The sequence below is a fragment of the Stegostoma tigrinum genome, chromosome 3 (genome assembly GCF_030684315.1).
Source record: "Stegostoma tigrinum isolate sSteTig4 chromosome 3, sSteTig4.hap1, whole genome shotgun sequence".
In the NCBI taxonomy this organism is placed as follows: Eukaryota; Metazoa; Chordata; class Chondrichthyes; order Orectolobiformes; family Stegostomatidae; genus Stegostoma; species Stegostoma tigrinum.
This window is the reverse complement of record NC_081356.1, coordinates 132634197-132778375: the sequence shown is the minus strand read 5'-3', so window position 1 is coordinate 132778375 and position 144179 is coordinate 132634197. Positions and strand designations below refer to the sequence as shown.

Genomic DNA, 144179 nt, shown 5'->3' with positions numbered 1-144179 from the left:
CAGGAGGCTGGGTGGGAGGAGGTGTATTCCAGGTAGCTGTGGGAGTTGGTGGGCTTGAAATGGACATCAGTTACAAGCTGGTTGCCTGAGATGGAGACTGAGAGGTCCAGGAAGGTGAGGGATGTGCTGGAGATGGCCCAGGTGAACTGAAGGTTGGGGTGGAAGGTGTTGGTGAAGTGGATGAACTGTTCGAGCTCCTCTGGGGAGCAAGAGGCGGCGCCGATACAGTCATCCATGTACCGGAGGAAGAGGTGGGGTTTGGGGCCTGTGTAGGTGCGGAAGAGGGACTGTTCCACGTAACCTACAAAGAGGCAGGCATAGCTGGGGCCCATGCGGGTGCCCATGGCCACCCCCTTAGTCGGTAGGAAGTGGGAGGAGTCAAAAGAGAAGTTGTTAATGGTGAGGACGAGTTCGGCTAGGCGGATGAGGGTGTCGGTGGAGGGGGACTGGTCGGGCCTGCGGGACAGGAAGAAGGGGAGGAACTTGAGGCCATCTGAATGCGGAATGCAGGTGTATAGGGACTGGACGTCCATGGTGAAGATGAGGTGTTGGGGGAATGCATTCCGCAGGCAGATGGCCTCAAGGCCCTCCGCTTCTTCCTGTCCCGCAGGCCCGACCAGTCCCCCTCCACCGACACCCTCATCCGCCTAGCCGAACTCGTCCTCACCCTCAACAACTTCTCTTTTGACTCCTCCCACTTCCTACGGACTAAGGGGGTGGCCATGGGCACCCGCATGGGCCCCAGCTATGCCTGCCTCTTTGTAGGTTACGTGGAACAGTCCCTCTTCCGCACCTACACAGGCCCCAAACCCCAACTCTTCCTCCGGTACATTGATGACTGTATCAGCGCCGCCTCTTGCTCCCCAGAAGAGCTCGAACAGTTCATGCACTTCACCAACACCTTCCACCCCAACCTTCAGTTCACCTGGGCCATCTCCAGCACATCCCTCACCTTCCTGGACCTCTCAGTCTCCATCTCAGGCAACCAGCTTGTAACTGATGTCCATTTCAAGCCCACCGACTCCCACAGCTACCTAGAATACACCTCCTCCCACCCAGCCTCCTGCAAAAATTCCATCCCCTGTTCCCAATTCCTCCGCCTCCGCCGCATCTGCTCCCACGATAAGACATTCCACTCCCGCACATCCCAGATGTCCAAGTTCTTCAAGGACCGCAACTTTCCCCCCACAGTGATCGAGAACGCCCTTGACCGCGTCTCCCGTATTTCCCGCAACACATCCCTCACACCCCGCCCCCGCCACAACCGCCCCAAGAGGATCCCCCTTGTTCTCACACACCACCCCACCAACCTCCGGATACAACGCATCATCCTCCGACACTTCCGCCATCTACAATCCTACCCCACCACCCAAGACATTTTTCCATCCCCACCCCTGTCTGCTTTCCGGAGAGACCACTCTCTCCGTGACTCCCTTGTTCGCTCCACACTGCCCTCCAACCCCACCACACCCGGCACCTTCCCCTGCAAGCGCAGGAAGTGCTACACTTGCCCCCACACCTCCTCCCTCACCCCTATCCCAGGCCCCAAGATGACATTCCACATTAAGCAGAGGTTCACCTGCACATCTGCCAATGTGGTATACTGCATCCACTGTACCCGGTGTAGCTTCCTGTACATTGGGGAAACCAAGCAGAGGCTTGGAGACCGCTTTGCAGAACACCTCCGCTCAGTTCGCAACAAACAACTGCACCTCCCAGTCGCAAACCATTTCCACTCCCCCTCCCATTCTTTAGATGACATGTCCATCATGGGCCTCCTGCAGTGCCACAATGATGCCACCCGAAGGTTGCAGGAACAGCAACTCATATTCCGCATGGGAACCCTGCAGCCTAATGGTATCAATGTGGACTTCACCAGTTTCAAAATCTCCCCTTCCCCAACCGCATCCCTAAACCAGCCCAGTTCGTCCCCTCCCCCCACTGCACCACACAACCAGCCCAGCTCTTCCCCTCCACCCACTGCATCCCAAAACCAGTCCAACCTGTCTCTGCCTCCCTAGCCTGTTCTTCCTCTCACCCATCCCTTCCTCCCACCCCAAGCCGCACCCCCGTCTCCTACCTACTAACCTCATCCCACCTCCCTGACCTGTCCGTCTTCCCTGGACTGACCTATCCCCTCCCTACCTCCCCACCTATACTCTCTCCACCTATCTTCTTTTCTCTCCATCTTCGGTCCGCCTCCCCCTCTCTCCCTATTTATTCCAGAACCCTCACCCCATCCCCCTCTCTGATGAAGGGTCTAGGCCCGAAACGTCAGCTTTTGTGCTTCTGAGATGCTGCTTGGCCTGCTGTGTTCATCCAGCCTCACATTTTATTATCCAGGTTGGACTGGTTTTGGGATGTAGTGGGTGGAGGGGAAGAGCTGGGCTGGTTGTGTGGTGCAGTGGGGGGAGGGTACGAACGGGGCTGGTTGTGGGATGCGGTGGGGGAGGGGGAGATTTTGAAACTGGTGAAGTCCACATTGATACCATTAGGCTGCAGGGTTCCCAGGCAGAATATGAGTTGTTGTTCCTGCAACCTTCGGGTGGCATCCTCATCCCACCTCCTTGACCTGTCCGTCTTCCCTGGACTGACCTATCCACTCCCTTCCTCTCCACCTATCTTCTTTTCTCTCCATCTTTGGTCCGTCTCCCCCTCTCTCCTCATTTATTCCAGAACCCTCACCCTATCCCCCTCTCTGATGAAGGGTCTAGGCCCGAAACGTCAGCTTTTGTGCTCCTGAGATGCTGCTGGGCCTGCTGTGTTCATCCAGCCTCATATTTTATTATCTTGGATTCTCCAGCATCTGCAGTTCCCATTATCACAGCTATACTGTGTGCGTGTTTGCCTCATAAATATATGTGGCTGTTCATAGTATAGAAGAAGACCATTCTTCTCATTTTATTGTACCGGTTCTTGGAAGAAACAGTCCAATTAATGCTTCACCCTCGTGCCCATACTTATGTTTCCCTTTCTTTTTGTAGTATTAATCCAATTCCCTTTGAAAATTATTTTTGAATTGGCTACTCTTGCACTTTCAAATGTCACCTTCATGACAGAAATATTCAGACTTTCACCACATTTGGAAATTCTGGCATGAATTGGTCAGACACCAAAAATCCTCAGGGGATATCAATTGTTCAACACTAACTTTGTCATTTCCATACTGTCTTCCCGCCTCCTCCACCCCCAGGCACCTGACCATGCCTTTTTCCTGCTGATCTACAATTCTGAGAGACAAGCAGCACCTTTTTAGTTCTTTTCCTGAAAGGCTAACTATTTTGGTTATCCAGGGATCAGCCATTACTAGGGGAGAATGGGAACTTTCTCAGGGCAAATTGTGCCATTGTCCCAGGGGCCAAGATCAGTGAGGTGAGTGGAGGTGACACTGGCTTAGTTGTGATGTCACTGACGAGTGTGAGGAAGGGTATATAATTTATATTAAAGGAAAATGGGTGTTGGTTACTTTTGTGGAGAGTTTTCTTTAAAAAACACAAAGCAAACAGATCCACCTCTGTCAGAAAGCAGGTGTTTGCATATCCCTGGGGAATTCAAGGAAATACGCCTCAAGTAAACAAACCTATTGGGTTTACAGCAAGATGGTAAATATGCAAGGCCATTAGCTTTCTTTATTGTATAGAAGAATCTCAGATGGACAAGGCAGGAACAAGTTAAGTTTCTCGCCTGAAAAACAAAGTGTGGAGCTGGATGAACACAGCAGGCAAAGCAGCATCCTAGGAGCACAAAAGCTGATGTTTCGGGCCTGGACCCTTCATCAGAAAATGGGGATAGGGAGAGGGTTCTGAAATAAATAGAGAAAGAGGAGGAGGCAGATCAAAGACGGATAGAGGAGAAGATAGGTGGAGAGGAGATAGACAAGTTAAAGGGGCGGGGATGGACCCTGTAGAGGTGAGTATAAGTGGGGAGGTGGGAAGGGGGATAGGTCAGCCCGAGGAGGACGGACAGGTCAAGGGGGCGGGATGAGGGTAAGAGATAGGAAATGGAGGTGCAGCTTGAAATGGGAGAAGGGGATAGGTGAGAGAAAGAACAGGTTAGGGAGGCGGGGACAAGCTGGGCTGGTTTTGGGATGCAGTAGGGGGAAGGGTAGATTGTGAAGCTTGTGAAATCCACATTGATACCATTGGGATGCAGAGTTCCCACGCGGAATATGAGTTGCTGTTCCTGCAACTTTCGGGTGGCATCGTTGTGGCACTTCAGGAGGCTCAAGATGAACATATCGTCTAAGGAATGGGAGGGGGAGTTGAAATGGTTTGTGACTGGGAGGTGCAGTTGTTTATTGTGAACCAAGCATTCTGCAAAATGGTCCCTAAGCTTCCGCTTGATTTCCCCAATGTAGAGGAAGCCACAACTGGTACAGCAGATGCAGTATACCACCTTGGCAGATGTGCAGGTGAACATCTGCTTGATGTGGAAAGTCATCTAGTGGGTGAGGGAGGAGGTGTGGGGGCAAGTGTAGCACTTCCTGTGGTTGCAGATGAAAGTGCCGGATGTGTTGGGGATGGAGGGGAGTGTGGAGTGGACAAGGGAGTCCTGAAGAGAGTGGTCTTTCCGGAGGGCAGACAAGGGTGGGGATGGAAAAATGTCTTTGGTGGTCGGGTCGGAGGATGATGCGTTGTATCTGGACGTCGGTGAGGTGGTATATGAGGACGAGGGGATTCTCTTTTGGCGGTTATTGCAGGGGTGGGGTGTGAGGGATGAGTTGCGGGAGACACGGTTGACGGCGTTCTTGACCACTACAGGGGAAAGTTGCGGTCCTTGAAGAACGAGGACATCTGGGATGTATGGGAGTGGAATGCCTCATCCTGGGAGTACATGCAGCAGAGGTGAAGGAATTGGGAATAGGGGGTGGAATTTTTGCAGGAAGGTGGGTGGGAGGAGATGTATTCTAGGTAACTATAGGAGTCTCTTAGATGATTTTCAGGGCACTTCAAGCAACCAGTTACCTCAGTAGAGAGGTTTCATTTTGAAGCTTCTAAGCCAGGAGAGTTTAGTTTTTTTTTGTTTTGGCTGGTTACTCACTGTGTGCAAAACTGGCTGGGCCAGTATTTATTGCATGTACCTCATTGCCCTTGAGAAGATGGCCGTGAGCTGATTTCTTGAACCACCCTGGTCCATGTACAGAGCCAACAGGTTTATGGAAATGCCAAGGTTTAGGCGCTCAGCATAGTGAAAATGCCATGCCAACAGACAAAGAACAGACTCACTGAATTGTCTCACAGTCCAGAACAAATCTGTGAGGCATCTGTAAACACCTGATGAGTTGAGATAGGGTATAATTTTTCTGGACTTGAGGCTGTGTGATGAATAGTATTGGCTAAATGGTTAAGACTTAATTTGCAGTGTGCTTTAGGTCTTGGATAAAGTCTTCTAAATTTGCATTGCTTCTTTTGTTTTTTAATTTCTTTTATGTAATAAACTTACGTTTTGTTGTTGAAGAATGTCTACAGCATTGTGTTAATATTTCAGTAACTAACTTCAAAAATTAAACATAACATCTATCAAGCTAGATTTCATTCTGGGATCTGACTTGTCATTGATGTACCATCAGCTGGATGTTCTTGGGATGTAGGCTCAAATCCTATCATTGCAATTAGTGAAATTTAAATTCAATTAATAACATGTGGAGTTGTAATCTAGTCTCAGTAATGTGACTGTAAAGCTATCAGTGATTGTTGTGAAAATTTGCCCGGCCTACTAATCTTTTTCACAGGAGGAAATCTGTTATTCTGACCTGGTCTGGCCTACATGTGGCTTGAGACCAACAGACTCTTGCCTGTTATTAGAAATGGCTGAGCAAGCCACTTGATTCAAAGACATGCCGGTCCAGTCAGTGATGTCCGCAAACCATAACATTTTTCTTTTAATAAGTTTTTCTTAGCGCTGTTGTCAAGCAAGTTTTGCTGTCTATAATTCCATCTTGTCTGTTATGCCGCTGTTGCTCAGTGTAAGATTAAACCAGAAAAATGTCAGTTCCTGGGTTCAATCTGGAGCCTGGAACAAGGAGCTTGCTTCTGAACACTTGGAACTCATTTAAAGTGGGAATAACTATGCTGTTTTCCAAAATAAAAATGCAACATTTAACGTTTGAAATTGACTCTCCATTATGTTGACCCATCCGCTGGATCATGCTGTCAATGCTCTTGAATTTCTGAATATGAACCATTTGAGTTGGAGTCAGCTGTTTATATAACTTGTTCTACAGTTGAGTAAAATCATGGCTGACCTTTTGCCTCAAACACAGTTTGCTAACCTACTGCCATAACTGAGGATAGGAAGGAGAAATGAACAGAGAACTAAAATGTTCAATGTAGATGGGAAAAGTTGAAGGAGGCTCAAATGGGCCATTAATATCAGTTGGACAGATTAGGTTGAACCGCCTGTGAATGGCCTGTTAATGTACCATTTATTTTATACAACTACCTTCATTTTGTATGCTCTGTCGAGCTCTGATTTGAATATGCTCACTTACTAAGCATCCATTAGCTGCTAAGGTATAGAATTCTGGAGAAGTTTTTCATATTTTGATTCATTTACAGAATGTTTCATCACTGGTTATGCCAGCATTTATAGCCTATCCCTAATTGCCCAGAGGACAGTTTAGAGTCAACCTTGGCCTGGAGTCACATGTAAATTAGACCAGCTAAGGATGGCAGTTTCATTCTCTGAGGGACATCAGTGAGTTACAGAAGGGTTTTCCCAACAATGAACAATGGTTTCATGATCATCATTAGACTCTCTTAAACCAGATTTCCCCTCATCCCAGTCCTAAATGATTATCCTAAGGTTTGACTCCACAATTCTACACATCTCAGTTTTGTGAGGGGCGGGGAGTGGGGAAAGCCAGCATCGTCCATTTGAGTCCCTCACAAATGTCATACAGTTCAATGAATTTTACATTGGCGCACCAAAACCCCGCTGTGCCCACTTGGTTCCATGTGATAAAGATGATTATCCTAAATCTTTAGAGGCAGAGGTTGGCTCATTGTTTTGGAGAAGAGTGTAGTCTCGTGGTGATGAGAGAATATTATTGATTTAGTCTTGCAGAACCTGCGAGTCCCAATTCCTCCAGTGACCTATGGGACTGTCAGAGTTGAAATTATCTAATGCAGGAATAGACAGGTTTTTGGGAACCTATGTGATTAAAGGGATATGAGAATACTGCAGGAAGGTGATGTTGATTTAGTTCATCACCTGTCATCTTGTTGAGAAATGGACCAAGCTCAAAGGGACAACTAGCCAACTCTAGCTCCTATTTCCTGTGTTTACATGCTGACTCTGTTGGTCTATTTCTTGACTGCTGTGGGATGGCAGGATCTGGTGTAACATTAAATTGTGAATTAAAGGACAACATTTTAATCTAGAAGATGAGTAACTGACTAAGGATGGAATTAAAGCTCATTAAGAAAAGTACAGACCTGGATGAACAGACCGACCTCATAGTTGATGGAACTAATCATGTTTCAGTGCGATTTTTTTTGGGCTTGTCTGTATCATTAATTAAAACAATACAATGCTAAACATCATTTTCAAAAACAGTTTGTATATTTTAAGTTAATAAACATAATTTGTGCACAATGTCCAAGCGCTTATAGTATCAGACACCCTGCACATCTCTTCTCAAAGCCTCATACCAGAGTAATGAGTAAAGAATGAGATGAACAAGCCAGGGCAACAATGTGACCCCACCAAACTTCTGTATCTGTAAAATCTCCATTACCATCCTGTTTTGACACTGACCTTGGTAAAATCTTATGATCTCTCTACCTTAATTAGCTTGTACAGTTTTGGATTGCTTGTTAACAAAGTGTGAAGTTGGATGAACACAGCAGGCCACGCAGCATCTCAGGAGCACAAAAGCTGATGTTTCGGGCCTAGACCCTTCATCAGAGAGGGGGATGGGGAGAGTCTGATGAAGGGTCTAGGCCCGAAATGTCAGCTTTTGTGCTCCTGAGATGCTGCTTGGCTGCTGTGCTCATCCAGCTCCACACTTTGTTATCTTGGATTCTCCAGCATCTGCAGTTCCCATTATCTCTGATGCTATCCTAGTCATTTGGTTTATCTCCAGCACCACCTTAATTTTTTGTAATCATCTCTCTTACTCTATTTAATTGGATTATAGGTCATCCTTTCACTTGTTACTCAACTGTTGGCAACAAAAACAAGTTGCTGGAAAAGCTCAGCAGGTCTGGCAACATCTGTGAAGAAAAACTTGATTTAACTTTTCGGGTCTAGTGACCCTTCCTTAGAACCTGATTTTTTTTCTTCACAGATGCTGCCAGATGAGTTTTTGCAGCAACTTCTGTTTTTGTTTCTGATTTACAGCATCTGCAGTTTTTTTCCGTTTTTAGTCAATTGTTGACATTTTATTCACACCATCTGACACCTCGATCACCTGAAGAAACCTATTATTTGACCTGTCAACACTCCATAAGGTCCTTCGATCTCGCTGCCTATAAATTCTGACAACTGGCGAAGGGGCAACTCTCTAAAAGCTTGTGATTTCAAATAAACCTGTGGGACTATAACTTGGTATTGTCTGACTTCTGAGCTTGCCAAAACAAGCACCTTGCTCATCTTCCTCTATCATTGCTTGCTGCAGCACAATGGCTATCTGAACTGCAGCTCTTACGTCCAAGTCAGAGGACATGAGCTCCACTCCAGAAAACTCCTCACATTCCACGGGTCACCACTTCAGTTAGGTACTTGTACTGCTGGAAGTGCTATCTTTTGGATAGCAGCCAAGGGGACAGAACATCTCGGAGGGGCACAGTGGCTCAGTGGTTAGCACTGCTGCCTCACAGTGCCAGGAGCCCAAGTTCGACTCCACCCTTGGGCATCAGTCTCTGTGGAGTTTGCACATTCTCCCTGTGTCTGTGTAGGTTTCCTCTGGGTGCGCCAGTTTCCTCCCACAATCCAAAGATGTGCAGGCTTGGTGGCTTGGCCATGCCGAATTGCCCATAGGGTTCAGGGATGTGTAAATTAGGTGGGTTATAGGGTGACGTATCTGGGTGGGATGCTCTGAGGGTTAGTGTGACTTGTTGGGCTGAAGGGCCTGTTTCCACACTGTAGGGATTCTATGATCTGTGAATATACCGCAGGCAATGTTCTCCCCAGCATTCTGATCAATAGTCTTACCTTCAGCATCAGAAGGCTGGTCATTTATTACTCTATTGTACGTGGGAGCTTACTGTGTGCTGTTGCATTTACCTAAAGTCCCAAACTTTGATGGACTGTAATGCCCTATGCTGTGGGTTCTCAGGCACTTAAAGGTTGTGATGAGGATACAGAAGGTCCTATCTAAATGTACCGAGATAATTTTTGTCAAAAGCCACTTATGCAGCTTGAGAGACATCCTGTGGAATGCTGGAGTGTAACCACGTTGGGAAGATGCCAGTGTTGTAACTATAATGGAACAGCTTGACAAGGAATGTGACAAATTGTAGAGCACATGTCTTCATTACTACTGCCAGAATGTTGTCAGAGCCCATAGCCTTTGCAGTATCCAGAGCCTCCAGCTATTGATATCACGTGGAATGAATTGAATTGGCTGGAGACTTGTATCTGTGATGCTGGGGACCACTAGGCCAAGATGGATCACCCACACAGCAGCTCTGGCTGAAGATTGCTGTGAATGCTTCAGCCACATCTTTTGCACTAATGTACTGGGATTTTTGAAGATGGGGATATTTGTGGAGCTCCAGTGAGTTGTTTAACTGTCCACCACCATTCACGACTGGATATGGCATGTCTGTAGAGCTTAGATCTCACCATTAGATGTGGGATCACCTAGCTCTGTCTGTCACTTGTTGCTTATGCAGTTCTTGCAGCTTCACTCCTGGCTTGAATCTCATATTAAACATTAGGTCCTTGAAAATTCTGTTATCGGTGCCTTACCCTGATTTCCCCCTGTGCTTATTGGTTTCTTGAGCATTGTTTCAAGGCAGAATGAGGAAGAATAACATGAGAGGAATTTTTTTTCTTTTAATTTCAGTCTTTCAAATGAATGCCCAGTCCACTGAAGGTGCTAAAAAGCACACAGTGCTCACTTTTTGTTACAGTCACACTGGCTCTTGCTCTTTCCCACTTGAACATTTTGTCTTTTCTTTCATGGAATGTGACCTTTACAGATAAGATCAACACTTATTGCCCAGCCCCAAAGTCACCCGCGCTGCAGTGAGCTAACAAGGTGTAGAACTGGTTGAGCACAGCAGGACAAGCAGCATCATCGGAGCAGTAAAGCTGATGTTTTGGGCCTAGACCCTTCTTCAGAAGGCCTGGAGTCACATGTAGGCCAGACCAGGTCAGGATGGCAGATTTCCTTCCCTAAAGGGCATTGGTGAACCAGATATATTTTTACAACAATTTCATGGTCACTACTCCTGAGAGTAGTTCTCAATTCCAGATTTGCCATTTGAACTGAAATTCCAACAGCTGCCTTGGTGGGATTTAAACGTAGTCCCAGAGCATTAAGTTTAGGCTTTGGGCTACCAGTCTAGTGACATTACTCCTGCAGTATTATCTCCCCGTGCCTCTCTAGCTCCCAGTGGAAAGTTATTACTGAATCAACGTCTGCCTTTCTTTCAGGCAGCACGTAATAACATGGTTATAAACGTATTAGATGTGGTGGAGAGGGGGAAGCTGTCTGTTTGGCAAGGTGGTGAGAGGAAGAAAATTATATGATGAAGCCTCCAACCAAATATGGAGTCCTGAGCCTGAGAGAAAGACAGTGGATGGAAGGGGAAAACCCAGCAAGTTTATTTGTCAGTCTTTGCTGAGAAAGATGACCTCACATTTTCCTAGATTTGCATTTTTAAAACATTGCTAGTTGAAGTTTCTGGAAAATATATTTCTGCTCAGTTCATGAGAGACTCAATCTCATTTTGGCAATGGTTTGAACCAGCTCATGGGAGCACGAGGCAGCACTAATCCACCCATCAATGTAGTAAAGTTGATGAACTGTTCAAGCTTGGATCCATTTGGGTCTGAGCTATGCCTGTCTCTTTGTAGGCATCCACATAGGTCCGAGCAATGCCTGCCTCTTCATAGGATACATGGTACAGTCTCTCTTCCACTGTTACACTGGCACCATCCCTCGCCTCCTCTTCTGTTACATTGATGACTGTACCAGCACAGCCTCATACACCAATGAGGAGCTTGAACAGTTCCTCAACTTTACAAACACCTTTCACCTTGACATCAAATTCACCTGGACCATCTCCAATACTTCCCTCCCCTTCCTGTACCTTTTCCATCTCCATTTCCAGTAACCATCTCAGCACCGACATCTCATTCAAACCCACCGACTCTCACAGCTACCTTGTCTATATCTCCTCTTACCCACCCTCCTGCATGAACACTATCCTTTACTTCCAATTCCTCTGCCTTCACCACGTCTGCTCCCAAAATGGAGCATTCTACTCCTGGATGTCCCAAATGTCCTACTGCTTCAAGGCTGCTTTCCCCCTCCAGTGATTCATAACACACTCAACTGCATCTCTTGCATTTCCTGCACACCTGCCCTGAAACACCCACCCCACAACACAAATATGGACAGAGTTCCCCTGGTCCCCACAGATCGCTCCACTAACCTCTGCATCCAGCTCATTGTCCTCTGCCAACCCTGTCCGCCACCTGCAATCCAACCCCACCACCAATGAGATATTTCCCTCTCCACCCCATCTGCCTTTCGTAGGGACTGCTCACTCCACAACTCCCCCATCCGCTCCACACTCCCCACCAACCCCACCACACCAGGCACCTTTTCCTGCAACTGCAGGAGGTGCTACACCTGTCCCTACACCTCCCCGTCACCTCTGTCCAAGGCCCCAAACAATCTTTCCAAATCCGTCAGGGATTTACCTGTACATCCTCCAACCTGGTCCACTACATCCATTGCTCCCGATGTGGTCTCCTCTACGTCGGTGAGACCAAGTGCAGGCTCACCGACCGACTGATTCATGGAGCATCTGACTCCGAACGCTATAATACAAGACATTCCATTTAACCACCTCCCCGCCCCCCCCCACCGCCGGCTTACTGCCTTGGTGACATGCCCATCCTGAGCCTCCTCCAGTGCCACAATGACATCACATGTAAACTGGAGGAAAAATGCCTCATATTCTGAATTGTGAACTTACAGCCCGATGGCCTCAACATAGAATTCACCAGTTTCAAAATCTCCCCACACCAGCCTCATCCCACGCCCAATTATGCCTCTCATCCCCACCTCCATGACCTGACTCAACCTGTCAGTCTTCATCCTCACCTATCTGCCCACCCTTCACACTGACCAATCTCCACTAGACCCTACCTGCATCCATCTATCACCACCCCACCTACCTTACCCCAGCACCACCCCCCCCGTTTATTTCCGAGCTCCCTTCCCCCTGCCCAGTCCTAATGAAGGGTGTAAACCTGAAATACCAACTTTCCTACTCCTCTGATGCTGCCTGACCTGCTGTGTTTCACACTGTGTTTACATTTTCAGAAAGAATTGGACACATCTTTGGAAAATGAGGGAAACAGACTGAGGAATGAAACTAAGATCTTGTGGTTCAAAGGCAATTTCCAGGGAAAGTGCCTGGGGCTTTCCCAGCGACTGCTGCAAAACATTTGCCCATTCATTTTCATAACATTTTAGCTTTAGTTTTTCTTTTCATTGCACTTAATGTGTAGTCACAGCCACAGCCTAGCTGCAAGATGCGAAGAGAGCCGAGATACAGAGGAGGTTAGAGGGGAAATGAGCAGACATTTGTCATTGCTCTTTCATTTAGTGCTGGTTTGTCGAAAATTATTACAGCAACATTTGCTCGAAAATGCAAGATCCAATCTCTGTAACCTGCCTCTGCAACAAATTCAGCCTCCTACATCCTTGTAAACATGCTATTACCAACAAGCCATGATGTGGAGGCACCAGTGTTGGACTGGGGTGGACGAGGTCAGAAATCAGACAGCACCAGGTTTTCAATTAAACCTGTTGGACCATCAACTGGTGTCGTGTGACTTCTGGCCATTACCGACACGGCAATAGTGCCTATCCCTATTTTGTTCTTTACTTGCCAGACCAAATTACCTTTTAGTCACTCGTAGGGCATGTGCATCACTCGGCCAGCTTTAATTGCCTGTCCCTATATGCCCCTTGAGAAGGTAATGTTGAGCTGCCTTCTTGAATCGCTGCAGTCCATTTACTGTGGGTTGACCCACAATGCCCTGAGGAAGGGACCTCCATGCTTGGAGGGGAAATTGCAAGTGATGGTGTTCCCATATGTATGTTGTCCTTGCCCGTTTAGATGGAAGTGGTCGTGGGTTTGGAAGGTGCAGTCAAAGGACATTTGGTGGATTTTCTGCTACTAAGTGTCTGTGCTGATGATTGTTTATGGATGTGGTGCTTTGTTCTGGATGATGGGGAGCTTCTTCTGTGTTATTGGAGCTGAACCATCCAGGCAAGTGGGGTGTATTCCATCACACGCCTGACTTGTGCTTTATAGACGGTGGGCAGGCTTTGGGAAGTCAGGTGGTGAACTATTCATTTCAGAGGGCAGTTGAGAGCTAACCACATTGCTACAGGTCTGCAGTCATATACAGGACTCACCAAGTAAGGACAGTAAAGTCTCTCCCTGTAAGGATATGAGTGAACCAAATGGGTTTTTACAGCGATTGATAATGGTAACATGGTCACCATCAGACTAGCTTTTTAATGGCCGGTTTTTACTGATTTCAGATTTGACAATCTGCTGTCGTGTGATACCCACAGAATATAAAACCATAAAATTTCCAGATGCACTTCTTCACACAAAAAATCATGGAAACCTGGAACTCTCTACTCCCAATAATGGACCTGCGTACTGGAGGGTGCAGTGAGGGCATTGGGAGTAGGGGGTGGAGATTGTTAAACTTTCACAGGATGAGGAAATCAATAAGTTCATTTTTTTTTGAGGAAACAGATGATGTGACTTCAGTAAATTCTGGGCAATGGGTTTGGGATACAGGTTGTCCTGTAAAGTGTCCGGAATAAGATCAAGGCCTTAATGACTGTTCCTCCTGTTCATTATGTTTGGCCAAAGTAAGCTTAACATTTACATAGGGTATATGGAGCAGAAAGTGACCATTCCATGCAACCAGGCTGTACCAGTACGCATATCCATTCGGAACACTTTCCCTCGTGGAAACCTTTCAAAGAAATCCTTTATTCTCTTCTTCCTCAGCTGCTTGTCCCACCCCCAGGCTCCTGCCCCACCTTAAATTCATCCATAGTGCAGCAATTTGCTAAAGATCCTCCATCAACACCTTCTAATGCTACCAACCAGAAGGACAAGGGCAACATTGAAACATCACCAACCATGGGCTCCCTGGGCACCACAAAACATCCTGACAATTTCTAAAAAACCTTTTTCTACAGTCAAACTGTGCGTCTGGTGACAAACGTAGGCCAGACTAGCTAACAATACAAGATTTCCTTCCCTTCAAGGGGTGTTTTTCAGCCAGATGTATTTTCACAACAATCAATGATGGCTCCATGAAACTAAACTTGAGATTAATCCTCAATTCACTCCAGAAAACGACAATGTTGTCGAGGAGAATACTAAGATACAGCCTACTAGACTCGGTGGGATTGAGGTTCACACGGAAGAGGTATTAGAAATCCTTCAGAAGGTGAAGATAGATAAGTCCCCTGGGCTGGATGGGATTTATCCTCAGATCCTCTGGGAAGCCAGGGAGGAGATTGCCGAGCCTTTGGCATTGATCTTTAACTCGTCATTGTCTACAGGAATAGTGCCAGATGACTGGAGGATAGCAAATGTGGTTCCCCTGTTCAAGAAGGGGAGTACAGACAACCCTGGTAATTATAGACCAGTGAGCCTTACCTCAGTTGTTGGTAAAGTGTTGGAAAAGGTTATAAGGGACAGGATTTATAATCATCTAGAAAAGAATAAATTGATTAGGGATAGTCAGCACCGTTTTGTGAAGGGAAGGTCGTGCCTCACAAACCTTATTGAGTTCTTTGAGAAGGTGACCAAACAGGTAGATGAGAGTAAACCGGTTGATGTGGTGTATATGGATTTCAGCAAGGCGTTCGATAAGGTTCCCCGTAATAGGCTATGGTACAAAATGCGGAGGAATGGAATTGTGGGAGATATAGCAGTTTGGATTGGGAATTGGCTTGCTGAAAGGAGACAGAGGGTGGTAGTTGATGGGAAATGTTCATCCTGGAGACCAGTTACTAGTGGTGTACCGCAAGGGTCGGTGTTGGGTCCACTGCTGTTTGTCATTTTTATAAATGACCTGGATGAGGGTGTAGAAGGATGGGTTGGTAAATTTGCAGGCGACACTAAGGTCGGAGGAGTTGTGGAGAGTGACAAAGGATGCTATAGGTTGCAGAGAGACAGAGCTGGGCTGAGAGGTGGCAAATGGAGCTTAATGCAGACAAGTGTGAGGTGATGCACTTTGGTAGGAGTAACCAGAAGGCAAAGTACAGGGCTAATGGTAAGATTCTTAGTAGTGTAGATGAGCAGAGAGATCTCGGTGTCCGTGTACACAGATCCTTGAAAGTTGCCACCCAGGTTGACAGGGCTGTTAAGAAGACATACAGTGTTTTAGCTTTTATTAATAGAGGGATCGAGTTCCGGAACCAAGAGGTTATGTTGAAGCTGTACAAAACTCTGGTGCGGCCGCACTTGGAGTATTGTGTACAGTTCTGGTCACCGCATTATAAGAAGGATGTGGAAGCTTTGGAAAGGGTGCAGAGGAGATTTACTAGGATGTTGCCTGGTATGGAGGGAAGGTCTTAGGAGGAAAGGCTGAAGGACTTGAGGCTGTTTTCATTAGAGAGAAGAAGGTTGAGAGGTGACTTAAATCAAACATATCAAATAATCAGAGGGTTAGATAGGGTAGATAGTGAGAGCCTTTTTCCTAGGATGGTGACGGCGAGCACGAGGGGGCATAGCTTTAAATTGAGGTGTGAAAGATATCGGACAGATGTCAGAGGTAGTTTCTTTACTCAGAGAGTAGTAAGGGAATGGAACGCTTTGCCTGCAACGGTAGTAGATTCGCCAACTTTAGGTACATTTAAGTCGTCATTTTTGGACAATCATATGGACATACATGGAATAGTGTCGGTTAGATGGGCTTGAGGCCGGTATGACAGGTCGGCACAACATCGAGGGCCAAAGGGCCTGTACTGTGCTGTAATGTCCTATGTTCTATGTTCTATGTATTTTGTCAACTTGAAGTTACACCAGCTGTCATGGTGAGATTTGAACCCACAGTCTCAGAATTACTACAAAAACAGAAAGTGCTGGAGAAATTCAGCATTGCCTGGTAACATCTGTGGAGAGAAACCAAAGTCGATGTTTCAAATCCAGTGACTCTTTATCAAAACTAGTAATCGCTAAGAAATTGTGGTATATATGCTGAAGACAGGGTGTGGTGAGAGGGGTTGCTAAATGAGTGAGAGGATAGGTGGAGACAGAGCGCAGAGAGATAGAAAAACAGTTAGGCAAAGGGATGAATAATTTTGTGCCAGGGAAGGAGAAATGGGGACAATAAGTAGGTGAAAATGGGTTGGCTGTGTGTGACAGGGCCTAGGTGTGGGGATAGATAAAGGACATGGAAGAAGGTATTCAAACTGTAAAATTATTGAACTCTATATTGAGTCCTGAAGGATACAGGGTTCCCAAGCAGAGATAAGATGCTATTCTCCCAGAATGACCAATCCAGTGATATTATCACCATGTAATTTGCTCCAGCACTTGGAAATACATTTCCGTTCCTTCAGTGTCACTGGGTCAAAATTCTTGAATTCCCTCCTTAAGTGAAATGTGAGTCTACCTACAGCATGTGGACTGTCGTGGTTTAAGATAGCAGCTTACCACTACCTTGTAAAGGGCATTGTAGACAGGCAATAAATGCTGGCCCACCCAGCAATGCCAAGTCTTTTGAACTAATAAAAGATAAATTAATCACTGCAATAATAACTTTCACCATTCTCTGTCAAATTCTACCTTAAGTTTGGTTATTTGAACCTGTCAATTTCTGTGTTAGCATAAATTTCACCAGTTGCCAAAATCAAAAGGCAATTGCAGGGACTCTGCAGGATGTCAGAGCTGTACTAACGCAACTGCTTCATGTGTCCTAAATAAGCCTGAGCAGCATTTGAAATCAGACTTGATGATGACTTAACGAAATGTGAGGCTGGATGAACACAGCAGGCCCAGCAGCATCTCAGGAGCACAAAAGCTGACGTTTCGGGCCTAGACCCTTCATCAGAGAGGGGGATGGGGTGAGGGTTCTGGAATAAATAGGGAGAGAGGGGGAGGCGGACTGAAGATGGAGAGAAAAGAAGATAGGTGGAGAGGAGAGTATAGGTGGGGAGGTAGGGAGGGGATAGGTCAGTCCAGGGAAGACAGACAGATCAAGGAGGTGGGATGAGGTTAGTAGGTAGGAGATGGAGGTGCGGCTTGGGGTGGGAGGAAGGGATGGGTGAGAGGAAGAACAGGTTAGGGAGGCAGAGACAGGTTGGACTGGTTTTGGGATGCAGTGGGTCGGGGGGATGAGCTGGGCTGGTTGTGTGGTGCAGTGGGGGGAGGGGACGAACTGGGCTGGTTTTGGGATGCGGTGGGGGAAGGGGAGATTTTGAAGCTGGTGAAGTCCACATTGATACCATTGGGCAGCAGGGTTCCCAAGTGGAATATGAGTTGCTGTTCCTGCAACCTTCGGGTGGCATCATTGTGGCACTGCAGGAGGCCCATGATGGACATGTCATCTAAAGAATGGGAGGGGGAGTGGAAATGGTTTGCGACTGGGAGGTGCAGTTGTTTATTGCGAACCGAGCGGAGGTGTTCTGCAAAGCGGTCCCCAAGCCTCCGTTTGGTTTCCCCAATGTAGAGGAAGCCACACCAGGTACAGTGGATGCAGTATACCACATTGGCAGATGTGCAGGTGAACATCTGCTTAATATGGAAAGTCGTCTTGCGGCCTGGGTTAGGGGTGAGGGAGGAGTTATCTGGGCAGATGAAACAAAGCTGGATCAAACCTTTGTAAAAATGAGATCAAGTCTCTTGGAAACAGAGCAGAAATATATTTTATGGTATGACATACTTGCAGATCAGGTAGGATTTGAAACAAGCTGACAAAGTGTGAAGCTGGATGAACACAGCAGGCCAAGCAGCATCAGAGGAGCAGGAAAGCTAATGTTTCGGGTCTGGATCCTTCTTCAGAAAAAGGATCCTTTCTGAACAAGGGTCCAGACCCGAAACATCAGCTTTCCTGATGCTGCTTGGCCTGCTGCGTTCATCCAGCTCTACCCCTTGTTATCTCTTAAACCAGTCAATGGATTTTGTTTTGGTTATAATCATTGTTTGACATGTGGTGATTTTGAATAATTCATAAGGACATTGTCATCCATTAGGCAAATGTCTGAACTGTAGAGAGAAATAAAGAGCGCAGTCAATTGGTTTGGGTCGGGGTGTGTTGCGGGTAGAATTTGCTCGTCTTAAAATCTGACAGGAAATGTGCTGCAGAGGGCAGTATTCAGGTGGGTTGGCACGAGAGAGAGAGAGAGAGATACCCAGCCCATTCCTGCCACCTCTGAAATTATGCTGTGGGTGGGAGGCTGGAGGATGACCCCCTCAACTTGTTGTCAGTTCATCTCCCGACCATGTGGGGGCCTCAACCCTTCTGAGTGTGGGGGTGGGTGGAGGTTGATGTTGTGGTATTTACCAGTGACAACAAGCAGTCAGTGTTGGGGGGACTTGCCAGGTTGAACTTGTTTGAACAATGACCAAGACACTGGGCTGAGGGCAGAAGGGTGTCTGTGAAAACCGCTGTCATATCCTCACTCTGACCTCTCTCTACTGCCCTCTTCCTGAGATTTCCTCAAACCCAGTTCACTCAGCCCACAAATGAAATCAATCTTTCTGAGCAGTGGGATTCTACATGGTGTCGTCCTTCCATGGCCCTCTGCTGCAATACTACCAAACCACACCACTGTCCCAGGAAGTCATACAGTCATAGAGGAACGTAGCTTGGGAATAGACCCCTCAGTCCAACTCATCCATTCCAACCAAGCTTCCCAAACTAAACCATTCCCGTTGGTCTGCATTTTGTCATATCCCTCTGAAGTTTTCCTTTTCAAGTAGATGTCCAAATGTTTTTCGAAATATTTTAACTGTATCTACATCTACCACTTCCTCTCGTAGTTCATTCCACATATGAAACACCCTCTGTGTGAAGAAACTGCCCCTCAGATCCATTTTAAATCTTGTCTTCTCACCTTAAGAATATGCCCTCTAGTTTTGAACTCCACATATCCTGGAGAAAAGATCTTTGCTGTTCACCTTATCTATGTCCTTGACAATTTTATACGCTTCTATTAGGTCACCCCTTAACCTCCTACACTCCAATGAAAAAAGTCCCAGCTTAACGAGCCTCTCCCTATAACTCAAACCCTTCATTTCATGGCAACAGCCATGTAAATCTTTTCTGTACCCTCTCCAATTTAATAATATTCTTCCCATAGCAGGGTGACCAGAATTGTTTACAATACTCCTAAAATGGCCTCACCAGTGCCCTGCAAACCACAACATGATGTTCCAAGTCTATACTCAGTAGTCTGAGCAATGGAGGCAAGGCTGCTACACTGCTTCTTTATCACCTTGCCTACCTGTGATGCCATTTTCAAAAAACACCAAGGCTCTCTGCTTGACAACACCACCCAGGGCCCTACCATTAACTGTATAAACCCTGCCCTTGTTTGCCTTACCATAACACAGTAGATTAGATTCCCTACAGTGTGGAAACAGGCCCTTCGGCCCAACAAGTGCACACTGCCCCATGATATATCCCACCCAGACCCATCCCCCTATAACCCACACATCCCTGAACACTAGGGGCAATTTAGCATGGCCGATCCACCTAGCCTGCACATCTTTGGACTGTGGGAGGAAACCAGAGGACCCGGAGGAAACCCACACAGACATGGGGAGAATGTGCAAACTCCACACAAGCAGTTGCCCGAGGGTGGATTTGAACCCAGGTCCCTGGCACTGTGAGACTGCAGTGCTAACCACTGAGCCACCGTGCCACCCCGATATACCCCTGAATACCTCGCATCTATCCAACTTAAACTCCACCAGCACCTCCTCGACCCGTTGGCCCAATGGATTAAGATCCCTTTCGTAGCCTTATATAAACCTCTCGATGTTGAACTGAAAACTCCTCTGGGTGATTGATAATGGGAACTGCAGATGCTGGAGAATCTGAGATAACAAAATGTGGAGCTGGATGAACACAGCAGGCCAAGCAGCATCTCAGGAGCACAAAAGCTGACGTTTCGGGCCTAGACCCTTCATCAGAGGGTGTTTACTCTGGGTGTTTACTTGGATGCCAGCCCGACCCCGGCTGGCATTCTCGGTGCCAGTGGGATCTCTCCACACCCCAAATGTGGAAGAGAAATTGGAACATTACAGGCTCATGATTCACTTCACAGGGAATTGTAAAGCTGCAGATCAAGAGTATGTGAGAGATGTGCCAGCTGGGATTCCACCAGATTTAGTGTGAGCTTCAGCCAGCATGACAGTGAGCTCCAGTCTCCTGGGGCTTGGTTTATCACTTAGTCATGCATCACCCTCTCCATTACCTTCCAACCACCCCACAAACACCCATTGCCCACAAACATGCCACCCCCGACAAACACACCCTGATAAACACACCTCGACAGTACAGGCCCAAAAACACCACCCACACCCACCAAACACCTACAGCTCCTCCTACAAACACCCTACTGTAGTGAGTGTAATGAGGTCAGCTGGGTGGACCTCATAGAAAATGAGTTCCTCCTGACTGAAGCTAATCTGGTCCAATCGGGGAGCCCTGGCTGACAGATATAAACAGGAGTGTCAGAGGTTCTGTTCACTCTGAGAGCTGGCTCTGAGGGAGCTGGACCAGAGTCAAGTACCATCTATGTGTAAATAAGGGGTGACTTGGTGACAGGATACTGGCCTCAGTGGAGTTATTTCAGTGGCAACAAGAGTGGGATTGATGACGTAACCATACAAAAGCCCTAATGGCTGAAGTCAACTCAACTTCAAGCAGGTTCGACAACTGTTTTAATCATTGGATAATGCAGCAAGTGGAAGGGGAAACCCTCGCCAGTCTGACTGAGCTTCTGGGACACCAGCTGAGTGAAGACAATTGCACAGCCTCTCTCAGGACATATCCTGAACAGAAGGACTCCAGGTCAAGCTGCAGCAAAACTTCAAAACAAAGCCAAGCTGCTGGTATGAAAACTTGAAAGAGAGGAGTCCCACTAGATCTAAATTCACTTAAGAGAACTCATGGTCTGGTATCCAGGAGGGTGCATAACCTGGAAAGCCCACTTACATCTGACTTGGAACAGTCAAATTGCTTGACAACATCCAAATCGGGAAACAGTCAAAATTAACAACATATTCATAGTTCTGAGGAAGGGTCACTAGACCCAAAACACTAACTTAGATTTTTCTCCACAGATGGGGCCAGCTGAGCTTTCCCATCAATTTCTGTTTCTGTTTCTGATTTCCAGCATCTGCACTCATTTTGGTATTATTCAATCAGAATAAACATCTGTTAAATGGTCAACTTGTTCTGTTAGAGGTTGATACTAGTGCAGCAGTCTTGGTGATTGCAGAACCAGTCATAAACAAAATTAATTTTGGACTCCAACCCTTAAGTTTGTATAAGACCAGCTAGACTAAGAACCTGTACCAGGGAACCTTTACATATTAAAAGTACAACTTCGGTTCTGATCTTGTATCACAGATATAAGACTCAGGTCCAAGCCTAAATGGTTGAAAAAGATTCACCTTGATAGGCTCAACATTCTTCGATTGGAAAATGGCTGCCTGAATGAAGTCCTAATTTACTGCCCAGACGCTTTTCAGGAAGGTCCAAGGACTGTCAAAGGAGCCAAGACCACCTTCCATATTGGCCAGGAAGCATTTCCATAATTCTGTAAGGTCTGCCCAGTGCTATTTGTGTTACAGACAAAAGCAGAGGCAGAAATCAGGAGGCTGGAAAGCAAAGAAATCTTCAAACAGTGCAGTTTGCAAAATGAGTAGCACTGGTCATACCAATTGCAAAGGCTGACAGGTCGATTCGCCCTTGCGAGTCTTTCCTTTTCTATTAACCCAGTAGTTGCTAGAGGCATAGTAATGGCAATTAATGGAGTGGTATGGTCCTCTTGTGAGATCAGCGAGAGGTCAAGTGTCCCTAACAACTGTGTCTGCAGGAAATATGTCCACCTGCAGCTTCTCTCAGACCACGTGAATCGGTTGGAGTAGCAATTGGGTTCACTGAGGAGCATACAGGAGGCAGAAAGTTTTGAGTTCCGAGTTTCAGGGATGTGGTCATGCCAAAAGTTCAGTCAGATCAATGGATGACCACCAGAAGGGGCAGACAGGCTGTGCAGGAGCCTCCTGTGGCCATTCCCTACTGAGGTGGGGTAAACCGTTTTAGATACCGTTGGGGTGAAGGCCCCTCGGAGGAAAGCCAGATTAGTGGCACCACGACTGGCTCTGTTGTATGGCAGGAAGGGTCAGCGTATAGGTGAGCAGTAGCGATACAGGACTTTACAGCCAGGGCACAGATCGGCATGTCTGTGGCATAAGCAAGACTCTGCTATGGTGTTACCTCCCTGGTGCCATGGTCAAGGATATCTCTGAGTGAGCACAGGATATTCTGAAGGAAAGGTGGGCAGCCAGATGTGGTCCATATTGGTACTAACAACATAGGCAGGAAGAGAGATGTAAAGGGAGTTCAGGGACTTACGTAAGAAATTGAAAACGTCTCAACTTATGATCTTGAATTTATTTCCTGTGCCACGTGCTAGTGAGACCAGAAGGAGGAAGTTAATTCATTTGAATATGTGGCTAAAGAGCTGGTGTAGGAGGGAGGGAGTCAGATATGTGGATCAAGGGATCTCTCAGGGAAAGAGAGACCTGTGCAGTAAAGGCAGGTTACATCTAAAATGGAGGGACATCAATTTACTGGCAGGGTGGTTCCTCCTGCCACTTGGCTTAAATGCGTGTGCGTGAGAAAGTGTGTGTGTGTGTGTGTGTGTGTGTGTGTGTGTGTGTGTGTGTGTGTGTGTGTGTGTGAGAGAGAGAGAGAGGGGGGTGGCGAGGGGTGCATGCAGGGCAGTAGATTAGCGTGTGCCATGATTGAGGAAAGATTGGTGGATAAGTCGAGTGGGAAGAGCAGGCATGGTCAGATTAATGAACGTGGCGGGACTAGCAATCCCAAGTGTTTAGTTTTTAATGTAAGGAGTACAACGGGTGAAACAGATGAGCTTGGACCCTGAATTAGTACTTGAGACCATGACAATGTATCTGGTATGAAACTTGTTTAAGAGAATGGTAGGACAGGCAACTCAACATTCTAGGGTTTAGATTCTTCAGGCGAGATGGAGAAGGATGTAAAAGGGGTGGAGGAGATGCATTACAGATTAAGGAGAACGTCACAGCTGTTCTAAGAAAGGACATCTTGGAGGGGTCATGTGGATAAAACATGGGATTAAGAAAGGTGCAATAACTATGATAGGGTTATACTATCAGCCTCCCAATAGCCACCAGGAAATAGAGGAGCGAGTATGTAAGCAGTTAAGAAAATGATATAAAAACAACAGAATTGTTGTCGTGATAAAAAAGTTTGACGCTGGATAAACACAGCAGGCCAAGCAGCATCTCAGGAGCACAAAAGCTGACGTTTTGGGCCTAGACCCTTCATCAGAGAGAGGGATGGGGTGAGGGTCAGGGAATCTCTCTCGCACTGCAACTCTCGTAATCTCATCGGCCTTGAAACTGCTTGACCATGTCCTGACGCTCCTCTATCCATCTTCGGTCCGCCTCCCTGTCTCTCCCTATTTATTCCAGAACCCTCTCCCCATCCCCCTCTCTGATGAAGGGTCTAGGCCAGAAACGTCAGCTTTTGTGCTCCTAAGATGCTGCTTGGCCTGCTGTGTTCATCCAGCTTCACACTTTGTTATCTTGGATTCTCCAGCATCTGCAGTTCCCATTATCTCTGAACACCTGTCTGGTCCACTTCACACTTTGTTATCTTGGATTCTCCAGCATCTGCAGTTCCCATTATCTCTGAACACCTGTCTGGTCCAAGTGACTTATCCACATTCAGATCTTTCAGCTTTGCCACACTTTCTCCTTAGCACTTCTGCCCTGGGTTTTCTTGAAGTTCTAGTACACTGCTGGTGCACTCCAAATGCTTGTCCTTTTGACAGTACGTGTATCCTTGGATATTTAGTTAATCACCTTGATCCCCTCAGCCACAACATCATACTTATCAATTTAAATCTGCACTAAAAATCTGACTTTGGGGCAGTGCAGTGGCTCAGTGTTTAGCACTATGTTTCATAGCAGTAGGAACCTGGGTACAAATCTAACCTGAGGCAACTGTCTGCATGGAGTTTGCACTTGCTCCCTGTGTCTCTGTGGGTTTCCTCTGGGTGCTCTGGTTTCCTCCCACAGTCGAAAGATGTGCAGGTAGGTGAATTGGCCATGCGAAATTGGTCGTAGTGTTCAGATATGTGTGGATTAGGTGGGTTCGCCATGGAGAATGTAAGGTGATAGGGAACGATGTGTGAAATAACTCCACAAAGGCAGATATACTATTCACCAAGTTGCGCTTTGCATCAGGGAGGCAATGGCCTAGTGGTATTATTGCTGGACTGTTAATTCAGAGACCCAGATAACATCTGGGGACCCAGGCTTGAAACCTACCATGGCAGATGTTGGAATCTGAATTCAATACAATATCTGGAATTAAGAATCTAATGATGACCATGAATCTATTGTCAATTGTCAGAAAAAAAACCCATCAGTTTCATTACTGTCTTTTAGGGAAGGAATCTGCCATCCCTACCTAGTGTGGCCTGCAAGTGACTCCAGATCAATAGCAATGTGGTTGACTGTGAACTGCTCTCTGGGTGTTTACGGATGGGCACTAAAAGCTGCCTGGTCAGGAATGCCTTCATCCCAGTAATGAATAAAGGAAAAAATACATGACACTAACCCAGCTGGCTGCTAGAGTGAGCAGAACCCCCGACACTCCCGTTTATATGTGTCAGCCAGGAGACCCTAATTGGGCCAGACTAACAGCCCCAATCGGGGAACTCATATTCTGTGACGTCGACCTGGCTGACGTTATTTCAATCACCGGCCTTTGAAGGGTTGATGTGGATATGATGGGCTGAATGACCTGTTTTCACACTGTAGGCATCTATGACTAGTTAATTTATTTTGATTCAGATACTGCGTGCATTTAAGTACAATATCCTCAGTTCTGTAGTGATTGCTTCCCTTCTCATAGTTGTTCCCTCATCTGAAGTTTAATACTTGACCCTTACCATACTCACTGCCTCTCTGTTATGGACTATTACCTTTTTAGTTCTGCTTTGTAATTTAGCCCCTAGCTGTTCATGTTCCCTCTGCAGAACCGCTTTCCTCTTTCGATCTCTATCATTGGATGTATATTTTCACAATTCTTTGTGAACTTTTGGTAGCCTACACTGATATCTGATATCTTTTTGGTGGTTTATGTTATTCTGCTGATATGTGGTGATTTTTTGGTTTCTTTGCTATTTAATTTTAGAATGTTTTCCTGCCTTTTGTCTTTTAGTCCTTCTTCTAAAAAACTATTCTGGGGTGCGTAGGTTTTTCTGATGGATCCCGAACCGAAGCGTCAACTTTCCTGCTCCTCTGATGCTACCTGCACAGTATTCCTATAGCTCCACTCTGTGTTATCTCTGATGCCAGCATATGAAGTTCCTGCTATCTCTGATTTTGCTCTTTTTGGTAATTTTGTTTCAGATTTTGGTGATTTTGCTGATTTTCTGTTGTGTTTTGTGATTTATTGCTGATTTTCTTGCTGACTGCTGAGTTTGGTCGGATTTGAGGTATTTTGCTGGTTTTTATTGGGTTTCTTCGCTGCTTTTGATTTTTTTTTTGGAGAAGTTTTAATAAATTCTTATGTTGATTTTCCATGGTTTGTTTTGGTGAGTTTTTTCTCCTGTGGGTTTTTTTTTGCAGAACTTTGTGATTATTTGCTGATTTGGGTGAACATTTTGCGGCGTTTTCCAGATTTTGGTGATTTTCTTTACAGATATTAATGATTCTGCTGATTTTTTGATGCTTTTGTTGATTTTTTTGCTGCTTTGGTTCACTTCTGTTGATTTTGGTGATTTTTTTTGCTAATTCTGCAGTTCCCAGTGATCCCTATTGCAGCGCGTGCGCAGTGTGGCTGCCACCCCTGTCCAAAATGGCGGCGCCCATGAACCGCTACCGGAGGTCGCGAGTGGAATAGACGCATTTAAGTTATTATTGCTCCCAACAGTAAAAAAACGCTAATCTTAATTATTCATCATCTTTATCCATCGAGAGCAGCGGCCTGAGGTTCCTCAGGAGAGTGGGAGGATCCCAGGGAGAGGCGGCGGCCTGGCCAGGTAACCAGGGGCAACGGGGACCCGGAACGGGGGGTCGGGGTTTCAGAGGGAAACGGGGATGAAATAGAGACGGGGAGGGGGGGAATGTGGAGGGAGAGAAAGGGGGTAGTGAGGGACGGAGAGACAAAAAGGGGTGTGAGTGAGAGAGAGAGAAAGAAAGGGGGGACTGAGGGAGTGAAAGGAAGGTGGGGGAGGGGGGGAATGTGGAGGGAGAGAAAGGGGGTAGTGAGGGACGGAGAGACAAAAAGGGGTGTGAGTGAGAGAGAGAAAGAAAGGGGGGACTGAGGGAGTGAAAGGAAGGTGGGGGAGGGGGAAGGAGGAGTAGGTGGACGGGGAGGTGGAGAGTGGGGTGGGGTGGGGGGGAGAGTGGGGTGGGGTGGGGTGGGGGGGAGAGTGGGGTGGGGTGGGGTGGGGGGGAGAGTGGGGTGGGGTGGGGTGGGGGGGAGAGTGGGGTGGGGTGGGGTGGGGGGTGGGGTGGGGTGGGGGGGAGAGTGGGGTGGGGTGGGGGGTGGGGTGGGGTGGGGGGGAGAGTGGGGTGGGGTGGGGTGGGGTGGGGGGGGAGAGTGGGGTGGGGTGGGGGGTGGGGTGGGGTGGGGGGGAGAGTGGGGTGGGGTGGGGGGTGGGGTGGGGTGGGGGGGAGAGTGGGGTGGGGTGGGGGGTGGGGTGGGGTGGGGGGGAGAGTGGGGTGGGGTGGGGTGGGGGGTGGGGTGGGGTGGGGGGGAGAGTGGGGTGGGGTGGGGGGTGGGGTGGGGTGGGGGGGAGAGTGGGGTGGGGTGGGGTGGGGGGGGAGAGTGGGGTGGGGTGGGGTGGGGGGGAGAGTGGGGTGGGGTGGGGTGGGGGGGAGAGTGGGGTGGGGTGGGGTGGGGGGGAGAGTGGGGTGGGGTGGGGGGGAGAGTGGGGTGGGGTGGGGTGGGGGGGAGAGTGGGGTGGGGTGGGGTGGGGGGGAGAGTGGGGTGGGGGGGAGAGTGGGGGGGAGAGTGGGGTGGGGTGGGGTGGGGGGTGGGGTGGGGTGGGGGGTGGGGTGGGGTGGGGGGGAGAGTGGGGTGGGGTGGGGTGGGGTGGGGGGGAGAGTGGGGTGGGGGGTGGGGTGGGGTGGGGGGGAGAGTGGGGTGGGGTGGGGTGGGTGGGGGGGAGAGTGGGTGGGGTGGGGTGGGGTGGGGTGGGGGGAGAGTGGGGTGGGGTGGGGTGGGGGGGAGAGTGGGGTGGGGTGGGGGGAGAGTGGGGTGGGTGGAGAGTGGGGTGGGGTGGGGTGGGGTGGAGAGTGGGGTGGGGTGGGGTGGGGTGGGGTGGAGAGTGGGGTGGGGGGGGAGAGTGGGGTGGGGTGGGGTGGGGTGGGGTGGGGGGGAGAGTGGGGTGGGGGTGGGGTGGGGTGGGGTGGGGGGGAGAGTGGGGTGGGGTGGGGTGGGGTGGGGTGGGGGGAGAGTGGGGTGGGGTGGGGTGGGGGGGAGAGTGGGGTGGGGTGGGGGGGAGAGTGGGGTGGGGTGGGGTGGGGGGGAGAGTGGGGTGGGGTGGGGGGAGAGTGGGGTGGGGTGGGGTGGGGGGGAGAGTGGGGTGGAGAGTGGGGTGGGTGGGGTGGGGTGGGGGGGTGGGGTGGGGTGGGGTGGGGTGGGGTGGGGTGGGGTGGAGAGTGGGGTGGGTGGGGTGGGGTGGGTGGGGTGGGGTGGGGTGGGGGGGAGAGTGGGGTGGGTGGGGTGGGGTGGGGGGGAGAGTGGGGTGGGTGGGGTGGGGTGGGGGGGAGAGTGGGGTGGGTGGGGTGGGGTGGGGGGGAGAGTGGGGTGGGTGGGGTGGGGTGGGTGGGGGGGAGAGTGGGTGGGTGGGTGGGGTGGGTGGGTGGGTGGGGTGGGTGGGGGGGAGAGTGGGGTGGGTGGGGTGGGGTGGGGTGGGGGGAGAGTGGGGTGGGGTGGGGTGGGGGGGAGAGTGGGGTGGGGTGGGTGGGGGGGAGAGTGGGGTGGGGTGGGGTGGGGGGGAGAGTGGGGTGGGGTGGGTGGGTGGGGTGGGGGGGAGAGTGGGGTGGGGTGGGGGGGAGAGTGGGGTGGGGTGGGTGGGGTGGGGGGAGGGTGGGGTGGGGTGGAGAGTGGGGGGGGAGTGGGTGGATGGGCGGGGTGGAGAGTGAGGGGGAGTGGGTGGACGGGGGGAGTAGTGGTGGGCGGGGGGTGAGTGGGTGGACGGGGGGAGTAGTGGGTGGACTGGGGGAGTAGTGGGTGGTGGGTGGGGGGACGGGGGGAGTAGTGGGTGGACTGGGGAGTAGTGGGTGGTGGGTGGGGGGAGAGGGGTGGACGGGGGGAGTAGTGGGTGGGTGGGGGGAGAGGGTGGACGGGGGGAGTAGTGGGTGGGTGGGGGGAGAGGGTGGACGGGGGAGTAGTGGGTGGGTGGGGGGAGAGGGTGGACGGGGGGAGTAGTGGGTGGGTGGGGGGAGAGGGTGGACGGGGGAGTAGTGGGTGGGTGGGGGGAGAGGGTGGACGGGGGGAGTAGTGGGTGGGTGGGGGGAGAGGGTGGACGGGGGGAGTAGTGGGTGGGTGGGGGGAGAGGGTGGACGGGGGGAGTAGTGGGTGGGTGGGGGGGAGTGGGTGGAGCGAGTGGGTGGGGTGGGGGGGAGTGGGTGGACGGGGGGAGTAGTGGGTGGGTGGGGGGAGCGTGGTGGGGGAGTGGGTAGGTGGGGGCAGTAGTGGGTGGGTGGGGGGTAGTGGGTGGACGGGGAGAGTTGGGGGGGGGAGTGGGTGGACGGGGAGAGTGGGGGGGGGAGTGGGTGGACGGGGAGAGTGGGGGGGGGGGAGTGGGTGGACGGGAGAGTGGGGGGGGGAGTGGGTGGACGGGGAGAGTGGGGGGGGGGGAGTAGTTGGACGGGCAGAGTGGGGGGAGAGTGGGGGGGGAGTGGGTGGACGGGGAGAGTGGGGGGGGAGTAGTTGGACGGGCAGAGTGGGGGGGGGAGTGGGTGGACGGGGGGAGTAGTGGGTGGGGAGTGGGTGGACGGGGGGAGTAGTGGGTGGGGAGTGGGTGGACGGGGGGAGTAGTGGGTAGAGCGGGGGGAGTAGTGGGTGGACGGGATGGAGTAGTGGGTGGGGTGGGGGTCAGAGGGTGGGTGGGGGGGAGAGTGGGGGGGGAGTGGGTGGACGGGGTGGGGAGAGTGGGTGGACGTGGAGGGGTGCAGAGTGGGTGGACGGGGGCAGCGAGTGTGTGGACGGGGGGGGGGGGTGAGTGTCGGGGGGAGTGGGTGGACGGGGGATGTGAGTGTGGGAGGGATTGGGTGGACGGTGGGGTGTGAGTGTGGTGGGGAGTGGGGGGACGGGGGGGTGTGAGTGTGGTGGGGAGTGGGGGACGGGGGGGTGTGAGTGTGGGGGGACGGGGGCGTGTGAGTGTGGGGGGCGTGGGGGGACGGGGCGTGTGAGTGTGGGGGGGAGTGGGGGACGGGGGCGTGTGAGTGTGGGGGGGAGTGGGGGACGGGGGGGTGAGAGTGTGGGGGGCGGAGTGGGTGGACGGGGGCGAGTGTCGTGGGGGATTGGGTGGGTATGGAAAGGGGGAGTGTGGGGGATGGAAGGAGGGGTTGGGGGATGGAGAGTGGGTGGGGATGGAATGGGGGTGAGTGGGTGGGGGGGACGTAGAGAGAGAGGGTGGGAACGGTGAGGGGGGAACGGAGAAGGGGGGGAGTGGGTGAGGGGGGAACGGAGAGGGGGGTGAGTGGGTGAGGGGATAACGGAGAGGGGTGGAGTGGGTGAGGGGGGAACGGAGAGAGTGGGTGAGGGGGGAACGGAGAGAGGGGTGGAGTGGGTGAGGGGGGAACGGAGAGAGGGGGTGGAGTGGGTGAGGGGGGAACGGAGAGAGGGGGTGGAGTGGGTGAGGGGGGAACGGAGAGAGGGGGTGGAGTGGGTGAGGGGGGGAACGGAGAGAGGGGGTGGAGTGGGAGAGGGGGGAATGGAGAGAGTGGGTGAGGGGGTTAATGGAGACTGGGGGAGTGGGCGAGGGGGGAACGGAGAGGGTGGGTGAGGGGGTTAATGGAGACTGGGGGAGTGGGCGAGGGGGAACGGAGAGGGTGGGTGAGGGGTTAATGGAGACTGGGGGAGTGGGTGAGGGGGGAACGGAGAGGGGGTGGAGTGGGTTAGGGGGGAATGGAGAGAGGGGGTGGAGTGGGTGAGGGGGTTAATGGAGACTGGGGGAGTGGGTGAGGGGGGAACGGAGAGGGGGTGGAGTGGGTGAGGGGGGAACGGAGAGAGGGGGTGGAGTTGGTGAGGGGGGAACGGAGAGAGGGGGTGGAGTGGGTGAGGGGGAACGGAGAGAGGGGGTGGAGTGGGTGAGGGGAAATGGAGAGAGGGGGTGGAGTGGGTGAGGGGGAACGGAGAGAGGGGGTGGAGTGGGTGAGGGGGAAACGGAGAGAGGGGTGGAGTGGGTGAGGGGGAAACGGAGAGAGGGGGTGGAGTGGGTGAGGGTGTTAATGGAGACTGGGGGAGTGGGTGAGGGGGTAACGGAGAGGGGGTGGAGTGGGTGAGGGGGGTACGGAGAGAGGGGGTGGAGTTGGTGAGGGGGGAACGGAGAGAGGGGGTGGAGTGGGTGAGGGGGGTAATGGAGAGGAAGGGGAGCAGAGAGGGGAGAGTGGGTGGACGGGGGGAACGGAGAGGGGGGTGCGAGTGTGGGGGGGAGAGTGGGTGGACGGGGGGTACGGAGAGGGGGGGGGGCGAGTGTTGGGGGGAGAGTGGGTGGACGGGGGTTGCGAGTGTGGGGGGGAGAGTGGGTGGACGGGGGTTGCGAGTGTGGGGGGGAGAGTGGGTGGACGGGGGGGGCGAGTGTGGGGGGTAGAGTGGGTGGACGGGGGTGCGAGTGTGGGGGGGAGAGTGGGTGGACGGGGGGGCGAGTGTCGGGGGGAGAGTGGGTGGACGGGGGGGCGAGTGTCGGGGGGAGAGTGGGTGGACGGGGGGGTCGAGTGTGGGGGGGGAGAGTGGGTGGACGGGGGGGTCGAGTGTTGGGGGGGAGAGTGGGTGGACGGGGGGGTCGAGTGTGGGGGGGGAGAGTGGGTGGACGGCGGGGGGTGCGAGTGTGGGGGGGAGAGTGGGTGGACGGGGGGGGGGAGTGTGGGGGGGAGAGTGGGTGGACGGGGGGGGGGGGAGTGTGGGGGAGGAGTGGGTGGACGGGGGGGGAGTGTAGGGGGGAGGAGTGGGTGGACGGGGGGAGCGAGTGTCGGGGGGTGCAGAGTGGGTGGACCGAGGGGCGAGTGGGTGGACGTGGGGGGTGCAGAGTGGGTGGACCGAGGGGCGAGTGGGTGGACGGGGGTTCGAGTGTTGGGGGGGGAGAGTGGGTGGACGGGGGGGGCGAGTGTGGTGGGGGAGTGGGTGGGTATGGAAAGGGGGGAGTGTGGGGGATGGAAGGAGGGGTTGGGGGATGGAGAGTGGGTGGGGATGGAATGGGGGTGAGTGGGTCGGGGGGACGGAGAGAGAGAGAGAGAGAGAGAGAGAGAGAGTGGGAGTGAGTGAAGGGTGGGAGTGGGTGAGGGAGGGAACGGGTGAGGGGGGGAACGGAGTGGTGGGGAGTGGGTGAGGGGGGAACGGAGAGGGGGGGGAGTGGGTGAGGGGGGAACGGAGAGGGGGGGGAGTGGGTGATGGGGGAAACGGAGAGGGGGTGGAGTGGGTGAGGGGGGTAATGGAGACTGGGGGAGTGGGTGAGTGGGGGAAATGGAGAGGAAGGGGAGCAGAGAGGGGAGAGTGGGTGGTGGGAACGGAGAGGGAGGGAGGGTGGGGAGTGGTTGAGGGGGTGGACGGCGAGGGTGGGGGTCAGTGGGTGAAGGAATGGAGGGGTGGGAGTGGGTGAGGGAGGGACGGAGAGTGGCGGGGGAATGGAGATGGACAGAGAGAAAGGGCGCTGTCTGAAAGTGGGAGATCAAGGTGCGGGTTGCGAGTAAGGGAGGAAGAGGAGAAGTTTGCAGGAGTGACTGGAGAGGGGCTAGAGAGAGATGATGGGGAAGGCAGAAGGAGATCGGGGTGGGGAGATAGAGATGGTGACAGGCAAATGGATTGAATAAGGAATGTTGTGGCGAGTAACTCAACCACTTCACTCCCAAAACTAGTCTGCCACGTGCAGTTGGAGGGACGGTAGTGGAATAGTGGGTGATATCATTGGACTAGTAATCCAGGACCACTGGTGAATGTTTTGGGTACATTGTTTTGAATCCTATCAGGCAGTTGGAATAACAGCAAAATGGACTATGTTTTAAAAATTGCAACACGCTGCTGTACAGAGGGACTTGGGTGTCCTTGTGCATGAATCGCTAAAAGTAGGATTGCAGGTGCAGCAGGTAATTAAAAAGGCAAATGGAATTTTGTCTGTGATTGTTAGAGGGATGGAGCTTAAAAACAGGGAGGCTATACCGCAGCTGTATAGGGTCCTGGTGAGGCCACACCTGGAGTACTGAGTGCAGTTTTGGTCTCCTTACTTGAGAAGGGATGTACTAGCACTGGAGGGAGTGCATAGGAGATTCACTTGTTTGGTTCCAGAGCTGAGAGGGTTGGATTATGAGGAGAGACTGAGTAGGCTGGGATTATACTCATTGGGATTCGGAAGAATGAGGAGCGATCTTATAGAAACATGTAAGATTATAAAGGGAGTAGATACGGTGGAGGCAGGGAGGTTGTTTGCACTAGCAGGTGAAACTAGGACTAGGGGGCATCGCCTCAAAATAAAGGGCAACAGATGTAGAACTGATGTCAGGAGGAACTTCTTCACCCAAAGGGTTGTGAATCTGTGGAATTCCCTGCCCAGTGAAGCGGTTGAAGCTACCCCGCTGAATGCGTTTGAGGCAAGGCTAGATAAATTTTTGAACAGTTAAGGAATTAAGGGTTATGGTGTGTGGGTGGGAAGTGGAGCTGAGTCTCAAACAAAAAATCAGCCATGACCTTATTAAAAGACGGGGCAGGCTCTAGGGGCCAGATGGCCTATTCCTACTGGTAGTTCTGATGTTCTTATGACAAAATTTGAATTCCATTAAAGATCTGGCTTAAATGATAGCTAGCCTGATTGTGACCTGTTAGCCACGGTTTATTGCTGTAAACACTCATCTGCTTCACAAATGTACTTTTGGAAAGCAAATTTGCCATTCTTATTCAGTCTGACTCTAGATATAAAACAATATAATTGACCCTTTACAGTTCTCTGGGCTCCTCAGGATGGGCAGTAAATGCTGGTTGACCAGGGAAGCCCACATCCCATCAACAATTTTTTTAATAAAAGGAGTGTGATAGAATTCTCCACACTTAGGTACAACACTCAAGAAGCTTGACATCATCCAAGCTTAAGCAACCTGTTTAATTGGTGCTGAATTCACTCCCGTCACCTCCGTTGCTCAGTAATAGCAGTGTGCAGAAATTCACCATGACCACTTCCATTGAGAAGGACAAGGGCAGCAGAAACATGGGAACACCACCCCCTGCAAATTTCCTCCAGGCCACTCACCATCCTGACTTGAAAGTTTATCGCTGTTCACTCATGTCACTGGGTCAAAACCTGCAGCTCTCTCCCTAATGGCATTGTGGGTGTACCTATAGCAAATGGACTATAGTGGTTGATGGGGGTAGCTCACATCCACCTTTCAAGGGCAGCTAGGGTTATGCAATAAATGCTGGCCCAGCCAACGATGAATACATCATGTGAATCTGTCTCTGCCTCTGTCACACTATAGGGGAGCACATTCCACGTGTTAATCACTTATAACATGGAAATAACATTCCTATTACTTGTACTTTTTTTGCCTATTACTTGAAATCTGTGCCATTGATCTCTACACCTGTGATAACAGTTTCTGCTCTATTGATGCATCTCGTGAACACCTGTATCACATTTCGTCATCCTGTCTTCTCCAAAGAAAACAATCTCATCTTAGCTGAAGTTCCCCTTCCCTGGGACCGTTCTCGTGAATCTTTTCTGCACTTTCCAATGACTTAACATCTTTCCTAAAGTACAGTGCCGAGACCTAGACACTATACTCCAGCTGATTCCAATCTAATACTTTGTACAAATTCAACATAACCTGTTTGTTCTTGCACTCTATTAATAAAGATAAGGGTAGTGTATGTTTTATTAACCACTCTTTCAACTGTACAGCCACCTTCAGTGACTTTGTGCATCTACACCTAAAGCCCCCTATGCTTGTGCAGCCCTTGAAAATCAACTTGTTTGGATATACTGTGGCACACCTCTGAGGTGAATGAGACTTCACAGTTTTGCTAGTGAGGAACACAGCCACTGTGCCTCAAGACACTGTAATAATTAAACCCAACGGTTTGTTTCTGGGTACAGAGGAGGATTGAGCCTGCAAATTTTACTTAGTTTATGTTTAAATTTTAGTTCGTAAGACTAAAGTTATCCCATTGGCCACCATCCCCCATACCCCTCCACTTACAGTTTTTTCCAGCTCAATGGACTCCAGAGTTTAAAAAACAGGTGGAAAAACACAACGACGCTTCATAGGAGGTTGAGCTGATGATGTTACCCAGCACGGTAACACAATGTCTGCGGAATATCAAACCAGCTCGGTGAGCCGACTAACCTCAACACCCTCAACCTGAGCTACAAATCTCTCCGTGTTTACCTAATTAATCACTTCACGTTCTATCACATTGAATACCATCACCTACCTGTCCAGGTGGTCCATTAACTTGTCCTTTTGAAAATTTACTTTGCCCTGCTCACAGTTCAGGATACCTCTAATTTTAATTTCTGTAAACATTGAAATTGTTCTCAGTACATGCTATTAATATATATATTAGGAAAAGTAAAGATCCCAACAATGATCCCTGGGGAATTTGCAACACTCCTTCCTCTAGACTGGAAAACATTTATTAACAATTACTCTGTTTTCTGAGTCAAACGATGTGATATCTGTGTTGCTCTTTTGCTTACAACATTTTTTGCTGTAGCATTGCTCACAAGTCTGTTGTGTGGCATTGTATACAATGCCTTCTGGAAGTCCATGTCCACCACATTAATAGCAATGCTGTGAACAACCCTCTCATCATCTTTCCTAAAGCTACAAGTTAGCTAGATATGATTTTACCTTATGACATTCCTGCTGGCTTGTTAATTGGCCTATTTTGTCCAAATGTTTCTTCATTTAGACCCAAAATATTGTTTCTGCAAGTTTCCCCTCATCAAAATTAAACTAACTGTAGTTGCTGGGCATATCTTAACATGTTTTCTTTGTGAACAAAATGTGTACCATTTGTAATTTCCAATTCCTATGGCAACACCCACTCATATAAAGACAACTGAAACATTAATGTCTGCTGCCTTCCCAATTTCCGCTATAATTTCTGTATCTCCTCCGCTCCTGTTAAATACATGTACATATCAAATGTTTTCTCCTTCTCAATTTTAAATTTTTTGTGTGTCTGAATTGCCTTTTATTTTTCCATGGGCTAGGTAGCATCTTTTTCCTTTGTAAAGACAGATGTATACCTTCTGACTCCATGTGTCAGTCCCTTTTGTTTTAGTCCTTAATCAGCTCCACACCTCCTTTAATCACTCTTATTGTTTATCTGACTAAGAAAGACTTGAGATTACCTTTATGTTTGCTGCTGGTTTCTTTTCATACTCTCTCCTTGCGTACCCTATTTGCTTATTAATTTCCTTTTTGAACTTTGATATTCAGCCTGGTTCACAATTGTATTTTCTATCTGACATCAAAATTAGCTCTTTCTCTTTTAATTTGCCTCTTTTTGTCATCCAGGGAATACTGGTTCTTTTTGCCCAACTTTCCCTGTTGAGGGAATGTACCTTTACCTGTTCTAATCGAAGAAACTCGGAAATCAGTTTGTACACAGCAGGATCCCAGAAATAGAAATGTGATAATGACAAAATCATTTTTCTTTGTGACCTTGCTTGAATGATGCCAAGGATCCCAACTCAGAACATCAACTTTCTTGCTGCTCTGATGCTGCCTGGCATGCTGTTTTCCTCCAGCGCCACACTGTTGTCTCTGACTCCAGCATTGGCAGTTCTTGCTATCTATCAGGGAAAACTCCCTGTTTTTCTTCGCAACAGTGCCAAGAGATCTTTTACATCCACTCAAGGGGTGGCAGAACAGATCTTGGTTTAATATTCCATCTGAAAGATGGCAGTGTTCCACTCCTCACTACAGAAACACAACCATTACTGAGCCAGGTTTTGTTCTTCTTTTCTGATAATGTATCTTACTGGAGGCATGAATCCAATCAAATTCAGTAGGCCTGGCAGTACCTGTAGAGGTGTAAGTAGAATCAATGTTACAGGTCTGGTAAAGGGTTACTGACCTTGGAAGTGGGGCAGATCAAAGCTGTGTGGACACAGTTTGAAGCAAGAGTCGCTAGACAGTGTGGCACTGATAGGAGAAAAGACTTACAACCTTCTAACCTGCATGGGCCACTGCAATGCCGTATGTTTAGTGTGTAATGAATCAACGTCCGCTAACTCAGCAGTGGAAAAAGTCTGAAGGAAAGCTCTGCTTTTTTCCGAGATAACAAAGTGTAGAGCTAGATGAACACAGCAGGCCAAGCAGCATCTTAGGAGCACAAAAGCTGAAATTTTGGGCCTCGACCCTTCATTAGAAAAGGGGGATGGGGAGAGGATTCTGAAGTAAATAGGAGGGGGGGCGCGGTGGTGGACCGAAGATGGATAGAGGAGAAGATAGGTGGAGAGGAGTGTATAGGTGGGGAGAAAGGGCAGGGATAGGTCAGTTCGGGGAAGACGGACAGGTCAAGGGCGTGGGATAGGGTTAGTAGGTACGAAATGGAGGTGTGGCTTGAGGTGGGAGGAGGGGATAGGTGAGAGGAAGGACAGATGAGGGAGGTGGGGACGAGCTGAGCTGGTTTTGGGATGCGATAGCGGGAGGGGGGACTTTGAAGCTTGTGAAATCCACATTGACAAGGGTGGGGATGGAAAAATGTCTTTGGTGGCGTTGGATTGTAGATGGCAGAAGTGTCGGAGGATGTTGTGTTGGATCCAGATGTTGGTGGGGTGGTATGTGAGGACTCGGGCAATTCTCTTTTGGCAGTTATTGCGGGGGTGGGGTGAGAGGGATGAGTTGCGGGGAATGCAGGAGACTCGGCCAAGGGCGTTCTCAACCAGTGCGGGGGGGATGTTGCGGTCCTTGCAGAACGAAGGCATGTGGGATGTGTGGGAGTGGAATGCCTCATCCTGGGAGCAGATGCAGCGGAGGTGAAGGAATTGAGAATAGGGGGTGGATTTTTTGCAGGAAGGTGGGTGGGAGGAGGTGTATTCTCTAGGTAGCAGTGAGAGTCGGTGGGCTTGAAATGGACATCGGTTAGATTAAATTCCCTCCAGTGTGGAAACAGGCTCTTCAGCCCAACAAGTCCACACCACCTCTTGAAGCATCCCACCCAGGCCCATCCCCCTATAACCCAAACACCCCTGAACACTACAGGCAATTTAGCATGGCCAATCCACCTAACCTGCACATGTTTGGACTGTGGGAGGAAACCGGAGCACCCGGAGGAAACCCACGCAGACACGAGGAGAATGTGCTAACTCCACACGGACAGCCGTCTGAAGTGGGAATCAAAACTGGGTCTCTGGCGCTGTGAGGCTGCAGTGCCAACCACTGACCCACCGTGCCACCCCTAGTTTCTAGGTGGTTGCCTGAGATAGAGACAGAGAGGTCCAGGAAGGTGAGGGATGTGTTGGAGATGGTCCAGGTGAATTTGAGGTTGCCTCCACCTCCTCCAAAACTTCCAATTTGGTCCCCAACACCTCATTTTCACCATGGATGTCCAGTCCTATACACCTGCATTCCCCGTGCAGATGGCCTCAGGGCCCTCTGCTTCTTCCTGTCCTGCAGACCTAACCAGTCTCCCTCCACCGACACCCTCATCCGCCTGGCCGAACTCATCCTCACCCTCAGCAACTTCTCTTTCGCTTCCTCCCACTTCCTACAGTCAAAGGGGGTGGCCATGGGTACGCGCATGGGCCCAAGCTATGCCTGCCTCTTTGTAGGTTACGTGGAACAGTCCCTCTTCCGCGCCTACACTGCCCTAAACCCCACCTCTTACTCCGTTACATTGATGATTGTATCGGCGCCACCTCATGCTCCCAAGATGAGCTCGAACAGTTCATTCATTTCACCAACATCTTCCACCCCAACCTCAAATTCACTTGGACCATGTCCAACACATCCTTCAGCTTCCTGGACCCCTCTGCCTCTATCTCAGGCAACCAAGTAGAAACTGATGTCCATTTCAAGCCCACCAACTCCTACAGCTACTTAGAATACACCTCCTCCCACCTACCTTCCTGCAATTCCTTTGCCTCCACTGCATCTGCTCTTAGGATGAGGCATTCCACTCCCCCACATTCCAGATGCCCTCGTTTTTCAAGGACCGCAACTTGCCCCCACAGTTTTCGAGAACACCCTCGACCGAGTCTCCCGCGTTTCCCGCACCTCATCCCTTACACCCTACCCCCACAATAACCGCCAAAAGAGAACCGCCCTAGTCCTCACATATCACCCCACCAACCTCCGCATACAACGCACCATCCTCCGACACTTCCGCCATCTACAATCCAACCCCACCACGAAAGACATCTTTCCATCCCCACCCTTGTCTGCATTCCGGAGAGACCACTCTTTCCGGGACTCCCTTGTCCACTCCACACTCCCCTCCAACCCCACCACCCCCGGCACTTTCCCCTGCAACCGCAGGAAGTGCTACACTTGCCCCTACACCTCCCCCCTCACGCCCGTCCCAGGCCCCAAGATGACTTTCCACATCAAACAGATGTTCGCCAATGTAGTATACTGTATCCACTGTACCCGGTGTGGTCTCCTCTACATTGGGGAAACCAAGCGGAGACTTGGGGACCGCTTTGCAGAACACCTCCGCTCGTCTCGCAATAAACAACTGCACCTCCCAGTCGTGAACCATTTCAACTCCCCCTCCCATTCCTTAGACGACAAGTCCATCCTGGGCTTCCTGCAGTGCCATAATGATGCCACCCGAAGGTTGCAGGAACAGCAACTCCTATTCCGATTGGGAACCCTGCAGCCCAATGGTATCAATGTGGATTTCACAAGCTTCAAAATCTCCCCTCCCCCCACTGCATCCCAAAACCAGCCCAGCTCTTCCCCGCCTCCCTAACCCGTTCTTCCTCTCACCTATCCCCTCCTCCCACCTCAAGCAACACCTCCATTTCGTATCTACTGACCTCATCCCACCCCCTTGACCTGTCCGTCTTCCCCGGACTGACCTATCCCCTCCCGACCTCCACACCTATACTCTCCTCTCCACCTATCTTCTCCTCTATCCATCTTTGGTCCACCTCCCCCTCTCCTCCCTATTTATTTCAGAATCCTCTCCCCATCCCCCTTTTCTGGTGAAGGGTCTTGGCCTGAAACATCAGCTTTTTCTGCTCCTAAGATGCTGCTTGGCCTGCTGTGTTCATCCAGCTCCACACTTTGTTATCTCGGATTCTCCAGCATCTGCAGTTGCCATTATCTCTGCTTTTTTCCTCTTGCTTAGTCTGCTCTGGTATTTAGATATGTTGTAATAGTCTCCCATGTAGTTTCAGTATGTGCTGTGGTCTAATATAACTGAACTTCTGATCTGCTGAACTAGGTGAAAGTTGATCATCTTGTTTAGAAAGAAAATAGACATTGTCATTGAGAGTCAAGCCCAGTTTTTTGCCATGTTTATTAAAGCCCCATTCTGTTTGCACTTTTGCTTATGCTGCTGGTATTGATAACGTGTTTTGTGTCTGTACTTTTGACGTCCTGGAATGTTAGACTGTGGAACATATATCAACAGGAATTACAGCCGCAATTAAATTCTTATTATTCAACTCAGCATTGGCAGTGATGACTGAATAGATTCGCTCACCTGTTACCACTCTAAACCAACCTTTTATGAAAATCACCTGAATTTCTTTTTGTGACAGATCACATATCATTCATTAGCCGTCCAATCTTTCCTCTGTGTTCTTGACTTTTCATGTTCTCTGTGCAGGGTCACAAAATGTATTCCAGCAGTTCACATCATTGAAGCCTATCACAAACCACCACAATTTTCTTGCACTGGTGAGCATATTTCATAGACTCACCATTATTCAGGGATAACATAGCGTGGATCTGGCAGAGCACAGCAGGAGAATGGTCCTAATCCAAAATGTCAACTTCCCTGCTCCTCTGATGCTGCCTGGCCTGCTGTGGTCCTCCAGCTTCACACTGTGTTATCTCTGACTCCAGCATTGGCAGTTCTAACTATCTCACCATTATTCAGTGTTGCCCTTGAGTCACTTTTGCTTCTTGAGTCACAGCATTGAGAGTTCAAATCCTAAAACAATGCTGATACTCCAGTGCAGTTCTAAGAGTTTTTTTATTGTCAGAGGTGCTATCTATGAAATGAGGATTAAATCGGGGCTTGATCTGTTTTCTTAATGTCACTAAAATAGATTATCTGATCGTTATCACGTTTGTGTGTAAATTGGCTTCTGTGTTTCCGACACTACAACAATGAAATGCGGTGCAGAGATAGTATCCCTACCTCTGGGTTCTGAGGCCAAGGGTCAAGTCCTACTTGTTGTAAAAGTGTGTGTCATGACATCCCTGAGCAAGTTCATACAGAATATATCTACAATGGTGAAAATACTTCAAAAATACTCTATTGCTTGTAATTTATGTTGGAATGTTCTGAGCTTGTAAAAGAAGCTTCAGAAATGCAAGTGGTCTTTGAGGTAATGGAGACTCACAAATTACATTGACTTGGTGTGTTCTTTGAAGAGTGTTTTGTTCTTTACTTCTTATCTTTTATAGTGCTGACCAAAACATCCAGTAAGTAGAGGACATTTGAAGTATGAAAGGCAATTTGAAGCTTTGTTGGTCAGAGAATTGGGGAGGATAGTTCACTAGAAGAGGAGATGGAAATTGTGTGTGGAGGCTGTGTGAAAGCTGTCCAGTGAATAGAAATGATGGTGTGGTCTTTCTCTGTTATTTGGGCAGTGGGAAGCATGTGAAGATAGTGGACAGCAAAGAGATGGGACATGGGGATGGGGTGGAGAAGAGCTGTGGTGTTTTTAACTCTTCAAAAGAGTAGGTCGATCTTCCCCCATTTCACAAGTGTCCTGGGAAACCAGTCATTTGTTTGTGAATAGCTAGATAATGCTGAAAATCATGTACAAAGGAAGTTATTCTACAAGGTTCCTCTGACAGCACCTTCCAAACCCACAGCCTCTGCTATGTTGAAGGGCAAGCGCAGCAGATACTTGGGAGCACTACCTCCTGCAAAGTCCCCTCCAAGCCACTCTCCGTATTATTTGGAACTCCTCCCCTGGAAGTGCTGTGGGTGTACTTACATCCCAGGGATTGGAGCAGCCCGAGAAGGTGAGTTGCCGCCATCATCTCCTGGGCAAATTTGGGATGGTCAGTAAGTGCTGGCCCAGCCAGCGACACCCACATCCCGTGAGCAGATTATTTTAAAAAGTCACCCTTTCCAGGTATTGCCTTTAATGTGTTCTTTCAGTGCTCTAAAAATCAATAATTATTTTAATTCACTTAAACTAACATTGTAGAATTTTAAAGGGTTCCCAACAACACGTTCCTGGAATAGTGGAAAGAGAGCAACAACGTTTGGGGCACCTTTCTAAGCCATGGGTGACAATGGTTCGAGATCCCACATTCTTAGCTTTGCCTCTGGCAACCCAGACACGCTTAGTAGATTCGTTATGTGTTACAAAGGAAAGAGGTTTACATCATTCCTTTCATAACCTCAGTGCTTTCTGATGAAGGGTCACTGGACTCTACACGTTGACTTTGTTTATCTGTCTACACATCTTGTCAGATTGGCTGTGTTTCTCCAACACTCTGGTTTTGTGCACAAAAGTGCTTTATTGTTCACAAAATGCATTTTTGAACCAATAATTTTTGTAAAGTAGCAAAAGTAGTGACCAGTTTGCACAAAGTAAGCTCCCACAATTAGCCCTGTGAAAATGACAATTATCTGTTTAAGCAATGATGCTTAGATAGATTATTGCAATAATATAAAGTAAACAGAACTGTGGACACTGGAAATAGACCAAGAACAGCACAGCTCAGGAACAGGCCCTTCGGCTCACTGAGGGCGCACCAGCACATGACATCTTTTTAAACAAAAAATCTTTGACCTCTCTGCAGTCTGTATCCCCCTCCTCCCTGTCTATTCATGTATCTGTCAAAATGCCTCTTAAACATAGCCCTGCCCTTATCAATCGTCTTTGTCACTTCCTCAACGAATTCAATCTAATTTGTGAGACATGTCTGCCCCCACACAGCGCCATGCTGCCTGTTGCTAATAAGTCCATATTTTTCCAAATGTGAGTAAATCCTATCCCTAGGAATTTTCTCCAGTAGTTTCTCTACCAATGAGACAGGGCTCACTGGCCTTAATTTCCCAGTTTATCCCTGTTGCCCTTCTTAAAGTCAAAAATCACACGACACTGGGTTACAGTGCAACAGGTTTATTTGAAAACACAAGCTTTCAAATAAACCTCGGAGATAGCAAGAACTGCAGATGCTGGACTTGGAGACAACCCAGTGTGAAGCTGGAGGAACACAGCAGGCTAGGCAGCATCAGAGGAGCAGGAAAGTTGACGTTTCAGGTCGGGACTCAAAACGTCAACTTTCCTGCCTCTCTGATGCTTTCAAATAAACCTGTTGGAGACGTGTGAATAATGACCTTGACCACCTCAGTCCAACACTGGCACCTCCATATCATGGCTTCTTAAACAAGGACACAATGTTGGCTATTCTTCAGTCCTCTAGAACCCCTCCTGTGATTAAAGAGGATAAAAAGATTTTGCACAAAGACCCAGTGATTTCCTCACCCACCTCCCTCAGCATTTTGAGTTTGAGTTTGATTTATTGTTGTCACATGCTCAGATACAGTGAAAAGTGTTGTTTTGCACGTGCTGTACAGGCAGATCATACCATACCAAGTGCATCAGTGTGACATAATATAGTTACAGCCGCAGAGAGAAAGAGAGATCAATGTTAACATTTGAAAGGTCTATTCAAAACTCTAATAACAGTAGGGAAGAAGCTGTTCTTGAATCTGCTCATTTGTGTATTCAAGCCTGTACATCACCTGTCTGATTTGAGAGGATAGAAGAGAGTATAACTGGGGTGAGAGGGATCTTTGATTATGTTGATTGCTTTTCTGAGGCAGCGAGAAGTATAGATGGAGTCAGTGGATGGAAGGCTGGTTTGTGTGATGGACTGGGCAGTGTTTGCGACTCTTTGTAGTTTTCAGCAGTTTTGGGAAGGGCAGTTGCTAGGATAGATCTGATCAGGTCCTTGCGACTTGTCAACCTTAGTGCTTTTCAAAACATCCAACGTTTCAACTGCAAGAGGGTCCAGGTTTAAGGTGAGAGGGGGAAAGTTTAAGGGAGAAGTGCGGAGGAAATATTTCACACAGAGGGTTGTTGGGTGTTGGAAATGCACTGCCAATGGAGGTAGTGGAAGTAGGTAAAATCAGTGTTTAAGGCATATCTTGATAGACACATGAACGGGAGGTGAGCAGAGGGGTAGAAACCGTGCATGGGTAATAAGTAGCAGTTCCAAGTAGAGATTAAGATCGGTGCGGCTTGGTGAGCTAAAGGGCCTGTTCCTGTGCTGTCTTGTACATACCCTGGAATACCAACGTACCCCTCCTGAGACTGACCGTCCACTATATCTGTCTTTATTGAGAATACTGATGCAAAGTATTCATTAAGGATCTTGCTCACTTCCTCTGGTTCCATGCATAAATTCTCTCCTTTGTCTTTGAGTGGACTTACCTTTTCCCTAACTACCCTCTTGCTCCTTATTTATGTATAAAACACCTGTGGATTTTGCTTAATCCTGCTTGCTAAAGATATTTTATGGCTCCTTTTAGTCCTCCTATTTCCTTGCTTGAATTCTTTTCTGCAATCATTGTATTCTTTGAGGGCTCTGTTTGAGAGAAACTTTCTCAACCTTGTGTATGCCTCCTTTTTCTATTTGATGACGGTCTCAGTTTCTCTTGTCATCCAAGTTTCTCAAATTTTGCCATCTTTATCCTTCATTTTCACAGGAAAGGCTAATCTTGAACTCGAATTAACTGGCCTCTGTAAGATTCCCACATTCCAGATGTGGATCTACCCTCAGCCGCCCCCATGTCCATTCTCCAGTTTGTGCCTAATATTGCGGGTAGCATATAGAACAATACAGCACAGTACAGGCCCTTTGGCCCACGCCAGTAGTTAGCCTTCCACCAGTTTAGTCCTTTCACTCATGGACAACTATTATCCTTATCCAGAAGTAACTTAAAACTTAGAGAATAATGGTCACTGTTCCCACAATGGTCTCCCACTGACGCTTCGATTACTTGGCTGAGCTCATTCCCCAAAATCAGTATGGCCCTTGCCTAGTTGGACTATTTACATATTGTTGCATCCAGGACACACTTGGCAAATTTCCCACCCCTTCTAAGCCCCGGCACTAAACATGTCCCAGTCAGTTTAGGGACTGTTGAAATTAGCCACCAAAACAGCCCTGATAATAAAATGTGAGGCTGGATGAACACAGCAGGCCAAGCAGCATCTCAGGAGCACAAAAGCTGACGTTTCGGGCCTAGACCCTTCATCAGAGAGGGGGATGGGGGGAGGGAACTGGAATAAATAGGGAGAGGGGGGGAGGCGGACCGAAGATGGAGAGTAAAGAAGATAGGTGGAGAAGGTGTGGGTGGGGAGGTAGGGAGGGGATAGGTCAGTCCAGGGAAGACGGACAGGTCAAGGAGGTGGGATGAGGTTAGTAGGTAGCTGGGGGTGCGGCTTGGGGTGGGAGGAAGGGATGGGTGAGAGGAAGAACCGGTTAGGGAGGCAGAGACAGGTTGGACTGGTTTTGGGATGCAGTGGGTGGGGGGGAAGAGCTGGGCTGGTTGTGTGGTGCAGTGGGGGGAGGGGATGAACTGGGCTGGTTTAGGGATGCAGTGGGGGAAGGGGAGATTTTGAAACTGGTGAAGTCCACATTGATACCATATGGTATCAATGTGGACTTCACCAGTTTCAAAATATCCCCTTCCCCCACTGCATCCCTAAACCAGCCCAGTTCATCCCCTCCCCCCACTGCACCACACAACCAGCCCAGCTCTTCCCCCCCACCCACTGCATCCCAAAACCAGTCCAACCTGTCTCTGCCTCCCTAACCGGTTCTTCCTCTCACCCATCCCTTCCTCCCACCCCAAGCCGCACCCCCAGCTACCTACTAACCTCATCCCACCTCCTTGACCTGTCCGTCTTCCCTGGACTGACCTATCCCCTCCCTACCTCCCCACCCACACCTTCTCCACCTATCTTCTTTACTCTCCATCTTCGGTCCGCCTCCCCCCCTCTCCCTATTTATTCCAGTTCCCTCCCCCCATCCCCCTCTCTGATGAAGGGTCTAGGCCCGAAACGTCAGCTTTTGTGCTCCTGAGATGCTGCTTGGCCTGCTGTGTTCATCCAGCCTCACATTTTATTATCTTGGAATCTCCAGCATCTGCAGTTCCCATTATCTCTGACACCAAAACAGCCCTATTGTTTTTACATTTTTCCATAATCTGTCTACATATCTGTTCCTCCGTCACCCTCTGGCTGTTGGGAGGCCTGTAGTATAATCCAATAAAGTGATTGTAACCTTCCTTTTCCTGAGCTCTATGCATTTGATTTTGCTGGATGAGCCCTCCAATGTGTTTTCCCTCAGTACAGCTGTGATGTTATCCTTTACCAGTAGCGCAACTCCCCCATCTTTTTTACATCCCCCTCTATCTCACATGAAACATCTAAATCCCAGAACGTCAAGCTGCTAGACCTGTCCCCCTCAGAACCAAGGTCTGAAACAAAAAGAAAAATTGCCGGCAAAACTCAGCAGCTCTGGCAGCCTCTTTGGGAAGAAAGCAGAGTTAACGTCTCAAGACTCAGTGACTTTTCATCAGGGTTGTTCTGATGAAGAACCCATAAGACCGTATGATATAAGAATATAATTAGACCATTCGGCCCATCAGTCTACTCCACCATCTAATCATGGCTGATATGTTTCACAGCCTCATTCTCCTGACCTTGATCCCTGTTATCCCTGATACCCTTACCAATCAAGAACCAATATATGTCTGTGTTAAATACACTCAATGACTTGGCCTCCACAGTCTTCTGCAGCAATGAATTCCACATATTCACCATCCCTCTGAAGAAATTCCTGCTCTCATCAATCCTAAAGGGTCTGAGATTTCACCCTTGGGTCCTATTCTCTCCTACTAGTGGAAATATCTTTTCCACATCCACTCTATCCAGACCTCCCAGTATCTGTAAGTTTCAGTCAGATCCCCCTTCATCCTTCTATTCCATCAAGTGTAGACCCATAGTCCTCACCACTCCTCATATGACAAGTCCTTCATCCTTGGGATAATTCTTGTAAAGCTACTCTGGACTTCCTCTAACAGCAGCATATCTTCCTTGGATACATGGGCTAAAACTGCTCTCATTATGTCAAATATCATCTGACCAGAGCCTCAGAAGTACATCTCGGCTCTTGTATTCTAGCCCTCTTGAAATGAACGCTAAAAATTGCATTTGCCTTCCTAAGTCCATTTGTGCTTCAGATTTCCAAAGCCTTTTCCCATCCAGGAAATAGTCTACACCTCTATTCTTCCTACCTCTCACTGCTGAGTGCTTCTGACAGTTTTGGACAGCTCAGTGAATACAGGTTGATTTTATTACATTTGCACCTCAATAAGGTGTGAACGTTTTAATGATGTGAGCCTGGATGAAGCAGCTAATAGTCAGGGGAGACATTTGTTAGACTAAGATTTTCTGCTTTTTATTGAGAGCAAGCTAGTTTTCTGTCCACATCATATCACCGATGAATCATTCTAATGCCAGCAAGGATTATGTTTTGCAGTGGTGCTCCTGTTGTGTAAGCTGCTCTGAGATGTACGTGTGATGTTTGAGGCTTTTAATTGAAGCTTCAGTGTAGGCCCCGTCACTGAACGGGCTCTTCAGTCTCTGTATGGTGCATCATTGGCATTTTTAAATATACTGCTGAATGTGGGCTAACTGCTTGACATTTCCACTGGTGGTAGGAGTTTTGATGATGAGCTGCTTCTAAACTCAACATGATACGTCACGTGGAAAATTTCCTTTAATGCTTCTGGAAGTTGTAACAGTTGATTACACTATTGTCATGCAAAATTATCCAGCAACCGTCTAGCCAGCCCTTTCACCTACATTTCATCATACTGACAGCTTTGAGGTCACAGCCAAAAGTAAATAGTTTTGTGCAGCCTGTTCTGTTGTTGTGAACTTTGTAACATTTATCTGTTGATAAGCTGAGTAAAGTTCTGGGGCATCCGTGGTCAGGGAAGTCAGTGACATGGGAACAGTGTGATTGCTTGTGGGATGTTAACTCATTCCAAACAGTGAATTCTGTCTGTGTCAAAGTGAGGAATGTTATTGCCAGGGAGTGGAACAAGTTTCTCTATCAGGCACCCAGTGTCCACAGAAAGCATCTTCGATCCGCCTCGCTGTCTCTCCCTATTTATTTCAGAATCCTCTCCCCATCCGCCTTTTTCTAATGAAGGGTCTGGGCCCGAAACGTCAGCTTTTGTGCTCCTAAGATGCTGCTTGGCCTGCTGTGTTCATCCAGGTCCACACTTTGCTGTCTTAGACCAGACACACAGTCCAGCTCTGTCACCTGGGAGAGGTGTGCCTCAGCCCCACTCTTGAAAGATCCTTAAAGGTATAAATAGAATTGTTAGGATCAATTTGCCATTGTCTTGGACTCTGCCACAACAGCAGTGTTGGGAAGTACTTGTACTAGTCCAGTGGAAATCTGGAACGCTGTCTCTTCTCCCAGAGTTTTAATGATGAAGATCAATTGGAGCTTTCAAGATTGAGATTCAAGGGTTTTTGTTGAGTGAGGGTATGAAGGGACAATGGAGTTAAATTCAAAATGATGATTTAATTTTCATGGTGGAACACGCCAGTGTGTCTGACGGGCTCATTCTGGTCATATACATTTTCCCAATTTGCTGGGTGAATATTTCCATTTTTCACACCAAATACTTGGTGTTATCCCTGAAATGGATTGTCACTTGTGTGTTCATATTGTCAGTATTCGGCTGTGTGTCTGGGAGAGTTCCTGGCGTCTTCACTTGCCCATGGGTGTGTCCAGTCTGTCCAGCTCATTGCATGGAGAAACCTCTCAGCCAAGTGGAATTGAGGGGTCACTCAGTTTCTTCAGGCAGCTTGCCATTGTTCCCGGTTCCTTGAGATGGAAAGCATGTATTGAACTCATTGGGTCTCCCCCTCAGAAGCAGGCTATTTGGGCCCTTATGTCTTTTTGGAAAGAGCTATCCAACTTGTTCCACACTTAGATAACACGGTGTGAAGCTGGATGAACACAGCAGGCCAAGCAGCATCAGAGGAGCAGGAAAGCTTGACGTTTCGAATCGGGACCCTTTTTCAGAAAAAGGGTCTGAAGAAGGATCCCAACCCGAAACATCAAGCTTTCCTGCTCCTCTGATGCTGCTTGGCCTGCTGTGTTCATCCAGCTTCACACCGTGTTATCTCAGGTTCTCCAGCATCAGCAGTTCCTACTATCTCTTGTTCCACACTTATTTTGTTCTCCCTACAGCCCTGCAGAGTTTCTTCCTTCAAGTATCCACTCGATTTCTTTTGAAAGTTTTGATCAAATCTGTTACCACCTGCCCTTTTAGGCAGCACATTCCACATCTCAAAAACTTATGTGCAAAAACAAACACTTCTTCTGACCTAGATAGTAAAATGTGAGGCTGGATGAACACAGCAGGCCCAGCAGCATCTCAGGAGCACAAGAGGGTCTATGCCCGAAACGTCAGCTTTTGTGCTCCTGAGATGCTGCTGGGCCTACTGTGTTCATCCAGCCTCACATTTTATTATCCTGGATTCTCCAGCATCTGCAGTTCCCATTATCTCTGATACTTCTTCTGACCTGGCTGTTTTACTAATACCCTTAAATTGGTCATGTCTTTCACTACTAGTCCCTCTTAGGGTTTGATTTCTTTACCTGTAAGCTGAAAATGCTTACCAGAAAATGTTGCTCGAGAAGTGATAAAATGCAGAAACATCCGTTACCCAAGGCCAATCGAGCTTATTAAAACTTCGGTACTGCTGACTTGTCAGTGATAATCTAACTGAGGATCAAATCTGGAACTTTAAACTTTATGGCCCCATTGTGTACTCGTACTCATTAAACTAGTGACAGTAAAGATTCTTGAAAGAACTTTAGTATGTGTTTGATCTGAAATGTGAGTTGCTTTATCAAGCAGGGATTTTAATCTGTTAAAGATTGATTCACAAATTATATTGAGGATAAAGAATTTAGGAGTAACAAGCAGAATTGAGTACAATTTTTCACTCCAGATGTTGATGAGGTGAAGGTGTGATAATCTATTTGCGTGCATTGGTGATTAAGTCACGAGAAGGATGAGTTTAATGCACTTTATTAATAGGAATCCAGAGGAGATTGCCAGGACGTGTAATGCCCCTCTTGAAACAGCAACGAAAACAGAACTTTCCTTACTTCTGCTAGGGAAGCATACATATTTGAAACAGGAAAGTTTAAAAGGTGGCACCAAATGAGACAAAGGACCTTGCTCTTTCAGAGAGTTTTTACAGGTGTGATGCTCTATAAAAGTCCTATGATTCTAATTCAGTTGTGGATTATTACCAGAGGATGATACTGGTGCAAAATCTTTATCTTGTTGGCAGTAAAATTAATGGTAGCCATAATGTGGAGGTGGAGGTGCCAGAGTTGGACTGGTGAAGTCAGAAGTCACACGACACCAGATTGTTGTCCAACAGATTTATTTGAAATCACAAGTTTTCGGACCTTAGCCCCTTCATCGAATGCATTGAGGCACACCAGTCTGACACTAGCACCTCCACATCAACACCTTAAACTGCCAATTCAAAGTGGGGTGCATCTCCAGGAAGTTCGTGCAGTCACTACATTTGACAAAGAAGCTGCACCTCAAAAGCTTGTGATTTCAAATAAATCTGTTGGACTATAACCTGACAGTAAAATCAAGACACTGCACACAGCACAAGCTGGCCAAGGTCAGCTGTTCATTTCCATTGGATATGTGTTGCATACCCCAACTGTATGTTTACTGAGTTTCAGTTTGGAACTGGCCTATCTTGTTGGCCATTGTTCAGTCAAGCAATGCACCATCTCCACCCCTGCTTTTCTGTAGAGTGCATTCTTACAAGGCAACATCACACCTTTGAACTGTGATAACTTGCTGGATTTTTGATTTGGCACGTTCTATCTGTGTTGGTTAACTCTTGTGCAAAACGTGTCAGTCACTGTTGTTTAGGAATCTGACAAAATAGATTTTGCAGCCTCGTTGGACAGAGCATTGTGCTGTGGAGCATAATGATTCCTTTAATCTTATCACATTTACCTGAGAGCCCTGACTGGTTTTTGTTCCCAGTTAGCAAGGCAACATACCACCTAGCTCTAGATCATTGAGCAGTCAAGCGCTGCCACTCGAATACTGTGTAGCTCATGACTTGAGTTCTAGTGTTGGCATTTCCCCATAATGCTGAACAAACTCGTCTCTGCTCTGTGCCTTTAAGATAGTCAAATGTCCCAAGGTGCTTCCCAGGACAGTGATTATTGCAGAATTGTTAGTGTAGAAGGAGGCCTTTTGGCCCATCATGCCTGCGAGTGTCAATCTCTTGCCCTTTCCCCAAAACTCTGTCATTTCTGTCTGAATAACCATCCAATGGCCCTTCAATTGAACCGGCCTCCAACACATTTCAAGGCAGTGCATTCCTTAATTACTTGCTGTGTGAAAACGTTTCTTTTTCTCATGTCACTGTTGCCTTCTTTGCACAGTACTTTTTAAATTTATGCCCTGTTGATCTTGTTCCTTTTCTGCATGAGAACGGCTTCTCCCTCTCTACTCTGTCCAGACCATTCATGATTTTGAAAACCTCTGTCAGATCTCCTCTTCAGCTCCTCCTCTCTGGTGAGAGCAGTCCCAATTGCATCAGTCTATTTTCATTGAAGTTTCTCATTCCTGGAACCGTTTTAATAATTGCATCTGCACACTCTCCAGTGCATTCGCATCTCTCCTGTAAACGTAGCCACAACTGTGTGCATTACTCCAGCTGAAGTCAGAATGGTGTGAGTTATAGGTTCGACACCACTTCCTTACTGTTATGCTCGGGGTCTCTCAATAAAGCTGAGAACACCGTATGCTTTATTAACTGCTCTCTCCTTTGTCCTCTCCACGGTATACAACAGGTCCCTCTGCTCACATTTTCACCTTAACATTGTACCGCCATCTTGTATTAGTTAAACATGATTTCCTCTTCAGAAATCCACGCTAAGTTATCCTGATCAACCCATCTCTTTCCATGTGAATTGAGTCCAGAGAAAACTGAAAAATTATGGTCAATGCCTCCACAAATTTTACCATCACTTCCTTCAAAATCTTTGGGCACACCTTATACGGTCCCAGTGCCTTGTCAACTTTAAGCGCCAAAAATCTATGCGAGATTTCTTCCTTATTAATTTTGAACACTTCTAGTGCCTGACCTCTTTCTGCTTTGTCACCATGTCCTGGGCATCCTTTGTTGTAAAGACAGATGGAATGTCCTCATTTAACACCTCAACCATGCTCCGTGCCTCTGTTTGTAAACCCCCTTCATTGGCTTCATTCCACCTTTAACCACTCTCTTACAGTGTATGTGCCTAGGGAAAGGTTTGGGATTTCTATTTGGTAGCTGCCAGTTCCTCTCTGCTTCCCTTATTTGCTTTTTCACCTCCCTCCAAATCTTTAATATTCCTGTTTATTCTCAGTTGTATTTTCTGCCTTATATCTGTCATAAGTGCACGTTTTCTTCCTGATGTTAATTTCTACCTCCTTTGTCATTCAGCAAATTCTGAATTTGTTTGTCCCGCTGTGTGCATTTAAAGGGGGCTACCTTGAATATACCTGAACCATGTGCTCTTTGAAGGTGGTACATTATTCAGTTACTGCTTTTCCTGACAACCTTTTATTCCAATCAATTTTGTTCAGCTTTACATTCTTGCCCCATTAAGTCAGCTCTATGTCAATTGATTTTTCTTACTCTAGATGTTTACATGTCATTCTCCAACACCAACCTGAACCTTGTGATACAATGATCACCATCTCCTAAGTGTTCCCCCACTGACACTTGATTCACTTGGCCCACCTCATTTCCAAGGACCATTTCCAACAGTTTATACTTCATTGGAATGAATTCATACCATGGTAGGAAACTCCTAAGGACAATCTAGGAACACTTGCTGCCTTGCATTACCAGTATCCCAGCCTATATTTGGATAATTGAAGTTCAACATTTTCGTTACTTTATAATGTTAGCATTTCTCTGTAATTTCCCTGCCGATTTGTTGGCCTACATCCTTTTCATTAGTTGGTGGTCTAAAGACGGCACTGAGCAGTATAGTTGCACTCTTTTTATTCTTCTGCTGTAGCTAAATTGTCTTATTCTTTGAATTCTCAGACTTTCTCTTTATTTCTCTAGCACAGCAGCACTCTTCTTACCCAATATTGCTGTCCCTCCTCCTTTCCTTCCTTTTCTATCTTTCATGAACAATTTATACCCAGGAATATTTAACAACCAGTCTTGCCCTTCCTCAGAGAGCCAGGCCTCTGTCACCCCCACAACATAATTACACATTATAATGTGCATCTGTAACTACACTCCATATGTTTGCATTTATGCAGGTAACTCTGCTTTGGACTTCCTTTCTTTTTACCTTATTCCACTTCCACCTATTAACTTACTGTTCTCTATGCTGGTTCTAGCTATATCCTTGCATACTTTACGAGTATGGCATTGTCTTCTGCCATTCTTTCTTGGCTCCACACCCCTGTCAATTTGGTTCAAAGCCCTCCCAATGGCATGAGTGAAGGAACTCACTTCCAGAACTGCTTGGGTTCCAACTCTCTGGTTGTTCAGGTGCCATCTTCCCCACTGTCCCAGCAAGCTAAACCTTCCTTCCTGCACCACTTTTCCATGCATGCATTCATCCACCTTGTCCTCCTATTTCCCTCTTCCATCAATAGAAATTTGATACTGGAGGAGATGTTAGGCTAAGTGACCGAGTGCTATGTCACATGTGGATTGTAAGAAGTGTCTTAAAGGAGGAGATACAGGCGTCGAGGTTTTGGAAGGGAATTCCAGAATTTAGTGTTTGACTGTCAGTGGATAAAGAAGTGTGCAAGATGCCAAAATTGGAGGAGGAGCAGAACAACTTGCCACAGCTTGCAGAAATTTCTGGAAGAAATGTCGTATCTTATTGCAACATCCAGATGTCCTAAAAATGCCCCACATGCAATAATGTTTAATGAAATCATAGCTACTGTTTTGTTCATGCAAACTCCTCTCAGTCAAACTGTACATGGAGTGAGTGAGATGAATAATCTGGTAAGATAACAAAGTGTGGGGCTGGATGAACACATCAGGCCAGGCAGCATCTTAGGAGCACAAAAGTTGACGTTTTGGGCCTAGACCCTTTACTGATGAAGGGTCTGGGCCTGAAACGTCAACTTTTGCGCTCCTGTGATGCTGCTTGGTCTGCTGTTCATCCAGCCCCACACTTTGTTATCTTGGATTCTCCAGCATCTGCAGTTCTCATTATCTCTGAATAATCTGGTAATATGTTTTAGTGTTACTGTCTGAGGGATAAATGTTGCCTGGGATATTGAGAAGAACTCCAAAGCTGTTCTTCAGACGAGGTTAAGGTGTCTTTTGCAAGCTCCTGAGAGGAGGTTAACTCCATCTCTGATAAACAATGGACATGTCAGCCTGGAATATGTACTTCAGTGTTTTGGAGTGGGACTTGTCGCAGTTGACTTCGGTATGTGGATCAGACTAGTATTTTATTTGATTACGCATCTTGGGATGTGTTCTGTTGCTTCAAAAGATGCCATAAACAATGCAGGGTGTGGAATTGTTGCAGTGGGATTAAATTTGCATGTCAATAAGGGATTTAAACATTTGGAAAAGGAAAATTTGGAAGGAGGTTAGTTGACATATTCAAAATAATGATGGGTCCGGGCAGAGTAAATAGGGAGAAACTGTTCCAATTGGTAGAAGGATTGAGGAGGAGAAGACAGAACGTAGGTAATGGGAAAAGTGGGAGAAATTGTTTCATGCAGTGAATATTTAAGATTTGGAATGCACTGCCATAGAGTGTGTTGAAGGCAGTTTCTGAAAGAGAAGAATACAGGATTATAGGAAGATAACTTGTGTATACAAAATGCTCATTCTCATAGCCAGACTAGACTTGACGGGCCAAAATGGCCTGTTGTGCTATAAGCATTCTGTGATTCTGAGAGACCATTCCTCATATGAATATTTTAACAACTTTTTTCATTAAAGCAGGGTAAATTGTTGGTTAATGTTTACAATTTAGAAAAGGAACAGAGCAATGTAGATAGAATAAAGCTGTTTGTAGTGGTTGAAGGGTTAAAGTCGCAGGGACACAGCTAAGGGATGAGTTGCAAGTTTTAAGATGACAATCTCTGCGTGTTTTTTAAGGTTGGCAGTGGACAAGTGGAATAGCTAATTGTGGTTTTAATGATTCGAACAGGATTTGGCAGGTGAGAGTCAGGCAGTGAAGATGTGGCAGTCGAGGGAGTGAGCACAGAGGATTAGGTTCATGCAGAGGGCAAACACCAAAAAATAGATTCAAGCAACGCACGTCCCTGACCCAAGTGGATCATCCACCTCCTTAGTGTCAGCATGAATCCATACACTTCTTTCATTTACCAACAGGACCTAAGATTAATGTCTCATCTGAAAGGCAGCACCTTTGGCTTGTGAACTGGCTAGCACGTTGATTCAAGAGAATGTTGGCTGCCCATTCCCTCTGTTTTTGTCTCAAGTGAAAGAAGTATTGCCAAATTTGTTATTTTCAGAGTTTTTGTTGGTAATGTTCTGAAAGTAGGGGAAAGGTTAGCTTGTAATCACTAGGTTCAGTGCCAAACCAATGGGTAAATGATTCATGAGTTTGCTAGGACTGTGTTGTTGAATGGTTTCTGTTGATCTTTGATACAGAGCATGATGTTTACTGTACTGGGTAGGAGAGAAGGTGTGCTCTGAGGGCAGTATAAATGCTCTACATTATGGTGCTGGATGGTTAGTAGGTCGGTGGATGCCACTAGTCCCCCTCATTCCCTCAACATGTTCCGAACCTTTACCAAACTCGGCCGACTTGTGTATGCAGAGAGCGTGTGTGCTGGCATAAACCTCAGCTTCCAGAGCAGGCGGGCTATCTTCTCAACTTGCCTACAAGTAGCTGTCAAGGTTAAGTTCCCAGTGACAAGGAGGTAGGTTTTGCAGAGTTGGCGAGGGTGATTTCCACATGCCATTGTTCAATCTCTGTCTCAGTGGGTAGTGCTTGTCTCTGGAATCATACCACAGGCCATTCAATCTGATATGTCTCAGCTAGATCAAAAACAGAAGTTGCTGGAAAAGCTGAGCAGACCTGGCAGCATCTGTGGAGAAAAATCAGAGTTAACGTTTTGGATCTGGTGACCGTTCCTCAGAACTGTGGAAGGGTTACCAGACCTGAAACGTTAACTCTGATTTTTCATCACAGCTGCCGCTAGATCTGCTGAGCTTTTCCAGCAACTTCGGTTTTTGTTCCTGATTTACAGCAGTGTTCGTTTTGGCTTTTATGTCTCAGCTGGCCCTCTACAAGAGCAACTCTGCCAGTCCCGTTCCTTCCCTTTCCTGGTTAACTCAGTAAATTTTCTGTCTTTATTTGCTTATGTAATTCTGTTTTGGAATCCAAAATTGTATCTGCCTTCACCACTTTGAGGCAGTGATTTCCCAATCCTAACCGCTTGCTGTGTAAAGGAAAAACACCTTGTTGTCTAGGTGCTGTGTCCATCTAGCTCTACGCCTTGTATCACTGCTAGTTCTTTTGCCATTCACTTTAAACTTGGGGAGGCGATGGCCTAGTGGTATTATTGCAGGACTGTTAATCCAGAGACCCCCAGATAATGCTGTGGCAACCTAGGTTCGAAACCCATAGCAGACAGTGGAATTTGAATTCAGTAAATATTTGGAATTAAGAATCTAATGATCACCGTGAATCCTCTGCTGATTGTCAGAAAAACCCATCTGGTTCACTAATGTCATTTAGGGAAGGAAACTGCCATCTTTACCTGGTCTGGCCTACATGTGACTCTTAATTGCCCTCTGGGCAATTAGGGATGGACAGTAAATACTGCCTAGCCAGCGACACACTCATCCCGTAAATGAATAAAGAAAAAGTAAACCTATGCCCTCCTGAACTCAATTCTGTTTTAAAATGCTTTCATGGGATATCAGCATTTCTGGCATTTGCTAACTTCTAATTTCCTGGAGAATATGACAATGAATTTCCTTTTTGAACTGCTGCAGTCCATCTGGAATAAAAACACCCATAAGTGCTGTTAGGCAGTTCCAGGATTTAGATCCAGTGGCACTGAAGGAATAGAGACGAGTTTCCAAGACAGCACGGTCAGAATTAGTTTTAATGTCATGTGTACTCCAGTACAGAAATATTAGGAGTACAGTAAAAAGTACAATGTCACCCCACATGGCTCTGTCTTAGGTACAAAGTTCCTAGGTGCAAATCATGCATAGTGAGTGTCTTTCTGCTGCCCTAGTTCTTTTCGGTTGTATAGATCCCAGCATTAGATGGTGCTGTCAGACTGCAATGCGTTTTATAGATGGTACACACACACTGCTGCCACAATGCATCAGTAGGGGAGAAAGTGCATGTTGAAGGTGGTGGCTGGGGTGCCAGTCAGGCAGGCTGGTTAGTTCTTGTGTCAAGCCTCTGAAGTGTTGTTGTAGGAACAAGTGGGGAATCTTCCATCACCTGTCTAACTTGTGCTGTGTAGATGATGGACAAGCTTTGGGGAGTCAGAGAGGTGAATTATTTGCTCCAGGACTCTATCCAGCTCTTGCAGCCACAGTATTTTGTATGAGTGGCCTGGTTCAGTTTCTGGTCAATGGTAACCTCCAGGTTGTTGATAGTGATGGATTTGGTGATAGTAGTGCTGGGGAGGTAGTTACATTTTCTTGTGGGGAGAGGCTGTCTTTTAGGTGGAACGATAAACCAAGTGCTTGCCCCCTCAAGTGGACACGAGATCCCATGTTACTGTTATAAAAGCAAAGAGATGAGGACCACCCCTCTTCCCAATCCTAGCCAATGTTTTCCTCAGTCAGCAACACTTATGACCGGATCATTATTGACTGTAATGCTTCGTACATTATAACAATACAAGTAATGAAAAAAAACAAATTCACTGTCTGCTTAGCTTCTTGAATCATCTCAATATCACAAAAGGCACTATATAAATGCAAGTGCTGTTTTTCTGTGTGATGAATGTGCACAGCTGCAACCACTGATTGTTTGGCTTCTCAAAAGGTTGAAGGGTGTGGTGTAAACACAAAATCCTAGCTGCTGGAAATCTGAAATGAAAACAGAATGCTGGAGAAACTCAGGGTCTGGCAGCATCTGCAGAGAGAGAAACAGTTAATGTTTTGAGTCTAATATGACCCTTCTTCAGAAATATGTGGTGTGGTGTGGGTGGGATGAAGCTTCTATTCCCCTGAATGCCCTAGCTCACTTTTGTCAAAAATATCTTGTTGGATTAGCCAGCCCCACACTGCTTTAACTTGGCATCTCTGTAGCCTCTATCCCTTGTGCTGCCTCATCTCTCCCTGCTACTTCTCCACTGCACCCACCCCCACACCTCCTTGGGATCCCCCTTCCTCTTGCAGCTTCCCTTCGTCACCATCACATACTCGTGCTCACCCTTCCTTCCTGATCTGTCCTGCCCTCCCATGCTTTGCCTTCTCCATTACTCCCTCCCCATTCTTACTCACTCCTTTCTCCTCCATTCCTACCACCCCTCCCCATTCTGTTCATCCTCGCTGGTTTTCCTTAGTCTTAGTGACCATTCTGTTCTCTTCATTAGCGCATTGGAACTTTTCTTGTCTAGTGGGTGTAAAATTGCATTCCAGCCTTTAGAGCATGTGGGAAGCATGCCCGTTTTCGATTTGCTTGCATGCTCTTTTATGATGTTGTTTTGAAACTCCAGTGTTCCACAATGGTTAGGCTTGGTTACCTAGCAACTAACTTTGTCAGTCATCTTCCTGGCATGTTGGCAGAGAGTTTCATTCACTATTCAGTCAGACTCTCTTGTTTATGCCAGGAACAGAATACAGCTTGACTGTGCTCAAATCCTCTTCCAATGCAAACTCCTAGCTGGCACATCATCAATACCAAAGCTGCACTGAAAATGCTGTGTCCTACTAAAGATTTGCGTTTTGCAGTACTTCCACTTCCTCAGAGTCTCAGAGTGCTAGACTGCCATTTTTGATGTATGGTTCAAGTGAAAGAGGCGAGGATGGAGCCAGTAGAAGTGAGTGTAGGTAGGGAGTTAGTGGGGATAGGTCAGCCTGGGGAGGTCGGGCAGGATGAGGTTAATAGGAAGGAATTGGGGGTGCAGCTTGAGGTGGGAGGAGGGGATAGTTGAGAGGAAGAACAGGTTAGGGAGGCGGGGACAAGCTGGGCTGATTTTGGGATGCAGTAGGGGGAGGGGAGATTTTGAAGCTTGTGAAATCCACATTGATACCATTGGGCTGCAGAGTTCCCAAGTGGAATATGAGTTGCTGTTCCTGCAACATTTGGGTGGCTCCCTTGTCTGCTCCACACTCGTATCCAACCCCACCACCTTCCCCTGCAACCGCAGGAATTGCTACACTTGCCCCCTCTTCTCTTCTCCCCATCCCAGGCCCCAAGAAGACTTTCCACATCAAGCAGATGTTCACCTGCACATCTACCAATGTGGTGTACTGCATCCGCTGTACCCGTTTTGGCCTCCTCTACATTGGGGAAACCAAGCGGAGGCTTGGGGACCGCTTTGCAGAACACCTATGCTCGGTTTGCAATAAACAACTGCACCTCCCAGTCGTAAACCATTTCAACTTCTCCTCCCATTCCTTAGACGACATGGCCATCCTAGGCCTTCTGCAGTGCCATAATGATGCCACCCGAAAGTTGCAGGAACAGCAACTCATATTTCACTTGGGAACCCTGCAGCCCAATGGTATCAATGTGGATTTCACAAGCTTCAAAATCTCCGCTCCCCCTACCGCATCCCAAAACCAGCCCAGCCTGTCCCTGCCTCCCTAACCTATTCCTCCTCTCCTCCCACCTCAAGCTGCATCCTCATTTCGTTCCTACTAACCTCATTGCACCCCTTGACCTGTCCATCCTCCCCGGACTGACCTATCCCCTCCTTAACTCCCCACCTACACTCACCTTTACTGGCTCCATCCCTACCTCTTTAACTTGTCTGTCTCCTCTCCACCCATCTTCTCCTCTATCCATCTTCGACCCATCTCCCCCGCTCTCCCTATTTATTTCAGATCCCTCTCCCCCTCCCCCTTTTCTGATGAAAGGTCTCGGCTTGAAACGTCAGCTTTTGTGCTCCTAAGGTGCTGCTTGGCCTGCTGCGTTCATCCAGCTCCACACTTTGTTATCACAGATTCCCCAACATCTGCAGTTCCCATTATCTCTCATTGCAACAAGGGCTGGGTATTGGGCACAGTTGATATAATAAGAAAAGGTCAATTACAGCCACACAGTTAATCCCACCACTTCCAGAGCTGAGATGTCACTGTGGGGGTCCTCATGCAGTTCAGGCATTGTGAGACTCGGAGCAGAACCAGACACAGCCTTTATAACACAAGCATGCTTTGCTTTGTGATCAGAGATAATGGGAACTGCAGATGCTGGAGAATCTGAGATAACAAAATGTGAAGCTGGATGAACACAGCAGGCCAAGCAGCATCTCAGGAGCACAAAAGCTGACGTTTTGGGCCTAGACCCTTGCTGCTGCTGTGACATGTAAGCATGGTGTCACCATCCCTTGAACAGTTCTCCATATCTCCCCCTCCCTAGAGTGTCAGAGGAAGTACTGATTTGGCTCACTGAGCTGAGAACAGGCAGACCTTGTTCAAAAAGACACAGCATGTTCTTTCAGCATCTGAAAGGCAATGGGAGAGTTAATCTTTTGGGTGGGGCCCTGAATGGTGAGATCTCATGTTTTCATGCCTTTTTTTCCCCTTTCGGACACTGAGCTGGTATTGCAACAAAAGCAAAGTGTGTGAGTTATACAGTGCCTCCTAACGTCAAAACTAATCCTGTGGGTTCTTCGTAGGAACACAGTCATATGAAAACAAACATCAAGCCAAGAAAATATTTTAGTGGTGTGTGGGGATGAAGTTTTATTTTGTTGTTTCATGGGATCTGGACGGTACTAGCACAGTCATCATTTATCCTGCTGAGTGGCTTGTTTGGCCATTTTAGCAGGCAGTTAAATATCACCAACATTGCTATACGCCTGGAGTCTGTCATACACCAGATCAGATAGAGAGCCAATATCCTTCCTTAAAGAGCAAGCTAGTTTTTACAATAATTAATAGCAGTTGATGGTCACCCTTACCGAGACTAGCTTTCAATTCCAGGTGTATTTTTTTAAAAATTTAATTCCATCAGCTGACATGCTGGGAATTGTACCTTAGCATTAATCTAGCCCTTGGATTACTCCTACTCTAACATTACCACTGCACCACAGTCTTCTCAGAGATGTTCATCTGCTTGAAGTTTCAGCTAAAATATCAAAATTGATAGATTCTGTGACAGAAAGAATGGCCAAAGCAGAGATAGCAATATACAGGGAGAGAATTCAAGTTTATAATCTAGATAGTTGAAGGGGTGAAGGAAGTCAAGTATTTACTGTTTGCTTCAGATTTCTAGGCTTTGTGACCTGTGAAGGTTCAAAGAGGTGGTGACAAAACAAACATGAAGCCGAGGAGTATGAGCAGAGCCTGGCAGCTACCATAAAAAGGGATCCCAAATTCTGCTATAGGCTTATCAATACTAAAAGGAGGAGTGGGGCTAATTAGGCACCAAAGGAGGAATTCAGGCATGGAGACAGAGGGCATTGTCAAAATATTAAACGAGTAAATTAAGTCAAAGATCTGATACAAAATCAGACATTACCGGAGAAACTCAGATCTGGCCGCATCTGTGGGAAGAAAGCAGAGTTAACTTTTTGAGTCCAGTGATTCTTTGTCAGAACTGTTTGACTAACTTGCTAAAGATTTTCTTTCAAAGATCTACCATAGAGTGTTGATCAGGGGAATGTTGTTGATACGGTGTATCTATGAACATCGAAATTAGGAGGGGGCCATTTCAACCCTTTAATAAAATCTTAGTTGATCTGCTTTCTTCACATACCTGCCTACATTTGATTACCTTTCATCCCTTCCTTGCCAAGAATCTCCAACTCTGTGTTAAAAATACTCGAAGACACTGCTATCACTACCTTTTAAGGAATATAATTCCCAAGACTTCTAACCACCTGAGAGGAAAAAAAAATTGTTTTTTTTTCTGTTTTAAATCTGTGATTCCTTTTTAAGTGGTGACCCCTAGTTCTAGATTTTCCCAAACGAGGAAACGCCTTTTCCACATTCATCCTGTCAAGCATCCTAAGGATTTTGTATGTTTCAATCAAGCTGTCTGTTGCTGTTCTAAACTCTGGTGAATCCAAGCCTAACCTGCCCATTGGCCATATTGGTCTAATAGACCTGCTCTGGCCTGCTTCCAAAACATTTAAACCTTCCGTAAATAAGATGACTAACAGTATGCAAAGTATACCAAATGTGGTCTCACCAGTGCTCTGTATAACTGAAGCACAATCTCCTTAGTTTTGCATTTGGTTGCCCTCGACAAACAATAACTCTCTATTAACAATCTTAATTACTTTCGGTAAACACACACTTGCCTTTCGCAGTTCATCTGCTATGAAACCCAGAATCCCCTGCATTTCAGAGCGCTGCAGTCTGTTCCCATTTAGATAAAAATGCTGTTTTTTTTTATTCTTTCCCAAATGGACAATCTCTCATTTCCCGACATTTTCTCTATTTGGGAGACATTTGCCACTTACTTAACCTATGTGTATGGTTGTGGTGGCTGGAGGTCAGTCATCACAGCTCCAGGGCATCTTTGCAAGAGTTCCTCAGGGTAGTATCCTTGGCACAACTGTGTTCAACTGTTTCATCAATGACCTTCCCCTCCCTTATAAGGTAAGAAATTGAAATGTTCAGCACCATTTATGAACCCTGAGATATTGAAGTAGTCGGTGTTCAAATGCAGCAAGACCTGGACAATATCCAGGCTTTGGCTAACAAGTAGCAATTAACATTGACACCACATAAATACAAGTCAATTACAGCCTCTAATAAAGAGGTGATCTCTTCCCTAGGCATTCAATGGTATTACCATCACTAAATTTCCCATTGTCAACATCCTGGGGGTTACCACTGACCAGAAACATAGCGGCTACATGAGCAAGTCAGAGGCTAGGAACACTGCAACTAATAACTCACCTCCTGACTCCCCAGAGCCTGTCCACCATCAACAAGGCACAAGTCGAGAGTGTAATGGAATATTCCCTATTTGCCTGTTTGAATGCAGCTCCAACAGCACTCATGAGCCTTGACACCATCCAGGATAAAGCAGCCTACTTGATCAGCATCACTTCTTTAAACATCTATTTCCTCTTCGACCGATACTCCGTAGCAGCAGTGTGCACTGTCTATAAGATGCAGTGCAGAAATTCACCAAAGTTCATTAGACCGCATGTTCAAAACTCATGACCACTTGGTTGTCTGCAAAATAAGTGAGCAACTGGAAAAACAAGTCCATTTCATAACTCTGCTTTGCTTTGTAAATGGATTCTCTGCCCAGTCTCCAAATACTGAATGGGAGAGAGATTGGGTTTGGAGCGTATAAAATAGATCTGAGCTTTACCACTCAGAGATAGTAAGAACTACAGATGCCAGAGTCAGAGATAACACAGTGTGGACTTGGAGGAACAAAGCAGGCCAGGCAGCATCATTTCTGAAGAAGGGTCCAGACCTGAAATGTCAACTTTCCTGTTCCTCTGATAGTGCCTGGCCTGCAGTATTCCTCCAGCTCCACACTTATCTCTGAGCTTTACCACTGTGCCTTTATTCTTATAGGTATTATCTGTTACTTCCTTGTCTCTTAACTTTTCTCAATTCTCTTTCTTTCTCCCCTTCTGTGACTCATGTTCTTTCCCTCTTCCCTCCATGTGACCCCTTCATTCCATCCCCCCACCTTCCTATGAGGCCTTAACAAACAGGAACAGGAATAGGCCATTTTGATGTGACGTTCCTCATATGTATTTTCCTGCCCTTTCCCCATTACACCTGATTCTTTCCTGATCAAGAACATATCTATCTCAGATTTAAGTATACACAAGGAGTCTGTCCGCTCAACTCTCTGTGGCAAGGAGGTCCAAAGAATCTTAACCCTCAGAAAATAAATTCTTCCTTGTCTCAGCCTTAAATTGGCACCCCTTTAAACTGAGACTATGTCCTCTGGTCCTTTACTGTTTCATGATGGGAAACATCCTCTCAGCATTTACCCTGAAAAATTCCGTAAGAATCCAATATGGTTCAAAGAGATCACAATCCATTTTTCTAAATTCTTAGGAGTGGATTCCCAGTGTATTTAATCTTTGCTCATAAGACACTCCCTTCACGCTGGATCAGCCCAGTGGACCTTCCCAGAACAACCTACAATGAAATGACATATCTCTTTAAATAAGGGACCAAAACTGCTTACAATACTTCAAATGTGAGCTCACGAGCATCTTATACTGTTGCAGTAAGATGTTCCTACTTGTATACTCCAAGCCCCTTGAAATAAGGGCTGATATTCTGTTTGCCTTCCAGATTGTCTGTTGCTTTCACCCTCAATCTCTGTTTTTCCTGATTTACCCAGTTCTTTTCATTCTTCGTACTCCCCCTTCATTCGCTCCATTGTCCCTCCCCTTCACCATACCATGTCACCTCTCTCCGTGCTCTCCTTCCTCCGTCACCATCTTCCTGTCTCTAACCTGTCACCCATCACCATCCCCTGTTCTCCCCCCGACCGTCACCATTCTCCTCTCACCCGTCACCATTCCCCCATCATCTCCCTCCCCCCGCCACCATCCCCCCTCCGCCACCATCCCCCCTCCGTCCTCTCCCTCCGCCTGCCATCACCCCCTGTCCTCTGCCTCTCCAGTCACCATTCCCTGTCCTCTGCCTCCCCTCGTCACCAATCCCCGTCCTCTCCCTCCCCCGTCATCATCTCCCCATCCCCTCTCTTCCCCATCACCCACGCCTGTCTTCTCCCTTCCCCTGTCCTCTTCCACCCCGTCACGATCCCCATCCTTTCCCTCTGCCATCCTCTCCGTCCCTGTTCCCCTATCGCTGTCCCTCTCTCTCTCCCCAATCCTCTCCCTACCGTCACTCCCATCCTTCCTCTCCATTCCCTTTGACCGATCTTCCACTCCCTTCCCTCTCCTTCCAGCCGCTCTCCCCCCTCCGTCCTCGCCCGCCGCTCTCCCCCCTCCGTCCTCGCCCGCCGCTCTCCCCCCTCCGTCCTCGCCCTTTCTCCTTTTTTTCATTTTCACTCCTCTTTCTGTGTGTGTGTCACCTTTCTCTTTCTCTTTCTGTTTCTCCTCCTCTCTCCCCTCTTTCTCTGACCCCTTCCTCTCTTCTCTTTTTCTGTGTTCCCTCCCCTCTCCAGTGTGGGGCTGCAGTGAGAGCCAACAGCCTCCTCCCAATAATGAGCTGTCACTGCTGATCCTCCTGCATCATATCAGGAGTAGGTGCTGATTGGCTGAAGCTCAGTCAGAACACTGTTCTGATCGGCTGCCGAGGGTGGAGCTGAAGTGTGTAGCTCTGTGCCTCGGCGATTGCTGCTTTGCGCATTGAAGTGAGTGGAGTGCAGCACATTACTGGCAGCAGGCAGGTAGAGTACAGGCATATCTGTGAGAGGCAGCACTCTGGGCACTGTGTGCTGAAGTATTCTTATCCTGCATTGCTGTATGATGCAGGAAAACATCTCTGGTAAACTGTGAGCAGATGAGTGACTACATTAGGGGTTTGATTAACGTTTAGAGCTGGTCCGAATCATTCTGTTCGAAGCGATTGGGAGAAATTTTATCAGGTTGTTGCCATGAAACCACCATTCTTTGCCACTGTGTTTGAAAGGAATTGTTTGCAACAATGTCTTCAGTATATCTGAGACGAGAAATTGAACTTGGGGTTCACAAATGTATGAAAGGGAATTACGTTTTAAATGGGCTAGTGATTGTGATGCATAAGTGATATTGATAAGTAAGATCTGGGATCTAGTCATACTGGGTCTGTGTGTATGTGTGTAGGCTGTGTATAAGCAGGGTTTGGGATCTATCTATTACTGAGGCTGCCCACATGCTGTATTATAAGCAGCGTTTGGGATCTAGTTATCTCTGTGGGCCTGCCGTGTTCTTATAGAGGCTGTGATTCTGGTTTGAGTTTGTTGCGATTTGCTTTTTGTAGGGTCAGTATTTTAGTTAATGTATCTGCCTCAATCTGGTTTTTGTAAGCATTGTCCCCAGTATCTCCTTTACCTTTTGGTAAATTCTGTGTTTAACCACATCTTCCTGCCACTTTCTGAAGATACTGATGTTAAAAGTGTGATGTCAAGCCTCGGTCTCATTTTGGTGCATGGCAATGATTCGATGTGCTCCCAGATCAGTGAGCCCTGGGCAGTAGCTATGTCTGTTTTAACTGGGACTGTGTGGAGTATGTACAAACTGAGCCACAAATGGTGCTGAGGGCTAAGGTACTATAGAGATAAAGATGTTCTTGGCTGTGTTTAGCTGATCCACTGCAGTCAGTACATGAGCTTTAATGATCGGTTGCTTGGTTTGAACTATGCTGAATTAGCTGAAGGATGTTGGAGAGCCAGTGAGGACAGATGATCTGCTCATTCACTGTCCAGACTTTAAGAGGAGAAATCACAGTGGGGTCCTCATTGTCCAACGAGACCCCTGTGCAAAAAGACTACAGTTCAAAATAATGCTTGGCTGTGATGCACCTAGTGGTCAAATTGCAATGCAACAGCCACGCAGGCAAGGAAGATGGCTCTTCAGCAGAGGAAGGCTAGAAGGAACCTCATTCACAACCTTTTTCCATTCACCCATTTCTCCAATGTTGTAAGACATTCAGAATAATGTTAAGCATTTACTTCTGGAGCTGCGTGACGAATGTATAAATGAAACCTGAAAGAACTGCGGATGTTGTAAATCAGGAACAAAAACAGAAGTTGCTGGAAGCTCAGTTAGTCTGGCAGCACCTGTGAAGAAAAATCAGAGTTGACATCTTGGGCTCAGTGACCCTTCCACAGAACTGTATTTGCTAAAACTTGTTTCCATGTGTATAAGTGAATCAGTTTTCTGTGATACAATTTCTAATTGTGTAGATGGTTAGGTATATTCCTGTAAGAGCTAATTTTCGCTGTATCGCTGGGTTATGGTTCCTGAAGGTGCTGACTGTCATTGGGATATAGCTCCAGAAGGTGCTCACTATCACTGGGATGCAGTTCCTGAAGATGCTGACTGTCACTGGGAGTCAGTGCCTAACGGTGCTGCCTGTCCTCTTGAACTTGTATATTCCAGGAAGTAGAAGTGCAGCTTATGTCATTTCTGATCAGATTTTAAATCTTGGGATCTGGTGATTAGACTCAGTGTGGCATTGATTTTTCGCTCCTCTCTCCTTCCCCACAGTCTTTCTACAATGCCCGGATCACTTCCTGCCAACGCTGAGGCTAGCTGGCCCAAGGATGTGGGAATCATTGCCATGGAGATCTACTTCCCATCTCAGTACGTGGAGCAGACAGAGCTGGAGAAGTTCGATGGGGTGGACGCGGGCAAGTACACTGTCGGCCTGGGCCAGTCAAGGATGGGCTTCTGCTCTGACCGTGAGGACATCAACTCCCTGTGCCTGACTGCCGTCCACCGGCTGCTGGAGAGGAACAACCTCCCATACGAGAGCATCGGGCGACTGGAGGTTGGCACAGAGACTATCATCGACAAGTCCAAGTCAGTGAAGACCGTCCTGATGCAGCTGTTCGAGGAGTCCGGGAACACCGACATCGAGGGCATTGACACCACTAACGCCTGCTATGGTGGAACTGCCGCACTCTTCAACTCTGTCAACTGGGTGGAGTCTAGCTCCTGGGATGGTGAGTCTCTCCTCCCTGCCCCCCTGTGCTGTTCGTAAACCTCTTTCTCCTCATCCCACTCAGTCTGGGAACTTTCTTAGCACTAGCTTGTTTTGATGAACACTCCAGGGAAAGGACTTGCCTTTACAAAGGGCCTTTCACATCCTGAGGACATCGCAAAGCATTGTAGCCAATTAAATTTTTTTTAAGATGTCATTGTTGTAATGCATCTCACATTAGAGGCGGCATATCATCATGGCTAATATAGATTTAGTGATATGTAATCATATTGACACTGTACTTCTCACAGGTAATGTATATGTCACAGTATATATGCCAGCTGTGAGACATAGATGGTGTCTGTCTACAGATAACTGTATTTTACTCGGAGGAATTGTCTAGCTGATTGTGCTTAAGGCTGATTTCTGATCTGTGTTAAAGAGCTGTCGGTGAGGGAAGCCTTTGTGAGGTGTCATTTGTTGCTGCGCTGATGGGATGTCAATAGACAGGCTTCTGCTAGTTTTGACCCTCTGTTGTGCTGTCCTTTGCCTACAGGGCGCTATGCACTGGTCGTTGCTGGTGACATCGCAGTCTATGCTACCGGCAGTGCCCGTCCCACCGGTGGTGCCGGTGCCATTGCCATGTTGGTTGGTCCAAATGCTCCACTGGGATTTGAGCGAGGTACGTAGATATGGAAAATCCTGTGACTTTCCACCAGCACTGTCAGCACCATTTATATGCAGACCAGTTACTATAAGAAGGATAGACTTGCCATTTATAACCTCTGAAGGCCACAAAACAGGTTAAAGCCAACCAAACAGTTTTTAATGTTGGAATCAGAGCAGGTAGGCTGTGCACACCGAACTTCCCAAACAGCAGTGGCAAGACATCACTGACATATCTCTCTTGCACTCCTGCACAATTACTCGCTTTCAGTTAACTCAATTGCTCTGAGTTCACCTACCCTCTGTCTCACTCTCGCACTTGTTCTGCCTGTTACTGGTTTAGCTTTCCCCACTCACATTCTCACTCACACTTGCCCCCACCACACACTCCCACCCTCATACTGACTCCTGTAGATGCTTTACCTCAGTATACCTAACAGTCTCATTCTCTTTAAAACCAGTAGAAAGAAGCATGCCTACTCTTACCCATAGCTCAGCACCTCGGAATTTAGGAACAGGAGTTGGCTATTCAGCCCACCTACATTCAATTAGATGATAATTTATTCACTACCTTGATTTCATAGCCCTTGATAGCCTTACCCAGCCAGTTTCCATCAGTCTCTGTTTTGTCGTTGCCAGGAAGGGAAAATCCCCACCCCTCCAGCAGCCATTTTGGAATGTGCAGGTTGGGAGCCATTCTTCTGGTCAAAGTTCAAAAGAGCAAGAAAGACAAAAGAACAATAAAGCACAGGAACAGGCCCTTCAAACCACCAAGACTGTGCTGACACGTAGCTCCTTTCTCAACTAAAAACACTTTGCCTCTGTGTAGTCTGCATCTCTTAAATATCACTATTGTATTTACATCCATGACTACCTCTGGCAATGCATTCCAGGCACTTACTGCTCTATGCATAAAAATAACTTGCTTCTCGCAGCTCCTTTAAACTCAGCCTCTTTTACTTTAAATATATGTTCCATATCAATTGACATTTCTACCCTGAGAAAAAGAATCCGACTATCCATTCTATCCTTGCCTTTCATAATTTTATAAACTTCTATCAAGTCATTTTCTCATCCTCTGGCATTCAAGTGAAACAAACCAAGTTTGTCCAATCTCTCCTCATAGCTAATTCCCTCCAAAACAGGCAACGTCCTGGTAAACTTTCGGTAATCTCTCTAAAGCCTCACATCCTTCTGGTAGTGTGGCGTCCAGAATTGTACTCAACACTCCAAACACGACACAATTAAACTTCTCTACTGCTGCAAATTGACTTTGCTCAATTTTTGATGTATGTTTCAACCAATGAATGCAGGTGTGCTGTATGCCTTCTTGACTACCTTTCCTACTTATGTCGCCACTTTAACAGTGGACCTGTATGCCTATATTCTTCTGTATGTTGATGGTACTAGGTGTTCCCTCATTTTCTGTGTACTTCGGTCCTGCATTAGATCTTGCAAATGCATTACTTTGCATTTGTCCAGATTAATTTATTTAATTTCTCCACCCAAGTCCTCAGCCTGCCTATATCGTGCTGTGCCTTCTGGCAATCTTCCTCACTATCTGCAGCTCTGCCAATCTTTGTCATCCACAAACTTACCTACATATCAGACCATCTACATTTTCCTCCAAATTATTTATTTATATTATATACAAGGGCCCCAGCACTGGTCTCAGATCTCCAGTCAGAAAACACCATTCTACCACAACTGTCTTCTATGCCTAAGCTAGTTCTATATGCATCTTATCACCCCACAGCGGATCCCATGTGACTTCACTTTCTGTATCAGTCTGCCATGAGGGGTTTTGTCAAAAGCCTTGCTAAAGTCCATATAGACAACATCTACCGTCCTGTCCTCATTAATCATCTTTATTACTTCCTCAAAAAACAGCTTTGTGAGACAGCACCTTCCCTCTAATAATTTTGCCTGCTGCACTGGCCTGTAAGGTTCATGTCTGGCAGCGGTTTCCAGAAGTGGAAGCCAATGCATCAACCCCCAATCAGTGCGAGTGGAACTTCAGCTTGGATGGAGCATTGTGTGTTTTATTTTCTTCACTATTTCTGAGATGTGAGGTTCGTTGGCAAAGCCATCGTTTTTGTTGCCCATTTCTAGTTGTCCTCGATTAGCTTGTGACACCATTTGAGAGATCAGTCAATAGTCAAGCACACTGCTGTGGATCTGGAGTCACATGTAGGCCAGACCAGGTAAAGGTGAACCAGATGGGGTTTTTTTTCCAACAACTGACAGTGGTTACGTGGTCACTATTAGAGTAGCTTTTCATTTCAGACTCTTTATATTTTTAGTTAAATTCAGATTTCACATCTGCCTTGTTGGGATTTGAGCTGGCATCCAGAGATTTTAGTCTGGGCGTTGCATAATAGTTACCATTTGCACCTTTGCACAGAGTTCAGGAATCTGGGCTTGTGCTTGGCATTCCCATTCCAATCTTTATCCCAAGCTCCCAATCCTGTGCTTTTGGCTGGGTGGAAAGCAGGATTCTAATATTTGGGTGGGCGGTTGCTGGAGTGGTGAATAACCTCTAGTGTAATTGTCACCACATCAGGATCATGCAGTGCTCAACAAGCAACCAGTGCACAGCACTTGGTATTGGTGAAAGGACCTTGCAATAAATCCAGTTAGAGATAAAATTAATAAACAGCAACAAAGTCTCTCACTGATCAAACGAAGCACTGAATCTTAGACAACAAAATGTGAGGCTGGATGAACACAGCAGGCCAAGCAGCATCTCAGGAGCACAAAAGCTGACGTTTCAGGCCTAGACCCTCTTGTGCTCCTGAGATGCTGCTTGGCCTGCTGTGTTCATCCAGCCTCACATTTTGTTATCTTGGAATTCTCCAGCATCTGCAGTTCCCATTATCTCTGAAGCACTGAATCTTCCCTGTTTTTAGTTACTAGAGCTGCAATTCTTACTTTGCAGTACTGTTTCACTGTCAGCAGGTGGTGATGTTCCACTGCTTTCCTTCAACAGCTGACCATTTCAATTAGTGTCTACTTGGCATTAATTCACATTTAATGAACTGTTGATTGAATTTTTTCTTTGACTCTTTTAGTTTGTTTTTTAATGGGATATTTTGCCTCCATGTGAAAGAGGATATCCAGGACCTTGGGTTAACATCTCAGCTGAAAGGTGCTCCTTCAGACTCTGTCAGTGCTGCACTGGAGTGTTAACCTAGATTATGACTTTACATTTCTGGGTTGGGGCTGGCAGCCTTGAGGCTTACTTAGATGAGAATGTGACTCATTGGGCTGTGATTGAAGCTGGTTTTTACAAGTCAACATTAGTCACTGTAGGCATATCGTGCAGTTTGGTATGAATATACAACACTTCCTGCATAAGGGCTGCAGGAAGGTTGTTTGCTGTTTTTAACAATCTAGGATTCTGCATATAATGGCGGATTGTGCATAAAATGATTGATTGTGTCCTTAACTTGTAGGACTCCGGGGAACACACATGCAACATGCGTACGATTTCTACAAGCCAGACATGGTGTCAGAGTACCCAGTGGTGGATGGGAAGCTTTCCATACAGTGCTACCTCAGCGCGTTAGATCACTGCTACAAAGTTTACTGTGACAAGTACCAGGCACAGAAGCAAAAAGGTAGGTTGCTGTGTTGTATGTTGGCAAGACCTAGTAGAGAAATGACTCTAGTTTGCCTTATAATTTTGTGCATGCCCTCCTTGTCAACTGTGACAAAACCCTCTTGTTGCATCCAATTGGCACCCTACACTTGACCTTTTATTTCTTCACAAACCTGAATGAAGACAGTTCTCTGGACCATGAAAACCAATAACAGACAATGGTTAGTGTCTTCACTTGTTGAATGTAATTAAAATCCAGAATTCATTCCAGCTAAAACTGACAGTAGGTTATCAGACTTGGAAAATGAATCATTTTGCATTTCAGATAACTGTCAGTGATTTACTTTTAAAACAGGTACTGCAGAGGCATAAATACAGAATAAATCTTCTTTTAACTTATTTAAACTAAAAATAAAGCTCCTTTCACACTGTCCTATCAAGAACTCCCAGGACAGGAACAGCACAGGGTTAGATACAGTAAATCCATGCTGTCCCTGTGCTGGGAGTATTTGATGGTGACAAGGACAGACCAGAGTTAGATTCAGAGTCAAGCTCCTTCTCACCTTTTTAATTTGTAAATAGAGCTGTCAACGCTGTCCCATGAAACAGGACAGAACACCACTGGGCTAGGTGCAGAGTAAAGTCCTGTACTCTCTTAAAGTGGTAGTAAAGCTTTCTCTCCTCTTTTGAGCAAAAAATAAGTCTCACTCTACTCTTTTAAGCTCAAATTAAAGCTCTTTGTTTATACGGAACCGCTTGAACGGTCGGAGAATAAGGACAGGGTGGGGTTAGATACGGGGTAAAGCCTCCTATTCACTATCAGTGTTGTACTCATATGAGACATTGTCCTGATTTTCCACATGATCTGGGTCACTGAAATCCACAGAAAATGCTTTGCCCTGTTTAGGTTTCCAAACTAAAAGTTTGGCGCAGTCATTCTCTTCATGTGTATACTGTGTCTTAAAGGAGCTCTCTGCACAGACTGGACACCAGAGAATTGTGATATGAACTGTGTGCAATCTTCAGAGAATCAAAGCACAGGACTTTGAACAGGTTTTACATGCTGCAATGAATTATGTTTGTGTTGTGCATTCTTATACTTTTGAATGTGTTTTCAATGTCTAATTTCCAGCAGTTCTGGTAGCCATGACAGCATTAAGTTATACCGATTGAAAGGCCTTGACTAGCACATCACCAGGACCAGGAACATAGGTGTTATGTCATAACTTAATATTCAGTGAGAATCTCCTGTGTTAGACTGAGTTCAGGAATATACTCTTCTGATCAGAATTTTATTCTAACTGACATATCGCAAATCACCATCAACACTAATTGTTTCCCACATACTTGTCCACATGCATACATAGTCATAAGAGTTTTATGCATACATAGGCAAATGTTCACTCACTATTCACTTTGTTATATTCAGTCTTAAGTATCCCAGCCTGAACTTGCTGGATGTTAAAAACCTGGAATAGTTCAGATTGACACGAAGAGAGTCGCGGAGCAATTTCTTACCTTTTAGTAAACCCATTTTTTCTCCAGGAAGCAGTGGAGGCTGAGTTACTGAATATGTTCAGAGCTGACTTAGATTTTTGATTGACAGGGCAATGGAGGATTTTTCTGGTTAGTCAGGACGATAGAGTTGAGATCACAATCATTTTTAAATTATTTGTTTATAGGATGTCTGGGCTGCTGGCTGGATCAGAACTGATTATATGACCCCAGCTCTCCTTTCTTTTCAATCATTTGTCGAACATGGCTAGGCCAGAATTTGTTGCCTTGGAACTAAACAGTGTGTTCCAGGTAGAAACTAATTAAATTCACATAAAAGCATAACATCTTCAGATTTGTAATGCAGCGCTGTTTTGTATGAAGGCTGACATTACATTAAATTTTGTCATTAGCATTACGGCTTTGGTTGAATGCAAGAGAATCCGAGATATATGGGACAGGTTAGCTTGTCCAGCTGGTTCTTACCTATGTGCCATTTTACCATGGAAATGTGTCTTGATTGTACACCCAGCTGCACTGTGCCCACACACGAGCACTTTGCACTGAAAGTGGGGACATGTGAATTTAATCTCTGTCATGCAGTAGTAATCTGTTGCCTATTGTGTTTCAGAGGGCAGCGATGCTCGCTTTACTTTGCAGGATTTTGACTACATGGTATTCCATACCCCTTACTGCAAACTGGTCCAGAAATCCGTGGCCCGGCTGCTTCTCAACGATTTCCTACGCAACTCCAACCCCAACACAGAGAGTGGTGTCTTCAGCGGCCTCGAGGCCTTCAGGTGAGTGGGTTTTGAGACTCATCATGGGGCCCGCTTCCCAGACAATGAAAGCAAAATACTAAGGATGCTGGGGCTCTGATTTAAAACCAGGAAATACTGGAGAAACTCAGCAGGTTTTTCTGAATCTGTGGAGATGGGAAAAGAGAACTGACATTTTGAAGAAGAGACATACTGAACTTGAGACATTAACTCTTATCCCTCTCTCTCCACAGATGCTGTTACTTCTGATTGTGGTGGGGTTTGGGGCTTCGCAATGCCAAGATTAACATGCTCCTTGATTTGCTCACAGAGATGTGAAACTGGAGGACACTTACTTCGACCGGGATGTGGAGAAAGCTTTCCTGAAGGCAAGCGCCGATATCTTTAAGCAGAAGACGCAACCATCACTGATGCTTTCCAATCAGAATGGGAACATGTACACGCCGTCTGTCTATGGCTGCCTGTCCGCTGTATTAAGCCAGTAAGTCCCTCTCAGCTGTTCTCCCACCTCCCCATGTCACTGGTCCCTCACCCCTTCTGCGCCCAGTGCCTTTGCTTTCGGCAGTAACAGGGATTTCTCAACCTACAGGCGCTCTGCCCAGCAGTTGGCCGGCCAGAGGATTGGCCTGTTCTCCTATGGTTCAGGATTTGCTGCTACCCTGTACTCACTCCACATCACCCAAGACGCGACACCAGGATCTGCGCTGGACAAGCTGGTGTCCAGTTTGTCAGACCTGCAGGCCAGGCTGGACTCACGCAAGAAGGTGTCACCAGAAATATTCGCCTCCAGCATGAAGCTGAGGGAGGAGACCCATCATTTGGGTAAGGTCATGGCTGGAAGGAATAATGGGTGCTTTCGGTACAGAAATAAACATGTGTGACTTGGAGCAATCTGAATGTGTCAGTAGTAGCTGAGTGAGGAGTTCACAGAACGCTGAAGATATTATTCATGTGAACTAGGTTGTAGAACCAAGGGGAGAGTTGGCTGAATTAGACTTGGTGTTGTGTAATATGATACCTTTATTTAATAGGTTAAAGGCATCCCTAGGTAAAGCGGCCACAATGTGATTGATTTTTACATCTGGTTTGAAAGGGAGAGGAGTAGGTCTAAGACTAGTGTCTTACACTTAGATAAGGGCAGCAATGTGGGCACCAAAGCTCAGCTAACTGGAGTGAAGTAGCCTGTTAGGCTGGAGGCGAGATCAGTCATGATGCCGAAGCAGACATTTAAGGGCATATAAAGAAAGTTTCTACAGTGAGGACTCATATCATGGTTAACTAAATAATTAAAGTATAACTGCAAAGATGAGGAGCAGGTCAAACGATTGGTCAAAATGCAAAGATGACAGGAAGACTGAAAGGTTCATCAGGAATTCGACAGGAAGCTAGCTAGGAATGAGGAAACATAGCAAGGATGGGGAGTAATGGGAAATTTATGGGAAAGCTCGAAAGATCCTTGTTAAGCAGAAAGTCGAGAATTATCAGGATAGTTGTAAGCATGGAACTCAAAACGCAAAGGGATCAGCCATGTTGTTATTGAATGATAGAGCAGGCCTGAAGGAGCCAAATGGCCTACCGCTGCTCTTACTTTGTACTTACTCACACTGTCTGGATAGACAATATAATGTGGAGTTTGCTGTCACAGGCAGTGGTTGAGGTGATTGTATAAATGTATTTAAGGGGAAACAGGATCAACACACAAAGCAGAAAGGAAATTTCTTGGTCCCTTTCTTGTTCTTTACCCTTGCTTCTGTTCTTGTTTTCTCACGTTTGTTCTCTTGCCCCCACCTTCATTTCACATTGCTTTTAATTTTCTTGTTGACTATTATTTTGCCTCTTTTTTTTGTTCTTCTTACCAATTTCTGTTTTCACGACAATTCCTAAGGAATTAGCGTGATGAAGGGTTGTAATATATCGAGGAATACAACGGGATTGGGAAAACAGGGCTGGACTCATTTGGATCGTGAAACTCAGAATCAGAATGATTACTAACGACACAAGAACACCCTACAGGTGTAGGATACCAGCTGTCTGTGGCAGCCCTGTATCAGTCACTGTCAATGCCACCGGGCTGTCGGTATCTTCAGCTACCATTCCTTCACTGCACCCGTACCACTGCTGTCTTCTACGAGCCAGGTGGCCCAGCTCAGCAGCTAGACCTGTACCCCTTTCTCAAAGGAATGTTCCAGTTACAGCAATGCATGAATAGGGCATGATTCGATATTTTACACTTCCATCCAGTCCAAATCACTGAAGTTTTCACCTTGCACGAGAATATTCATTGTGCCTCTGGGGCATGGTGTTGAATCCTCCAGGATAGATGTGTTTCGCTGCATGTACTGGGAATTTGTGGGGCTTGTTCTTTCTTATCAGTGATGCTTCAAGTCTCCCATTCCTTCATCCCTTGTTATGCTGTCACAGTGAGTCTCCTGTCCCACTTTTGTATAATTTGTCTTAACTTGTTTTCCTGCAGCAAACCACCAGCCCCAAGGTGTAGTGGAGGACCTGTTCCCTGGCACGTGGTATCTCACCCGGGTGGATGAAAAGCATCGCCGTGACTATGCTCGGAGGCCTGTCCTGGAGAGTGGCAGCTTTGAGGCTGAGCCAGGTGTTCTCCAGAGTAAAACCAACCCGCCTGAGGTATGTAGGGGCCTATATGCCATATCAGCAAATTGCTGTGTACCTCAGGGATTTTAAATGATGATTGAAGGGAACTGGCAGTTATTTTAAAAAGACACATTTTGTTGAAGCATTTAATTTTGTTTGAAGCATATATATAATGTCTACTGAAAGGGAATGTGTGTGTACAGAAATGGGGAGCTTCATGGCTGATTTCTCAACTGGGGCATTAAAGAGAGGGAGCTCAATTGACTGTTCCATTCCAGATGTGAACTTGGGTAATGTGGTATTTGAATTTCAGTATCAGTGTGTTGCCAGTGTGTGTGGTCTATATTTCCAAAGACTGGTGGAGGATCCTATCAAACTGTATAGCCCTTCAGTTGTTCACAACAAGCAAAGCACAGGCCATATTCAACTAATCCTGCTCGCAAAACATCCATGACAATGTCCAGCATTAAATGTGAACCTGCAACTGGACAATATTTATTGAATAATCCTGAATGTGTGAAAAATTATACTGACAACCAATTCAGCATTATCGCTCGGCTTGCAGGATGGTACATTTGTGTGTACTAGAAGCGACAGTGTTATTTTCAGATAGCAAGAGCAGTTGCACACATTTTATCTGTTCCAGCTCAACAATATAAATGACATTTGCTGGTTCATTTCTCTGGTCAGTGCCCTGAATAATCAGTCAGCTTGCCTGATTTTTAAAATTTAAACAAAGCCTGTAGTTAACTGTAATCATCATTAATTGGTGCATTCTACATAACAACACTTCTACTAATCGGTCCACTTGCCAACCAGTCCGTACTGTCCTCGGGCAGTGTAAATGTTGGTCTTCCCTTGAATTTGGATTCTTCCAAATCAGTCTGATGAGTGAAAGATGCAAAACTTTGACAAAAGGTGTTTTGTTTTCAGCAATGCCCCAGTTCTACACTACCAAATGATTACTTGGAGCTGACAAAGTTTGGTATCGGCCAGTTCTTCTCTGAGAAACAGGGAAGTAGGCAGAGAGCAAAGCTGAAGTGGTTGGAAATGAAAAGGGAAGTTGTCAGGAGAATCTTCAGTGACAAAAGGGGAAGTCAAAGTTTTAAATAAGCTGGGCAATATGAATAAATTAGAAATGATCCAGCGTGTTCCTCGAGAGAGTCTGAATTCAGAGATCATTTTGGGTGGTGGGTCACAGGACTGATAGGGCTGTGGGATCCAGTAGGATTATGGGATCTGATGAGGTCATAGGGTCTAGATGTTTAGGGCTGTGGGATCTGGATGGTTGGTGGAATTGTGCTATCCCAGGATCTGGTGGTTGATAGGGTTATGGGGTCTGACAAAATTGTGGGATCCAGAGGTTTGATGGGATTACAGGATGTTGTGGGGTCATGGGATTGCGTGGCTGGTACATTTGAGGGGAGGCAGTGATGGAATTAGCTGGATTGTGGAACATTCTGTGCTAAGGGAGATTGTGCGGGGCTGCAGTGTGAAGGTGGGATGACTGTTTCAGGGACAGATGTTCTTGATTGGTAAGAGGATTGAAGTTACAAGGAGAAGGCAGAAGAATGGGATTGAGAACCGTATCAGTCACGGTTGAATAATAGAGCAGATTCAATGGGCCAAATGGCTGAATTCTGTTCCTATATTTTACGGATGTGCTGAAGATGCCCATGTCATTCACAGTGTGCACCAAGCCCTGCCAAGAAAATGCCCAGGATCCCAGCAACAGCTGCACAAGCTGGTACTGCTAACCTCAGCAACGGAGAGCACTGAGCTGACATCGGGAATGTGGGGGACTAAAGAGGAAAAGAGAGAACGAACAATCCCCCCGCACCCCCCTCCAAGTCCCAGCAAGTCTGACGATCTGTGCGTGTGGGATTCTCTGACTGCTGGGGAAAGATTGCTGGATAGATATCTGAAAAGAAATTCTTGGATCTTCTGCAGGCAAGGTGTCCCAGACCAGCCACCTGATGTACAGTCACTTTGCAGCTCGCATTTTTTTTTAAACTTTGTTTGCAATCAAACATTGTAATTATTTTTAAATTCTGTTTATTGTGCATCGAACAGGTGGGTGAGTTTTGAATGCTTGTGCATTGCCTTTGATCTGTGCACTCCCTTTACCGCTTTGTAATTTAGCTGTTTGCCTCCCTTCTGTTTAATGTGATATTTATGTCTGTGCAGTGAGTTGGTGCCCAGGCCAATGAAGTACAGACAAACCTCAACTGTTCATTGATGTATCATCATCTCCCCCCTCCCAGTAGCTATTTCTGATCGTGTGGAAATTTAATTTTATCCAGCGTGAAAAAGAAAATCCTGAACCTGCACATGTTCTAAAGTGAGTTATGAAATTTAGGATCTGTTGTAAAGTTCTTTTTAAATTAAAAAAAATTATACAAACTCGTCACACAGGTATCTTTGAGTTCAGTTTTCATTTTTAAAAATTGTTTTAAAGTCAACTGGCTTGGATGTGTGATAACAAGGTGTAGCTGGATGAACACAGCAGGCCAAGCAGCACCTAAGATGCTGCTTGGCCTGCTGTGTTCATCCAGCTTCACACCTTGTTATCTCGGATTCTCCAGCATCTGCAGTTCCCATTATCTCTGACTTGGATCTGTTATGACACATCTTCATGACAAATGGGACTTCAATCTAGATATGGTAACATTACGACCACATCACAGGAGCCTCTAGCTCACTTCAAAAGTATTTCCCAAATAAATTTTGTTTTCAATATTGGGATGTGGGTGTTACTGGCTGGGCCAACATTTATCATCCATTTAAACGCCAAGAGGGCAGTTTAGAGTCATACACAGGCCAGACTGTGTAAAGAACGATTTCCTTCCTTGAAGGGCATCAAATGATCAGGTGACCAAGAAAATGACACTGAAACTTGCATTGATGAGACCTTTAGTATGAATCCGATATATTGGAATGGGTATGGCTGGGTAAAGGAAAAGTGTTACTGTTCAGAAAAAGTTCACAAGGGTGATGCCTGGTATGCAGGGATTATCTTATGATCAAAAGTAAAATGGGTTGGGACTCTACTCATTGGAATTTAAACAAATGAGAAGTGATCTCATTGAAACGTACAGGATTCTTAACAGGCTTGACAGGGTAAATGCTCTCATGGGAAGGTTAAGGATTAGAGGGCATAGTCTCAGGATAAAGGGGCATCAATTTAAGATGAAGATGAGGAAGAATTCTTCTGTAAGGATTGACGGTCTTTGGGACTCCTTGCCACAGAGAGCTGTGGGGACAGAGTCCTTGTGGATATTTAAGGCTGAGTTAGATAGAGGGATCAACAGTTATGGGGAAATCACAGGAAAGTGGAATCAGATCAGCCGTGATCCTGTCGAATGGTGGAGCACACTGAAGAGGCCAAATAGCCTACTGCTCTTTCGATTTCTTAGGGTTACTGAATTAGGAATCCAAATCTTTAAGGTGAGTATCAGTTTAAGTTGACTTTGCAGACAAGTTCAGATCCAATAATGGAATTTAAATTCAATTAATTTTTAAATCCAGAATAAAAAACCCAGTTTCACAGGTAAGATTAATAGTCAGAATACCATAAAAACCCTTCTAGTTTACTGTGTCCTTCAGGAGAGGAAATCCACCATCCTTAACTAGTCTGGCCTATTCCTAGCAATGGTTTTACCCAGCTTTTGAAATGTTGTAGCATGTTAGTCCATTGACTGAGTCTCACCACTGCTCAAGGGCAATTTAGGGATGAAGAGTAAATACTGGTCTTGATAGTGATGATCCTGTCTCAAATAGGTTTTTAAAGCGCTGTACTTTGGCTGAGAGGGCAATTCAATTTAGCTCAGTTGGCTGCGTGGCTGGTTTACGACAGAGTGACACCAACAGCATGGATTCAGTTCCTGCATTGGCTGAGGTTATCATAGAGGATTTTCATACTCAACCTCTCTCCTTGACAGAAGCATGTTGACCCTCAGGTTAAACCACTGGCAGTCATCTCTCTCTGTCCCCCACCCCTCTCTCACTAATGAGCAGTATAGTGTGCTAAGACAATGGTGGCTGCCTCCTGCTGAACAAGTAAAGGTGATGGACTGGAAGGGTGTATCTAACTAATATAACAGGGAGACAGATACCTAGCTTGAGGGGCAATAGTTTCACAGGACTGTGTCAAAATGGGGAAATTTGCAATAATGGGCTTTAAATTTAGCTGTGAACACAGCAGGCCAGGCAGCATCAGAGGAGCAGGAAAGCAGACATTTTGTAATGTTTTCAACCCAAAACATCAGCTTTCCTGCTCCTCTGATGCTGCCTGGCCTACTGTGTTCCTCCAGCTAAATTTAAAGCCCATTATTGCAAATTTCCCCATTTTGACACAGTCCTGTGAAACTATTGCCTCTCAAGCTAGGTATCTGTCTCCCTGTTATATTAGTTAGATACACCCTTCCAGTCCATCACCTTTACTTGTTCAGCAGGAGGCAGCCACCATTGTCTTAGCACACTATACTGCTCATTAGTGAGAGAGGGGTGGGGGACAGAGAGAGATGACTGCCAGTGGTTTAACCTGAGGGTCAACATGCTTCTGTCAAGGAGAGAGGTTGAGTATGAAAATCCTCTATGATAACCTCAGCCAATGCAGGAACTGAATCCATGCTGTTGGTGTCACTCTGTCGTAAACCAGCCACGCAGCCAACTGAGCTAAACTGAACTGCCCTCTCTGCCGAAGTACAGCGCTTTAAAAACCTATTTGAGACAGGATCATCACTATCAAGACCAGTATTTACTCTTCATCCCTAAATTGCCCTTGAGCTCCTCTGATGCTGCCTGGCCTGCTGTGTTCCTCCAGCTTCACAATGTGTTATCGCTGATTCCAGCATCGGCAATTCTTACTATCTTTAAATTTAACTGGATATGTTTGTGTCTTTGATTCAGTATCCTAGTTTAAATTTCCTTTTAGCACTGGTGATCTATTCCATCTTGGGCCTTCGTATAGTTATTTTAATAAAAATATATACAGGAAAGAGAGGGACCACCAATGACGTCAGTAATTGGGTACCGTCTCCAAACCCAGTCAGGATCTTGTATATTTCAATCAAGTTGCCCCTTACTCTTCTAAACACAAGGGTTATAAGCCTAGAATGTTAAACTTTTCCTGAGCTATTGCTCATATTATTCTAGTAATCCTTTTGTGAAATGATCCAAATGTGTTTACACTTTTCCTTAAATAAGGAGACCAAAACTTGACATGATATTCCATTTGTGAACTCACGATGCCCTTGAAGAACCATAACCACCCTACTTCTGTGTCAAATTCCCCGTGCAATAAACTATAACATTACAGATAATAAAATGTGAGGCTGGATGAACACAGCAGGCCCAGCAGCATCTCGGGAGCACAAAAGCTGACGTTTCGGGCCTAGATCCTAGATCCATCAGATGAAGGGTCTAGGCCCAAAACGTCAGCTTTTGTGCTCCTGAGATGCTGCTGGGCCTGCTGTGTTCATCCAGCCTCACATTTTATTATCTTGGATTCTCCAGCATCTGCAGTTCCCATTATCACTCAAACTATAACATTACGTTAGGTTTCTTAATTTCTTGCTGTAAGCTCATAATAGCTGTTTGAATTTCATGCACAAGGATAACCCCGATCCATTTAGATAATATACTTCTCTTTTATTCTTCCTGCCAAAACAGACTACTTCATCATAACCCACATTGTATTTACCAGATTTTTGTCCACCAACCTAGCTACATCCATTCGTAGGCTCCTTCTACACTCTTCGCAACTCACTTTCCTACCTACCTTTGTGTCATCAGCAAACTTGGTCACTAAACCTTCAATCCCTTCATCTCCTCCACTGTATCTCAGTATGTGTGGCAATAATAAATCAAACCAAGTCATTTATTTAAATCCAAACCCTGTGGCAGACCATGTCTTATACCTTGCCACTTAGAAATTACCCTTTGTCCCTGCTCTGTTTCCTGTTAGCCAGCTAATCCTCTATCTATGTCAACATGTTATACCCCCGATACACATCAAGAGCGTTTATTCCTTTGATGTGGCCTTAACAGAATGTTTTGAAAAAGATACTTGATATGGGATGTGGGTGTCCCTCACTGGACCAGCACTTATTTCCTATCCTCATTGCCCCTTAGACTGTGATGGTGAACTGCCTTCTTGAAGCACCGCAGTCCATATGCTGCAGGTAAGCCTTTTGGTATCATAGTGCTAGTATTTGGAAAGACTGAACAGTAGATGGAGTGGGGGGGAGGAAAGGATTCTGATGTTTCACTTCCATCTGTGTGTGAGAAGTGTTTGGTTGTTGACCACTATTGTGTAGCCACTCCCCAGGTGACATCCATCTGGCAGGGAAGATCAATTCAGTGACTGGCTGTAGGGTCCTGTGGATTGTGCGAGCGCAAGAGCAAAACCTCAGAAAGCACCGACTGCTGACTCCCAACCAAAAATCACTACATTGACAATACTGAGCAAAGGTAAAGTCAGGATCAATGATCCAGGTTTTAACACAAGGCCAATGAGGAAGCATGAGAATGGCCAGCACCCACAGACTAGCAATTAGATTATGTCCGTCAGTTGTCAGTGGGTCAAAATCCTGGGTCTCCCTGTCCAACCATTATAAGTACCGTCATCACAGACTAATTGTTCAGGAAGAATCTCCTTAGAAATGGGAACTGAAATGGAAGATTGTTGACCAGACTTGATGGGCTAAAGGGCCTTTTTCTGTGCTGTTAGATCTCTGAAACTACTGTTGTATGGTTCAGAAAAGTAAGTAGTAAACTGTGTTGCAAAAGTTAGTGTAGCATCAGTGATGGGAAAACTACTAGAGATTGCCATCAAGACAAAATGAATTCTTACTGGAAGAAGCAGGGATTAGTAAAGGGCACGCAACAAAGGTTTGCTGAAGGCTAATTGTGACTGTTCTTACTGAGTTCTTTGATAAAATAATAGAACAGATGCTGATGAAGATAACAATAACGAATTTAGATGCATTTTTTAAGGACAGCAGTTCACCACATAACAGGCCGATTCTGAAAACTGAAGCACATGGGTTCAAAGAGACAGCAATGGCAGACAGAGCTGTAGTGAATAATGTGTCTCTGGAGTGAAGTGTTGTAGGTTCTTCTCCTGCTCAGTAATACAACCATCACCTTCAAGTGACCTGAGTATGTGGAACACAATTTGAAGTTGGCGGATCATGCAAAACTTGTCAACAAAAATGTGACTCTGATAATAGCCAAATTCAGAGGACATACGGCAGAGACAAAAGGATTGGTAACCAAGAGTCTCAGGCATAAATCGTTTCACAGGAGATCGGAAAAGGAAATAAGATTTTTCACACAGAGAATGGTGAAGATCTGAAACATGTTATCTGAAAGAACAACAAAAATCACATTCCATAGGCACATTGAAAAGGCAATTGGACCTGTACTTGAGGAGGATTGATCTGCAGGATTATGAGTGAAAAAGCTAGGGTCGGGGACTGCTTTCAGGAGCTCTCAAAGAGCCAGCACGTACTTACCAAGCTGAATGGCCTCCCTCAGTGCAGTGCGATTATGACTGTATGTCAGCCTCGGCCAGAGGCTCCCACATCCCAAAAATTAATTTTGAGCAAGATTTTACAGTTAAAATACACTTAAAAACAGTTGACAGCTGAAGATTGTGTTAATTTTCTTATGATTAAAGTCTCAGATGTATTTGACGGCACCTTCCAAACTCTCCAACATTGAAGGACAAAGAGAGCAGATACATGGGAACACCACTTCCTCTAAATTCCCCTCCACGTCACTCACCATCCTGACTTGGAAATATATCACCATTCCTTCACTGTCACTGGGTCAAAATCCTGGAATTGCACCCCTAATGGTATTGTGGATCTACCTGCAGATCAAGGACTGGAGCAGTTAAAAAATGCAGCTAAACACCACCTTCTCAAGGGCAACTAGAAACAGGCAATAAATGCTGGCCTAGCGAGCAACACCCAATTAAATGAATTTTTAAAAACCCTCCAAAGAAAGAAACTTGTCAACCTTGGACTGACCTGGGACCTTTATCCTATATCCCATAATTGTCCTGAAATGTCTAATTGCCATCTGAACTAGTTCTATGTTTGACAGTGTGTGTGTCAAGCATTCTCAAGACAAGTGGTATGCAATAAATGTTGGCCTTGTCATTGAAGTCTCTGTCCTGGGAATGAATATTAAAATAAACTCTGATCTAGCAAGACCTTTCACCTACATTTCATCATGCTGACAGCTTTGAGGTCATGGTAAGTGAATTACAAAGTAAATAGTTTTGTGCAGGCTGTTCGGTTGTTATGAACTTTGTAACATTTATCTGTTGATAAGCTGAGTAAAGTTCTGGGGTGTCCATGGTCAGATTGGGGAGGGAGATAGGTTATGAAGGGCAGTGTGACTGTTTGTGGGATGGTAACTCATTCCAACTCATTCCTCACTTTGACGCAGACAGCATTTATGTTATTGCCAGGGAGTGGAGCAAGTTTCTCAATCAGGCACCCAGTGTCCACTGAAAGCAATAGACCAAACACACAATCCAGACCCGTCACCTGGGAAAGGAATCAAAGTGGTTCAGTCCCACTCTCAGAAAATCCTTAACAGGATGAATAGAGTAGTCAGGATCAGTTTGCTGTTGTGGCAGAGTCTCAGACATTGGGGCATAATCTGAAAATTAAAGCTGGGTCATTTACTTAAGAATACAAGAATGGACTGCTGCTGGTGGGTAATACTTGATAATTTGTCTTTTAATTAGTAATATGGTTGATTTGGTGGTGGTTTAAAAAGAAAGTTCAGAAGTGAGTAATAGCATCTCTGCAATTTTTTTTAAATCATTCATTCATAGGATGTGTTGTTACTGGCTGGGTCAGCATTCATTGCCCATCCCTAATTGGCCAGATGACAGTTAACAACCAGTGGGTTTGGAGTCACATGTAGGCCAGACCAGGTCAGGATGGCAGTTTTCTTCCTTAAATGGGCATTAATGAACCAGACGGGATTATTTTCCACCAGTTGACAATGGTTTCATTGTCATCATTAGACTTTTAATTCCAGATTTTTATTGAATTCAAATTGCACCATCAGCCGTGGTGAGATTTGAACCTGGGTCCCAGAACATCACCTGAATTAACAGTTGAGCATTAACACCAGGCCATCACTGCCCTTTAAATAGAGGGAAAAGAAAGGACAAAATAATTAGGTGCAGGATTTGACAAACAGTGATGTTGGGAAGTACTTGCACTAAGTCCAGTGGAAATCTGGAACGCTGTCTCTGTGCCCAGAGCTTTTGATGCTGTGGACCAATTGGAGCTTTCAAGACTAATATTGAAGGGTTTTTAGAAACCGAAAGAACTGCGGATGCTGTAAATCAGGAACAAAACCAGACGTTGCTGGAAAAGCTCAGCAGGTCTGGCAGCATCTGTGAAGGAAAAAACAGAGTTAACATTTCGAGTCGGTGCCCTTCCTCTGAACTTTTTCCTAGGATGCGGCAAGAACAGCTGTCCATGTTGAAGGATTTTTGTTGGGTGAGGGTATGAAGGGATAATAGAGTTAAATTCAGATTGGTCATGATTTAATTCTCGTGGTGGGACAGGTCAGCTTCCTAACCACAACTGTACTCTTGAGCCTTAGCCCCATTTGCATTTGGCTACACCAGTGTGACCTTCCCAGTTCTGTGTTGAAATATGGGGATTTTGTGGCTCCCTGATGACTGAGAATTCGATTTCCACCAGCAACCCCACCAACACACACACAACTCATGCTGCACCATTTCCTCCGACTAACCTGTTCCCACATTTCGACAGATGGCCTACAAATGAATTTAATTGGAGAAACATTTATAGAAACTTGAAGCAGGAGTAAGCCATTCAGTCCTCCAAGGCTGCTCCAACATTCAATATGATTTCAATGCCATAATCCCACTTTCTCCCTCTTAAAAATATATCTGTCTTTTTCTTGAATGTATTTAGTGACTTGGCCTCTATAGCCTTCTGTGGTAGATAATTCCACAGGTTTACTTTGAATTGAAACATTTTTCATCATCTCGGTCCACAATTGTCTATGCTGTATCCTGGCACTTATCCCCAATGGACGTAGACTCCCCAGTGGAGGGAAACACCATCCCTGCATCTCGTGGTATCCAGCTGTGTTAGAATTTTTTACATTTTAATCAGATCCCCTCTCATCCTTCTAAACTCTCGTGAATACAGGCCCAAGAGAACCATGGGACAATACCTCTCGTATCAGTCCAGTGGACCTTCGCTGCAGTCCCTCTATGGGAAGTCTATTGTTTCGGAAGCAGAGGCTTAAAGGGGAGGTGAGGGAGCCAGAAAGGGAGAGAGATGTTTCGAGGGGAAGCTGTTGAGCTCAGTGCCAGAACAGTACATTGATCCACAAGAATCACAAGACCAAGTTGAGGAGGCCAATCAGCCCTCACAATGTTATTTGGTCATTCAGTGAAGCTATGACTGTACATTGCATGACTCTGGGGAGGATGGAGTGGAAGATACACAAGGAGCTGATGCAGAAGGAGCCCTGAGATTTGGAACAGTTGTCAGAACAGAGGTGGGAATACAGAAAGGCTGTGGAGGAATCTGAACCCAAGGACAAGAATGTAAAAATGGAAGTTTTGGTCGAATGACAAAGATTCAGTTGTGGGGGCAGTTTTCGCTGGTGGTTTGTTGTGGTACGGAGGTGCTTAGATCCAAATCCAACCTTGCAGTCCAAGCTATCAGCTTTCCTCTGCACACCACCGAAACTGTGGTATATTTAACACACAAACACAAGCCCACTGGGCGCCAATTTATCAGCAAGAGACAGTTACAGCTTGTTACAAAATAGAAAGTCATGTTTCCTTCTCGATAAAACTGGTGAGACCTGGCCCCTTCTGGTTCGTCTTACAAAATCAAACACAACTTGGAGGTCTGCCGCGCCGCACCATTGGGTTTGTTGGCGTCTTTCCTTGGCTCCTTGGCTCCAACCTGCTGCCGTGAGAGGGCCGGGATGGTGTCAGGGGCCCTCCTCCTCTGCACCCGGTGCAGCACGATGCGGTACGTGCCCGTGATGGGGCTGCGCGAGTCCTTGCCGACATTGTCCAGGATATGGGAGTCCGTCACCCCTAGGCGGGTCAATGCCTGCTTCACCTCGGCCTGGTCTCCCTTCAGAACCTCAGTAGGCCCGGCCAGGTGGGAGGGGTCCAGCCGGAAGGGTTCGTGGCCTTTCGCCAGCCGGACACCCCCCAGCCACTCGCTGCGGGCAATCTGAGCCATGGTGTGCCGCTCGGTAGGTGCCGGTCTCAGGATACCGCGGATCAGCCTCTGGCACGGCTCGGTCAGGTGCAGCGGCAACTGGTACCCACCCTCCAGGATGCACTTCTTCAGCTTGGCCACGGTGTCTGCCCGGAAGGGCATGGTGCCCACCACCATGAAGTACAGCAGGACCCCCAATGCCCAGATGTCCACAAAGACCCCCACGTAACTCTCATCCCGGAAGAGCTCCGGCGCGGCGTAGGGCGGCGAACCGCAGAAGGTGCTCAGCAGCTGCTCCCTCCGGCATGTGGTGCTGAAGCCGAAGTCGCCCACTTTCACGAAGCTGCCGGTCACGTAGAAAACGTTTTCTGCCTTCAGGTCCCGGTGAATCGTGTTGTTCTCGTGCTGCGAGAGCAAGGAGTTGGAGGTGGGCGGGGGGGCGGGGGGGGGGGGGGGTGGGGGGGGTGTGGGAGAGAGACAGGAATCACAACCAGTCAAATAAATCCAAACCACCGCGGATGCTAGAAGTCTGACATTTAAAAAGTAACACGGAAACTGCTGGAGAAACTTCAGCAAACTCTGGCAGCATCTGTGGAGCGCAGACACAGAGCAGTTAAAAGGACCAGAAGAAATAGGAACAGGAGGAGTAGGTCATTCGGCCCATCGGACCTGTTCTGTCAACCAATAGGATCGGGGTGATCTGGCATTTCTCACATCCACTTTCCTGTTTTCCCCATAATCCTTGATTCCCCTTCTGATCATGGATCTATCTATCTCAGCCTTGAATATAGACAAGGATTCTTCCCCCACAACTCTGTCGTAAGAAGTTTAGAAGACTCATAACCCTGTGAGAGAATAAATTCCTCCTCATCTCAGTGTTAAATTGCACCCCCCTGCCCCTTATTCTGAGGCTATGCCGTCTGGTCCTAGACCCTCCCATAAGCGGAAATATCCTCACAGCATTTATCCTCAAAAGCCCCTTAAGAATTCTACTTAGTTCAATGAGATCAGCTGTCATTCTCTTAAATTCCAGTGAGTAGAGTCCCAACTCGTTTAACCATTGCTCATAAGACAATTTCTCCTTAAGAGTCAGCCAAGTTGCTGTGTGTCTGGAGTCACATGTAGGCCACGCCGGATAAGGATAGCAGGCTTCCCCCTCTGATGGACAAGACTGACAGAGCCATTGCTAGGTCTGCTGCTGTGTGGAGAGAATGTTCTTCAGATGAGAGCTCAGACCGAGGCTCTGTGAGCCGAGGTGTGTGTGTGAAGCTCTCACAGCAAACACTGGAAGAACAGGTGGGGGAATGGGGGTATAGAAGCCATGAAGGAATCTGCTGTCCTGGCCAGTATAGGTTCTTCAACTGACAAGAAAAAAAAAGACCCTCTCACTGCTGTTTGTGGAATCTTGCTGCACACATTTCTGAGCAATAGCACATCATAGGATGACTAATCTGGGATATTACTGCTGATTGGAAAGGGGTCAGGAATACTGGTTTTACTTAAATCCCTATCCCTTCACAGCCTGTATGCCTCACCCAAAAGTCATCAGAATCTCCTCATCCCAGGATCGCTGGGCACAGTTTCTCTGTGTTAAGACTTATTCTGAAACTGAGGAGGTTTCTTGGAGAGGAACCTGTGGCTTTTTCTTCATCTAAAACCCCTTGGATCAGTTCTGATGAAGGGTTAATGGACTCGAAATGTTAACTCTGCTTCTCTCTCTGCAGATGCTGCCAGACTTGCTGAGTTTCTCCAGAACTTTCTGCTTTTGTTCCTTCAAATCTTATCCCATTTAGAAATCTCCAGAAGCCAGCAACACCAAGCTCCAGAATTCCCCACTGGGTCACCCTGACCCCCAGATGGATAATCACCCCTAGAGGGCAGGGGTTCCTATGTGGGAAAGACAGGAAGTTGAGTCTAAGAGACCATTCAGTCCTTCAAACCTGCACCATCATTCAATAGGATCATGGCTGATCTGACCTTCATCACATACACTTTACAGCTTTACCCGTAACCCTTGATTCTCCGACTGATCATGAATTTGAGGTGACGTGTTGTTTGTGTGTGTGTGTGTGTTGGGAGGGTGCGTATTTGGATAGGGTTCATGGCAGGGGGAGGCTCTCCTGCCTGGATTAAGCTCCTCAGTTTTGCTCAGAGGGGTCTGAATCGAGTGACCTATCTTCCCCTATCCCCTGGGCTGGTCCTGCCCACACTAGTTGCCGGATCCTGCCCAGGTAACTGTAGCTCAAGACGGTGGGTCAGGGACGAGGTCTTTGACAGGTCAGTAATTGTCTAGTTCAGGGCTTTATTTGGTGATGGGATGGGAAGGCATCTGTGGGCTGGCTCTCCCAGAATTCAGTTTTGGAGATGGCAAGAAAAGGGCAGGCATCCTTCCAGTACCAACCCCATGCCTGCCCTGCCATCTCACCAGTGGCAGGTTCTGCCCACAAGCCTCCTGTTGACTGATGATTTTACATAAAAGTTCCTGGTCAATGGTGACCCCCAGGATGTTGATCATGGGTATTCAGCGATGGTAACACCATTGAATGTCAAGGGGCATTGGTTAGATTGTCTTTTATTGGAAATAGTTATTGCGTGGCATTTGTGTGGCATGAATGTTACTTGCCATTCTACAGCCCAAGCCTGAATATTGTCCAGTTCTTGCTGCACTTGGATACGGACTGCTTCAGTTCAGAGGAGTTGCGAATAGTGCTGAACATTGTATAATCATCAGTAAACAGCCCCACTTCTGATCGTATGATGGAGGGAAGATCATTGATTAAACAGCTGATGATGGTTGGGCCTAGGACACTACCCTGAGGAACTCCTGCAGAGATGTTCCGGAGCTGAAATGATTGACCTCCAGCAACCAAAACCATTTTCCTATGTATCAGAGATAATGGGAACTGCAGATGCTGGACAATCCAAGATAATAAAGTGTGAAGGTGGATGAACAGAGCAGGCCAAGCAGCATCTCAGGAGCACAAAAGCTGACGTTTAGGGCCTAGACCCTTCATCAAAGGGAAGCTCTGATGAAGGGTCTAGGCCCGAAACATCAGCTTTTGTGCTCCTGAGATGCTGCTTGGCCTGCTCTGTTCATCCAGCTTCACACTTTATTACCATTTTCCTATGTGCCAGGTATGACTCTAACCAACAGAGAGTTTCCCCGATTCCCACTGATTCCAGTTTTGATTGGGCTCCTTGCTGCCACACAGATGTCAAGGGTCGTCACTCTGACCTCACCTATGGAATTCAGCTCTTATGTCCATGTTTGAACCAAGGTTGTAATGAGGTCATGAGTTGGGTGGTCCTGACAGAACTCAGTGATTGGGTATTGCTGAGCAGGTGCTGCTTGATAGCATGTTGACGACACTTTCCATCACTTTACTGATGATCAAAGGTAGATGATGGGGCGGTAGTTGGCCAGGCTGAATTTGTTCTACTTTTCATGTGTAGGACATACCTGGGCAGTTTCCCACACTGTCCGGTAGATGCCAGTGTTGTAACTGCACTGGAACGACTTGGCTCGGGGAGCAGCAAGTCCTGAAGCAAAAGTCTTCAGTACTATCGCTCTACAGGCCCAATTTCCTCAAACTGTTCTCCTAGGACAAGATAACATTCTAGGCGTGAATCTGATGAACTTACATTGCACTTCCTCTCTGTCAAATTTATTCTTCTTTTGATAAGGAGATGAAAACTGCACTCAGTCCTCCAGGAGTGGTCTCACTAAGGCCCCGTATAACTGCATTAAGACAAACTCAACTCACATCCTGTTGCAACGAAGGACGATTTAACTTTTGGCTTCCTAATTGCTTGCTACACCTGCATGCTAGGCTCTGAAAAAGAACACTCAGATCCCTTTGGACATTCACATTTTCCAACTTCCCACTGTTTAAGAAATATTCTGCTCTTTGCTTTTTGTACCCAAGTGAATAACTTCACACGAATTCAGATTATAAAGTCTTATTTTTCTGTGTTTTCGATTGGCTCCCAAGGAGCTGAACAGCTCAGGGGCATGAATATTTGGGAGAAGGCCCTGTAACTCCAGAAGAAAGGAACGAGTTGTCCTTCTCTCTGCAGTTTAAAAAAAACCTCAAGCCCAAAGCAAGCCAATTTATGTCTCCCATAGATGCTGTAAGCTGTGGCTTTTAACCAAGAAATCAGAGACCACCCTGCACCTCCTGCAAACAAGTAAAAGGAACCTGGTAAAAGAAGATTGAGGAGCAACAAGTCCTGGTGAGACAAAAGGATCATCTCCAGAGCCCCCTGTGGACAGGGACCATTCAACTGCCTTCCCCATCTTTCCTTCTGCCCATAACACCAATGTTTTTGTGTCTGTCTGTGTCTATGTATATATAGATTTTTATAAGGGGATTGAATGAACAGGGTTATATGTCAATCGTTAGTAATTGTTTATTTGTAGTGAGATATATATATATATATTTGTAATAAATGATCATTCTTGTTACGCACATAAACTCCATTTGTGCTTTCTGTGAGTTTGAGTCTAAGAGAGGTAAGTTAGGGAATCTTGCTACTTTTATGAAATATTCTTCTGTGATGACTCTGGGAATAAAAGGTCTTGATCTCCAGTGTACTAGTCCCACTGTGGGGTAACAGTGTTCTATTCCAAATGCCCATTCACTTTGGCTTGTCCAAGTTCTCTTGAAACCTCTTTGCAACCTCCTCACGTTTTACATTCCCACCCATTCCTATATTTATCTTTATTGGCCTTTTCTGTTTCATACATTGTTAGCTTTTACAGTCCATCTTTAAGTCTATGAATCGTTTATTCTCTTTTTCCATAGTCTTATGTATTCTTATTCTATTTTCCCTTTCCTTGTCATTTTCTTTGCTCACCTTCGTTGCATTCTATGCTGTGTCATCAGCAAGTTTGGAAGTGATACAACAACATTATCAACTCTTTGTCCGATCAATTGCTCTTCTTTCTCTTTAGGGTCTATCCTATCATTTACTCCCTACCTCTCCCCTTTTTTCTGCATATTAACTGATATTTCTAAACTGCCACCAGTTCTAAGGAAGGGTCACCAGACCAAAAACATTAACTCTGATTTTTCCTTCATAGATACTGCTAGACCTGCTGAGCTTTTCCAGCAAATTTGTTGTTGTTATGTTGAAATGATCAATTCGTCCTCACATCCAAACCATTGATATAGATTATGAACAGTTGTGCATCTCACACTGATAACTGCCATACCTCCCTGCCCACCATCCTGAATATGATGTCTTTATTCCTACTTTCTGCCTTTTGTTTAGTAACCAACCCTTAATCCATACCAGTGCATTCACCCCCACATCTCATCTGCTTTAATTTTACTTACTACCCTCCTGTGGGGGACTTCAACAAAAGCCGCCTGAAAATTAAATACACATCCATCCATGATACAAGCTCAAAAAACTTCAACAAGTTTATGAAACAGGACTTCCTTTTCATAAACCCACAGTGACTTTGCACAATGTTGCCATTCATCTCTAAATGCCCAACTATCACATCATTTGACCCACAGACATTTAAAGCACAGGAAATCGCTCAGCCTATTGTGTTTGTTCTGGTCAACCAAGGTCTGACCACACTAAGATAACAAAGTGTGAAGCTGGATGAACACAGCAGGCCCAGCAGCATCTCAGGAGCACAAAAGGTGACGTTTTGGGCCTAGATCCTTCATATGAAATGTCAGCTTTTCTGCTCCTGAGATGCTGCTTCGCCTGCTGTGTTCACCCAGTTTCACACTTTGTTATCTTGGATTCTCCAGCATCTGCAGTTCCCATTATCTCTGACTACATTAATCCCATTTTCCAGTTTTTCACCCAAAGTATTGGAGGCAACGTCAATGCAACTGAATATCTGAATGCTGCTTAAATGTTCCAATTCTTTCTAACTCAACCACTCTTTTAGGCAGTAAGCTTCCAACTCTCATCAGCCTCAATTCTCCTCTTAGCCTTCTACCTGTTACCTTAAATCTACACCCACTGGTTATTGACCCCTCTACTAATGGGAAAAACCTTTCCTCTTTACTCTGTCTATGCTCCACATAACCTTATTCACCTCTATTAGGTTCTGTCTCAGCCTTCACTGCTCCAAGGAAAGCAACCTTAGTCTGTCCAATCTTTCCTCATAGCTCAGACCCTCCATCACAGGCAACATTCTGGTAAGTCTCCTCTGCAATGTCTCTAGACAATCATATCCCTTCCAAAATGTGCTGACCAGAACTGCACACAGTTGAGGCCGAACTAGCACCTGACTTTTCTGACTTTGTCCATCCCAGTCCACCACTGACACCTCCACTTAGAAACTTTTTACAGTCCACGTTTATATTCCTCACCTGCTTATTTTTATATTCTCTTCTTCGTCCCTCATCAGTTTTTTTGACCTCCTCTGCTGGGTCTTAACTTGTTCCCAATCCTCAGGCTATATCTCACATTCTTAGCGGCCACTTTGTTTCATCTAATGCAATCTTTAATTTATTTTATTAATCTCGGTTAAGTGACCTTTCTATTTGGGTGTCTGGCCCTACAGGAATGTACTTCTGTTGTAGACTTACTACCAGTAATTTTTAAAATGTTAACCGTTGTCTGTCAATTAATCAATATTTTAGTATATTTCCCCAGCACTTTAGTCAACTTGCTGCTCATATCCTCATCATTTCCTTTGCTCAGATTGAAGATCCTAATTTGTGAATGTAATATTCAAACTTCTTACCATTTGTTTTTGTTTGTTCATGGGATGGGGGCGTCACTGGAAAGGCCAGCATTCCAGCTGGAAGTCAGAGTCAACCACATTACTGTGGGTCTGGAGTCACATACAGACCAGACCAGGTAGGGACGGCAGATTTCCTTCCTAAAGGGCAATAGCGAACCTGTAGGTTTTTTTTTAACAACAATCGGCAATGGTCACCACGGTTGGCAACTTTTATTCCAGATTTTTGTTTTAATTCAACTCAGGTTACACCCTCTGCCTTGGTGGGATTCAAACCCACATGCCCAGAACATTAACCTGTGGTTCGAAATGACAAGTCCAGTGACAATAACACTACTTTAAAAAGAAACAACTACAGGACCTGAGCAGAGGTAGTGGGACCAATCAGGTATCTCTTCCAAATATTGAGTCACGGGACAGTGAGCTGACGAGCCTCTCCTAGGCTACAGCTTTCCAGCTGGCTGTTACATTGCGAGCGCTTACCATGTGTTTAACTGCTGAGACAATCTGTGCAAAGACCACCTTGCTGTCCTCCTCTGAGAGCCTGCCTTCGGTACTGATTTTGGTGAACAGCTCGCCCCCACCAGCATACTCCATGACCAGGTGAAGCTTGGACAGAGTCTCAATCACTTCGTACAGCCTGATGATGTTGGGGTGGTGTAGGCGCTCCATGCTGGAGATCTCTCGTGACAGCAGGCGCTGGGTCTTCTGCCCCAGTTTTGTCTTGTCCAATATTTTGATGGCGACTTTCTCTAAATGTGAGAAAGAAACAGGGTCACACCACCTACTCCCTCTACAAGGACCCTCAGGTAAAAGCACACATTGATATCAATGGTATATTAGTGATATCGTTGAGATACATTGGTGAAGGGGCTTGTTTAATTCAATATCTAGAATACTCCTTAAGAGAGACTGCTGCATGGGATTTGAACAACTCCGTAAAGCTAAATTTCAATTCCAATTTTGTATGAATGTCATTTCTGGGACTTCTTTTATTTCAGTTCCCCCTTAAAGGGTTATTTCCTGATTAATTTGTTTAATGTGAATTAATTGGTCTCACCCAAAATAATTCAGTGAGAGGCTCATGCAGGAGCATAATCACCCCTCAAGATGAGAGTTGAATTAAAGGCAGTGTCTGCCTTAGAATTCACATGTATGATTCCAGCAGCAACATCCAGTCTAATTTCAATGATACCATGTCCACGGTCACACAATTAGGGGGTGTGTCGACAGGGGGTAGTGAGGATGGGGAGAGTAAGGAATGGGAAGAAGAGGACTGGGGAGAAGTGAAGATGGGGGAGTGAGGATAGGGTGAGTGAGGAAGGGGGTGTGAGGACGGTGACAGTGAGGATGGGGGCAGTGAGGATTGGGGGAGAGTGAGGATGGGGAGACTGTGGGGTTGGGGTACTGGGGAAGGGGGGAGGTAGGACGGTGGGGGTGAGAATATGAGTAATGAGGATGGGGGCAGTGAGGATTGGGCAGGAGTGAGGATGGGGGAGAGAGTGAGAATGGGAGTAATAAGGATGGGAGACTGAAGATGAAGGGAGAGTGAGGATGGGGTTAGTGGGGATGGAGGTGAGGAGAGGGGGGAGTGAGGATGGGGGAGTGAGGATGGGCGGTACTGGGGATGGGGGAGAGTGAGGATGGAGGAGTGAAGATAAAGGAAGAGTGAGGATAGGGTTAGTGGGGATGAGGGAGATGAGGATGGGGGAGAAAGAGAGGAGGTGGATTGAGGATGGGTGGTACTGGGGATGGGGGAGAGTGAGGATGGGGGAGTGAAGTTGAAGGGAGAGTGAGGACAGGGAGACTGTGGAGATAGGGGTACCGAGGATGGGGGGGAATGAGGATGGGGGGACAGTGAGAATGGGAGTAATGAGGATTGGGGATAAAGATGAAGGGAGAGTGAGAATGGGGTTAGTGGGGATGGGGGGGTTGAGGATGGGGGAAAGTGAGATTGGGTAATACTGAGGATGGGGGAGAATGAAAATGGGAGGACAGTCAGTGAAGTACAAGGGAGACAGATGGTTCCTCCCCCCACCGTCTTCCAGCCCCCAAATCCCAGGGTCTCTCTCTCTCCCCCCGCTTTACAACGCCCACCAAAACTTTCCACTTTGACCTTCCTTCTGCGTTAATATTGCCCTGTCTGTCTTACTGTCAAACTGCTGAGGGGATAAACAGAAAATGCTGGAGAAACACAGCAGGTATGGCAGCATCGTGGAGAGAGAAACAGCAGTAATGTTTTAACAGAAGCAGAACCCCAGAACAGTTCTGATGAAGGTTCACTGGACTCGAAACGTTAACTCTGTTTCTGTCTCCACAGATGCTGCCAGACCCACTGAGTTTCTCCAGCAATTTCCATTTTCCTTTCAGATTTCCAGCACCTGTAGTCCTTTGTTTTATTTTGCTATTTGCTAGCATTTGTCTGAAATGCCTTGGGATGATTTTGACCGCATTGAAGAGGCTAGGCACAAGCTGGCATCATTACTTTGCTGAACAAAAATCAGAAGCAAGCAGCCAGCCACATTGTCAATACGGACCAGCCCGGTCCTGGGGGCTGTCATTACCTCTCGTGAGCAAGTGGACGCCAAGCTTGACCTGAGAGAAGTTTCCGCTGCCGATCTCGCCTCGCACACGGTAGAACCCGATCCGCTTCCCCAGCGTCAGCTCCTTGACCGCCCGCTCATCATGCGCCATCTCCTGTGACAGTTTCTCCAGAGGGGTCAACCTACGTGGCTGCCCACCATTTTCCTCAAAGACCTCTGGCCGAGTGCTGTCCTCTGAGCTGTTTTCCCGACTCCACTGGGCATAGCGCTGGTTCACCATGGTGCTACCATTGGCGCAAACTGTGCTCATAGTCTGGAAGGGGCACTTCTCCACATTCGGAATGGTGTCTCCTTCCCAAGTCTACATCCCACCTGGATCTTGGCCGGTGCCTCAATGGTAACACTCTGGGTGTGGAGATGAATGAAAGATTCTGGGTTCAAATCCCACTCCTGGTCTTGGATACAATAAAGAAAAATCAGAGCTGAAAATCCCAGCAAGATGCCAGAGGGCGCACAGTTTTGTAAATAAGGGACCCACAAGTCAGACTCTCTCAGATGGGTGCGAGAGATTCCGTGGCCACTACTTTATAGAGCAGGGGAGTTGTCCCAGTCAATACCTATCCCTCGACCAATATCACTTAAAAAAACATTATCTGGCCACTATCGTATTGCTATTTGCGGGATCTTGCTGTGTGCAAATTGGCAGCCAGGTTTCTATATGATACAACAGTGATGACACTTCAAAAGTGCTTCATTGGCTAATCAAGTTCTCCATGATGTCCTGAAGTTGCCCTACAAATGCAACTCTTTCATGGCTGGAGGTCAAGGTCTCGCACATGGAGAAAGGTGCCCTTCATTGGCCTCCTGTTTCCAATGAGGCCATTCGCTGCCTTCCAGTTGTTGCTCAGGTCGGAGCATTAAATGGGCTAGAATGGTCAAAATACAGAACAGGACGGAAGGTCCTACGGATTATCTGACAGAACTATTCTTTTTCTCGACAAGCAGACTGGGCATGTTGGTGGGGACTGCCTTGGAGATTTGACACCGAGAGGTAAACCTGTCACTGAAAACACACTTTTTTCAGCCTTTCCTTTGTACTTAAGGTGCCTCATGTTCCAACCTCCCTCAAGGAACAGTTGAACAGGAACCAATGTATCCACAAGACTTGCAGCTGAGTGATGGTGGAAGTACGTGTTGGTTTAGCACACCTTCATTGTGAAGTTACCTATCTGGCATTCAGTCCAGCAGTCTCTCCTGCTCTCGACCTTGAAGTGTCAGCTGAATGTAATCCTTCCGTCTGTCCACACCTCCTTCTGCACTGTCAGCTCAGCTTCGTTTTTCTGGTGTTTTTCAGAAGCTGCCTTGCAAATACCAGGGGCATTGTGAAATATAATAAGCAACTTATTGCCTCGTTGGAGGATAATAATGTGCAGTATCTGAGCTGGAAGGGAAACTGGAGGAATGTAAAAGAGTGTGCCTCCCCTTGCTCAATTTGATATCTTTTTCCGTAAATCAGTTTCTTTTGACTGGCCCTTTCAGTGTTGCCAGTGACAGGAGCAGCCGGCTCAAAGGTGAAATGTCCTAGGAGGTCAAACCTGTATTTCTCTGTCAGCTGTCTGGCTCTCTCTCCATCTCTTTTGCGCACACACTCGCTCTGTAGCTGCTCCAGTCCAAGAGGGGATGATGGCGACCATTCACTCTGCAGGAATAAATCAGACAAATCTTAATCCACCCAAGTTTTTGACGGGATTATGACTTTCAGAATAAAGGTTCAAAAGAATGATAGCGGGAGCTACAAATGTTACAAATTCTGAGCACTGGCTGTATAAACATTGTATTTCCCCATGAGTTTAGAAGGTTGATGACAATTTGATCAGCCTGTTTAAAATTACATTGAAATTCCCTTTAATGACAGATCAGGTGTAACTTCAAAACCAGAGCAGGGACATTCAGGGGTGAGATCAGGAGGCACTTTCACAGAAAGACACATGGAATGTGAACAGTCCTTTGCAAAAAGATGGAAAAATATTTATTCCTTTATTTGTGGAATCTTCTGATGGAAAGAATGGCTGATGTATTTTCTCTCTGATGATTGTGACTACACTTCCAAAAGAACTATAGACATTACTGCTGCATCACGATAGCCTTTTATAGAACCATACAACACTGAAACAGACCCTGCATTTGTCCGTGCTCATCAGACATCCCAGTCTGACCTAGGTAACAAGGTGTAGAACTGGATGAACACAGCAGGTCAAATTGTATCAGAGATAATAGGAACTGCAGATGCTGGAGAATCCGAGATAACAAGGTGTGGAACTGGATGAACACAGCAGCCCAAGCAGCATCTTGTATCTCTGATACAATTTTAATCCCACTGCAAAGCCTATCCATCTTCAATCTGCCTCCCCCTCTCTCCCTATTTATTTCAGAACCCTCTTCCCCTCCCCCATTTCTGATGAAGGGTCTAGGCCCAGAATGTCAGTTTTTCCGCTCCTAAGATGCTGCTTGGCCTGCTGTGTTCATCCAGCTCTACACCTCGTTATCTCGGATTCTCCAGCATCTGCAATTCCTATTATCCCCAGTCTGACCTAGTCCCGTTTGCCATCATTTGGCCCATATTCGTCAAAGCCTTTCCTATTCATTTATCCATCCAGACACCTTTTAAATGTTGTAATTGTACCAGCCTCCACCACTTCCTCTGGCAGCTCATTCCATACATGTACCACCCTCTGCGGGAAAAACCTGCCCCTCAGGTCTTTCTTGAATCTTTCCCCTCCTACCGCAAACCTCTATCTTCCAGTTTTGGACTCAATTTAGCTATCAGAGCAAGTGGTGGAAGCGAAGTTACAATCGCATGTGACCTTATTGAACAGTGGAGCTCCCTGAGATCACCAGATTTGTTACAGGAGAGGAGGAGGCCATTCAGCCCATCATGCCTGTATCAAGTTCTGTCCCCTTGTTCCAATCTCCTTCCTTTTCCCCCATATCCCTGCACACCATTTCCATTCAAATAACCATCCAATGCCCCTCTTGAATGCCCTGATTGAATCTGTCTCGTTCACATTTCCAGAAAGAGCATTCTATCATCGAGGGTTGTATGGCCTACTCCACTCCGAATTTGTTTCTAAGGAAGTAACCTCCATCCTTGTACTCAGCAGAAACTGATACACCACCGAAACAGACCTTTCGCTCCAGTCTATGCTGAACATGATCCTAAACTAAATTAGTCCCACCTGCCGGCTCCTGCCCACATCCATCCAAATGTCTTTTAAACATTATAATTGTACCCACATATACAACTTCCTCAGGAAGTTCATTCCACACATGCACCACACACCCCACTATCAGCAACCACTCTCTTTTAACATTTCTTTTACCTGTTGCTCGAGTGCAGCTTTACACTTTCAAGGGTTCTCCTATTGAAGAGTTCACTCCTGTGAGTGAGTCTGAGACCCTGACAGAGGCAGAGTACACCAGTATATATACAGGGTACAAAACCCCATTGTTTTATTTTGGTCTATGAACTGAAAATGTGAAAAATGCTTTAAAAAGGACAGAAAACGCTGTTTGCTGATTTTGAAGAACAGTAAAGATAATTGCTGCAGTTGAAGCAATGTGAATTTTTAAAATTCATTTACAAGATAAGGCCTGTGCTGGCTAGGCGAGCATTTATTGCACATTACTAATTTTCCAGAGGACAGTTTGAGAGTCAACCAGATTACTGTGGGCCTGGAGTCACATGTAGGCCAGGTAAGGTTGCAGTCTCCTTTCCTAAAGGACATTAGTGACCAATAGGGTTTTTCTCCAGCAATCAACAATGATTTTATGGCTATCATTAAACTCTTCATTCCAGATTTTTATTGAATTCAAATTCTACCATCTGCCATGGCAGGATTCAAACCCTGGTCCCAGTCCTTTACCTAGGTCATTGGATCAAGAGTCCAGTGATAATACCAGTTAGGCCATTGCCTTCATGAGTGGACTTCACATGGAAAGAAAGACCCTGGGTCCAACCAAGCAATGAATGAACTAAAGGTTGATCATCATTGTGTGAATAGCATTGAGGTATCATCGAAGAACAGGCAAGGAGAGTGGACCAATCCTTCCAATTTTACAATTTTGGACAGAAATGTGTTGCTCTGGTTATTATTATTTTTCTCTCTCTGCTCGATATTTGGGTTTTACTTTTGTATATCTATGTTTTTGAATGTGTGTCTGTGTATGTGTGTGGCGGTGGGAAGCTATGCTTTAAAGTGGGGAGTAAAGTTTAATGTGCATAAATGATCATCCTGTTCTCTTATTATTTGTTTTTATTGTCACCTTAATCTCACATTTCCTTGAGATAATCTTCACAACTGCTCAACTGCAGGATAATTACAGCTAACATCTTTGCCTTTCAGTGTTTTTCTCACCTGGCTGTGCAATCTTACTTCCTTTGTGTTGTTAGTGTGACATTGTTCAGATTCAGAGCAGTTTTTCTGAGGTAAACTTACACAGATAGAAGCTTTGGGTATCACCACTGCATTGGTCAACTCAAGATTCAAACTCTGGAAATGTGGGTTCAAATCCCAATCAAACAGATAGCGTGATGTAAATTTAATAAATAAATCAAAAATCAAAATTAATTCCAAAATTAAGGAAGTAATGAAATGGTTTTCATCCTCTTTAACATGTCAGCCCCCTTGCTTACATATCTTGTTTGCCTGGGCTTTTTTTTTCAACAGTTGGGCAAACTGCAACTAACATCGACCATTAACACCTTTTCCAACACCAATAGCACTCCCTTTGTTTTGCACTGGGGCACCTTTCCCATCTGCTCCACTTGCTCCTCCACTCTTAATTTTTCTACACCATTAAAAGTAAACATTCCTCCAGTTCTCTGCAACTCCAAAGAAGAGTTACACTGGACATGCAACATTAATTCTATTTCTCTCTTGACATACTGCCAGAACGACTTGGTTTCATAGAACAGAGAACATTACAGCACAGTACAGGCCCTTCGGCCCTCGATGTTGTGCCAACCTGTTGTACCGCTCTCAAGCCCATCTAACCTACACTATTCCATGTACGTCCATATGCTTATCCAATGATGACTTAAATGTACCTAAAGTTGGCGAATCTACTACCGTTGCAGGCAAAGCGTTTCATTCCCTTACTACTCTCTGAGTAAAGAAACCACCTGTGACATCTGTCCTATATCTTTCAACCCTCAATTTAAAGCTATGCCCCCTCGTGCTCGCCATCACCATCCTAGGAAAAAGGCTCTCCCTATCCACCCCATCTAACCCTCTGATTATTTTATATGTTTCAATTAAGTCACCTCTCAACCTTCTTCTCTCTAATGAAAACAGCCTCAAGTCCCTCAGCCTTTCCTCGTAAGACCTTCCCTCCATACCAGGCAACATCCTAGGAAATCTCCTCTGCACCCTTTCCAAAGCTTCCACATCCTTCTTATAATGCGGTGACCAGAACTGTACACAATACTCCAAGTGCGGCCGCACCAGAGTTTTGTACAGCTTCACCATAAGCTCTTGGTTCCGGAACTCGATCCCTCTATTAAGAAAAGCTAAAACACTGTATGCCTTCTTAACAGCCCTGTCAACCTGGGTGGCAACTTTCAAGGATCTGTGTACATGGACACCGAGATCTCTCTGCTCATCTACACTACTAAGAATCTTACCATTAGCCCTGTACTTTGCCTTCTGGTTACTCCAACCAAAGTGCATCACCTCACACTTGTCTGCATTAAACTCCATTTGCCACCTCTCAGCCCAGCTCTGCAGCTTATCTATGTCTCTCTGCAACCTACAGCATCCTTCGTCACTATCCACAACTCCACCGACCTTAGTGTCATCTGCAAATTTACTAACCCATCTTTCTACACCCTCATCCAGGTCATTTATAAAAATGACAAACAGCAGTGGACCCAACACTGAACCTTGCGGTACCACTTCCTTGTGAACCTCAATCCCACCTAGTCTAGTAGCCTGTATCTCAGTATTCTCCTCGACAACATTGTCGTTTTCTAGACTGAATACTGTTGAAAAATATTCATTTAGCGCTTCCCCTATCTCATCTGACTCCACACACAACTTCCCACTGCTATCCTTGAATGGCCCTAATCTTACTTTCGTCATTCTTTTGTTCCTTAAATACCTATCGAAAGCCTTAGGGTTTACCCCGATCCTATCTGCCAACAACTTCTCATGTCTCCTCCTAGCTCTTCTGAGCTCTCTCTTTAGGTCTTTCCTGGCTACCTTATTGCCCTCAAGTGCCCTAACTGAGCCTTCACATCTCATCCTAACATAAGCCTTCTTCTTCCTCTTGACCAAAGATTCCACCTCCTTCGTAAACCACGGCTCCCGCACTCTACAGCTTCCTCCCTGCCTGACAGGTACATACTTATCTATGTCACACAGGAGCTTTTCCTTGAATAAGCTCCACATTTCTAATGTGCCCATCCCCTGCAGTTTCCTTCCCCATTCTATGCTCCCTAAATCTTGCCTAATCTCATCGTAATTGCCTTTCGCCCAGCTATAACTCTTGCCCAGTGGTATACACCTATCCCTTTCCATCACTAAAGTAAACATGACAGAATTGTGATCGCTATCACCAAAGTGCTCACCTACTTCCAAATCTAACACCTGGCCAGGCTCATTACCCAGTACCAAATCTAATGTGGCTTTGCCCCTTGTTGGCCTATCTACATACTGTGTCAGGAAGCCCTCCTGCACACTCTGGACAAAAACTGACCCATCTATAGTACTCGAACTACAGTGTTCCCAGTCAATATTTGGAAAGTTGAAGTCCCCCATGACCACTACCCTGTCTCTCTCACTCCTATCGAAAATCATCTTTGCTATCCTTTCCCCTACATCTCTGGAACTATTCGGAGGCCAATAGAAAACTCCCAACAGGGTGACCTCTCCTTTCCTGTTTCTAACCTCAGCCCATACTATCTCAGTTGATGAGTCCCCAAACATCCTTTCTGCAACTGTAATACTGTCCTTGACCAACAATGCCACACCTCCGCCCCTTTTACCATCTTCTCTGTTCTTACTGAAACATCTAAATCCCGGAACCTGCAACAACCATTCCTGTCCCTGCTCTATCCATGTCTCCGAAATGGCCACAACATAGAAGTCCCAGGTACTAACCCATGCTGCAAGTTCACCCACCTTATTCCGGACACTCCTGGCATTGAAGTAGACACACTTCAAACCAACTTCTTGCTCGCCGGTGCCATCTTGCTTCCCTGAAACTTTATTTCGGACCACCCTACTCTCAACCTTTTCTATAGTCGAACTACAATTTTGGTGCCCATCCCCCTGCTGAATTAGTTTAAACCCACCCGAATAGCCTCAGCAAATTTCCCCCCCAGGATATCGGTATCCCTCTGCTTCAGGTGAAGACCATCTTGCTTGTAGAGGTCCCACTACCTCAGAAAGAGCCCCAATTATCCAAGAATCCAAAACCCTCCCTCCTGCACCATCCCTGTAGCCACGTGTTCAACTCCTCTTTCTCCCTATTCCTCGCCTCACTAGCACGTGGCACGGGCAACAAACCAGAGACAACAACTGTTTGTCCTAGCTCTCAGCTTCCATCCTAGCTCCCTGAATTTCTGCCTTAAATCCCCGTCTCTCTTCCTACCTATGTCATTGGTGCCTATGTGGACCACGACTTGGGGCTGCTCCCCCTCCCGCTTAAGGATCCCAAAAACACGATCCGAGACATCACGCACCCTGGCCCCTGGGAGGCAACACACCAACCGTGAGCCTCTCTCGTCCCCACAGAACCTCCTATCTGTCCCCCTAACTATGCAGTCCCCAATGACTACTGCTCTGCTCCTCTTCCCCCTTCCCTTCTGAGCAGCAGGGACAGACTCTGTGCCAGAGACCTGTGCCCCACTACTTTCCCCGCTAAGTCGTCCTCCCCAACAGTATCCAAAATGGTATATTTATTGTTGAGGGGAATGGCCACAGGGGATCCCTGCACTGCCTGCCGGCTCCCTTTCCATCCCCTGACTGTAACCCATTTGCCTTTTTCCTGTACTTGAGGAGAAACTACCTCCCTGTAACTCCTCTCGATAACCCCCTCTGCATCCCGAATGATCTGAAGTTCATCCAGCTCCAGTTCCCTAACGCGGTTTTTGAGGAGCTGGAGTTGGCCGCACTTCCCGCAGATGTAGTCAGCAGGGACACTAGTGGTGACCCTTACCTCCCACATTCTGCAGGAAGAGCATTCAACTGCCCTGACCTCCATTCCCATTATTCTAAATTCACAAGACTTAAAAAATAAAGAATAAAAATAAACTTGTTATCTTACCAATCAGGCACACAGAACCTTTTTTTTGGTTAGAGGAGGAGGAAGATGGGTGGGAGGCACTACCCGGGTAGTGTTTCGGGTAACACAACCACACAAATATATTACCTCACTCATTCACCAGTCCCATGTCGGCTCCTGCTCAGCGTACCTCCGCCAATTCACAAGGTAAGCTTTTTAACGATTCAAAAACAGTGACTCACTGGCTTCCCGACAGGCTCCTGCTCCAAGCTCCCGCTCGCGCTGCTGCAGCAACCAGAAATGGTTTCTCTGGCACTTGCTATTTTTATTTCAGATTTCCAACATATAAATACTCTATTTCTAATTATGGGTGTGGAGTCACATGTAGGGTAGGTATAGGTGATGTGGCAAATATCGTTTCCCAATGGACATTAGTGAACCAATAGTGGTTACAAGGTCACCATTAGGATATTCGTTATTCCAGATATTGAACTTAAATTCACCACCTGCAAAGGTGATATTCATAGATCCCAAGAACATTAATCTGCCATTCTGCATTACCAACCCAATGACATTACCACAGGCCTACTGCCTGACACAATTGCTCTGCTTTTCAGTGTTGCTCCAAGTTATCACTAGGCTCCCCTAGTTGCTGGCTGAGGCATTGAAGTTCACCCTCAAAGTGTATCTGGTGATTCTATCTTGGCTGGAGATTGATGCTGAATCTTTCAAATGGTTCAGTTTGGATGAGGCCACGAGCTGCTAAATGAATTTGGTCCTTTATTACCCGCCTATGGAAGGATAGATTTGCCCCTCTCTTCATTACTGAATGAATCTGCACTTTGGCTCAATTTCTTGAAAGTTCCTCCATCAGCAGAGTCCCACTTCATTGTGAGCTATCACAGTGCATTTATTGCTGTACCAGGACCCATTCCGTTTTCACTTTCGCACCATGCACTCAGCTTATGTTACTCTCTCTGGCATGGACATGAGTCTATTCAACCAATATCAGCATGAAATTAATTTCTAATGTCTCAGCTTTACTCACTCTTGCCATCATGTTGTGTGTCCCAGTTGCCTTTTAGTTCATAGGATGTCAAACATCACATTAAATTTAGAAAGTTTACAGCCCTTTCTGTAATTCTACAGTATCCTGCTGGCTAGGAGACTGGGCCAACCGTCCAATACTTACTCATTGCTATCCACATGGATAAGGAGAACTACCAATTCGACTGGGACAACACCAAAATCCTGGCAGAGGCAAAGCAGAGAGAAGCACGAGAATTCCTAAAAGCCTGGTACTCCATGAAGAAAGCCACCAATAAACACGTAGAGGTCGACCCCATATACACTCCACTGCGAAGGAAAACTGGAAGAGAGGAAATTCAGCTCAATGGATCCAGAGTTCAAATAGCAGGCGGGGAAACATAACAGTGCTTCATGGAGGCTACACTGATGATGTTACCCGGCAGGGCAATTAAAAGTCTGTGAAAAATCCACAACATCCGCAACCCGAGCTCCAAATCTACTCTAAAACCTTAGTAACCTGCCATTACCCAAAAATATGAGTATGGCCCCACTAACTCACACATAAAAGTTGGCTCCTGGCTGATTAATTTCCCACTCTTTACAGACAAGATAACACAATATAACAACAGCACAATACTGACAAAGTTAGATTAAACCTGCATAAAACATAGGTTCAGCTGTATTGTGTCCAGTTTTGGATGCCATACTTTAGTGAGTGGACAGAAGTCTAAAGAGAATGCTGAAAAAGTTCATGAGAAAGGTTCCACGGACGAGGAATGTCATCAGAGATTGAAGAAGTTGGATGGTTCTTCTTGGGAAACAGAAGGTTGAGAGGAGATTTAATCAGACTGGACAGATTCCCCAGCAACATAGCTGGACAGGGCTGTCAGCCATGAATGACCCATCACCTGCATCTCGGCCCTGACCCACCTCTTTTCTCCCTCCTTAAACAGCAAGAGAGCCTCTCAGTCCTCACTTTCCACGCCAGCAGAATGCACATATAAAGGACCATTAACCACCATTTTTGCCACCTCCAGCAGGATGCTATCACGAGACACCTCCCTTCCACAGGAGCCGTTTCCTCCAGGACCGTGGTCCCCTTGTCCTCCGTACTCAACATCTCTTGCCAATAGTACACAGCACCTGCCCATTTACTTCCTCCCTCTTCACTATTCAAGGCCCGAGACACACCTTCCAGGTGAAAGCACTGATTTACCTTCACTTCACTCAATCTAGTCCAGTGCATTCGCTGCTAACAATGTGGTCTCCTCTACATTGGAGAAACAAATTACAGACTAGGGAATCACTTTTCAGAATACCTATGCTCTGCCCGCAAAAATGACCCTGAGCTTCCTGTCGTCTGCCACTTCAATATACCAGAAATAATAGGAACTGCAGATGCTGGAGAATCCGAGATAACAAAGTGTGGAGCTGGATGAGCACAGCAGGCCAAGCAGCATCTTAGGAGCAGAAAAGCTGATGTTTCGGGCCTAGACCATTTCTGATGAAGGATCTAGGCCCGAAATGTCAGCTTTTGTGCTCCTAAGATGCTGCTTGGTCTGCTGCGTTCATCCAGCTTCATAGTTTGTTACTTCAATACATCATCCTGTTCCCTGGCCAACATCTCTGTCTCAAGCTTGCTGCAGTGTTCCAGTGAGGCTCAGTGCAGGCTGGAGGAACAACATCTTATTTTCCACTTGGGAACCCTGCAGCCTTCAGGATGCAAATTAAATTCAATAATTTTAGAGTCTGAACACCTCCTTCTATGTCCTTTACTCCAGACCCCAGGCCATATCATGACATGGTCTGCTTTCAGAATCAAACCCATTTCACCCAGCGATGGTCCTGATTAGCAGCTTTTCCTTCTTCCCAACTCACCGTTAACCATTCCTTCTTCTGCCCAACTGCTGTTTTCTCTCTGAACTCCATCCACTTATCATTTACTCCCCTCACCCCCACCCCATCTTCAGCACATGTATCAACCTTTTTCCAGCGACAATCAGTTCTGAAGAAGAGTCACTGGACTTCAATCGTTAACTCTGTTTCCCTCCACAGATGCTGCCTGACTTGATTGGTTTATTGTTGTCACATGTACCAAGATACTGTGAAGAGTGTTGTTTTGCAAGTTCTACAGGCAGAATGTACAAAGTGCGTCAGGGTAGCAGAACAGAGTGGAGAATAAAGTGTTATAGCCACAAAGAGGGTGCAGAGAGAGAGAGAGAGAGAGAGATCAGAATTAATATTTGAGAGGTCTGTTCAAAAGTCTGATAACAGTGGGAACAAGCTGTTCTTGAATCTGTTCAGAGGTATATTCCACCTTATATATCTTCGGCCCTCCAGGAGAGGGTGGGAAAGAGTATAACGAGGGTGGGAGGGATCTTTGATTATGTTGGCTCCTTTCCCGAGTCAGTGGAAAGTGTAGACAAGAGACAATGGATAGGAGGCAGGTTTGTGTGGCAGGGTGGGCTGTGTTTATGGCTCTCTGTAGCTTCTTACAATCTTGGGGATAGCACTTGCCATACCACATAGTGATGCATCCACACTGGATGCTTTCTATGGTACATCCAGAAAAATTGGTAAGAATCCTTGTGGACATGCCAAATTTCCTGAGCTTTCTGAGGAAGCAGAAATGTTGTTATGCTCTTGACCATCGCATTGACGTGGGTGGATCAGGACAGTTTGTTGGTGATCATCACTCCCAGGATCTTGCCGTTCTCGACCATCTCCCCGTCAGCACCACTGATGCAAACTGGGGCATGCCCTCCCCTCTGCTTTGGGAAGTCAATGACCAGCTCCTTTGTTTTGTTGATGGAGAGATTGCTGTCTTTACACCATGCTGCTAAGCACTCAATCTCTTTCCTGTCTTCTATCTCATCATTGTCTGAGATCCAAACTATGACTGTATTGTCGTCAGCAAACTTGTCAATGGAGTTGCGGCGGAATTTGGCCACACAGTCGTGTGTGTATAAGTAGTAAGGGGCTGAGTACGCAGCCTTGCGGGGCACTGGTTTTGAGGATTACGATGGAGGAGGTGCTGTCACCTTTCCTTACTGATTGCAGTCTGTGGGTCAGGAAGTTGAAAATCTAGTTATAAAGGAGGAAGCAGTGACCTAGGTCCCAGAGTTTTGAGGTGTGTTTGTTTAGAATTACAGTGTTGAAGTCAGAACTGTAGTTAAAAAATAGGAACCTGACGTACATATCTCTGTTATCCAGATGTTCCAGGGATGAGGTTAGGGCCAGGGAGATGGCGCCTGCTGTGAATCTGTTGTGATGGTAGATGAATTACAAAGGACCAAGGCAGTCTGGGAGGCTGGAGCTGACTTGTGCCATGACTAACCTCTCGAAGCACTTCATAATTATAGAGGTCACAGCCACTGGGTGGTAGACATTGAACGAAGCTGCACGTTTCTTTGGAACAGGGATGATGGTGGTTTTCTTGAAGCAGGTGGGGACTTCAGATCATGGTGAGCTGACGTACTGAGCTTTTCCAGAAGCTTCTGCTTTTGTTATGGATAAAGAGAGACTGTTCCTATTGGTGGGGGATTGAGAATTAAAGGGTACAGTGGCAAAATACACAATGGCAACATAAGGAGAAACTTTTTTCAAGCAGCGAGTGGTTAGGGTCTGGAATGTACTGTCTGCGTGTGGGGGAGGCAGGTTCACTCAAGTGGTCAGCATCTGGAATGTATTATCTGAGAGTGTGGGGGAGGCAGGTTCACTCGAGATTTTCAAATATTCATTCAGTAAGAATGTACAGGACTCCAGGAAGTAGACGGGAGAATGACACTAAGGGACTGCAATTCAAAGAGTCAGTATGAATGTTGACAGCACACTATGAGACTATCTAAGTCAAGAACTGGACTGGGCTATATAAACTAATCTCACAATCTAACATTGGGGCTGCAGGGGCATGCTGTTAATAGAATGACACCCTGTTCAAGGCTCATCTATTGTCTCAGAGGAGATTGTACACAATGTTTTAACCAGAGGTTTGTCTGGCTGCTGTAAATTCCTCTCCCCTTTGTATTCCAGCAATATGAAGCTTCACATTCCATTAACCTTGTTGGTTATCTTAGAACCTGACTCCCACATTTTAATAATGTTTACACTGACTGCTAAATCTCTTCAAACTCTGTTGTTTCACTTTTTAACAATAAACTTGTTTCAAACTGTTCTTACTGCAAAATAGATGACCTCACACACATGCATTTGAACGAAATAACCATAGTTTTCCCAGAGATAATGGGAACCACAGATGCTGGAGAATCCGAGATAACACAAGTGTGGAGCTGGATGAACACAGCAGGCCAAGCAACATCTGAGGAGCACAAAAGCTGATGTTTTGGGCCTAGACCCTTCATCAGAAAAGGGGGATGGGGAGACGGTTCTGAAATAAATAGGGAGAGAGGGGGAGGCGGACTGAAGGTAGATAGAGGAGAAGATAGGTGGAGAGGAGACAGACAAGTTAAAGGGGCGGGGATGGAGCCTGTAGAGGAGAGTATAGGTGGGGAGGTAGGGAGGGTATGGGTCGGTCCAGGGAGGACGGACAGGTCAAGGGGGCGGGATGAGGTTAGTAGGTAGGAAATGGAGGTGCAGCTTGAGGGGGGAGGAGAGGATAGGTGAGAAGAAGAACAGGTTAGGGAGGCAGGGATGAGCTGGGCTGGTTTTGGGATGCAGTGGGGGGAGGGGAGATTTTGAAGCTTGTGCTTCCATTTTAATCCATCAATATCCCTTTGTCATGTCACGGTCCAACCTACACAGACTCTTTCAATCCCACAACTTTAGTGCTATCAGTACATTTCGCTGCACAGTCCTCTGTCCATGATATATAACTGATGGATATTTAACAGTGTCGCACAGCCTTTTGTGGGACAAGACCAAATCAAGGATATCCTCATCATCACCTTTTCCCTAATAGCATATGGCCTTACAAACCTACAATCCACTCCACTGCTTCTCCACAAGGTCTACTTTCACTCTACAGTTGTTTGGGTGAAACTTCATTGAATACCCTCCAAAAGCCTGCATCAATTAAATTATTTCAATCAATTAAAGCCATTTCCCTGTCCAATGCTTCAGCTCACTAATCTAACTTACTGCCAGAGAATGTAAGTATTGTCCAAACCCTTTACAAATCCACGTTGTTCTCACTAATGAACTCAAATTTCTCAAGTGCTCAGTCAGCCTGAGCTGAATTACAGGTTCAAAAAATGTACCTGCTACAGGCGCCAAGCTAGCAGGTTTATTATTTCCTGCTTTAACTCTGTCTCTCCTCCTTCTTCAACTCCAGAATGAGAATTTATTGATCTTTAGTCATTCGTGAGATGAGTTCACTGGCTGGCTCAGCATTTATTACCCTTCTCTAACAATTCTTGATTCGAGTGGCTTGCTGGGCCATTATCAGAGGGCACTTAACAATCAATCAAGGAGCCCGCTTGTGATGGAGAGGTAGTGCCCCAGGGTCAAGTCCCAACTGCTCCGGAAGTGTGCAATATTATCTCTGAACAGGCTGATTAGAAAAATAGGCTAAATTAAAAAAGTCAAATCAGCCATGATCCTATTAAATGACAGAACAGACTAAAAGGGCCAAATGACCTTCACCTGTTCCTATTTCTTATGGTTTTATTTCATCATCGTAGCTTTTGAGTCACCTTTGATCAGACCAGGTAAGGATGGCAGATTGATTGATTGATTGGTTGTCACGTGTATTGAAATACAGTGAAAAGCTTTGTTTACGAGTGGTACAGGCAGATCACAGCAAGCAAAGGATGTACAGATCAAAAAGACTTACAGGCGTACAGGTTACATTATTTGAGACTAGAATCTATTCAACAGTCTGATAACAGCTGGAAAGAAGCTGTTCCCGAACCTGCTTGTGCGTGTGTTCAGGTTTCCATACCATCTGCCTGGTGAAATTAAATTGTAGGTTGTCGGAGGTCACTACCAGGTGCGATGGGTCTTTGATAATGTTGGCCGCCTTTCTGCGGCAGTGAGCTGTGTAAGTAGACTCCATGGATGTAAGGGATAACAAGGTGCAGAGCTGGATGAACACAGCAGGCCAAGCAGCATCAGAGGAGCAGGAAAGCTGACATTTCGGGCCTAGACCCTTCTTCAGAAATTTCCTGCTGCTATGACGCTGCTTGGCCTGCTGTGTTCATCCAGCTCCACACCTTGTTATCTCAGATTCTCCAGCATCTGCTGTTCCTACTATCTCATGGATGGAAGGTTGGCTCCTATGATTGTCTGGGCCCTGCAAACCACTTTCTGCAGTCTCTTAATGGTCCTGAGCAGAGCAGTTGCCATACAGCCGTTATGCACCCAGACAGTGTGCTTTCAACCATACATCTATAGAACTTGGTGAGGGACCTAATGGACATGCCAAATTTCCTGAACTGCTTGAGGAAGAAGATGCATTGTTGTACTTTCTTGACATTTATTGGGGATGTCCAGGACAAGTTGTCGGTTTTTGTCACTCTGAGGAACTTGATGCTCTTCACACTCTCAACCTCAGCTCCGTTTACGGAAATATGGGTGTGTTCTCCCCCTTTCTTTCTGAAGTCGATGATCAGTTGTTCAGTTTTGCCCATGTTCAGAGAGAGATTGTTCTCATTGCACCACGTCACCAAGCCCTCTATCTCCCTCCTGTATTTGACTTGTTAGATATCCATCCCATTACGTCCCTGGACGTAGGCCCATTAGTGAAGATATTTTCTTATGACACGCCTCTGGAGCAGGTGGAACTTGTACCTGGGTTTTCTGGCTTGGAGATAAGGACACCACCATTGCACTGCAAGAGCCCAAATTAGGGTATCAGTGAACCCAATGGGGCTCTTTGCAACAAACAATGATAACTTCATGATCCATAATTACAGTTAAATCATACGTAATTTTCTCACTTGCTTCCTTTCAAACCTCAAGATGGGATCTATCCAATCCTGTGAATTTATCAGTCATTCAGACCAGTATTATTTCCCAAGGAATTATTCCCAGGAACATCAGGAATATGATCTATTTCCTCAACCATGAACACTGACGCACAGTAATTGCTCAACTCCTTTGATCATCTTAAATATCTCCACCAGACCACTACTCTCATTCATGTTAAGTAGCAAACTAATTAGCTGCTTTTATTTTGCAGGTTGAACTACAAAAGGAAGCAAATTCAATAGTAACTTTCAAAAGGTAATTAAGTATATGCAACAGATCTTTGAATAAGGGCTGTTTGTTGTGTTGTAAGGTGGATGAGCTGAGTTCAAGTCCAAGCCTGAATAGGCTGATTTTAAAAATCAAGTTTGCTTCGGTCCATTATGCATCTGTGCACTCTTTGAAAAAGCTGTTTCCCTGTAGCCCATGAAAACGACCTTGCACAGACATTTTCGAATCAACCTGCTCAGAGATTTTATTACATATCTCTGGTGTAGCTGGGTCTTGAACCTGGGTCTTCTGGAAGGATCTTTTATAAGCAAAAAGCAACCAAAGTCAACTGGCAAGTTTTCAAAAAGCCAGCAGAGAACCTGTGGGCCAAATAGTCTCTGCACAGTAGTGTTTGACAAAACAACGAGAGCACAGCTTATGGATAATTCCTCAAATCTCTTAAATAATGCAGGAAGAGTTATTAATTATTAGCGTCGAGCAGTTTCAGGTGTATATGCCTCTCACTAAGAGCCATTTACAGTCTCTTTCCAGAAACAGTCATGGCTTATGGTTGATGTTTTTTCTGACGTTACAGTGTTGAGTTAAGTCATCTCCTGTTAGGTCTGTACTTGTATTAAAGAGCCTAGATCACTTTCATCTGAAGAACAGGAAGCTACAGAACTGAGAAACAGCAATGAAGGTTATGGAAAAGTTCAATAGGGCACAAAGCTGAGAATCGTTATCAGGGAAACCAGAATGAGAGGTCTGGAATGCAAGGTGTCCACAAATAAATTCCAAACTTACAACCACTTCCATCTAGAAGTATATTGGCAGCATATGTGTGGGAACACCACCACTTGAAAGTTCCCTTCCAAGTCACTCATCCTCCTGACTTGGAAATATATCACTGTTCCTTCACTCTCACTGGGTGAAAATAGCTCCTTCATGAGACAGAGACTGTACTCAACAAAGCCAACATCCCTCTTTGCCCTTGAAATGAGCATCATGCTCAGCCGCATTGCTTTGGATCTGGAGTCATGCGCAGGCCAGACCAGGGAAGGACAGCAGATTTCTCTCTATGAAGGGCATTAGTGAACCAGATGGGGTTTTTGTTCAGTAATCATTTTTAATCATAATTTCTATAAACGTGTGAAGAGACAATATTAATTAAGACAAATGTAGGTCCCTTACAGTCAGAAACTGGAAAAATTATGATGAGGAACAAAGAAATGGCAGAAAACTTGAACACACTTTGGGTGTGTCTTCATAAAAATTGGGACAAATAAACTTCAAGAAATTAGGGAACTAAGGGTCTAATGAGAAGGTGGAATTGAAGCAAATCTGTATCAGTAAGAAAGTGTAGTTAAAGACTGACAAGTCACCACAGTCTGATAATCTACACCCCAGAGAACTAAAGGCCCTGGAAATATTGGATGTATTAGTGATCTTCCAAAATTCTGCGGACCCTAGAGCAGTTCCTGCAGACTGGGAGAATGGCAAATGTAACGACTAAAAAGGGCAGGAAAAGATACAGAATAACAAACCAGTAAACCTAATATCAGTTGTAAGAGAAAATCATAGAATGCATACAGTGTCGAAACAGGCCCTTCGGCCCAACATGTCCATGGGCACCCGCATGGGCCCCAGCTATGCCTGCCTCTTTGTAGGCTACGTGGAACAGTCCCTCTTCCGCACCTACACAGGCCCCAAACCCCACCTCTTCCTCCGGTACATTGATGACTGTATCAGCGCCGCCTCTTGCTCCCCAGAGGAGCTCGAACAGTTCATCCACTTCACCAACACCTTCCTCCCCAACCTTCAGTTCACCTGGGCCATCTCCAGCACATCCCTCACCTTCCTGGACCTCTCAGTCTCCATCTCAGGCAACCAGCTTGTAACTGATGTCCATTTCAAGCCCACCGACTCCCACAGCTACCTAGAATACACCTCCTCCCACCCAGCCTCCTGCAAAAATTCCATTCCCTATTCCCAATTCCTCCACCTCCGCCGCATCTGCTCCCATGATAAGACATTCCACTCCCGCACATCCCAGATGTCCAAGTTCTTCAAGGACCGCAACTTTCCCCCCACAGTGATCGAGAATGCTCTTGACTGCGTCTCCCGCATTTCCCGCAAAACATCCCTCACACCCCGCCCCCGCCACAACCGCCCTAAGAGGATCCCCCTTGTTCTCACACACCACCCCACCAACCTCCGGATACAACGCATCATCCTCTGACACGTCCGCGATCTACAATCCGACCCCACCACCCAAGACATTTTTCCATCCCCACCCCTGTCTGCTTTCCGGAGAGACCACTCTCTCCGTGACTCCCTTGTTCGCTCCACACTGCCCTCCAACCCCACCACACCCGGCACCTTCCCCTGCAACCGAGGAAATGCTACACTTGCCCCCACACCTCCTCCCTCACCCCCATCCCAGGCCCCAAGATGACATTCCACATTAAGCAGAGGTTCACCTGCACTTCTGCCAATGTGGTATACAGCATCCACTGTACCCGGTGTGGCTTCCTCTACATTGGGGGAACCAAGCAGAGGCTTGGGGACCGCTTTGCAGAACACCTCCGCTCAGTTCGCAACAAACAACTGCACCTCCCAGTCGCAAACCATTTCCACTCCCCCTCCCATTCTTTAGATGACATGTCCATCATGGGCCTCCTGCAGTGCCACAATGATGCCACCCGAAGGTTGCAGGAACAGCAACTCATATTCCGCCTGGGAACCCTGCAGCCCAATGGTATCAATGTGGACTTCACCAGTTTCAAAATCTCCCCTTCCCCCACCGCATCCCAAAACCAGCCCAGTTCGTCCCCTCCCCCCACTGCACCACACAACCAGCCCAGCACTTCCCCTCCACCCACTGCATCCCAAAACCAGTCCAACCTGTCTCTGCCTCCCTAACCTGTTCTTCCTCTCACCCATTCCTTCCTCCCACCCCAAGCCGCACCCCCATCTACCTACTAACCTCATCCCACCTCCTTGACCTGTCCGTCTTCCCTGGACTGACCTATCCCCTCCCTACCTCCCCACCTATACTCTCTCCACCTATCTTCTTTTCTCTCCATCTTCGGTCCACCTCCCCCTCTCTCCCTATTTATTCCAGAACCCTCACCCCATCCCTCTCTCTGATGAAGGGTCTAGGCCCGAAACGTCAGCTTTTGTGCTCCTGAGATGCTGCTTGGCCTGCTTTGTTCATCCAGCCCCACATTTTATTATCTTGAAGTCCACACTGTACCTTGGAACATCCCACCCAGACCCATCCCCCTATAACCAACACATCCCTGAACACTACGGGCAATTTAACACCGCCAATGCACCTGGCCTGCACATCTTTGGGCTGTGGGAGGTAATCGGAGCGCCCGGAGGAAACCCATGCAGACACGGGGAGAATGTGCAAACTCCGCACAGACTGTCGCCCGAGGCTGGAATTGAACCCAGGTCCCTGGCGCTGTGAGGCTGCAGTGCTAACCCCTTTTTTTTTTACCTGGTCTAAGAGCTTCCACCACTGGATGCTACATCAAGATGCCTCCGTCCAGCAGCTTGCTGCCCTCCACCAGGGGAAGCTCCATTGGGAGACCCCTCCCCCCCAACTAAAAAAAAAGAAAAAAATGCTGGAGTCTACTATAGAAGATATGATAACAACACTTGGAAAGCCTGAAAGGAATATGATGGATTTATGAAAGGCAAATCATGTGTAATGGGAGTTTTTGACGATGTAACTAATAGATTAGATGAGTGAGAGCTAGCAGATGTAGTGTATTTGAATTTTCAGAAGGGGTCAGTGATCAAAGTTAAAGTACTTTGCATGGATTGAGAAAATTGGTTAACAGAAAGGCAACAGAGGGTGAGAATAAATGGATCTTTTTACAAGTGTGGGGCTGCAGGGATCAGTGCTAGGTACCCAGCCGTTCACAATATACGTGAATGATCTGGTTAAGGGAACCAAATGCAGTATTTCCAAGTTCACTGGTGATGCTAAATGCGGCAGGGTTGTGAGTTGTGAGGAGGATGCAAGGAGGCTTCAAGGTAATTTAGACAAGTTGAGTGAGTGGTCAAACTTATGGCAGATTCAGTAACACTAAAGATTAAGGTAAGGTCACGATATTCTTAAGAAGCCATAGGGCTGCTCTCTCATTGGACAGCGATACCCTGGTGGTGGTTTAACTTGAGGGTCACCACGCCTCAGGTGAGGGGGAGAGGTTGAAAAGGAGAGTCCCTCACGGTAACCACAGCCAATGTAGGAATTGAACCCAAGCTGTTGGCATCACACTGTATCTCGCACCAGCCATCCAGCCAACTGAGCTAACCAATGCCCAGCAGATGCAGCACATGGCTAAGTGTGAAGTTATACGCTTCATATTAAGGGACATGAGTGTCCTTTTATACCAGTCAATGAAAGTAAACAGGTGAGTGCAGCAAGCAATTAGGAAGGTAAACGGTATATTGCCCTTCATTGCAAGAGGGTTGAGTTCAGAAATAGGGTTGTCTTACTGCAGTTATACAGGAAATGGGTGAAACTACAGCTGGAGTATTGTGTGCAGTTTCGATCTTTCTACCTAAGAAAGGATACATTTACTATCGAGCGAGTGTAGCTGAGGTTCACTTGGCTGATACCAGGGAAGGCAGGACTGCTGTGTGCGGAGAGGTTAGTTCACCCGGGTTTTCATTAGAGTTTAGAAGGATGAGAGGACATCTGACTGAAATGCACAAAATTCAAACAGGGATGGACAGACTAGATGCTGAAAATACAGTCTCAGGTTATGGGTCAGACCATTTTGGACTGAGCTGAGCAAAGATTTCTTCACTTAAAGATTAGTGAATCTGTGGAATTATCTACCATGGAAGGCTGTGGAGGCCAAGTCACTAAATATAATCAAGAAGACAATAGATACTTTTTTAGATTTTAAAGGCATCAAGGGAAATTGGGAATATGTCATTGAGATCAAGGAGCAGCCATGGAGATGGGACACGTTTGATAGGCCAAACGGCCGACCCTACTCCTAGTTTCTATGTTTCATGGCACCATTATGGAGGTGAGCTCTATATTTCAGACTTATTGTTAATTGAACAGAAATTCCATCAGTGACTCTGGTGAGGTTTGAATCTGTGTTCTCAGAATATGAACCTCTAGCCTTTGTAATATGGGTTAGTGACATTGCTGCTAAATTACCACCACCTCAGGAAAAAGGTTGAGTGTTTGCCAGGGACAGTGTAGAGGGAGCTTCACGCTCTATCTAATCCTGTTCTGTCCTTGAGAGTGAGAGATGGAGACAGCGTGGAAGAGCTTTACTTTGTATGTAACCCTGTGTTGTACCCGGTCCTGGGAATGTTTGATAGGGACACGGTTGCCATGAACAGAAAGGCATCCTCCCACCCTGCTCCAACATTCGGTCCACTCGCTCATTACGCTCTCAGTACTCTCATATTTTACTTACATATGAGGGGATTGAAAAGATTAGCAAGATTTTGTTTAAGAAACGAAGCTTAATATTTACCTTTGTTGGCCGATTTCTCTTACTAATCTGCTCTCCACACAGATTAAACTACGTGGATTAATGTGCATACACTGCACAAGAATCATTGTTGCCTAGACAACCATCAGGAAATACAGCTATTAATCCACTCCAACCATGTTCTGCCCGACACCAAAACACAGCACACAATGAAAATGAGCAGAGAGAGAGAGAGACATCACAACAGAAAGAGATACGGGAAGAGTGAGAGTGAGGGTGTGAGACAGAAATGAGAGAGAGAGAGAGTGAGAGAGATATAGAAATCAAGGAAAAAAAGGCAAAATGAGAGTCAGAGATTTAAAAAGACAGCAACAGGTAGACAGCGAATGAGAGAGGGAGACAGAGACAGAACGAGAGAGAAAATGACAGAGAATGCAAAGCCTAAGAAGAGATAGAGAGTCTGATAGAAAATGAGAGAGAGGGACAGAATGATAGAGAAAATGACAGAATGAGAGACAGAACGATAATGAGAGATAACTAGAGAGAGAAAATAAGAGATAGAGAATGCAAGAGACAAAAATGAGAGACAGAACGAGAGACAGCTAGAGAGAGAGTGAGAGAAAGTAATGAGACAGAAGATTAGTGAGAACAAGAGAGCAATAGTAGGAGTGAGAAAGAGAGATAGGAAGAGAGATACCAAGATGAAGAGCTGGATGAACACAGCAGGCCAAGCAGTATCACAGGAGCAGGAAAGCTGACGTTTCGGACCTAGGCCCTTCTTCAGAAATGGGGGAGGGGAAGGGGGTTCTGAAATAAATAGGGAGAGAGGGTGAGGTGGATAGAAGATGGATAGAGGAGAATAGGTGGAGAGGAGATAGAGCGGTCAAAGAGATGGGGATAGAGCCTGTAAAGGTGAGTGTAGGTTGGGAGGTAGGGAGGAGATAGGTCAGTCCAGGGAGGATAGATAGGTCAAGGTGGCAGGATGAGGTTAGTAGGTAGGAGATGGTTTGGGGCTTGAGGTAGGAGGAGGGGATAGGTGGGAGCAAGGACAGGTTAGGGAGGCGGGGATGAGCTGGGTTGGTTTTGGGATGCATTGGGGGAGGAGAGATCCGGTGGTTGGTGGGGTGGTGTGTTAGGACGAGGGGGATTCTCCTCACGTACTGCCCCACCAACTTCCAGACTCAACACATCATCCTCCGACACTTCCACCATCTGCAATCCGGCCCCACCACCAAAGACATTTTTCCCTCCCCACCCTTGTCTGCTTTCCAGAGGGCTCACTCTCTCCGTGACTCCCTTGTCCGCTCCACACTCGCCTCCAGCCCAACCACACCCGGCACTTTCCCCTGCAACCGCAGGAAGTGCTACAGCTGCCCCTACACCTCCCCCCTCACCCCCATCCCCATCCCATGCCCGAAGAAGACTTTCCACATCAAGCAGAAATTAACCTGCACATCTGCTAATGTGGTATACTGTATCCGCTGTTCCCATTGTGGCCTCCTCTACATTGGGGAAACCAAGCGGAGGCTTGGGGACCGCTTTGCAGAACATCTCCGCTCGGTTCGCACTAAACAACTGCCCCTCCCAGTCGTGAACTACTTCAACTCCACCTCCCATTCTGCAGATGACATGTCCATCCTGGGCCTCCTGCAGTGTCCCCAAAGATTGCAGGAACAGCCTCTCATATTCCGCTTGGGAACCCTGCAGCCCAATGGTATCAATGTGGATTTCACCAGCTTCAAAATCTCCCCTCCCGCTACCGCATCCCAAAACCAGCCCAGCTCATCCCCACCTCCCTAACCTGTCCTTCCTCCCACCTATCCCCTCCTCCCACTTCAAGCTCCACCCTCATCTCCAGCATCTGCAGTTCCTACTATCTCTGTAGCAAGAGTGATAGACAGAGAATGAGACTGGCCATGAGAAAAGGAGATAGCTAGACAGAGAATGAGAAAGAGCTGCTTATAAAGAGAAAACGACAGAGAGCGAGAGACAGAAACTGAGACCAAGTGTCAAAGAGAAACAAAAGACAGAGAGACAGCGAGAGAGAGAGAGAGAGAGAGAGAGAGAGAAAACGAGACACAGCGAGAGAGAGAGGGAAAGAATGTAAAGCGAGGGAGGGATTTAGTGGGTTAACTTAGTGAAACAAATAAACTGAACTGAGGCTGTTCTCGCAGCTGCAGGGCCTGGAAGGAAAATTAAGTTTAGGCTGATCGAAACAACAGGTACCCTCATCCTAATTCAGAGCAAGTCCCATTCCCTGACCAGGCCTGTACTCACCAAACCACACTGGCTCCTGGATGAGTCAGAACATAGAACATAGAACATTACAGCACAGTACAGGCCCTTCGGCCCTCGATGTTGTGCCAACCTGTCATATCGATCTCAAGCCCATCTAACCTACACTATTCCATGTACGTCCATATGCTTATCCAATGATGACTTAAATGTACCTAAAGTTGGCGAATCTACTACCATTGCAGGCAAAGCGTTCCATTCCCTCACTACTCTCTGAGTAAAGAAACTACGTCTGACATCTGTCCTATATCTTTCACCCCTCAATTTAAAGCTATGCCCCCTCATGCTCACCGTCACCATCCTAGGAAAAAGGCTCTCCCTATCCACCCTATCTAACCCTCTGATTATTTTATATGTCTCAATTAAGTCAGCTTTGTTTAAAAATTTCATCCTTGTTTTCAAATCCCTTCATGGACACAACCAGCCTTTTCTATCTCTGCAACGTATTGCAGCCCCACAACCCTCTGAGATCTCTGTCTTCCTCTAAATCTGACCTATGTCAAACTCCCAACTTTAATCACACGGCTGCCGCCAGCCGAACCTTCAGTTGTCAAGCCCCAAGCTCTGGAATTCCCTCCCTAAACCTCTCCACCTCTCTCTCTTCCTTTAAGTCATTCCTCGAAAATAAATTTTTCGATTAAAGTTTTGGATTCCCACCTTAATGTGTCCTTTATACTTCTGAGGTTTGTTTTGGGAAGGGAGGGAGTTGGGAAGTGGAATGAAGATGCCAGGTTTTGCGGTGCATACTTGAGTGAATCTGTGCTTCTTTGGTACTTCCTTTATCTCAGGGCTTCCCAAAGGGTGTTGCCACACATTAAGCATATTTGAAGACAGTCACAGAAAAACATATTGGTGTTGCAGGCAGAGGGAAGGATGGGGACTGCTCCCTGTCCATAGGGTACTCTGTTGAGGGTCCTTTTGGGTTGTTTGGACTTGCAGCTCACTCATCGGAGTCATAGACCTGTAGAGCACGGAAATAAACCCTTCCATCCACTCTACAAGATATTCTAAATTAATCTAGTCCCATTTGCCAGTATTCAGGCTTGAGGGTGTGTTTTTTACTGCAGAGGAAAGGGCAGCACCTTCCTTTCCAGAGCTCTTTGGGGCTCTTCTGACCAATAAAACACACCCACAAGCGGTTCAGCTCCTTGGGAGCCAATCTCATTGTTGTTGGCAAGCAGAAGGCCTTTGTCACTGACAACTGGTCACCATTTCACTAACCAATCAGCTATTTGTTGATGGCCAAATCTCTCTTTGTTTACAACTCCCATTGGCCCCGGCTTGCCTATAGTAATCTCCCCCAGTGCTTAATCAGCAGCAGTGTAAACAGTGCTTACGATGAGGGTCAGGTAACTTGGTTTTAAAAAGTGCAGCAATCCTTCAACTAGCCTTTCTATTTTACAAAACAGTCCTTTCCCTGTTTCAGTCCCCAATCAAATATACAGAAAAATTAAAAAATAAATAAATTTTACACTGGTCTGGCCAAGGGCTCATTGGTTAGCTCTGCTGTCTCACAGTGCCAGGGCCCTGGGTTTGATTACACTCTTGGGCCCTGTGGAATCTGCACTTTCTACCCGTGTCTGTGTGGGTTTCTTCTAGGTGCTCTGGTTTCTCTCACAGTCCGAAGATGTGCAGGTTAGGTGGATTGGTCATGCTAAATTGCCCATAAGTGTCCAGGGATGTGTAGATTAGGTGGATTAGCCCTGGGAAATACATGGTTACAGGGTTGAGGAATGGGTGTGTGGGATGCTCTCTGGAGTCAGTGTGGACTCCATGGGCTGAACAGCCTACTTCCACACTGTAGGGATTCTATGATTCTATTCTATGATACACATGACTCCAGACCACAGATATGTGGTTGACTCTTCCCTCTGAGCTAGATGAGCAAGTTGCTGAGTTGTATCCAAAAGGTAACTTTGCAAAAAGTGTAAGCCCGGCGAGTGCTACCTGTATCTCATCAGTGAATGAAAAGGAAGTTGGAGTTCGCAGTTGCTTCTTGCCAGTGGGAAAGGAAACAGTTCAGCAACTATCATATAGTAGGACATATCAGTGTTTCTCCTGATTTCCAAATCATCTGTATCTATCACCAGCAAGGCTCTTGTCTTACTGGCCATCTCTAATTGCTCTTGGAGCAGATAACTCCTGAGCCAGAAACACTGCTCAAGTTGCATTCCACTCTTTATAACAGGCCTGGGGTTCTTCCTGGTCCTGGGGATCCTTCACACTAGAACTCAAATTACACAAAGATCTAAACAGTTCTTGGTCACAGTGGCAGAGTAAATGGATAGGCCATGATTTTTGATATGCTACCCACCAACCCTGAGCTCACTGGCTCCCAGTCAATCAACTCCCCAGATTTCCTTTTTTTGACAATCCTTGTCTCATTCAACCTAATTACCTTCTCTGATCTCTGTGCTCCTCCAATTCTGGCCTCTTGAGCATCCCCAGTTTTAATCACTCCGTTGTCGTTGGTCATGCATGCAGCACCTGGGCCATAGGTTCGGTATTTCCCTCCCTAAAACTCTCCACTTCTTCAGCTCACTCTCCTCTGTTAAGGCAGAGACAGGCTGGGCTGGTTTTGGGATGCAGTGGGGGGAGGGGATGAACTGGGCTGGTTTAGGGATGCGGTGGGGGAAGGGGAGATTTTGAAACTGGTGAAGTCCACATTGATACCATATGGCTGCAGGGTTCCCAGGCGGAATATGAGTTGCTGTTCCTGCAACCTTCGGGTGGCATCATTGTGGCACTGCAGGAGGCCCATGATGGACATGTCATCTAAAGAATGGGAGGGGGAGTGGAAATGGTTCGCGACTGGGAGGTGCAGTTGTTAGTTGCGAACCGAGCGGAGGTTCTGTGCTGTGATCAAACTGGCTGCTAAGACTCCACTGCAAAAATACCCAACAGACTGTAAATCAAAAAACAAGCTAATGTTTCAAATGTCTAGACTTGAAATACTAGCTTGTTATCTTTCCATGGATGCTACCTGACCTGGTCCAGCATTTTTTGTTTTCAGTACAGATTCCAGCATCTGCAGTAATTTGCTCCTGACTATGAATCATTTTGGTAAGTGCTGAGGTTGTGAAAGGGGCAAAGTAAATAAATGCAAATGCTGTCTTCTTATTAATTCCTTTGAAAAGAGATGTGTCAATTGAACAAGATCAAAGGGCCGGTTTCATGAATCCTAACAATGAAGTCCAACGTTACTGAGAAAGCCAACTGCCTTTCTGTTTTTACACTGAAACAATGCAATAGTTACACATCAGACAGAAGGGTTCACGGACACAAAACCAGGTCAAAGATGCTTTCTTGATTAGATCAATCAATTTAAACAGGACAGGCAGCTGCAATGAGTTGTCTGGAGCAGTATTTCAACTCCACACAAAATCCTTCTTCAAAACCTTGTTGTGTTCACTGAAGACATTATGTCTTGAGCTTCTTCAAATGAGAGGTCAAAAATATACTTAAAAATTGACTGCTGTTGATCAGCTGAAAATAAACCAACACAAATTTTACAAAAGCTACAAAGCCCAGAGACAGTAAACAATAAGTGTCTGTACCAGGGGAGATGAAGCACATTCATGGCCCCGATGTAGTGGGTTATGGATGAGGAGTGGCACTGGGTAATTTTGATAAGGAACCCCATGGCAGACTGGTCAAGATAGTACAAGCCCCTGAGATCCAAGGTAATTTGGCATTTTGGATCCAAAATTGACTGAAAGGCAGGAAACAAAGACTGCTAGTTGGGAGATGTTTCTGCTGTTGGAAGTCTGTTTCCAGTTCTGTTCCAGGAGGCTCAGTGTTGGGGCTTTGGCTGTTTGCAGAGGTTAATGATTCAGATTTAAATGTAGGGCGTACGATCAAGAACTCGCAGATGAATGGAGGAATTGGTAGGATAGTAGACAGTGAGGAGGATAGAGGTGGATAAGATTACAGGGGATCTTGATCCCATTCCAATACAGTTACAATACTGACATCTACCCGGCAATGTGGAAAATTTCCCAAGCATGTCCTGTACACCAAAAGCAGGATAAAATCAACCGGTCAATTACCATCCCATTGTCTATTCTCAGTCATGGAATGATGGAAGGTGTCAGTAACAGTGCTATCAAGCAGACCCTGCTCAGCAATAACCTGCTCAGTGACGCCCAGTTTGGGTTCTGTCAGGGCCACTCGGCTCCTGATCTCATTACAGCCTCGGTTCAAACATGGACAAAAGAGCTGAATTCCAGAGGGTGAGGTGAGAGTGACAGCCCTTGATATCAAGGCTGCATTCGATCGAGTGGGGCATCAGCGAGCCCTGACAAAAATGGAAACAATAGGTATCAGGGGATAAACTCTCTGCTGGGTGGAGTCATATCTGGCACATAGGAAGATGTTTGTGGTTGTGGCAGGTCAGTCATTTCAGCTCCAGGGCATCACTGCAGGAGTTCCTCAGGGTAGTGTCCGAGGCCCAACCATCTTCAGCTGCTTCATCGATGAACTTCCTTTATCGTAAGGCCAGAAGTGGGGACGTTCCACAATTCCACAATGTTCAGCACCATTCACAACTCCTCAGATACTGCAGTAGCCCATGTTCAAATGCAGTATGATCTGGACAAGCTCCAGGTTTGGGTTGAAGAGTGCCACACAAATACCAGGCAATGGCCATCACCAGCAAGGGACAATCTTATCACCATCTCTTGGTATTCAATGACATCGACATCAGTAAATCCCCCGCTATCACATCCTGGGCATTACCACTGAGTTGAAATGGAATTGGACTCACCACGTAAACACAGTGGCTACAAGAGCAGGTCAGAGACCAGGAATACTGCAGTGAGTAACTCACCTCCTGACTCCCCACAGCTTGCCCTCCATCTACAAAGCATGACAGGAAGGTGATGGAATACTGCCCACTTGCCTGGATGATTGCAGCCCCAACGTTCAAGATGCTTAAAACCATCCAAAACAAAGCAGCCTGCTTGACTGGCACAACACCAATGACCACCCACTCCCACCACCATTGACGCTCAGCAGTAGCACCGTAGACTATCTACAAGATGCACTGTGGAAATTCACCAAAAATTGTACGACAGCAGTGTCCAAACCCACTTCCACCTAGAAGGACAAGGGCAGCAGATACATGGGAACACCATCCCCTGCAGATTCCCCTTCAAACCACTCACCATCCCGACTTGGAAACATACCGCCATTCCTTCAATGTAAAAATCCTGGAACTCACTCTCTAGCTGGTCTACCTGTGGGGCTACCTATAGGATGGACTGCAGCAGTTCAAGGTGGCTGCTCACCACCATCTTCTCAAGAGCAGCTAGGAACAGGCAATAAATGCCAGAGGTGGCTGTATCCCACGAAGCAATAAACAAACACAAAATAGGATTAATGTGGTCAGCTCTTTGTTTACCAACTCCAAGTTGATGGGCCGAACAACCTCCTTCAGAGCTGTAACATTTTGGAATCTGCATTAGATACATTTCAGGGAAGGTTCACTTAACTGAAGCCCAGGATAAAGCAGGGTGTCTAGGGACTAGGTTGAACAGTTTGGAACTTTGCTATTGGAGTTCAGGAGAATGAGAGGTGATCTTATTGAAACAAGTATGATCCTCAGGAGGTTCAACAGGGCAGAGGCCAAGATAATGTTTCATGTCATGGGGGGGAAGACTAGAACCAGGGGGCAAAGTTTTAAACCGAAGGTGGGGGGGGGGTCTCATTTGAGGCAGAGGTAAAGCAAAGAGAGTTGTTAGTTTTCACAGTTCTCTTCCACAAACAGCAGCTTTGAATGTATTCAAGACTGAGTTAGACACGCTATTGATCAATCAGGCAGTTGAGGCTTATGGAGGGGGTAGATGGAATAAAGTGAAGTTGAGACCACTGTCAGTTCAATAATGTTCTTACAGAAAGTTCAAAGGTCCACACCTGCTCCAACACCTTATGCTGTTAAGAAAATATGACCTTATCATTTTTACTCTGTATCTAACCCAAAGTGTGCCTGCTTTGTGAGTTTCGTGGGTAATTCTATAGGCAGTGTTAGTAATCCTGTTAGTAATCCAGTGATAGTAACCAGATCAATTAAACTAACACATCCCTCACACAGAGAATGTGATCCCCTGTAAATCACAGCCAGCAGGTTCCTTCGCCCAGGCGAGGAGAAATCATCATATTGTACGGACTGACAGACTGCATGACAACATTGAACTAAACCTTAAACAGCGCAGTCCAAACTCACAATCACTGCTTACAAAAATAAAGCCAACTCAAGATAATAAAATGTGAGGCTGGATGAACACAGCAGGCCCAGCAGCATCTCAGGAGCACAAAAGCTGATGTTTCGGGCCTAGACCCTTCATCAGAGAGGGGGATGGGGGGAGGGAACTGGAATAAATAGGGAGAGAGGGGGAGGCGGACCGAAGATGGAGAGTAAAGAAGATAGGTGGAGAGAGTGTAGGTGGGGAGGTAGGGAGGGGATAGGTCAGTCCAGGGAAGACGGACAGGTCAAGGAGGTGGGATGAGGTGGTAGGTAGGAAATGGAGGTGCGGCTTGAGGTGGGAGGATGGGATGGGTGAGAGGAAGAACAGGTTAGGGAAGCGGAGTGGGGGGAGGGGAAGAACTGGGCTGGTTTTGGGATGCAGTGGGGGGAGGGGACGAGCTGGGCTGGTTGTGAGATGCAGTGGGGGAAGGGGAGATTTTGAAGCTTGTGAAGTCCACGTTGATACCATTGGGCTGCAGGGTTCCCAAGCGGAATATGAGTTGCTGTTTCTGCAACCTTCGGGTGGCATCATTGTGGCACTGCAGGAGGCCCAGGATGGACTTGTCATCTAAAGAATGGGAGGGGGAGTGGAAATGGTTCGCGACTGGGAGGTGCAGTTGTTTGTTGCGAACCGAGCGTAGATGTTCTGCAAAGCGGTCCCCAAGACTCTGCTTGGTTTCCCCAATGTAGAGGGAGCCACACTGGGTACAGTGGATACAGTATACCACATTGGCAGATGTGCAGGTGAACATCTACTTAATATGGAAGGTCATCTTGGGGCCTGGGATGGGGTTGAGGGAGGAGGTGTGGGGGCAAGTGTAGCACTTCCTGCGGTTGCAGGGGAAGGTGCCGGGTGTGGTGGGGTTGGAGGGCAGTGTGGAGCGAACAAGGGAGTCACGGAGAGAGTGGTCTCTCCGGAAGGCAGACAAGGGTGGGGATGGAAAAATGGCTTGGGTGGTGGGGTCGAATTGTAGATGGCGGAAGTGTCGGAGGATGATGCGTTGTATCCGGAGGTTGGTGGGGTGGTGTGTGAGAACGAGGGGGATCCTCTGGGGGCGGTTGTGGCGGGGGCAGGGTGTGAGGGATCTGTTGCGGGAAATGCAGGAGACGTGGTCAAGGGCGTTCTCGATCACTGCGGGGGGAAAGTTGCGGTCCTGGAACAAACTGCAATACTCTCTGTGACACATCCTGACACTCCCCTCCCTGTGACAATCTGATGAACCCCTCCCTGTGACACACCCTGACACAACCCTTCTTGTGACACTCTGTGATAAACTCCACCCCGTGACACAGTCCCGCACAGGCCTCCCTGTGACACTGACACACACCTCTTTGTGATACACCATTCCCTGTGACACACCCCTCCCTGTCGCACATTCTAGTACACCCCTTCCTGTGACACACTCCCGCAAGTCCCTCCGTGAGACACAACCCTCCCTGTCACACACTCTAGTACACCCCTCCCTGTGACACACTCCCGCGCACCCCTCTGTGACACGCCCCTCCCTGTGACACATTCCTGCACACCCCTCTCTGTAACACACTCCTGCACAGCCCTCCCTGTGGCACTGACACACACCTCTTTGTGACACATCCTTCCCTGTGACACACCCCTCCCTGTCGCACACTCTAGAACAACCCTCCCTGTGACGCATTCCCGCACACCCCACCCTGTGACACACCCTGACATACCCCTCCCTGTTGCACACTCGAGAACACCCCTCCCTGCGACACACTCCCGCACGCCCCTCCCTGTCGCACACTCTGGTGCATCCCTCCCTGTGACACAGTCCCACACAGCCCTCCCTGTCACAGTGAGAGACACAGTGTACGTTGACTATCACATCTAGTGGGCTGTAATGAACAGGTTTTGCAGGGAGTCCCCTGTCTGCCTGTTCTGAGAGATGATGGAGGGAATGGGAGGGTAATGGATGTTTGCAGGATGAGGGATGATGGAGGGGATGGGAGGGTAATGGATGTTCGCAATTTGAGGGATGATGGAGGGGATGGGGGGGTAATGGATGTTTGCAGGATGAGGGATGATGGAGGGGATGGGGGGTAATGGATGTTGGTAGGATGAGGGACGATGAAGGGGATGGGGGGGTAATGGATGTTTGCAGCATGAGGGATGATGGAGGGGATGGGGGGGTAATGGATGTTTGCAGGATGAGGGATGATGGAGGGGATGTGGGGGTAATGGATGTTTGCAGGATGAGGGATGATGGAGGGGATGGGGGGGTAATGGATGTTTGCAGGATGAGGGATATGGAGGGGATGGGGGGGTAATGGATGTTTGCAGGATGAGGGATGATGGAGGGGATGTTGGGGTAATGGATGTTTGCAGGATGAGGGATGATGGAGGGGATGGGGGGGTAATGGATGTTTGCAGGATGAGGGATATGGAGGGGATGGGGGGGTAATGGATGTTTGCAGGATGAGGGATGATGGAGGGGATGGGGGGTAATGGATGTATGCAGGATATGGGGTGATGGAGGGGATGAGGGGTAATGGATGTTTGCAAGTTGAGGGATGATGGAGGGGATGGGGAGGTAATGGATGTTTGCAGGATGAGGGATGATGGAGGGGCTGGGGGGTAATGGATGTTTGCAGGATGAGGGATGAGGGAGGGGATGGGGTGGATGGGGGGTAATGGATGTTTGCAGGATGAGGGATGATGGAAGGGATGGGGGGGTAATGGATGTTTGCAGGATGAGGGATGATGGAGGGGATGGGGGTGTAATGGATGTCTGCGGGATGAGGGATGATGGAAGGGATGTGGGGTAATGGATGTTTGCAGAATGAGGGATGATGGAGGGGATCGGGGGGTAATGGATGTTTGCAGGATGAGGGATGATGGAGGGGATGGGGGGTAATGGATGTTTGCAGAATGAGGGATGATGGAGGGGATGGGGGGTAATGGGTGTTTGCAGGATGAGGGATGATGGAGAGGATGGGGGTGGTAATGGATGTTTGCGGGATGAGGGAGGGGATGGGGTGGATGGGGGGGTAATGGATGTTTGCAGTATGAGGGATGATGGAAGGGATAGGGGGTAATGGATGTTTGCAGGATGAGGGAGGATGGAGGGGATGGGGGGGTAATGAATGTTTGCAGGATGAGGGACGATGGAGGGGATGGGGGGGTAATGGATGTTTGCAGGATGAGGGACGATGGAGGGGATGGGGGGAGTAATGGATGTTTGCAGAATGAGGGATGATGGAGGGGATGGGGGGTAATGGATGTTTGCAGGATATGGGGTGATGGAGGGGATGGGGGGGTAATGGATGTTTGCAAGTTGAGGGATGATGGAGGGGATGGGGAGGTAATGGATGTTTGCAGTATGAGGGATGATGGAGGGGATGGGGGGTAATGGATGTTTGCAGAATGAGGGATGATGGAGGGGATGGGGGGTAATGGATGTTTGCAGGATGAAGGATGATGGAGAGGATGGGAGGGTAATGGATGTTTGCGGGATGAGGGAGGGGATGGGGTGGATGGGGTGGTAATGGATGTTTGCAGTATGAGGGATGATGGAAGGGATAGGGGGTAATGGATGTTTGCAGGATGAGGGACGATGGAGGGGATGGGGGGTAATGGATGTTTGCAGGATGAGGAACGATGGAGGGGATGCGGGGTAATGGATGTTTGCAGGATGAGGGACGATGGAGGGGATGGGGGGGTAATGGATGTTTGCAGGATGAGGGACGATGGAGGGGATGGGGGGAGTAATGGATGTTGGCAGGATGATGGAGGGGATGGGGGGTAATGGATGTTTGCAGGATGACGGACGATGGAGGGAATGGGGGGTAATGGATGTTTGCAGGATGAGGGACGATGGAGGGGATGGGGGGTAATGGATGTTTGCAGGATGAGGGACGATGGAGGGGATGGGGGGGTAATGGATGTTTGCATGATGAGGGACGATGGAGGGGATGGGGGGAGTAATGGATGTTGGCAGGATGATGGATGATGGAGGGGATGGGTGGTAATGGATGTTTGCAGGATGAGGGACGATGGAGGGAATGGGGGGGTAATGGATGTTTGCAGGATGAGGGACGATGGAGGGGATGGGGGGGTAATGGATGTTGGCAGGATGAGGGGTGATGGAGGTAACGGGGGGGTGATGAATGTTTGCAGGATGAGGGACGATGGAGGGGATGGGGGGTAATGGATGTTTGCAGGATGAGGGACGATGGAGGGGTTGGGGGGGTAATGGATGTTTGCAGGATGAGGGACGATGGAGGGGATGGGGGGAGTAATGGATGTTGGCAGGATGATGGAGGGGATGGGGGGTAATGGATGTTTGCAGGATGACGGACGATGGAGGGAATGGGGGGTAATGGATGTTTGCAGGATGAGGGACGATGGAGGGGATGGGGGGGGTAATGGATGTTGGCAGGATGAGGGGTGATGGAGGTAACGGGGAGGGTGATGAATGTTTGCAGGATGAGGGACGATGGAGGGGATGGGGGGGGTAATGGATGTTGGCAGGATGAGGGGTGATGGAGGTAACGGGGAGGGTGATGAATGTTTGCAGGATGAGGGACGATGGAGGGGATGGGGGGTAATGGATGTTTGCAGGATGAGGGACGATGGAGGGGATGGGGGGGGTAATGGATGTTGGCAGGATGAGGGGTGATGGAGGTAACGGGGAGGGTGATGAATGTTTGCAGGATGAGGGACGATGGAGGGGATGGGGGGGGGGGGGTAATGGATGTTGGCAGGATGAGGGGTTTTAGCTACAGCCTCACCTCCTGCACTGCCAGCGGCCGGTGTTGGTGCCTTAGGCCCCGGGGCGGGTCAGCACTGTCCTTCCGAGCTCCTCATTTCTGCATCCCCGCTGCCACGGCCCGGATACCGAGGGTTCATTCTCCGCTGCTCCCGCCGAGCGCGCACACCGCACCAGGCTGCTGCCAAGCGCACGCACATGACTGGCGGTTGGCGCGTGAACGGTGCGAGCAGGGGCGCGCACGCCAATCCCCATGCCAACCCACGGTGATTGACAGGCGCCGCGAGCGTGTTTGTTGGTTCCCATGGAAACACCAGGCGGCGATTGACAGGAGACTGCACCAGCTGCACACCCTGTACCACCCCCACACCCTGTACCACCCCCACACCCTGTACAACCCCCACACCCTGTACCACCCCCACAACCTGTACCACCCCCACAACCTGTACCACCCCCACACCCTGTACCACCCCCACACCCTGTACAACCCCCACAACCTGTACAACCCCCAAACCCTGTACCACCCCACACCCTGTACAACCCCCACACCCTGTACCACCCCCACAACCTGTACAACCCCCACACCCTGTACCACCCCCACACCCTGTACAACCCCCACAGCCTGTACAACCCCCAAACCCTGTACCACCCCCAAACCCTGTACAACCCCCACACCCTGTACCACCCCACACCCTGTACAACCCCCACACCCTGTACCACCCCCACAACCTGTACAACCCCCACACCCTGTACCACCCCCACACCCTGTACAACCCCCACAACCTGTACAACCCCCAAACCCTGTACCACCCCCAAACCCTGTACAACCCCCACACCCTGTACCACCCCCACAACCTGTACAACCCCCACACCCTGTACAACCCCCACACCCTGTACCACCCCCACACCCTGTACTACCCCCACAACCTGTACAACCCCCAAACCCTGTACCACCCCCAAACCCTGTACAACTCCCACACCCTGTACCACCCCCACACCCTGTACCACCCCCACACTCTGTACCACCCCCAAACCCTGTACCTCCCCACACCCTGTACCACCCCCAAACCCTGTACCACCCCCAAACCCTGTATCACCCCCACACCTTGTACCACCCCCACACCCTGTACCACCCCACACCCTGTACCACCCCCACAACCTGTACAACCCCCACACCCTATACCAACCCCAAGCCCTGTACCACCCCCACTCCCTGTACAGCCCCCACACCCTATACATCCCCACACCCTGTACTACCCCAAACCCTGTACAAACCCCACACCCTGTACCACCACCAAACCCTATACCAGCCCCACACCCTGTACCACCCCCACACTCTGTACCACCCCCACACCCTGTACAACCCCAAACCCTGTACAACCCCCACACACTGTACCACCCCGACACCCTGTACCACCACCACTCCCTCTACCATCTCCACACCCTGTACCACCCCCAAACCCTGTACAACCCCCACACCCTGTACAACCCCCACACCCTGCACAACCCCCACACCCTGTACCACCCCACACCCTGTACGACCCCCACACCCTCTACCACCCCCACACCCTGTACCACCCCCACACCCTGTACGACCCCCCCACTTCCTCTACCACCCACAAACCCAGTACAACCCCCACACCCTGTACCACCACCAAACCCTATACCACCCCCAAACCCTGCACCACCCCACACACTGTACAACCCCCACACCCTGTACCACCCCCACACACTGTACAACCCCCACACCCTGTACCACCCCCAAACCATGTGACACCCCCACACCCTGTACAACCCCCACACACTGTACCACCCCCACACCCTGTACTACCCCCAAACCCTGTGCCACCCCCACACCCTGCACAACCCCCACACCCTGTACCGCCCCCACACCCTGTACCGCCCCCACACCCTGTACCACCCCCACACCCTGTACCACCCTCACACCCTGTACCACCACCAACCCTATACCACCCCCACACCCTGTACCACCCTCACACCCTGTACCACCACCAACCCTATACCACCCCCACACACTGTACCACCCCCACACCCTCTACCACCCCCAAACCGTGTGACACCCCCACACCCTGTACCACCCCCACACCCTGTACGACCCCCACACCCTGTACGACCCCCACACCCTGTACCATCCCCACACCCTGTACGACCCCCACACCCTGTACCACCCCCACAACCTGTACGACCCCCACACCCTGTACCACCCATACACCCTGTACCATCCCACACCCTCTACCAACCCCACATCCAACACCATCCCCACACCCTGTAGCACCCACACACCCTGTACCACCCATACACCCTGTACCATCCCCACACCCTGTACAACCCCTACACCCTGTACAACTCCCACACCCTGTACCACCCCCAAAACCCTATACCATCCCCACACCCTATACCACCCCCACACCATACACCATACATATAACCTATACCACCCCCACACCCTATACCAACCCCACATCCAACACCACCCCCAAAACCCGATACCAACCCCAAAACCCTATACCACCCTGACACACTACACCACCCCCACACCCTATACCATCCCCACATCCAACACCATCCCTCCACCCTACACCATCCCTCCCCCTTACACCATCCCTACACCCTACACCATCCCCACACCCCATACCATTCCCACATCCAACACCACCCCAAAACCCTATAGCATCCCCATACCCTATTACCATCTCCACTCCCTGTACCACCCCCAAAGGCAATCCCCACACCCTATACCATCCACACACCCTATACCATCCCCACACCTATACCATGCTCACACACTATACCACCCCTAGATCCAACACCACCCCCACATCCAAAACCATGCCCAAAACCTTATACCACCCCCAGACTCTATACCACCCCCACACCCTATATGACCCCCACATCCAACACCACCCCAAAACCCTATACTATCCTTACACCCTATACCATGCCTACACTCTATACCACCCCAAGATCCAACACCACCCCCAAAACCCTATACCATCCCCACCCCCATAACACCACCACAGCCTATATGACCTCCACATCCAACACCATTCCCACACCCTGCACCATCCCCCACACCCTGCACCATCCCCCCATCCAACACTACCCCCAAAGCCCAATACCATCCCCACACCCTATACCATTTTCACACCCTATATCATCCCCCACACCCTGCACCGTCGCCACATCCAACACCACCCCCAAAACCCTATACCACCCCCAGACCCTATACCACCCCACATCCAACACCACCCCCAAAACCCTATACCACCTCACATCCAACACCCCCAAAATCCTATACCATCCCCACCCCCATAACACCACCACAGCCTATATGACCTCCACATCCAACACCACCCCCACACCCTGCACCATCCCCCACACCCTGCACCATCCCCCCATCCAACACTACCCCCAAAGCCCAATACCATCCCCACGCCCTATACCATTTTCACACCCTATATCATCCCCCACACCCTGCACCGTCGCCACATCCAACACCACCCCCAAAATTCTATACCACCCCCAGACCCTATACCACCCCACATCCAACACCACCCCCAAAATCCTATACCACCCCCAGACCTTATACCACCCCACATCCAACACCACCCCCAAAACCCTATACCACCCCCAGACCCTATACCACCCCACATCCAACACCACCCCCAAAATCCTATACCACCCCACATCCAACACCCCCAAAATCCTATACCATCCCCACACCCTATACCATCCCCACACCCTATACCAACCCCACATCCAACACCATCCCCAAAATCCTATACCACCCTGACACACTACACCATCCCTCCACCCTACACCATCCTGCCACCTTACACCATCCCTACACCCTACACCATCCCCACACCCTATACCATCCCCACACCTATACCATGCGCACACACTATACCACCCCCAGACCCTATACCACCCCACATCCAACACCACCCCCAAAACCCTATACCATCCCCACCCCCATACCACCACCACAGCCTATATGGCCTCCACATCCAACACCACCCCCAAAGCCCGATATCATCCCCACGCCCTATACCATTTCCACACCCTATACCATCCCTCACACCCTATACCACACCCAAAATGTATATCATCCCCCACATCCTGCACCGTCGCCACATCCAACACCCCCAAAACCCTATACCACCCCCAGACCCTATACCACCCCACATCCAACACCACCCCCAAAACCCGATACCAACCCCAGACCCTATATCACCCCACATCCAACACCACCCCCAAAACCCGATACCAACCCCAGACCCTATATCACCCCACATCCAACACCACCCCCAAAACCCGATACCAACCCCAGACCCCATACCACCCCACATCCAACACTACCCCCAAAACCCTATACCACTCCCAGACCCTATACCACCCCACATCCAACACACCCCCAAAACCCTATACCACCCCCAGACCCTATACCACCCCACATCCAACACCACACCCACACCCTACACCACCCCCCACACCTACACCATCCCCCACACCCTATACCACCCCCCACACCGTGGACCATCCCCCACACCCTGTACCATCCCCACTCGCTACACCACCTTCAAACCCTACACCATCCCCACCCCGTGCACTATCGAAACACCCGAAGCCATCCCCACACCTTGCACTATCCTCACACTCTGCACCATCCGCGCACATTGCACCATCCTCGCACCTGACACCACCCCCCCATACCCTACAACACCCCCCACACCCTAAACCACCCCCCCACACCCTACACCACCGCCGCACCCTACACCACCCCCGCACAATACACCACCCCTGCACACCCTATGCCACCCGCACACCCTACACCACCCCTCACACCCTACACCACCCCCCACACCCTACACCACCCCCACAACCTACACCACCCCCCACACCCTATACCACCCCCCCACACCCTACATCACCCCCCACACCCTATACCACCCCCTCACACCCTACACCTCCCCCCACACCCTATACCACGCTCATACTCTATACCACCCCCCACACCCTACTTTCCCCTCACACCCTACATTCCCCTCACACCCTACACCACCCTCACACACTACACCCCCGCCGCACCCTACACCACCCCCGCACAATACACCACCCCTGCACACCCTATGCCACCCGCACACCCTACACCAGCCCTCACACCCTACACCAGCCCTCACACCCTACACGACCCCTCACACCCTGCACCACCCTCACACCCTGCACCACCCCCACACCCTGCACCACCCCCCCACACCCTATACCACCCCCCACACCCTACACCACCTCCTCAGACCCTACACCACCCCCCACACCCACAGCCTATACCACACCCATACCCTATACCACCCCCCACACCCTACATTCCCCTCACACCCTGCACCGCCCTCACACCCTGCACCCACCCTCACACCCTGCACCACCCCCACACCCTGCACCATCCCCCACACTCTGCACCACCCCCCACTTTCCACACAATCCCCCATATTCCACACCATTCCTGGCATCTCACACCGTCCCCCACTCCTGCACCACCCCCCCCCCCCACCTCCTGCACCATCCCTGACACACTGCACCAATCCTCACATCCCACACCGTCCCCCACACCCTGCACCAGCCCCCACATCTTGCTCCACCCCCCACCTCCTGCACCATCCCTGACCTACTGCACCATCCCCCACATCCCATACTGTCCCCCACACCCTTTACTACTCCCACATCCCACACCACCCCCACATCCCACACCATACCCCACTTTCCCCGTCTCCTCCCTTTGGGCTCTCATGGTGTGGAGAATGCAGTGCATGAACATACAAAGGTTGAAGATTCAGCAGGAACTGGCACAGGAAGAATTGGAATAATACTCCAAATTAAGTTTTAAAAGTTCTAGCGCTATGAAGAAGAACTGGATGAGGGGGCTTATCGGAGAGCCAGTGGAGATGTGATGGTTCAAATGGCCTACATATGTTCTGTTATGTCTTAAGTGGTGCTACTCCTACACCTATTGCCTATTGTCTATTGTAATTCTCTGGATAAACACAGGCTGTCCACTGGACGGAGACTTTGAGCCTCCCTGTCTAACATCAGATATTGAAGCAGCCCATGGTGAAAAGTGGCAAGACCTGAAAAATATCTCGGCCTACGCTAACAAATAGCAAGTTAGATTTGCGCCACACAAATGCCAGGTAATGACTATCTTCAGTAAGAGATCATCTGACGGCAGTGCATGTGACGAGTTCAGCCTGGTAGACCTCATGGAATATGAGATCCCTGATTGGGGCTGTTAATTTGGTCTTATCAGGGAGCCCTGGCTGACAGATATGAACAGGAGTGTCAGAGGTTTTGTTCACTCTGAGAGCTGGCTCTGAATGAGGCTGTGCTGGAGTCAAGGACTCTGCTTGCAAATAAAGATCGACTTGGTGTTAACAAAGCGTGAAGCTGGATGAACACAGCAGGCCAAGCAGCATCTCAGGAGCACAAAAGCTCGGGCCTAGACCATTGGTGGGTGGAGTTGCACCGGCGTCGGCAGTGGACAGAGCGGGGTCGGCAGCGGCAGCGGCAGGTGACAGTGATGTTTGTGGTGTTTGTTGTAGAAGCGGAGGCGGGTGGCTACAGCAGTGGTGACGTTGGCGATCCTGGAAGTGGTGTACCCAACGGTGGTGGTACCAGCCTCTGTGGAGTTTTTTCACTAACCACCACCCCATACTGTTACCATGACTGAACTCCCCCACTACTGTCTTCAGGGTTGCCACTGACCATAAACTCAACTGGGGTCACCACATAGACTCAGTGGCCTAAATAGCAGGCCAGTAGCTAAGAATACTGTGGCAAGTAATCACCTCCCGACTCCCCAGAGCCTACAAGGTACAATCACACGATGCAGAGCTGATGGTAAACTGTTTCTAGCTGCTGCAGGAGAAGCTGAAGGTGAAACTACAGAGCGGGCACTTCCTCTCCTTGTGCACATCTGGGAATTTTCATGACACCACAGTTTCAACGACTGGAACGTGCCCAGGAACCGTGCAGTGTGGAGGTGTGCAAGGTGCAACTGTCACGGGAAAGATGACTGAAAAGTAAAGCAGGATCTCTTGTGGGACACCTTGCAATGGATATGAATACGATTCTTGTATCCATTGCTTAAGAGGAAATGATGCAATGGGTCATGTGGTTCAAGAGGTAACTCATGTTTTGAGGAGACATTCAAATAAGGTATCAGTCTCAAACTGCCCAATGCAGCGATAAATATTGGCAGGGTAGGGTCGTAGGCTCAACCATCTTCAGCTGCTTCACCAATGTCCTTCCCCTGATCATAAGGTCAGAAGTGGGGATGTTCGCCGATGATTGCACAATGTTCAGCACCATTCGTGACTCTTCAGATGCTGAAGCAGTCCATGTTTAAGTACAACAAGATCTGAGCAATATCCAAGCGTGGGCGGACAAGTGGCATGTAACATTTGTGCCACACAAATGCCAGGCAATGACCATTACCAATAGGAGGCAATCTAACCACCACCCCTTGACATTCAATAGCATTGACATCACTGAACCCTCCACTATTGACATCCTTAGCATTACCATTGATCAGAAACTCAACCAGACTCACCACATAAGTACAGCCATTGGAGCAGGTCAGAAACCATGAATCTTGTAGCAGGTAACTCACCTCCTGACTCCCCAGAGCCTGTCCAACATCAACAAGGCACAAGTCAGCAGTGTGATGGAATACTCCCCTCTTTTCTGAATGACTGCAGCTCCAACAACACTCAAAAAGCTCGACACCATCCAGGACTAAGCAGCCCATTAGATTAGCTTCCCATCCACAAGCATCTGGACAAGGGTCACTGGACCCAAAACATTGTCCATTAACTTTCACACAGTCGTGAAGGAGAGATCCCTTCTAGAGTGAGGCTCAGTGTACAGTGAGTGAGCACATCGTTCAAGCAATTTGCAGGCAACAGGGAAATTCGACTGGTAAATCTTTGTTTTCTTTCTCCATTTTAAAATCCTGTCATTTAGTAAAAAGAATAACAAGGTAACTGACTGAGAGACAATTATCATTCAGTCACCTGAACTCTGAATATGTCCTTAATAGTGTTCATTCACTACTGAAGCTTAACTGGTATCAGTCATCTCAGCTCGAGTTCAGAGAGGCTCTTAACATTGAACATAGAACATAGAACATAGAACATAGAACAGTACAGCACAGAACAGGCCCTTCAGCCCACAATGTTGTGCCGACCATTGATCCTCATGTATGCACCCTCAAATTTCTGTGACCATATACATGTCCAGCAGTCCCTTAAATGACCCCAATGACCTTGCTTCCACAACTGCTGCTGGCAACGCATTCCATGCTCTCACAACTCTCTGCGTAAAGAACCTGCCTCTGACATCCCCTCTATACTTTCCACCAACCAGCTTGAAACTATGACCCCTCATGCTAGCCATTTCTGCCCTGGGAAATAGTCTCTGGCTATCAACTCTATCTATGCCTCTCATTATCTTGTATACCTCAATTAGGTCCCCTCTCCTCCTCCTTTTCTCCAATGAAAAGAGACCGAGCTCAGTCAACCTCTCTTCATAAGATAAGCCCTCCAGTCCAGGCAGCATCCTGGTAAACCTCCTCTGAACCCTCTCCAAAGCATCCACATCTTTCCTATAATTGGGCGCCCAGAACTGGACGCAGTATTCCAAGTGCGGGCTCTTGTTAGCATGTTTTGTCCAGCAAAGCTGTCTATGCCTTTGGAGAGAAGTGGGCACTGCAAGATACAAGGCTTTACTTCCCCCTCCAATTCCAGTTAGATTTAGCCTCTTCCCTCTCTCCCTACCTAACCACCACCACCCTCTCACCTTCTTTTGGCTTGCATTGCCCTCAATGGGCCTAGCTTGCAAATACTGAATTAACCACCCAGGTATTTTTATGGGTGGTGGATCATAATCAAAAACACATTTTTTAAAAAAGCCACAGTGATTTTGGTGATGGAACGGTTGCCCTGATGTGTGTGATAGCACTTTGTAGTATATTAAAAAAAAGATAAAAAGAAAGGTCCTCTGTATTAAAAAAAGGGCCCTATTGAAAGCACACGATCAATAAGCTCCACACAGTCATGAAGGAGAGTTTGCATCCAGAGTGAGCCGCAGACGAAATGAGTATGTAGTTCCACAAATATGGAGGCAATGTGGGAGCTCAGTGCAGGCGGGAACAAGGTGCTTTAATTTTCGTTGGCAGGCTTGGACAGTGGTTAAAGAGGTGCATAAAGAATACAATGTGGGGAAATCTGAGGATATTCAGTTTGGTAGGAAGAAGATGTAGGCCTAGGTAATTTTCTAAGTAGGGAAGAGCTTCAGAAATCCAAAGCACAAAGGGACTTGGGAGTCCTAATTCTGGCCTATCTTCAGGTTAACACGCAGGTATAGTTGGCAGCTATGAAGGCAAATGCAATGTTAGCATTCATTTCAAGAGGGTTAGAATATAATAGCAGGGTGTGTACTGTTGAGGCTGTATGAGGCCCTAGAGAGACCGTATTTGGAATATTGTCAGCAGTGTTGGGCCCTGTTTCTAAGGAAGGATGTGCTGGCATTGGACGGAGTCTTCAGGAAGTTTACAAGGAAGATCACAGGGATGAAGGGCTTGTTATATGAGGAGTGGTTCAGGACTCTGAGCCTGTACTCAATGGAGTTTTAGAAAGATGAGGGGGGGATCTGACTGAAACCCACAGAATATTGAGAGGACTGGATAAATTGGATATGACAAGGATGTTTCCATTAGTAGGAGAGACTAGGATCTGAGGGCACAGCTCAGAGTGAAGGAACAGCCATTTAGAACCGAGATGAGTAGGAATTTCTTCAGTCAGAGGGTGGGGAACCTGTGAAGCTCATTGCCACGGAGGGCTGTGGAGACTAAGACACTGGGTATATTTTAGACAGAGCTAGATAGGTTCTGGATTAGTAAGTTCATCAGGTGGCTCAGTGGTTAGCACTGCTACCTCACAGTGCCAGGGACCCAGGTTTGATTCCAGCCTTGGGTGACTGTCCGCGTGGAGTTTGTGCATTCTCCCTGTGGCTGTGTGGGTTTTCTCCAGATGCTCTGGTTACCAAAGTTGTGCCAGTTAGGTATATTGGCCATATTTCTAGGGATGTGCAAGTTAGGTGGATTTGTCATGGAAAATACAGGGGAAGGGCAGGGGTGTAGATCTGAATGGGACATCATTCAGTGCGGACTTGATGGGCTGAATAGCCTGCATGGATTCCATGATTCTATGTAACGAGGAGCAGGCGGGGGAATGGGGACTGAGAAACATATCAGCCACAATCATATGGCAGAGCAAACTTGATAGAACAAATGGCCGAATTCTGATCCTGTGTCTTAAGGTCTTATGGTCACCCATTCCCTCCACCCCTGACAATCAGTAGCAATAGGGTTACTATCTACAAGATGCACTGCAAAGTCCACCAAAGATCCTTAGACAGCACCTTCCAAACCCAGAGCCACTTCCATCGAGAAGGACCAGGGCAGCAGATTCATAGAAACACTACCTGCATGATCCCTCCTAAGTTACTCACAACCCTGATTTAAAATATATCACCGCTCCTTCAGTGTTGCTGGGTCAAAACCCTGGAATTCCCTCTGTAAAGACATTGTGGGTCCATTTACCAGCACATGGACTGCAGCAATTCAAGAAGGCAGCTCACTATTGCCTTCTCGATGCCAACTAGGGATGGACACTAAATGCTAGCCCAGCCAGCAATACCCATTTCCTATGCCTGAATAATAAAGAATCTTAGCTTTAAGCTCTGACCTGCAACATTAACTCTGCTCCTCTCCTCACAGATGTTGCCAGGCCTGCTGAGTGTCTGCAGCCATTGTTGGTCTTCATCTCAGATCTGCCACATCCACGGTATTTTATTTTCAAAAACAGATTTAAACAGAATCCAGGAAGGGTGAGTTTAAAGCAGAAGTAATATTAAACTTGAACTTGAAATTAGGCTCAAGTAGAATCACAGAGACTTCAGCAGAATGTAGAGGTAGGTAGTGACTCAACAAAGATTGTGCTTCATTAGACGAGTTCATCAACTTCAGAAACTCTAGTAAGCAGAAGAATTGAAAAACAGTGCTGGGTGAATAAACAGTGTAAGTGGTAAATTATACTCGAGTGTTTGTGGTTTAAGCAATTTTACACCTTTTCCTAGTTTCATTGTAATAATTTTAAGTCAGAGTCGCTTTGCACCGTGATCAAGCGTCTGTTCAGTGACTGATCCACAAGAGGGCAGCCCTGCATCGTGTAGAACATGGACAATACAGAGGACTCAGATGAAACGTCAAAGAAAGAGGCTTTGTCATTTCAATTGCGCCTTCCCTAAACCCAGAACATCGCAAGCAGGCAAAGATGTGTAGTCACTGTTGTAGTGTCGCAGCCAATTTGAATATAGCAAGTTCCCTGCAAACAGAAATGTGATAAGAATCTGAACAGATAATAACAACTGCTGATGCTGGAGAATCCGAGGTAACAAGGCGTAGAGCTGGATGAACACAGCAGGCCAGGCACCATCAGAGAAGCAGGAAGGCTGACATTTTGGGCCTAGACCGTTCATCAGATGAAGGGTCTAGGCCCGAAACGCCAG

The 144179-nt window shown here is 47.3% G+C and overlaps 2 protein-coding genes across 11 annotated transcripts; one reads left to right on the top strand and one right to left on the bottom strand.

The window, feature by feature from the left end:
- Positions 1 to 26315: 26315 nt before the first annotated feature.
- hmgcs1 (3-hydroxy-3-methylglutaryl-CoA synthase 1 (soluble)) lies at positions 26316 to 79238 on the top strand. 7 transcript variants are annotated; one of them, XM_048527903.2, is made up of 9 exons: positions 26316 to 26509; positions 67246 to 67703; positions 68238 to 68363; positions 71803 to 71967; positions 74074 to 74242; positions 74532 to 74702; positions 74811 to 75043; positions 76695 to 76861; positions 78518 to 79238. In XM_048527903.2, exons 2-9 carry the CDS (start codon positions 67256 to 67258, stop codon positions 78605 to 78607), a joined length of 1569 nt encoding a protein of 522 aa, XP_048383860.1. In that variant the 5' UTR covers positions 26316 to 26509; positions 67246 to 67255; the 3' UTR covers positions 78608 to 79238. The 7 variants fall into 7 exon arrangements, with proteins under 7 accessions (XP_048383860.1, XP_048383857.1, XP_048383864.1 ...); XM_048527900.2 differs by lacking the exon at positions 26316 to 26509 and adding an exon at positions 55659 to 55872; XM_048527907.2 differs by lacking the exon at positions 26316 to 26509 and adding an exon at positions 65293 to 65408.
- A 3088-nt stretch (positions 79239 to 82326) lies between these two features.
- LOC125451326 (serine/threonine-protein kinase NIM1-like) lies at positions 82327 to 132740 on the bottom strand. Of its 4 annotated transcripts, none has more exons than XM_059644926.1 (5): positions 132556 to 132740; positions 106823 to 106999; positions 97366 to 99043; positions 95285 to 95553; positions 82327 to 88491 (listed from the first exon to the last, which is right to left on the bottom strand). In XM_059644926.1, the coding sequence occupies exons 3-5, from the start codon at positions 97652 to 97654 to the stop codon at positions 87736 to 87738; spliced, it is 1314 nt and encodes a 437-aa protein (XP_059500909.1). In that variant the 5' UTR covers positions 97655 to 99043; positions 106823 to 106999; positions 132556 to 132740; the 3' UTR covers positions 82327 to 87735. The 4 variants fall into 4 exon arrangements, with proteins under 4 accessions (XP_059500909.1, XP_059500910.1, XP_059500908.1 ...); XM_059644927.1 differs by lacking the exon at positions 106823 to 106999 and having other exon boundaries at positions 97366 to 97799; positions 98940 to 99043; XM_059644925.1 differs by lacking the exon at positions 106823 to 106999.
- Between the last annotated feature and the right edge of the window lie 11439 nt (positions 132741 to 144179).

Excerpts from the sequence above, each read along its gene's own strand:
- hmgcs1 (XM_048527900.2), top strand. The coding sequence starts at position 55,679 with ATGGTTAGTAGGTCGGTGGATGCCACTAGTCCCCCTCATTCCCTCAAC. Across the intron at positions 55,873-67,245 it reads AAGTTCCCAGTGACAAGGAG|TCTTTCTACAATGCCCGGAT; the intron begins GTAGGTTTTGCA and ends CCTTCCCCACAG. Across the intron at positions 76,862-78,517 it reads GTAAAACCAACCCGCCTGAG|TGTGCACCAAGCCCTGCCAA; the intron begins GTATGTAGGGGC and ends TGTCATTCACAG.
- LOC125451326 (XM_059644926.1), bottom strand. The coding sequence starts at position 97,654 with ATGAGCACAGTTTGCGCCAATGGTAGCACCATGGTGAACCAGCGCTAT. Across the intron at positions 95,554-97,365 it reads CGTCCACTTGCTCACGAGAG|AGAAAGTCGCCATCAAAATA; the intron begins GTAATGACAGCC and ends TCTCACATTTAG. Across the intron at positions 88,492-95,284 it reads TCTCAGCAGTTAAACACATG|CACGAGAACAACACGATTCA; the intron begins GTAAGCGCTCGC and ends TTGCTCTCGCAG.